General features: G+C 42.3%; 2 protein-coding genes across 3 annotated transcripts in view; both read right to left on the bottom strand.

Moving 5' to 3' along the window:
* The window catches only part of LOC308081717 (interferon-induced GTP-binding protein Mx-like), a 9,800-nt gene extending 425 nt beyond the window's left edge, over positions 1-9,375 (bottom strand). The window contains exons 1-15 of the mRNA XM_080423335.1: positions 9,324-9,375; positions 9,123-9,230; positions 6,674-6,863; positions 6,116-6,208; positions 5,770-5,838; positions 5,514-5,668; positions 4,274-4,412; positions 3,752-3,950; positions 2,759-2,837; positions 2,505-2,627; positions 2,145-2,280; positions 1,824-1,982; positions 1,658-1,734; positions 847-1,107; positions 1-624 (exon numbers count right to left, since the gene is read on the bottom strand). The exon at positions 1-624 is cut by the window's left edge and continues 425 nt beyond it. Of these exons, the coding sequence (XP_080279461.1) occupies positions 400-624; positions 847-1,107; positions 1,658-1,734; positions 1,824-1,982; positions 2,145-2,280; positions 2,505-2,627; positions 2,759-2,837; positions 3,752-3,950; positions 4,274-4,412; positions 5,514-5,668; positions 5,770-5,838; positions 6,116-6,208; positions 6,674-6,863; positions 9,123-9,200 (1,983 nt within the window). The 5' untranslated portion in view covers positions 9,201-9,230; positions 9,324-9,375 and the 3' untranslated portion in view covers positions 1-399. The remainder of the gene's footprint in view (positions 625-846; positions 1,108-1,657; positions 1,735-1,823; positions 1,983-2,144; positions 2,281-2,504; positions 2,628-2,758; positions 2,838-3,751; positions 3,951-4,273; positions 4,413-5,513; positions 5,669-5,769; positions 5,839-6,115; positions 6,209-6,673; positions 6,864-9,122; positions 9,231-9,323) is intronic.
* A 25,786-nt stretch (positions 9,376-35,161) lies between these two features.
* LOC308082553 (receptor-interacting serine/threonine-protein kinase 3-like) lies at positions 35,162-119,694 on the bottom strand. Of its 2 annotated transcripts, none has more exons than XM_080424371.1 (10): positions 119,562-119,694; positions 53,008-53,188; positions 52,529-52,847; positions 52,167-52,309; positions 50,764-50,813; positions 49,393-49,548; positions 46,566-46,648; positions 46,032-46,077; positions 44,778-44,837; positions 35,162-36,815 (listed from the first exon to the last, which is right to left on the bottom strand). In XM_080424371.1, exons 2-10 carry the CDS (start codon positions 53,154-53,156, stop codon positions 36,262-36,264), a joined length of 1,560 nt encoding a protein of 519 aa, XP_080280497.1. In that variant the 5' UTR covers positions 53,157-53,188; positions 119,562-119,694; the 3' UTR covers positions 35,162-36,261. The 2 variants fall into 2 exon arrangements, with proteins under 2 accessions (XP_080280497.1, XP_080280498.1); XM_080424372.1 differs by lacking the exon at positions 35,162-36,815 and adding an exon at positions 44,543-44,685.
* Positions 119,695-144,179: the final 24,485 nt, after the last annotated feature.

The raw sequence follows: 144,179 nt of genomic DNA, 5'->3' as shown, positions 1-144,179 counted from the left end.
TCCCTGGCAATCCACGGCCAAATAAATATCAAATCGTCCTTGACATGAAAATCTTTGATAACCACTGAAATATGACAGCTGCATTTGTGCTATATACATGAAGATAAAAGCAAAAGAAACCAATTCAGGTCATGATGAAGCCAAACATTTGAACCAAATAAACCCTATACTTCATTGCATGTCCAATAGCAAAAATAGCCAATCTACATGCTCAAGACACGCCAAAGTTGTGAGCTTGTAGATCTACTATTTCCGCTGACTTTCTATAGGAAATTTTCACCTAGATTTGACCCATTTCTTGCCTATTTTTGCCTTTTATACCTGTAATGACTTTCCCAAAATAGGGAATACAGGGGTGAATGTGGTTCACAGAAACTTATCTGCAAAGTTTTGCAGATATTAGAACTCCAGCAAGCGAGTGCGAGCCTGCATCAGGCGCTTCAGCCGATTCTGCAGTGTGGTTCTCCTGTCATTGACACTTGAGTCCTCGTGTAACAGGAACTCCGTCTTGTCCTTGTCCTGCAACATCTGCAGCATGTCCCTCTGCAGCTGAGAGGCAGCCTCCTCCAATATGTGGAAGCGGATCACCATAGGAATCTGGTCTGCCAGACGCTGGCTGGCAATCTAGAGCGGGAGAAAAAGAAGAAAAATCATAAATGTTAAAATGGCAATATTGTGATCCTCCCTCTATGGATTCACAAATTCAAAACATTTGAAATTGTTGTCAACATCAGGAACACTTGCAGTTAGTAGACATGAATGGGTGGAACAAATATACATGTAAATACAAATGTGACATGACATACATTTGTTTTCTCTGGGCTGAAGATGCAAGAGAGGACTTACTTCATAATAGGATTTCAGGTGAAACATCAGCTCTGACAGGGTGGCCTCCGACCCCAGGCCGGTTTTGCTAGTTAGCTGTTTGGAGAGTGCGGAAAACGAACTTCCAGAGCCATTCACAGCCTCGTCATCCCGCTTCCTCCTCTTTAAGGCACTGCTGTATGTTCTGTCCTGGGTGTAAATGATCATCTCCATCTTGAACTGGGTCCTCAGCATGGATTCTGCAACGGGCTCTTTCTGCTGCTTGATGCTTTCAATCTTTGTCTGGATAGCAAAGCAAATGGCAATACAATAATAGTAAAGTAATAATAATCACTAAAGTACATAAGTATTTGCGACCAGTGGTGTAAAGTAACTAAATACATTTACTCAAGTACTGTGCTTAAGTACAATTTTGAGGTATTTTTACTTTTACTAAATGTTCAATACTTTTATTTTTACTCCACTACATCTCAGAGGCAAATATTATACTTTTACTTGACTATAATTATTTGAAAACTTTAGCTACTAATTACTTTGCAGATATAAATTATTACATTATAAAACATACTGCCACTTTAGCCTTATTTTATACATAGGCTATTTGAAAATAGCAGATCTACAAGCTATTGTGAGCTTGTAGATCTGCTATTTTAAAAAATATATATATTTTTACTTTTGGTACTTTAAGTATATTTTGAAGCCAATACTTTTGTACTTTTACTCAATTAACACTTTTGAACACAGGCCTTTTACTTGTAACAGAGTATTTTTATATTGTGGTATTGCTACTTTTACTTAAGTAAAATATCTAGTGTATTTGTGACAATGATACCTTAGCAACTTTGATGAGGTTAGGAAATCCAACAAAGCTCAACTGAGCGAGCTCGGTCAACACTTTCTTCACAATATCTAGAAAGAAAATAGAAAACATAGTGAACAAACTGAAGATTATGATAAGCCATTGTGACTACATTATGACACCAAACGCATCACGTTACCTGCGATGTCCCTGAGCTTCTGGACAGCGGGTTCCTCCAGAAGTTTGATTTGCTCCTGCACCATGGTCTCAAAGGTCTTGTAGTTGATGAACCCAGGCAATTCTTTTCCACGGTACTTCTTTTCATAAGCGGCCACTTCTTTTTCAATCTTTCTGTTGACTGCAATATTAATAGATATGTGGAGAAATAATGTTGGTTATGACTGGGCCATTGATAGTTTCTTGGATAAGAGCATCACTAGATCTTATAATTGGAATATATTATTAATAATTTGGGGTGTTTTTTTGTCACTGCCTATTGTAGATGGATCAATGTACTTACAATTTCTTCCAGATTTTTCTATGTGGTCACTCCATTTCCCAAACTCTTCTCTGAGTATAGCAAAGACATTGTCTCCACATTTTACATCCTCCCCTTTGGTCAGGCTAATGACATTTCTAGTGAATGCCATCACTCTCTACAACATAGGAGGAGAAGGGGTAAGTCAATAGAATGAGAGTTAGTCATTTTATACATTGATATTATATCATGTAAAATCACACAGGTCACGTTGTTACCAGGTTCAGTGTTTCCCACAAGTTATGTGTTTGAATTTGTTACGTCGAACCACACAAATGTTTACCTGGTTCAGTGTCACCCCAAAGACGGTCATGAGAGTAACAATAAGCATACCGTACTCACATCAAAGAGGAAGTGCAGTCTCTCTGCTGGATCAGAGGGGGGCCCACTTCCACATCTGTCTAGCTCGTGTTGTGTTTCTGAGAGTTTCATTGCTATCTCTTTCTCCAGCGCAGGCAAGGATCTCTGAACATGGGAACGAGTAGAAAGAGACATTTGTTGGACCATTTCATACTACAGTACAACATGATTTAAGACATTTCCGTGATCAGGTAATTAATGTAATTTTGGGAAATTAAGGACAATGAGCAATGCACCTCGATATGGTTCACCAGCTCAAGGGTTAATTTCTCAGCCAGTTTTGGAATGGAGGCTTGACCATCATCATACAGTGTTCTGGTTGATGATAATGGGAAATAAGAAAAACACTTAACATGATACAATTTACAATTAAGGCATTTACGTCTCTTATAGATCTCTTATTCAGAGTGACTTATTAACTGCAAGTTCAGAGTGTAGCTTAAATCGTAGTCAATTCAAGTAAATAAAATGCTAAGAGAACAAATAAGTGCTGCAAAGTTACTAGGATAGCAGGTAGACATCAACCCTAGCATCTGTCTGAACAAATCTAAATAATGTTCATATCATTATGTTAAAAGTAAATGACACATCTTACATACCAAACAGTAAAATAGAAAAATACTGATAATCAATATTCCCATCAATAATGATGAATGAATTTGGATGATGAAACGAAATGTGTCATTATGAGAAGTTCAGGTCATGTGCCAAGAGGAGAAGAGGAAGGCCAAAGAGGAGGTTTATGGATGCGCTGAGAGAGGACATGCAGGTGGCTGGAGTGAAAACGGATGCCGATGGAAACAGATTATACTGTGGTGACCCGATGGGAATTAACCCATTAATATCAGGAAAACATCTGTGTCATTTTAGCCATATTTTACTCGTTAGCTATTCAAAAATTGTGAACATTTGCAAACATTTTTAACTCAAATCTTTGCTTCTGGGGGTCCCTGGAACAAATATTTTGAGATGGGGGTCCGCAGCCAAATACATATACTTTTGGGGGTCCTTGGTATGAAAAAGTTGGAGAACCACCGATATAGCAACATAAGTTTTTCAGAAAACTGTTAGAATTAGAAGACATTTGTAGAATTGGCCTCAGGTCTTAATGGGTTAGAAGAAAGAAGACGACACCGGCCCATCCCTTCTACAATGCAACGATCATAAACTTTTAAATTACAAGCACTCTCGACCATCTACTGTATGTGCAGCAAGTCTTGGGTCCAGACCTGAAGTGTGTATGTTCTTTAAAGAAGACCGTCTCTCTCCTGGTGACCTCCATCAGTGACACCTGGTCCACGATCTCCTGCTGGCCCCTGCACCTTACGATCATGTAACCCTTCTTAAGGGGGATGACTTTATTATGAACGATGTCCACCGCCATCTGCTCTGTGCCTCTGTCAATCAAGTCCGGCTTGGTGAGGATACCTGCATGTACGTGTACGTGTCATGGAGAGAAAACTAATGAGACTAATGTACTTGCTGTTAACCTAGTAACAGCAAAGATACAGACATCAAGTTTTTTTGTAATCATTTATAGTAGACAATTATTTTGTACCCCTTTTTCTCTCCAATTTAGTCGTTATTCCTCCCCACACACATTTCTGTGTTGTTGTGTTCGTGTAGACGCTCGACAAAGCCGGATGCACCACGGTGGATTCCAACCCACAACCTCTGTGGTGGTGGGCAGGGACTTTACCACTGCGCCAACCGAGTACATCAAGTTGACATTTTAAATAACGTCAACTTACCTAAAGTCCTCTCTCCGTCACCGTCTACCTCCTGTGCCATCTTCAATGCCTCAGTAGTTGCAATGTCAACATTACACGGAACCACCACCAAACAAATTGTTTGTTGCTTTGCGATGACTTTCTGTATCAATTTCTTGATCTAAACCAAACAAACACACACACACACACACACACACACACACACACACACACACACACACACACACACACACACACACACACACACACACACACACACAGTCTATATACAGTTTATTTCACAAAAATAAACATGCATTTTATGGGGGCTTTTTTTTTTTTGCTTCACTAGTGTTGGGGCTCTAAGAAAGGCGAGGTTGTTAATTCAGTCGGCTGATTCAATGTTGGCTGGAATGCCAATGAATGTTGTGTATCTTCACACTCCTCGGAGGATGAACCCTACTGATTTGAATGCCCCCATGGTGATAAAATGTCCGCTTGCACAAAGATATCTCACCATCTAATGAAATTAAACTTGCTGAACACTTTCATGCTCCCCGGAGGAGCGATAATATGTGTCCTTTCCTCTAGCACTGCCTTTAAATAAATACTCTGTTACAAGTAAGTCCAGAATTCCAAATTTACAAGAATTAATGGTATCAAAATGTACTTAAAGTACAAAAATTTAAAGTACTAAAATGTTTGAAAATAGCAGATCTACAAGCTCACAACGCGTCGCATCACGACGTGTTGTGAGATTGTAGATCAGCTATTTTCAAATAGCCTATGTATAAAATAGGGCTAAAGTGGTTAATGTATGTTTTATAATGTAATAATTTATATCTGCAAAGTAACTAATAAAATAAAGTTTTCAAATAATTGTAGTGAAGTAAAAGTATAATATTTGCCTCTGAGATATAGTGGATGTAGTGAAGTAAAAGTAATGAAAATTGGTAAAAAGAATAAAAAAAATACCTCAAAATTGTACTTAAGTCAATACTTGAGTAAATGTACTTAGTTACTTTACGCCACTGGAATATACAACATCTGCCATACCCCCAATCCTTCTTTCTCTATAACATTTTTATTCATAGGCCCATAAGTCAGAGCACAGGTCTCAAAGAAAGAATGGAAATATAAGGCAGTTCAAGCAATTTCGGTCTAGTTGGGTGTTAAGAGCAGCACAGACTCTAGAGGTCGCTAGAAACTTAGTCTTGTTCAGATCCAGCTGTTCCCTCATTCATGCATAATCAAAGAAGCAAGACAGAAGAAGTGGCTTTACCTGGTCCCCAATATTTACTGGCTGTCCCTTCACAGCCACTCTGGCAATGCCAGGCAGGTCTATGAGAGTGAGGTCTGGAACATCAGGAGAGGCGATCTCCAGACTGATGAGATCCTCACTGATCCCCACGCCAACTCCTGCCATTTCATCCTGAGCTGGAATTGGAACAAAAAAACGTGAGGTGGGCTTTGTCGTGTTTGGCAAATCTTGCATTCATGGAATAAAAACATTATGTCTACTCAATATTTGTCATTACCTTGCTTAATAATCTGCTCCACTTGTGAAGGATCATCAATGCACCATTCTCTACGGGACTTCAGGCTCACTAGTAGAAAAGTAAAAGAAAATGTCCGAGGAACATCAATGAGAGACATTCTAATTCAGCAAACTCATTGCTGCCCATATAGAGGGATTTATCTAACTCCGACAAGTTACTGGTCATTTTTGTTTTGTTGTAATAAGTCATGAAATATCAGACATCATAGCTGAGCAATGAGCATAATACAAAAAAGTTTTGCCACCCCTCTAAATTAAGATAATTCAGCATTCATTATTTTTTGTACAATATCCTCTTTGAGTTGATGGAATAAAATTGAACCTACCGCCTTGAACATTGTAGCTTATGTTCCCTCGCCACTGGTCTCCTTTCATTGTTTTCCTCATCTTTAACTCAAGAGGGCACCTTGTCACTATGCCTGTAAAGGAGTTAATGTGAGATATGGCTTTTACACTTGGTGGGCACGGAATATCTTGCTCCATGTTAGCCTATTGACACATCCGCTGTTTCACTAAGACAGTGGTTCTCGAACATTTTCATGTCAAGGAGCCCCAAATTGATATGTATTTGGCCGCGGATCCCCATCGAAAATATTTTTTTGCCAGGTATAAGAGAAGATTTGTGTTAACATTTTCTAAATTGATTCAACATTCTTCACAATTCTTAAAACATTGCAGATTTTCACAATTCTTCAAAAATAGCGTGCGATACATTGTGAGCTTGTAGATGGGCTATTTTTGAATGGCAGAATAAAGTGGTTCAACTGATTTTTATACTATATTTATCTCATTTCTGGGGACCCCCTCAAGGACCCCTGGGGGTGCCCGGACCCCACTTCTTTTTAACCAGTGCACAAAATAAAGACACATCTTGTAGGGCTTACCACTTCCTCTTGGCAAAGCCACTCCTGACAGGGCCTCCAACACAGAACTCTTCCCGGAGCTTTGGTCTCCAATCACGGCGATAGCTGGAAGCGACAGGTCCTTGTCCACACCCAGGGAGCGAAGGGAATCAATGAGGTCTATGCAGGGACGCACTGTGTCCTCAAAATGCTGCTGCAGCAAGGAGGGTTTCTGCAGGGACCAGGAAGTTACATCTTAACAATTTTAACACCACCTAGAATAAAACCATGACACAGTAGACAGTATACTTCATTGGGATTCTGAGAAATGACCGGGCATGGTTTTATCCACATTGAGTATTCACTTTTCTCAAGTACTTTACTGTTTAACTTGCATGTACCCATGAAGCTGTTAGTTTGATGGCTTGGCTATCTTTTTGTTTCATTTGTTCTGAAGTGTAATATTTGAAGCCTCAAACGTTTTTCAAAAGGTTTGAGCTTAAATCAAGCCTCAGATATACTCATTCCAACTAACTTCTCTCTGGCTTATAAAACACTTTCACCTGCAATACCACATTGTCCTGATTTGGCACGTGGTGCTATTGAGCCAGTTTGTATGCATGTTATCTCCTGGTTCTGTGTGGAAAAAGTAAAAAAAAATAACATTTATTTATTTATTTTTTATATTTTATGTTGGAACTGAAACACGGGAGGGATGGAATCGCTTGTGACGTCACGTGCGGGGGCAAATCAGTTTGGCCTGTTTTGAGACCAATTTACATAAAACCCCAGATATGCTGTGAAAGTGCTCAAACTGGGGTATGTTTTGGGATAGAAGAGAGGTAGGGGAGACCAAAAACACACAAAGAAGAAGGAAAAGTTTAAATTCATGGTGTAGTCCCTTTAATTTAAATAGTAATAAGGTGGGCAAAATAAGCTTTGGCTTCAGCCCATACCTTTTAGGCCAAAATTAATCTTGTTGACTTAATTGTACTGTATGTTCAACTGTTGTTTAAAAAAAATCATGACCGAAATAAATAAACTAACTATCTCACAGAGAATGTAAACCGTAACCTCGCTTGCCTGAATCCGACTTAAGCAGAAAATAAAAAGAAGGCTTCTTGTCAGAATTGCTCCTACTGACAGCTGGTCCATTGGCATAATGGAGTAATGCGGATAAACATAAATCGCCTATTTTAGCAGCTCCAAAGTTCGTTTTTTTTCACTAATCCTCATTATGCAGTGTACTGACACTCAAACATGCACAGAATGTCCCTTATGAGCTGCCGTTTATGCAGAACAACGTGAAGCTAGTCCTCGGTGTTGCCAGATTCTGTGAGAGAAACAAGCAACCAGCTCCATGTCGTTCTGCATGAACGGCAGCTCATAAGGGACATTCAGTGCATATTTGAGTGTCAGTACACCGCATAATGAGGATTAGTGGAAAAAAAACGAACTTTGGAGCTGCTAAAATAGCCGATTTTTGTTTATCCGCATTACTCCATTATGCCAGTGGAAGGGGTCTCCACAATGGACAACAGGGGCTTCTCTGGAAAAATTCGACGGCCCTTTGTATGTTGGTGAGTGATTAGCGACACATCAAAGCAAACATCTAAAATTACTTTATTAATTTATTTAAAAGTCCTTCATTAAAACAACATTTACTTGAGTAAAAGTATTGGTACCAAAAGTAAAAGTACTTATCATGCAGAATGGTCATGTCATGTTATTGGACATGACGGTACGCCTCTGACACACACACACACACACACACACACACACACACACACACACACGCACGCACGCACGCACGCACGCACGCACACACGCACGCACACGCACACACACACACACACACACACACAGAGTTTATCTATTCTCTAGTGTAGATGACTCTGTTGGTTATTTTACATATTGTAATCAGCTATCAAACATAACAAGGAAGCAGTGGTGGAAAGTAACTTAGTACATTTACTTAAGTACTGCACAATTTTGAGGTATTTGTACTTTACGTGAGTATTTCCAATTTCCAATAGGCCTACTTTTACTTCTATTCTCCACTGCATCTCAAAGGCAAATATTGTACTTTAACTCCACTACTATTATTTGAAAACTTTAGTTACTTCGTAGATTTGGATTATTACTACAAAACATCAATTAACCACTTCAGCCCATACATTTCAGCCATTTGAAAATAGCCAATCTACAAGGCAAGCTCACAAGTCACAATAGATCGACACATCGTGAGCTTCTGCTATCTTCAAAAGATTTTTATACGTTTGAAAACGTTAAATGGGACATTCTGCATAATTAGTACTTTTACTTTTGGTACTTTGATGCCAATACTTTTGTACTTTTACTCAAGTACATGTTCAATTACTTTAAGTAAAACATTTGAGTACTTTTTCCATCACTGCGAGGAAGATACAAGGAAGTTATTCAGGTGCCTACATGGTCGCACATCAGTGAACACAATGATCTGTCCACTTACATGATCATGATTGGTCTTCTTGGTCTTGGAGGAGCTTGAAGGAGAGGGAGCGCTCTTCTTCATCGTGGCTTTCTTCATCTTGGACTTGACCAGATTGTCTGTGGACTTCTGGACGACAAAGAAAAGTTATAATTTATTAGTACAACCTGAACATCATCAAAGTTATAGTACAACAGCCCTACACTAAAGACCAGACTATACCTTAATGTGAGTTGGAAGATGGAACACAGATAGGCTATAGCAGCTGGTTGAAAGATATCAGTCTGATGATCCCTTATGTGGTTCACGGTGTTATGTTTAGTTTCTTCCCCAGGGAGGTAGCCTGGTAAACCCTCCCTCCGGAAATCTCATTTCCATTTGATTCCAGGAATCAAATGGAAATGAGATTTCCGGAGGGAGGGTTTACCAGGCTAGTAGGCAGGGGGACGTTTTGATACTGGAGAAATCAGAACTTAGCATAAGTTTCACTTTCGATTTACTTACTAACTGTAGGCCTAACTGTGTTTGCAGGAATCCACACCATACTTTTTTTGCAATAAATAATTGTCTCCGCCAGGCCGAAAGGCATGGCGAGAGAGTATGTTTTACCCTCCGTCCGTCTGTCCGTCCGTCCGTGTGTGTGTGTGTGTGTGTGTGTGTGTGTGTGTGTGTGTGTGTGTGTGTGTGTGTGTGTGTGTGTGTCCTGTCCGTGTGTTACCAGCTAATCTCCGGCACCGTTGGCCCGGTCGCTGCGAAACTGTGCACACCCACTCCTTGGATGCCAATTCAGAACCTCTGCCCCACATTTTTCACATGGGCCTGTTATAGCGCCACCAGGAGGCCGATTTGTGCAAAACCCATTTTTTCCCATTACACCTACAGCTTTTAACCAAACGTCATGCAAATCGGTACACAGTATCTCTATAGTCATGTGATCAACCCGGATCTGTCCGATTTCCCATATTGCATCCTCATTGGCTAAGGTTGGCTTCCAAAGTTTGCAGGATTGGTCCGTTTTGAACAAACTGCCTCCAATCATGAACGCAGCTTGCCATTTCCATAAAATTGCACACGCATATTCCCACTAGGACGAGGAAGAAATGCCACTTGAAATTTTTCAAAACAGCCTCATGGTGGCGCTATAACTGGCCGATTTGCATTTTTAACTATAACTGCACCGATCTGCGTGAAACTTTGCACGCACACTCCCCAGAGGCCAAGGAAAAACATCTGGACTGCATTTTTCACATCTGCTTTTTACAGCGCCACCAGGAGGCCGACTTATGTAAAATACATTTTTGGAGATTATTCTTTCAGATTCTGTCCAAAAAACACGCAAATTGGTACACTGCATCTCCATAGTCATGTGATTCTGATGGATCTGTCCGATATTTCATATTCCATCCTATTTGGCTTACAGTGGCTTCCAAAGTTTGCAGGATTGGTCAGTTTTGAACAAAATGCCTCAAAACATGAACGCAGTGTGCAATTTCCGTGAAATTTTGCATGCAGATTCCCACTAGGCCGAGGAAGAAATGCCCCCCTTTTCACATCCACATTGGCCTGTTATAGCGCCACCAGCAGGTCTAATTTAGCAAAACACATTTTTGGAACAAAATGCCTCAAATCATGAATGCAGTGTCCCATTGAAAGGCCTAAGAAGAAAGGCCACCCTTTTCACATTGGCCTATTATAGCGCCACCAGGAGGCCACAATAACCTACCTGACCTGGCGGAGACCTGTGCTCCGAGGAGCACTTTTTCTAGTTTAAAATAAATCAATGTAGGCTCAGATAGAGAGTGTAAAATAAGACTTTCAATTTGATAATCATCCCACTAATATGACATTAAGCTATATTGTCTATCTGCTTGTTAAAAGGACATAAGAAAAAAAGGTTACTTTAAGGCTAGTGTTTTAAGTCAATGGTTCTCAACCTTTTCAGGCTGTGACCCCGCAAAATAATCATATAGATGGGTTTCCGCGCGACGTCATCACAGAGCAGAGTCCGCAATCTGCGCATGCGCGGGGGAGAACGAACCGGAAGCGCCATTCACTCTATTGTTATTTTCGGGATTTAGATAGGCATAATGCTGCTATTATAGGCATAATAGGCATAATGCTGCTATTATATACAAACAGATCCAACTTCCGACAAATCATTTTTATTGAGTAAAGAAGATATTACAAACTGCATCATTTAATCTACTTTCATTAAACCTGGTGAAGACCATTTATTTTATGGGTAATAGGGTATAGGATATTTTTAGGGTAATAGCGCCCTCTACAGGCTCATCCCGCCACTGCGCGCGCATCATCCTCTCATGTTTACAAACAGGAAACCCATCTATTTGAACGGGGGACCCCTCCCCCCCCCCTTGAATTGGGGTTGAGATTTAGTTTGACTCAGTTCCACAGATAAATATTGTGAAAATTGTGAAAAATATCTACAAGCTCACAACGCCTCGCAACGAGGGGTTGTGAGCTTGTAGATCGGCTATTTTCAAAAGGTTTGCCTCTTATATTAATTGACAATTTGGCCAACGTTTGACCAGTTTCTATAGTATTTTTTTTTTAAGTTATTAAAAAGGTCTTAAAAGTCCTTCATTAATTGTCACTTCACTGTCATCTGGGGACCCCCCGACCCACAGGTTGAGAACCACTGGGCTACAGCAGCCTCGTTGAAAGATCCGTCTGACCCCCCTTGTGGTTCAAGAGTGTTTAATTTCTTCCCCTGGCGATAGGCAGGGGGAAGTTTTGATACTGGAGAAATGAACTCATAAGTTTCACTTTCGATTTAACCGAAAGTTAAATCTTGACAGTCATACAGTAGTTAACTAAATAGTACTTTCTACAGGTCAAAGAGAGGTGCATTTAGGTAATAAGCAGGGAAGACATCAGGATGCAGGTAGTGAGAGGTGAGATGAGTCCACTTATACCAGCTTTAATATAGCCTTAAATATTTAGAAGGGTGATATGCTCTGCCTAAACACTGACCCCTAGGAGGGAAACTAGCACACTAGGTGGTCTGTGACTGTGCTATTGTTATTGTATTTACTAAAGGTTAAATTAATTAGTAGACAGTGTGCAGTAGATGCAGTGTATACTGTCAGTAGACAGTTAACAGTTTGTATGGTTAAATTCAGTGTGTACTGTCTCTCTAGGTCGTCCTCAGACGAGCCCTCCATCGTTGCTTCCAGTCATCCCGGCTCTCCATACATCTGGCCGGCTCATTGGTGCTATGGGCTCCTGCATCCTTCTTGAGCGTGTCCACATTAGTGTGGGGCGTCCTCTTGACCGGTGCCCATGTGTTGGTTCCCACAGCACCAGTTTGCTGGCTGGCAGCTCTCGGTGCCTTTGGCAGTGTCCTGCTAGTCTCATTCTCCTTACAGCAATCTTCTCGCTCACCCTTGGTATCCCCTCATACAGGATTCTGTTGGTACTGTTGGTACTGATTCTGTTGGTACTGTCAGTACACAGTAAACAGTTTGTATAGCTAGATGCAGTGTCAGTACACAGTAAACAGTTTGTATAGTTAAATGCAGTGTCAGTACACAGTACTATCCTGTAAAGGTGGCTCTGCTGTCCTGAACATTAACAGTTTTTACCTGGTCACCCATAGGTGCAACACTGATACTAGATAATATGTAGATAATCACAGGAATAAAAAAAACAAAAACAAACGTTGCTCGTGTTGTGAGCTTGTAGATCTGCTATTTTCTTTACTTCCAAAAATGTGTAAAAAAGAAATTCAAATAACATTTGTTAAATAGGTTAAACATTGTTAAGGCATAGAATTTGCCTCTATTGGTAAATTAGTGTGCATTATGTTATGTCGTTTTTTATATGTTGTATCTTTTGCACTGCTGCTATTTTTGGGCAAGGCCCAAAATAAATCTTTTACCTCAATAATAATAATAAAGTCTGTTTTTTGCAAGAAACAAGTGAACTGGCATGCTCAACTCAAAGGTTTTCAGAGTTAGTACTATTAACAATGCACAGCAGCAGATTCTCAGGGTTTCTGAGACATATGTGGTTGGGTGTGAGAGGTGTGATGTGTTTTTAGGACATGGCTAACACCTCTATCTCACTGTCTGTAAATGTGAACCTACTAGTTTATGTTGATATGCTTTTTGACGGGTTATTCAGGGCACCTGCCCTCTCAAAAGTCTGTGCAAGGCCCTGGCATCTATTGTAGCATCAGGATATCTTGGTGGTATTGCCTCTTATCAGGTTTAGTATTTATGTAATCACACCATGTCAGTGTCATATTGGCAATACAGAATGAGTTTGAAAATATTCTATAAACACTGTTACAAACATGCATAGGCACCGATCCTGTGGGTCCCCAGGACCTCGAGCACCCATAGAGAAAGCCAGTGGGCGGCAGTGGCTCAGGGGTAGAGTGCAGGGTAGAGCGGCCGGATGGAAGCCGCAAGGTTCCCAGTTCGATCCACAGCTCCCCCCGAGTTAGTGTCAAAGTGTCCTTGAGCAAGACGCTGAACCCCTAATTGCTCCCGATGAGCAGGTTGGTGCCTTGCATGGTTTCCTCCGCCATCGGTGTATGAATGTATGGGTGAATGTAATGCACAATCTATGTAAAGCGCTTTGGATAAAAGCACTATATAAATGCACCATTTACCAAAGCCGAGCACCCACAGGGTGTAATTCTTTGTAACGTGCACAGGACGCATGATCTACCCGGTCTGATACCACACGTCATTCTTAACGGATTTCTGACATTCAAACTCTCTCTGTAATCTGTAATGTCTGATTGTTAATTCCTTGTGCCAGTTATCATGAGCCAATCAAATTTTATGACTTGAAATGTAGGCTAAACATATTTACCTCTCTCTCTCTCTCTCTCTCTCTCTCTCTCTCTCTCTCTCTTGCTCTGTGTCGCTATCCGTCTGTCTCTTTGTCAAATAATTATTCTGTCTCAATTTGAGAGAGAGAGAGAGAAAGAGAGAGAGAGAGAGAGAGAGAGAGAGAGAGAGAGAGAGAGAGAGAGAGAGAGAGCACTTTTATTTCCTGTCTCAAAAGGTGGTTGACGTGCGTGTTTCTCTGCTGTCTGTGGTGGTTGGGTGCACAGATCTAGGGTAGCCTACGTCTTTGTATCAGAGAAGCGCATTGTGCAACAACCTGTTCCTGAAACGGGCACACACACCAGCAACTACTAGGAGGGGCACACATGTGAAAACACATTCTTTTTGTGTCTGTCTGTCAGTGTTAATTCAAGATAGGCCTAATTTCAAACTCTTCTTGTATATCAAGTCAAGTTTATTTGTGGTTTTCCAGACAGGCCCACTGTGTGTCTTGTGTCACACATGCACACAACGGATGTTCCATTTGCACTTCAATACATGACAGCATGATTTCTTTGACACACTAGTGGCGGCAGTGGCTTAGGAGGTAGAGCAGCCACTTCAATCCCTGACTCCCCCTGTGTTAGTGTTGAAAAGTCCTTGGGCAAGGCACTAAACCTCTAACTGCTCCCTATGAGCAGGTTGGTGCTTTGCATGGTTTCCTCTGCCACCCCCCATCGGTGTGTGAATGTGTGTGAATGGGTGAATAATACATTGGAAAGCGTTTGGATAAAGCAGTAAATAAAAGCACCATTCACCATTAAGACAGAGAACAATGAACTATAAGTCAGCAGTCGTTAACACAAACTGTCCATTCTGTATTCTAAATATGTACAAGTAGTGAAGAGAGGTAACAACACTTTCTGGTGGTTTTAACCTTGACTTCCTTTTAGTGTGTGTGTGTGTGGGTGTGGGTGTGGGTGTGGGTGTGGGTGTGTGTGTGTGTGTGTGTGTGTGTGTGTGTGTGTGTGTGTGTGTGTGTGTGTGTGTGTGTGTGTGTGTGTGTGTGTGTGTGTGTTGTTGATCTGCATGGTTATTAGTAGGCTATGTCTATATGTTAATGTAGATGTACTGGACAAGTGAGTATGTCTGAATTACCTCACTGTAACTTAGTAACAATGATACTTCATATATTCACTGACAGGATTGTATCTGTATACTGTATATTGTATTGTATACTGATTCAAGGTAACATGAGGTCACTTTTACTTCAAACCATTCAAAGATGTGAGTGAAGAAGTGTAGTGATCCAAATATAAAACTTATACACTTTCAATGAAACCATGTGATACTATATTCACATAATGTGTAAATATCAACATTGGTGAGACTCAGTATAGCCTTAGATTTACTGTCAGCTTATTACAGAAGAGAGAGTACAGTACATTAGTTGGTTTTGAAGTGTCTGTCATTGCAGTTACTTGATGGTCAGTTTTCACTTCAAGATACCATGAAGTTTCTAAAGACAATCAGGACTGGACATTCTGATCTTGATACCTGGTAAGGAAATGGTTTCATATTCACAATGTGTTCACCCCTCATAGATTTACTAAATTACTTCCAAACGGTTATTCTGATCTGATTCTGATATATCTAAACTCCTAAGCTCCTTGCAAACTGGCATACAACAAGCAGACATCTTGCAGGCTGCAGCATGTTGTTTGGTATAGGTACTATCTGATTTTACAGATGGGTCTCCACTTAAAACATTACAGATATTCAAATATTTAGGACATTGGTTAGAGTCTGAATTTAGTTTTAAGCCGCATACTGAAGTAAAGCAAATAATAGTCTCAGATGAATGTATAGATCGATCAATTGTTTTACTTTTCAAATAAGAAAACGCATTGTTCAGCAGCTTCTGCTTCCTATCATTGGTTATGGTGATATCAAATATCAGAACACCTCTGAGACATCTTCATTCATTAAATGATTTTTTTTAACTAATCGTAAAGGCAGATGTGGGGGAGCTGCTCTGTACATCTCTGAAAGATTTCAAGGGTCTGTTCTTCACTCTGTAACCATACCTAGACAGTTTGAATTTTTAGCCGTCCAGATAATGGTGGCTAATTCTCCTTTGACCATTATCTGCTGTTATAGGCCTCCTTCGGCAACTAGTGAAGCTATGGGAAACATAGTAGATTAATTTCTAAATGTGCTAGCTCCGAGATCGGAGATTGTCCTTCTTGGCGATCTGAATTGGGATTGGTTGACTGATAAATCTGCCAGTTTTAAACAGCAATGTGATTCCCTAAACTTAACACAGATCATCATAGCGCCACTAGACTAAACCCTGCCAGACCGGATGGTGACACTTTGATTGACATTATTCTAACTAATGCAGCGCACAAATATGTCTCAGTTGGTGTGTTTGCAAATGATTTGAGTGACCATTGTGCTATTGCATGTGTCAGAAACACTAAAGTATCATTCATAGTCGGACGTAAGGATACATAACGAGCGCCGGCGCTCCTTACGTTGTCGTTTTTGTCTCCCCCTCCGTCCCCTACGGCTCCAGGATTTCCGTCCGTGCAGTCGACATTCACCGTCAGGCCGACGTGTACGTTCAACTACGTTGCCTGTAGTACCAGTGGTGCCCGTTGGCAGTATAAGGAAAAAAAGTTTTCCTCTGGCCCTCTTTCTCCAAAAAAAGATCTACGTTGGTGGAAGTACTTGAGTAAATGTACTTAATACTTAGACCCGTCGATCCACGGTGACAAAATTAACCCAGCCATTCCCTAAAGTTAAACACACACACACACACAAATAATATAGCACAGTGCAGTAGGGGTCGAAACTCACGTTTTGTAGACAACCATTGTTTTTGTCTAGTTTGTGGACTATAGTGTCTTTTATTGCGTTGTTTTGGCTAGATGCTACAATGGTAGCTTCATGTTGTAACTGCGCTGTTGCCAGCTGCGCTGTTGCCAGGTTTTGTGAGAGAAATAAGCAACCAGGTCTAAGAAAACAAGCCCAAAAGAATTGACTAGGATATAGCAGATCTACAATATATGTTTGAGAATCACTGGTTTAAATAATAATTGGCCCAAATAAGCAACTACACTTTAGAAACAAGCCCAAATAAAACCGCAACCACCAATACAAAATTGCTTGTTTGTTTACAAGCAACTTTACAGAAAAATAAGCCCAAAGTCGCTTATAATAAATAGACATGGCAACATTATAGCTACGGTACATGATCTCGCAACTGCCATCTAGTGGATGAATAGGTGTATTACGCCTTAAGCTGCCCAAAACCAACTGTTATCAGGCGTTGCTTTAATCACTTCTCTGAACAAGCCTTCCTTCATGACTTGGCTGCAGTTGATTGGTTTCGCATGTCCTTAATCTCATCAATGGATGAGGCCTTTCGGTTCTTTCACGAACAGTTTCTCTATCTGATGAACAAACATGCACCTCTAAAAAAAATCAGAATTAAGAACCGAGCAAATCCCTGATTCTCTAGGGACCTGGCTGATCTGATACACGTAAGAAATAGGCAATGGTCACTTGCAAGAAAGTCAAAATCAAGTCATGATTGGCTTCTGTTTCGTGTCCTGAGAAATAAATGTACGGTCCTCACTAGGAAATTGAGATCGGAACATTATTTATCTCTCACTACTGATACCTCCAGTAATCACTGTACTTTCTGGAGAGTAGTCAAAACCCTTCAACAGAAAGGAGCAGCAGGCCCCCCGCCTAAGATTCGGGTTGGAGAGTCTTTCATTTCCGACAAAAAAGTTATGTCTAATGCTTTTGATTCGCATTTTAAAAGGGCGGGGAACATTTTTGACGACCTAAAGGCCAATGCTCCTCAGCAAGACGCCCAGGAAAACGCTGACTCATCTGTTGTTTCGGATTTCAATTTTGACTTCTCTCCCATCCTGGTATCGGATGTGGTGCATGCCTTGTCCACCCTAGACCCTAAAAAGTCTGCTGGCCCAGATGGCCTTGACCCTTTTTTCTTAAAATTATCATCGGCTGTCATTGCCCAACCTGTTACTGATATGTTCAACATCTCCCTATCCACTCAAAGTTTACCTGAAGCGTGGAAACAAGCAAATGTTTCCCCTCTTCTCAAGGCTGGCGACCCTTGTGACGTAAACAACTATAGGCCTATCTCTAACCTCTCCACCTTGGCAAAGATCTTAGAAGGTCAAGTATCAAAACAGGTAAAAGTTTTTCTTGATTCACACTATTTTAAACCCCATGCAGTCAGGTTTTAGAGTAAAACGTAGTACTGTAACGGCGTGCCTTAATGTTATTGATGACATCAGGGCAGCCTTGGGTAACAAATCTTTTTGTGCGGCCTTATTCATTGATTTGAGCAAGGCCTTCGATACCGTGGATCCTCACGTATTGCTCAAGGTCCTTTCTAATGCTGTTTTTTGTCACAATGTGCTAGGCTGGTTCAAAAACTATTTAGTTGGCCGCACACAGTGTGTTAAATTTGGCGATACCGTTTCTGATTCCATCACCCTTGAGAGTTCCCCAAGGCTCCATTCTTGGTCCATTGCTTTTTCTATAGTATGTCAATCATATGTGTTGTCAATCTAAGTATTGTAAGTATCACATGTATGCTGACGACACAATTCTGTATTCTTGTGCCCCTTCTTTTGATGTGGCAGTGTCAAACTTGGCCTCAGATTTTGTCTCTCTGCAGCATGAACTGGTAAATAGCAAACTGCTACTAAACGGCCAAAAAACCAAGGCCATGCTATTTGCTCCAAATAGTACTGTCATTATCCCCCCAAATATCACCACTTTGGATGGAGTAACCATCGAATGGGGTGGTGCTTTACAAGTATCTTGGGATTTGGTTGGATAATAAGCTAAATTGCAATCACCACATTGAAGCATTGGCTAAGAAGTTAAAATTCACATTGAGCTTCTTTTACAGAATGAAGTCCTCTTTTTCTTCTGTCTCACGGAAAAGGCTGGTCACTGGCCTTTTTATGTCGCAACTCGACTATGGCGACACTGTGTACCGATTTGCCTGTTCCTCAACATTGGGCAGACTTGATCCCCTTTTTATTGAGGTTCATTACCAGCTCCACCTACAGGACCATTGTATTCTGTACTCCTTAGTAGGGTGGTCCTCCTTAGCATCTCGCAGGTTGCTACATTGGTACACTTTTATCTATAAAGCCATTCTTGGTAATACCCCTTCTTACATTTGTTGAAAATTTGAACTAGTCCAAAATTCGCTTAACCTCAGATCAAACGCTTGAATGCGCTACGTCGTACCCAATACCAAATCTGAGGCATGGAAAAAAAAACTTGTGTTTTTTGGGCTCTGGTCGTGGAATGATCTACAGACCAGATTAAAACTGGCTTCTCTGATCCCCCTAGTGACTTTTAAGAGGATTGCCATGGGCACACTCTCCAGCCATTGCTCCTGCTTTGACGAGTAGCAAATGCTGTGATCTTAGTTTTATATTAGCTTAGTAGTTTCATGATGTATTGTTGTTATTAGCCTTTTAATAGTCTGTATTTGGTGCTTTTTAGACTCTCTCTGAGCCTCCCTTGGTAGTAGGTTTTTGGTATTACGGATGTCATAATGTTTGTCTTTGTCATGTCCTGTATTGTTGTTACTGGCAGAGCTGTGTAACATTTATTTGCCTCTTCTCTTGGCCAGTGCACACTCGTAAAAGAGACTATGGTCTCAATGTGATTTTACTGGTTAAATAAAGGTTAAATAAAAATGTAGTCTACATACAATAATATTTGTACATTTGTACTCGTACCGTACACATCACTGCTTTATGTATGATACGCTCAATTGGTTATCACCCTCAGGCTAGGAGACATTTTCATTGGTTGCTTTTAGTTTTTAAATGTATCTTAATTTTTTTCCTTTATATTTAAAACAGCTTTTAGTTCCGTTCAGATCAATATATCCAATCTTCTTCTTGCGTATGTCATCAGATCCTCAGCTCCGTTGCAGCAAGCCAGTCCAGCGTTTCGTCATCCAGGTTCATCAGGCCTAAGTCGCCATGTGGTGGGCGGTGTTTCGGGCAGCTGGTCATGATGTGTTCCACAGTCTGTAGGGGGTCTCCACATTCATAGTGGGCACTGTCCGAGAGGCCCCACCGTTGCATTGCTTCACCGAAGCGTCCCACGCCTGTCCTCAGGCGGTTGAGGGTTGTCCACTGCTTACGGGGCAGGTGCTGGCCAGGGACATCTGTGGGATCCTCGATGTAGTTGTGAAGCCTAGATGGTTCTGCTGCTTTCCACTGTTCCCTCCACCTTGCCTTGACCCAGGATGCCTTGCTGATGTCAGCTGGTGTTGTACTGAGCAATTCCTGGGCCTGTATCGCAAAGGGACGCCGGGACTTAAGGCGCTTGCGCTGCGGTCTCTCCGTGATGGTCTTGTGGAGGAGGTGGGATTCACTCATCTGTGCCTTCCGAGCAAGGGCCAGCATGGCTCCTTCCCGTCTGACCTCTGCTGGGGCGATACCAGCTAGGACAGGTAGTTGGTGAGTTGGAGTGGCTCGTAGGCATCCAGAGACAGTCCGTAAGGCGTCGTTGAGGGCAGTGTCCAGCTTCTTCACGTGGGAGCTGCGGCACCAGACTGGGGCGCAGTACTCGGCAGCCGTGAAGACCAGGGCCTCGGTGGAGATGCGCAGTGTCTTCTGTGTGGCTCCCCATGTGGTACCAGCTAAGCGGCGTAAAAGTGCAGTGCGGGCGGTGGTCTTTGCCTTGGCGCTGTCCAGATGTTGTTTGAAAGACAGTGTTCTGTCGAGCTTCACGCCGAGGTACGTAGGGGAGAGTTGGGACTGTAGCCGGGCGCTGTCAACCATGACGTTGATTTTGCGGGTTGCTTCCCTGTTGTTGAGGTGGAACATTGTAGACACGGTCTTGTCCACACTGAGTTTGAGGCGCCAGTCCTTCAGGTACGAGGACAGGATGCTCATGTCCTCCGAGAGGCCCTCCTCCACTGCCTGCCAGGATGGTTTGCTGGTTAGAATGGCCAGGTCATCTGCATAACCGTGCTTCCTTGATGTTGTTGGGGGTAGGTCATGGATGTAGATGTTAAACAGCGTGGGTGCCAGCAACGAACCCTGTGGGACACCGTTCTTTAGCTTTCTCACCCTGCTGCTCTGGCCGTTGCTGGTCAGTAGCCGGAAGCTGCGGTTGCTCAGCGTCTCCATTATAAAGCTCACCATGTGCTTATCTGGGATGGTTTCCAGAAGCTTCATGTGTAGCCCACGTAGCCAGACCGTGTCGTAGGCAGCTGTGAGGTCCAGAAAGACGGCACCAGCCTTCTCTCCTGTCTGGAAGCTGTCCTCTATGTCTTGGCACAAGAGGGTTACCTGGTCTGTTGTTGACCTGCCAGTTCGGAACCCTGCTTGTTCTTTGTACAGTATACATCCAATAAGACATACTCAACAACCTTTTTTTTATTGTACCTAGAATTCAGAAATAAATTGGGACGTTCTTTTAAGTTTAAAGCACCTTCAGACTGGAACAATTTACCTACTTCACTTAAATCAATTACTTTATTTCATGTCTTCAAAACTTATTTGCTTGATTCGCCCAATGTACTTGTTCTTGTTTTTTATTCTTGTTTTTATATAGGCTAATTGATTGTACTTGGATTTTGACAGCTTATTTTGATACAAGGAAACATTGTAGCGGTTCTCACATTGACTTTCTGTTTTAGTTGTGGGTGTGTGTTGTTGATCTGGTTATCAGTATGTCTAGATGACTCTAAATGTAGACGTACTGGACAGACAAGCTCTGGAGACAAGTGATTATATCATTACCTCACTGTAACTTGTAACAATGATACTTTTAGTCATTGACAGGATTGTATCTTACAGTGATACATGTTTGATACAAGGTAGTATGAGGTCACTTCCACTTCAAACTATTCAGAGATGCAAATGAAGAAGTGTATGGTTCAAATGTAAAACCTTCAATGAAACCATGTGATATTATATCACATATTCGGTGTAACTAAAACTAAATGTAATCTTAACATTTGCGAAACTCAGTATAGCCAGATTTAATGTCAGCTTTTTACTGTACAGTGCATTTGGTGGTTGTGAAGTGAGTCTTTCATTGCAGTTCCTTGATGCTGGGGTCAGTTTTCACCTCAAGATACCATGAGGTTTCTAAAGACAATCAGTGTGATCCTGGACATTCTGATCTTGGTATCTGGTAAGGAGAGTTTATAATGGCTTTCATATTCACAGTGTGTTCAACCCTCATAGATTTACAACATGACTTCCTGCAAAGAACAAGTCAAATACTGTGTAATACAGATAGTTAAATGTTGCAGGAATTATACAGATGATTGAAAAATATTGAGGTAAAAAAAAAATCTCAATTCAATTCAATTCTATTCTATTACGTTCTTGTATCTGACATGTTATCACAATCAACTGGATAAACAGAATGTGACAAAACGTTTGATTAGAATTATCACATTAAAAAAGAATAATCTGATGATTTAAATGTTTTGTTGACATCTGTTTATCTTTGTCTTTTACAGGTGTTTGTAGTGATGAGGGGAGAGTGACCTTCACCAATCCATCTCCATGTGCCATGAGAGGGTCATCAGTAGATATTGGTTGTTCATATGAATACCCAAAAGGTCTAACCGTCACTAATATATACTGGCGCTACTACTCAGGGAACAGTATATATTTGTTCTCTAAACATAGTTCAGAAATCGATTTAAAATCATTGGTATTAAACAAAATGATTGTACCCTGAGGATCAATAACATAGAAGACATCAAGACAGTGATCAGGGAGTCTATCGCTTCACCTTTTTGCCAGACCCAAGGGGGTCAGGCTTACATGAGGCTTTGTATCTGTTTCGTCCATACATGGGGATTACGTCCCCTTTCGTCACGAACTATTCATGACATCATGAACTTCAGTTATAAAGTGGTTTGTAGGTGTGTTACATACTAGGACTTCATTTTGGGTCTGGCAGAACCAGGTCTCCTGGTCTTGTTTATAGGTGATAAGATGATCGGCCGACAATTATCTTTGTCTGTAACAGGTAAACAAGAGTACTTTTTAACCTTTCATGTAATCAAGGCCATTTTCCTGACAATCTCATCAACTGACATCCATCTTGTTTTTGGGCGGTGAAACCGCCCCTATAACTGAGGTTTGGATATTTGTACAATTATCCTGCGCTGTGATTGGCCAAAAAGTACCCCGCCTAACCCTGCACCGTGATTGGCCAATCACAGTCTATTCAGGACTGTGATTGGCCAGTGTCACATGACACATGTGCATAGCCCTATATAAGAAACCATAACTTTAAAAAAAACATACTTTTTTTTTTTTTAGTTATGGCTTCGTCCATCATAAAGAGTGTTTCAATAAATGTATTTATTTTTTGTACATGATTGGTTGACTCCATTCAGTATTGTGATTAGCTAGCAAGACACCGCCCACTTCACACAGGGTGTGATTTTTTTTATTCTTCTGATCAGAACTGTCTGTACAGGTGACTCCTCCCACTGTGTCAGAGGGGACATGGGTGACACTCACCTGTCAAACATCTTGTAAACCAAGACCCAACATTGTCTGGTTTAAAGATGGACGAGTATCCAACCCAGTATTCCAGGCCAAAATAGAGGATGCTGGGAGTTACCAGTGTGCTGTTGAAGGACAAGAGACATGGAAGTCTGAACCTGTGATGTTGGATGTGCAGTGTGAGTTTATATAATAATATTACAAATAAATAATAATAATAATAATAATGCATTTTATTTAAAACGCACTTTACGTTCTATCGTTTTTTTATATCCATTATTCCTCCACAGACCCCCCAAAAATGCCCTTAGTGTCAGTGGCCCTCATTTATCAACGCGGTGCAGCCCAAATAATGGGCGTACGGCGAGATCACCGCACCTTTCGGCATTTATCAATATATCCTGACGTGGGCTTCATCCTACCGTAGGCTGAGATCTCACGTCTGGTCGAGACCAGTTGTTGACGTTGGCTGCACCCGTTTATTCCATTCTAGACCTGCGGAGCAGAATTGTCTGACTGTCTGACAGGCATCTGGACACATAATCCACTCCTAAATGTATATCTACACTAATAAATAATCCCTGTGAAAATATAACATTTTATAAAGTAATTTAAACAAACTGCTTTAACAGTGATCAGTTGCATTGGCTATTTTAAAATTGCAAGCTCAAAAACGGGTCGCATCGCGATGCGTTGTGAGCTTGTAGATCTGCTATTTTCAAAATATACAGCGCTTCTGCGAGCGCATTTTCGGGACTCCCGACGATCTTTTCATGGACAGTGAGGTGTACAAACTTACAGTAGCTTGTCCTATGTTATGGAGTTATGTCATAGAGAGTTTTGAAGACTACAACCTGGCTGGGTTAAGGATATAAACCCGAAGCGCCAATCTCTTATTAACGTGGTGGTAGGACTACGGGAATCACTGCCGCCCGTCCGAGTCTCACGGGGAATATCCTACATGACTGCTTGTGCACTGCTCGGTATGGGTTAAATAAATTAATATACAAACGTATTCCATTCATGGCTATGTGATTGGTATCATAATATGTCATTCATGTAGGCTACAAGCCTACGTGACAAAGATTGTACCGCTACGGTACGTATTACATGAAAAACACAGTTGGGCGTGTGTGTGTGTGTGTGTGTGTGTGTGTGTGTGTGAGTGAGAGAGAGAGAGAGAGAGATGCGTGTGCGTGTGCGTGTGTGTGTGTGTGTGTGTGTGTGTGACTTGACAGGCAGCGATGCGAGGCGAGCCGGCCAAACTCTTTCTTTTCGGTTCTTCATGTCGTAAAATCGGGGTGTTTCCAGAATATTTAAGGGCGTGTTATTTAAATGACGCTCGTTTTCAGACGTGAGATTTATCAAAGCTCCGACCTGATGTACGCCAGGATTGGCTGTGTAGGATTTATTGATAAATGTGACTTCGACGTTGGTGTACGGCCGAATATATGGAAAAATATAAGCCGGTTTATACGCTCCGTTGATAAATGAGGGCCAGTGAATCCACCAGGAGAAGTTGTTGAGGGCAGTAAAGTGACTCTGACCTGCAGCAGTGATGCCAACCCACCAGTAGACAACTACACCCGGTACAGAGACAGAGGAAGCAGCTTTATCTCCACTGGTCCTCAGCTGGTAAAGGACAATGGCCCTCATTTATCAACGGAGCGTAAAAAACGTCTTATATTTTTCCATATATTTGGCCATACACCAACGTCGAAGTCACATTTATCAACACATCCTACACAGCCGATCCGAGCGTACATTTGGTCCCAGCCTTGATAAATGTCACGGCTGAAACCGAGCGTCATTTAAATAACACGCCCTTAAATATATACGACCAAAGACATCAAAAGCCAATAAGAAAGAGTTTCCCCCGCTCGCCTCGCGGCCTCGCCACACACGCACACGCCCCTCTCTCTCTCACACACACACACACACACACACACACACACACACACACACACACGCCTGCCCAGCTGTGTTTTTCATGTAATCCGTACCGTATCGGTACAATCTTTGTCACGTAGGCTTGTAGCCTACATGAATGACATATTATGAAACCAATCACATCGCCATGAATGGAATACGTTTGTACATTAATTTATTTAACCCATACCGAGCAGTGCCAATCGAGTTACACTAAAATAAAGCCGTCATGTAGGCTATTCCCATTTCCCAGTGTGACTCGGACCGACGGATGGGCGAGTCCCGTCCCGCTCCGCTCCGCATTAATGAGAGATAGCCTGGAGAGAACATCAATGGATGAAGGCTGGTGTGTGTTGGACCATTGGTTAAGTGTCTGATCTCCCGGTGCCCATGAAAATATAACAGCAGCGCCACTGCACCGGTCTAAACTCCCGAAAGTGCCCTCGCAGAAGCGCTCGTATATTTTGAAAATAGCAGATCTACAAGCTCACAACGCGTCGCGATGCGACGCTGGCTTGTGAGCTTGTAGATCTGCTATTTTCAATGCAGCCATATCTACAATCTTATCTGAATGACTGTTAAAGCAGTTTGTTTAAATTACTTTATAAAATGTTATATTTTCACAGGGATTATTTATTAGTGTAGATACATTTAGGAGTGGATTATGTGTCCAGATGCCTTTCAGACAGTCAGACAATGCTGCTCCACAGGTCTAGGATGGAATAAACGGGTACAGCCAACGTCAATAACTGCTCTCTACCAGACGTGAGATTTCAGCCTACGGTAGGATGAATCCAACGTCAGGATATATTGATAAATGCCGAAAGTTGCTGTGATCTCGCCGTACGCCCATTATTTGGTCTGCACCGCGTTGATAAATGAGGGCCACTGTGTCTCCTGCAGACTCTGGACAGTACACCTGTCAGGTGACAAACAAACATGGATCCCAAATGTCATCACCTCCTTCCATTAATGTTCTCTGTAAGTTAAATGACAATAATGCTGCAAATCAATAAAACCCACCAGTACACAACTACACCTGGTACAAGAGGACTGGGCCTCCTGATTCCAGCTCCCTGGTCCAGGTAGGGTCAGGACAGGTGCTGATTCTGGCCTCTCTGCAGCCCTCCCACACTGGACTGTACTTCTGTCACACCAGGAACTCACTGGGAGAAAACAACTCTACTGAGGTGCTGCTGCACATGGACACAATAGACAGTGAGTAGACAGAGGAAGATGTTGGAAGGAATGATTGTAATAACATGTACTTTACAGTCTGTAACCTGACAACTAAATCTACTTAAGTGTTTAATGCAGTTTTAGATGTCGTTTTAGATTTAAAATATATAACCAGAAAATGTTTAATGATTGATTTTATTCTCTGATGATAATTAATGTTAAATATGGTGTCATTTTGCTGCAGGTCATCTTGTCATTCTTCGTGTTGGTATTGGAGTCAAGCTGTTGGCAGTGCTGCTACTTCCTTTGGTTATGTGGTGGGCCTGGTGAGTTTCCTGTCTTCAGAGCTCATTACAATGACAGTCGAAGTTCCAATAATCTATTGAACTATATCCTGTTACTTTCATTATTGCAACACATTTTCTCAAAACCCCAAAACAATTGTTTTAAAATAATATTTCTTGTTTTTAAAGGAAACAAGATTCTGGCGTGGACAAAGAAGTGAGGAGAGCTAAAGGATTTTTCATTGATTGCACATATTTATGATGATTAATTTTATACATTATGATGTATTCATGATTTTTATTATTATTTAACTGTGTTTTCATGTTTCAGGAGGACAGTCCAGATTATGTGAACATCAGTGGAAGTGTTGGTCGTAGACGAGGCTTCATCTCCTCTGCTGATCAGGACACCAGGGTTATAGAAGAGGAAAGCAACGTGTAAAGAAAGACAGAAGCATGAAGACATTCCTTTACATTTACAATAGACCAGGTGCTTATCAGACCTGCTGCCTGGACACTGAAATACAGCTTGTGAAGCCAAGATCAGCTAGCTTGTTAGTTGATTAGCAGAACAAATAGAAAATGTACACTGTCATACTGTATGATAAAACTGTGTTGAAAGAGTAAGGCTACCGGAGTCATCACACCCATACTGGCCAGAAAGGAGATAGAGATGGTAGTGTGAGAGAAAGAGGAAGTGCATACATCTCACACACCAGGGCCTGTAGTTCACGCACGCACGCACATACGCACGCACGCACATACGCACGCACGCACGCACGCACGCACGCACGCACGCACGCACGCACGCACGTACAGACATTGAGGAATCAGCAGAGGAGTAAAATTGAGAAATTAAATAATGCTGTAAATATGTTATAGTGGAGTTGGGAATAGAAGGGGGAGAAACCCAGAGCTACGGTGGATAGGTAGGGCCAACTATTTAAAAAAAAAAGGAAATACATGCTACGGATATCCTCCTATAATTTGACAAACCTCTGTAGTCGTGTAGTAGTCGTGTCTGTAGTCGTCGGTGAAGCTGCCCGGTTCTCCTCACTGGCTGAAGCAATTGCTCTGATTTTGCACACAGCCATTGACCTGATGATCTGAACTTAACTGCAAAGCCCGTTTTTCAATTTAATCAAATCTCAGCTTCTTATTAGCGTTTATGTGTCAAACAATGGGAGATAACGTTGCCAGGTTTCGCGGGTTTCGCGCGAGAAACAAGCAGCAAGATCTGTACTTTCGCCTGCGCCCTTCACCGGGGTTTGGGTGCTCATATCCCCCTACGGGTATGGTCTAGTTGTCTATAATTCCCTCAGCTGTCTTTTAGCTGCTCTGTTGTTTTTATTTTGTTCCTCTCTGCCTGATAAAAGTTACATTCTCTTGAAAGTGCTGTTATAACATTTCTACAGAGGCAGAGGTCAGCTATGTCAACTGTTAGGGAGTTAAAGTTGGAACAGCCGTCTACTCTCATTACTTCCAAAATGTGGTAATATATATTGGAAGGAAATTAGAGTGCGTTTAGAATTAAAAGTCTCAGAATTTATAGTGCTGTGTGACAGGATCTTTAGAAGAAGCAGATATCCTGTGAGTGCATGCTGTATACACTGCTTTAAACTCAGCTATTCTGATTATTTGAGCAATACACTAATAGTTAGATTTTTATACTGTGCGTATATTTGAATAATTTGTAGGTCTAAAAGTGTTGAGTTTTAGTATAAATGTGTCACTATGACCTTATAGAGCGTGCCAAAAATCCTGAAGGGGGCGTCAACAAGTGTCTTTTGGTATAACTGCGGACATCTTTGAGGGGTAAAAACCAGGTTGACTTAGCATTGCCCAATGCCACGCCCAATGCCTCGCCCCCCGTGGTGACGACACGTTGACACGCTCTATATTCCAAAATGGTGTTATTAGCACGAGATGAGCTCGCCTTAGAGGCCCTCTCTCTCTCTCTCTCTCTCTCTCTCTCTCTCTCTCTCTCTCTCTCTCTCTCTCTCTCTCTCTCTCTCCCTTTCTCATGCACAGCAAAGCCAGTTTCCCACTAATCTAGACAGTAGGGGTAGAGAGAGTTATCTACAGTACTCCCCAATTTTAGGGAGGGTACATTCCACAGGTGCCCTGAGAAGCCAAGGTCACCTCCCAGCCCCTGAGATAGTCAACAAAGAGGGAGAAAGCCATTGCTTCGATGGATGGATCAACAGCGACATCTATCGATAATGTTTTATTATAATCTAAATTTGTTAAATATAAGCTCTGATAGGGTCCGGCATTGCAGAACTTTCGCCCTGTGTGCTGGACTTACTCTGTGCTATAGGGAGAGAGTTGTGCATCTTCAGAGCTCTGAATTGAACTGTAACTGCTGTATTGTATCATCTTTGTTTATGATAATTCATTCTGATTGTTTAATAGGCTCATAAATAATTGTTAACTTAGATTAAAGGGTAATACAATAATTGGATTCACAATTGTAACTAACCTGTGTAGCGAATTTTATTCAAGGGTATTTAACGTTTTCCCACTTCACAGAACCACTGAACCATATGCATGCTAGTTTTATGGTGTGAAGGTTCAGCAGTAAATCTAACAATATTTGTATATGTTGTATAATTATATTTGTTTTATTTCTTTAATAGTTCAACACATTTTGATTAAGTTTTACTTATGTATTCAATGTATAGTCACATGCTAAGCTAAAGTGCCTGCAATAAAATCATATCTAAAATTTGTATTCTGACTTTGTCACTATTTATCCACATCATGGTGTTTCAGTTCTATGGTGAATAATTGTAACTCATGCAGAACAGTAAAATATTACAATAGGTTTTGCATGCTTGACATTGTGAAAGCTTGCCTCTAGCCATAAATCTACATTTCCTTGTAGTAAAAGTTTACTTACTGACGTCCTGATATGCACAACTACTAATATGTCATTAGAGTTGTACTATGGTTAACTAAATAGGACTTTCAATTGGTCAAAGGGAAAAAAGCTGGGAAGACATCAGGATGCAGGCAGTGTGGTCAGATGAGTCCACTTATACCAGCTTTAATATAGCCTTAAATATTTAGAAGTGTGATATGCTCTGCCTAAACACTGACCCCTAGGAGGTCTTCACTAAAAGTTAGATTAACTTGTACAGTATGCAGTAAATGCAGTCTATACTGTCAGTGTACACAGTATTACAAAAGTGTTTCTGCTGTCCTGCACATGAACAGTTTTGACCTGCTCACCTTGGTGTAACACTGATAAAATAAAAAGCTCATTATGAGAGTCCAATTTAGTGTTTTTCTCACATGAGACACGTCGCTCATGTTGTGAGCTTGTAGATCTGCTATTTTATCTGCTTCCAAAAATGTGTGAAAAAGAAATTCAAATAAACGTAATTAAAAAAACGAAAAATACTTTTTTAATGTATAGAATTTGCCTCTATATTGGGAAATGATTGTGCATTATTAAGGTTTCGAGGCTCGAAGCCTTATTACATCTTTACACTTTCACTATTCTTCCGCCACATTTTGCAGTTCTGGCCTAACCACGTGGTAACTTTTTACGAAACTCGGCAATATGGTAGAGGGCTATGCCAAACGGCGAAGACACGAAACTCACAACCATTGGCCAAAGGGTGGCGCTGTTGTATCTGTTCAACTTTGAACAGATACAACTCATGCCCTGTTTGACCTACAGCCATGAAACTTCGATACACACATGCGTCTCCCCATGCCTAACAACTTTCATACCTTGACTTTTGACCTCTGACCTAGAGCTCGTCGGGTTAGGCATGTAACCCGAAATACCCGGGTTCCGACCCGTACCCGGCTCGGTCACGGGTCCATTCACAAGAAGTGACTCCGGGTCCGGGTCGGAGCCGGTACAGTCCGTCTCGGGTCTCGGTTCTCCGACTGTGAAATGGACGGATCCACTAATACCCGAGTTGACCCGGCGAGCGGGTTTCTCGGGGCTCAGACTGTGAAATGCACGGTTCCACTAATACCCGAGTGGACCCGGCGAGCGGGGGGACTCTCGGGGCTCAGACTGTGAAATGGACGGTTCCATTAATACCCGGGTGGAGGGAGGGAGGTCGGTCGCTCAGAAGACAGACTGGCAGTGACGCAGTCAATGACTGGCTGCTATTTATATTATCATATCACTACATAATGTTATATCATTGACCTAAATGGCGATATATTAACAAGGATAGGATGATTAAAACATATGAAGAAGGATTACAAACATCTAGAACGTTTATTTTTGTATAGCTGTCCAATGAGCATTGACTGGGATTATACATCATAATCATGGAGGCTATACATTTAGGTTAGAAAGTATGACACAAGTCTTATTTAACGCTAGACAACTTGTACTAATAGCGTTGGCAAACGATTTTGCGTTCGGGTTTTTCGGAGGCTCGGGTTATGTACGGGTTCGGTTCTTGTATGTCACGGTTCTATACGGGTCGGTTTCCGACAGCTCTCGGTGCTGTTCGGGTCCGGATCTCAATTTCTAATAATGGCCCGGGTCCATTCGGTTACGGGTATTTTTTTCGCGGGTCCATTCGGGTATGGGTCCTTCATATTGGACCATAGGCCGGGTCCATTCGGTTCCGGGTAAAAAAATCACGGGTCCATTTGGGTTCGGGTATTTATTTTTGACCCGTGAAGACCTCTACTCTGACCTTTAGATCTCCCACCATTTTGAAATATATGAAAAATCTCCTCCTGGGATTTTTGAGCAATCTGCACAAAACATTTTACATAATAGCTTTGGACCTATGCCGACAAACTGGGGAGGGGGATTTTCCATAAGTGAAAAAATGAAGCTTTTAAGAGCCAATGAACATTGCAGTTTTATGACAACTATACATCTGCCCCTAACACATGCATGCAGAGTCACAATTGTTTGAAACTTTACAGTAATGTAGAGGGTCATTCCAAGTATCACTGAAACCAATCTTACTCCAATTGGTCAAAGGGGGGCGCTATAGCAATTTTTTGAAAATGCAAACTTTAAACAGGCAAAAGTCATGCTTCGTTTGGCCGACAGCCGTGAAACTTGCTTACACATGTGCCTTGACTCATGAGGAACACATCTATCACTTTGACCAGTAAGCTCCGCCCTTAGATTGTCCGCAATTTTGAGCAGTTTGAAAAACATTTAAACCCAGGATTTCTGAGCAACTTGCGTGAAACTGTGTCATCTGTGTGAACTCCTTTTTCACCAGTTCAGGTCTGTTGGTCCAATGGCTGATCGGTAAACCATATGCCTTGCAACCACAGGGTCGCCCGTCCGAGTCCCACCTCATGCAGATTTCATCTCAATTGCATTGCATTGCATTGCATTGTTAAATATAACATGAAATGCTTAGAGGGTAGTTATTTTCAATGTATGACGTACTTCATTCACCCTTTTGTTTTGTTTTGTTGGATTATCCTTTCTCACTGACCAAGGCTGTGGATTGAATAGCTCAATCAGTACAATGTTAGCCTCTTGTTCTGAAGGTCCACGGTTCAAACCCCACTCATTACAGTTTACATTTAAATTGCATTGTACAAAACATGACCCTGTTAATTCAGACATATGCAATTTTTAAAAAATAACATGAAATGCTTTTTTGAGAGTACTTGTTTTTTATGTATGACATACTTTCTTGTGAAAATAGCCGATCTACAATATCACAACTTTTCAGATAGCAACACGTTGTGAGCTTGTAGATCGACTATTTTCACTAGTTTCCATTCCGAGAAGACAAAACAAAACTTTATTGGTAAATGTTTTGTGAACCAGTGATCTAGAGTAGTTAGCGAAACAGAGGCTTGGTTCATAACGGATGGAAAAACCTATAGATATCAACAGACACCATCAGGGTGGCCATATCTCTAGCTCAATGAGAAGAGAGGCAGCCTGTAGACGTAGTGGACAACACATTCTGGTGGTTTAAACCTAGACTTCCTTTTTAGTTGTGTGTGCGTGTGTGTTGTCTATCTTATCAGTATGTCTAGATGTTAATGTAGATGTACTGGACAAGCTCTGGAGACAAGTGAGTATGTCTGAATTACCTCCCTGTAACTTTGTAAAAATGATACTTTATATTATTCATTGACTGGATGGATTGCATCTTATACGATAACCCGGGTAAGATGAGCCACTTTTCACTTAAGTTGCCCTGGAAGCATGACAAAATGAGATAGCAGTCAAATAGTCGATCTACAAGCTCACAGTACGTCACAATGAGACACTCTGTGAGCTTGTAGATCGGCTATGTGCTCATTGGAACACAGGTTAATCATATTTGAACTATGGACCCCCCAAAATAATCATATTTGAACTATGGACCCCCCAAAATAATCATATTTTAACTGTGGACCTCCCAAAATAATCATATTTGAACTGTGGACCCCCCAAAAATAATCATATTTGAACTGTGGACCCCCCAAAATAATCAAATTTGAACTGTGGACCCCCCAAAAATAATCATATTTGAACTGTGGACCCCCCAAAATAATCATATTTTTTAGATTGGTGTTTTTCTCACATGAGACACTTTAGATTGTCCGCAATTTTGAGCAGTTTGAAAAACATTTAAACCCAGGATTTCTGAGCAATTTGCGTGAAACTGTGTCATCTGTGTGAACTCCTTTTTCACCAGTTCAGCTCTGTTGGTCCAATGGCTGATCGGTAAACCATATGCCTTGCAACCACAGGGTCGCCCGTCCGAGTCCCACCTCATGCAGATTTCATCTCAATTGCATTGCATTGCATTGTTAAATATAACATGAAATGCTTATTTGAGGGTAGTTATTTTCAATGTATGACGTACTTCATTCACCCTTTTGTTTTGTTTTGTTGGATTATCCTTTCTCACTGACCAAGGCTGTGGATTGAATAGCTCAATCAGTACAATGTTAGCCTCTTGTTCTGAAGGTCCACGGTTCAAACCCACTCATTACAGTTTACATTTAAATTGCATTGTACAAAACATGACCCTGTTAATTCAGACATATGCAATTTTTAAAAAATAACATGAAATGCTTTTTTGAGAGTACTTGTTTTTTATGTATGACATACTTTCTTGTGAAAATAGCCGATCTACAATATCACAACTTTTCAGATAGCAACACGTTGTGAGCTTGTAGATCGACTATTTTCACTAGTTTCCATTCCGAGAAGACAAAAAAAAACTTTATTGGTAAATGTTTTGTGAACCAGTGATCTAGAGTAGTTAGCGGTTCATAACGGATGGAAAAACCTATAGATATCAACAGACACCATCAGGGTGGCCATATCTCTAGCTCAATGAGAAGAGAGGCAGCCTGTAGACGTAGTGGACAACACATTCTGGTGGTTTAAACCTAGACTTCCTTTTTAGTTGTGTGTGCGTGTGTGTTGTCTATCTTATCAGTATGTCTAGATGTTAATGTAGATGTACTGGACAAGCTCTGGAGACAAGTGAGTATGTCTGAATTACCTCCCTGTAACTTTGTAAAAATGATACTTTATAATTATTCATTGACTGGATGGATTGTATCTTATACGATAAGCCGGGTAAGATGAGCCACTTTTCACTTAAGTTGCCCTGGAAGCATGGCAAAATGAGATAGCAGTCAAATAGTCGATCTACAAGCTCACAGTACGTCACAATGAGACACTCTGTGAGCTTGTAGATCGGCTATGTGCTCATTGGAACACAGGTTAATCATATTTGAACTATGGACCCCCCAAAATAATCATATTTGAACTATGGACCCCCCAAAATAATCATATTTTAACTGTGGACCTCCCAAAATAATCATATTTGAACTGTGGACCCCCCAAAAATAATCATATTTGAACTGTGGACCCCCCAAAATAATCAAATTTGAACTGTGGACCCCCCAAAAATAATCATATTTGAACTGTGGACCCCCCAAAATAATCATATTTGAACTGTGGACCCCCCAAAATAATCATATTTGAACTGTGGACCCCCCAAAAAAAATCATATTTGAACTGTGGACCCCCCAAAATAATCATATTTGAACTATGGACCCCCCAAAATAATCATATTTGAACTGTGGACCCCCCAAAAATAATCATATTTGAACTGTGGACCCCCCCAAAATAATCATATTTGAACTGTGGACCCCCCCAAAATAATCATATTTGAACTATGGACCCCCCAAAATAATCATATTTGAATTGTGGACCCCCAAAAATAATCATATTTGAACTATGGACCCCCCAAAATAATCATATTTGAACTGTGGACCCCCCATTTGAACTATGGACCCCCCAAAATAATAATATTTGAACTGTGGACCCCCCAAAAATAATCATATTTGAACTGTGGACCCCCCAAAAATAATCATATTTGAACTATTGACCCCCCAAAATAATCATAATTGAACTATGGACCCCCAAAAATAATCATATTTGAACTGAGGACCACCCAAAAGGGATAGTTCACCTCCAAAATGACTTTTTTCCTATGGATTAGTCACCACATGGAGACTTGAATTCATGGATATTTTTTTGTTTTTGTCTCATTCCTAAGACAATAATTTGATGGTTAATTAATAATGTACTTTTTCCCTAACTAGAAATGTAGTTAGGGAAAGGGAAGTGGAGGATCCAAAAGTACAAATACTCAAAAATATAACTAAGTAAAATACTCAGGTGCTGTCCACTGTGTAGTACACATGATTATTTTTTACTTTATTTCATTTTCAACTTTTTAAATTAAATTTGTTTTTGAATATCATACAGACCTCTGCTCTATAAAGATCTATTATTTATATCCATTCATGAATATGAGCGTAAGAAGATGCAATGCATTGTGAGCTTGTAGATCTACTACATTCCCCCCAAATTTTTAAATGTTATTTATTTATTTTTGTTTGTTTTTTATTCACTTACAGTGGTGGAAAAAGTACTGACATGTTGTACTTAAGTAAAAGTATCAATACTGAAATGTAGAAATACTCTGTTACAAGTAAAAGTCCGGAATTCAAAATTAACTTGAGAAAAAGTACAAAAGTATTGGTATCAAAATATACTTAAAGTACCAATTGTAAAAGTACTAAAATGTTTGAAAATAGCAAGCTCACAACGCGTTGCATCGACTTGTAGATCTGCTATTTTCAAATAGATTATGTATAAAATAGTGCGAAAGTGGTTAATATATGTTTCATAATATCATAATTTATATCTGAAAAGTAACTAGTAACTAAAGTTTTCAAATAATTGTAGTGGAGTAAAATATTTGCCTCTGAGATGTAGGGGAGTAAAAGTAAAAGTACTGAAAATTGGAAATACTCAAGTAAAGTATATGTATCTAAAAATTGTACTGTATTGCATAAGTACAGTACTTAAGTAAATGTACTTAGTTACTTTCCACCACTGGAGGGTTTAAGAGTTTAAACATGTTTACCAGATCTCACACACCTCTGCTGTAGCATCACCTAGCCCTATCCCTGCATAGAGAGGTCCTCTGGTGAAGGAGGTTCTTTCTGTATGAAGAAGCATCATTCTGTCTCCATGAATCTCATAGAAACACAGAAGACCTTCTCTCTGATTTACAAACACCCCGACCCTGTCCCTCCCTGTGAAGGAAACAGGTCCTGACAGTTCAGTATCAATGTCGTTGTGAGAGAACCCGTGGCGGCGTTTAGCATCAGTATAATTGTACCATAACACCCAGGACATGTCAGTGCCTCCAAAGCATGATGGCAGCCCATTCTGCTTTCTGTTGATGTCTTTATAACTGACTGCTATATTAACCCTCTCTCCACTCCATTCAACTTCAAAGTAACAAGGATCAGACAGACTCTCTCTACTCAACACATAAGCGGAATAGGCAAATCTCTGTGGATGATCAGCATAACGTTGGGGTTGTTTTGTATGAGTCGCCTTCCTGTTGTTCTCTGACAGGATGACGTACTTATTCACTGTGTTTGGGTCCAATGACAGAGGAGAGGAATCTGTGAGAAAAACACATGATAAAATATCACAACTAATGAAACACTTTCTACCTGATGACTGTATTCTGGACATGTTATTATTATATTATACACCAACATGTTCACACAAAATAATAAATGATTTAAAACATTTTCAACTCCTCATGTGTGTTTTCCAGTGGTGGAAAAAGTACTCAAATGTTTTACTTAAGTAAAAGTATCAATAGTCTACTGCAGTGTAGAAGTACTCTCTGTTACAACTACTCTGTTGTACTCTGCGCTACCGACTGCACCACCGTGCGCATATTTAAACATTTTATAATAATAATTATAATAATAATGATAATTATTATTATTACCCTTATCATTATTATTCATTATAAGAATATAAAAAATGTGAAAGTTAGCAGATCTACAAGCTCACACCGTGTGGTGTCATGATGATATGTGAGCTTGTAGATCTGCTGTTTACACTATTCATCATAAAAAGTATATACAGAGCTTAAGAGGTTAAAACCTCATACATCTGTTTGAGTTTACAGTTTAAACTTCAACAGGGGGTCCGGGACCCCTAGGGGGTCCTCAGAGTTACTATAGGGGGTCCGGGACTCCTAGGGGTCCTCAGAGTTACTACAGGGAGTCCGGGACCCCTAGGGGGTCCTCAGAGTTACTACAGGGGGTCCTCAGTTAATACAGGGAGGGCCGCAAAATTTCTCTGTGTGTGATAGGAACTTTTTATTGTATTTACATGAACCACTTGAACCCCAGCATCTCTATTCTGGGGTTACATTTGCAGAAAATAGCAGATCTACAAGCTCACGTTGTGAGCTTGTAGATCTGCTATTTTCAGCAAAGAGGTTTGGTCTAGACTCTAGAGGGAAAAAAGAGCAGACCAAGTACAAAGCAAACAGTCAAGTTTACTAAGTATTGAGGGTTTAAGGGGTTAAATATCTGAAAATGCACTTTAACATGAATCCAACATATTAACCCATTAAGACCTGAGGCCCATTCTACTAATAACTATTACATCACTAGTTCTCACACTTTCAAGATTAAGTCAGAAGTTTTAGAAAATAGCAGATGTACAAGCTCACAGTGTCGCACAAAGTGACGCGTTGTGAGCTTGTATACGGTATTCTTTTTTTTAAACTTGGATTTGCCCAGGGTCCGCAGGGAGTTGTTCCGCGGTCCGGTTGTGGACCGCGGTCCGCCTGTTGAGTACCCCTGCTATAGAGCGTCGCAGTTCCCGCCCACTTCCTGTTTTTTTTTGGTGCCGGAAGAAAAAACTCAATGCATTTTTCCATTGACATTTCCAAAAATATTTATATCTATTAATTTAAGCCTCGAATCAAGCCATCATGACATGACATGAATCATGACCATAAACGTTTGATTCTGTGATTTTTTTTTTGTTGAAAACGGCAAAACAAAGGGTATTTATTAAATATAGTATATCATATAATTAAATATAAAATAAAAAAAAATCATGATTCATGTCATCTCGTGATGGCTTGATTCGAGGCTTAAATTAATAGATATAAATATTTTTGGAAATGTCAATGGAAAAATGCATTGAGTTTTTTCTTCCGGCACCAAAAAAAACAGGAAGTGGGCGGGAACTGCGACGCTCTATAGAGCTTATGTAACAGGGAGACCTGTCTCCATTCAGAGTTCTGTGGCCACGCCCCAATCACTCAGGTGTAAGTAGTCAGTGATTAGCCCCTCCCCCATAAAGCCTGGTGCCCATTCACTCTGTCTTGCTTGACTCTCTGTAGGCACTGGCTTGTCTGCGTGAGGAAGGCAATGGATTGTTGTTTTGTTATTAAACTATTGTTTAGACCATTGTATTTATTTATTGTGGGATCGCTAAAGCGATCACACTACTGTTATCTTCAACACCGTTTTTTGACGGCTAACTAGTCCTTCATACTTTTAGCTACAAACTCCGTTCCAACTCTTCAACGTTCGGCCTACTCAGGACATGTCGGCTACCATTTGAATTTTTGAAATAATTTGTACTTTTAGAGATATTTCACTTTTTACTTCTAAAAAACTCCCATTCATTTCAATGGAGAAATTCATACTTTTAGATAGAAACTCCGTTCCAACTCTATAACGTTCAGCCTACTTAGGACATATTGGCTACCATTAGAATTTTTTGAAATAATTTGTACTTTTAGAGATATTTCACTTTTTAAATAGTAAAAATACTTAAAAGTTGATAAAAAGAGTAAAAATACTTAAAAGTTGTAAAAATTAGTAAAAGCTACTTTAAAGTAAACTAGAAGGTACTGTTCCTGAAGAAACAGTGTGGGATCGCTAAGAATGTTGATGGTATTGAGTATTGATAGTGTTAGTAGAGTTAAAGGTTTGAAAGGTTTAAAGGTTTTAAAGGTTTTAAAGGTTCTAAAGTTTTGAAAGGTTCTAAAGGTTTGAAAGGTTTAAGAGGTTTGAAAGGTTTGAAAGGTTTGAAAGGTTTGAAAGGTTTAAGAGGTTCTAAAGGCCGTCAGGTCACATGGACCTTTATTTTATTACAATTAGACGCACCCTAAAACCTCACGCTTCACCTGTGCTCCTCCTCACCCTAAAACCGAAATAAATAAATTAAAAACAGGAGAAAAAAAGTAACAAAATCCGACCCAAAAATCCGACAAATCTTCCGGTGTGGGCTGTGCATGCGACGGGGGGCTGTGCATGCGACGGGGGGCTGTGCATGCGACGGGGGGCTGTGCATGCGAGGGGGGGCTGTGCATGCGAGGGGGGGCTGTGCATGCGAGGGGGGGGCTGTGCATGCGACGGGGGGCTGTGCATGCGAGGGGGGGCTGTCTATGCGAGGGGGGGCTGTCCATGCGAGGGGGTGCTGTGCATGCGACAGGGGGCTGTGCATGCGACGGGGGGCTGTGCATGCGACGGGGGGCTGTGCATGCGAGGGGGGGCTGTGCATGCGAGGGGGGGCTGTGCATGCGTGCGCAGGGGGGGGGGGGGGCTGATCACTGTGCTGTGCCTACCGGCCCGGCTTTGAGTTGTTCCGCCACTGGCCATGCGCCAGGTACCCCTCCCTGCCCTATAGACACAGACCTTGTTGAGGTCGTATATAGTGTTCGGTATTTTGATTTGAATGTATTTTGATGTATAATTATAATGCCTTATGGGGGCTAACTGTTGTTTTGTTTTATAGGCGCTCCTTAGCTCCATTGCTACCTTTGCCCCTTTGTTAGACCCTTATTTCCTTTGTATTTTATTTTATTTTCATTGATAACACAACTGCCACTTATCATTTATATTGCTAATTGTTATTTCTTGTTACCCAGATAGTTCAGAATCAGAATCAGAATCAGAATCAGTTTTATTGTCACATCACAGGTTTACAAGGTAAAAAAGTGGGTGAAATTCTTTTTTGTACATCGTTCCCATCGCAACGTTAGTTTCCATAGAAAGAAGAGGGGGGGGGGGGAGAAGAAAAGGGTGGGGGGCAAGTGGGAAGGAGATCAAAACAAGAGAGCAACAGAAGGCCAGACAAGTTATCTACATATTTACAAATTACCTGAGATAATAAAAAACTAAAAAAACTAAACTAAGGTGCCTGAGCATAGCAGCAATGTATTGTATACTGTGCATGTTATACTTATACTGTGCATGATAGACAATGGACGTTAAGGAAAAGGAGCACAATAAAAAAAAAAAAAAAAAAAGTCAGTGCGTTATACAAGGGATTAAGGTGCAAAAGGTCAGTGCGTGTCCACCTAGAGTGGACTGACCCTAGTATAATCCGCAGGTAGCTCCATGAGGGAGTGCAACAAAAAGTCATTTGTACCTGGTGTAGTCCACAGGTGTGTCCGAGGGGGGGCTAAAGTCCAAGTCATTGTCCCTGGTATAATCCACAGGTGTGTTCAGGAAGAGCCAGAAAAGTCTGCGCCGCCTGTTGTCAGGCTGCTGAACAAGGCCTATGCCTCATTCAGGCTTATGCCCCATTCAGCATTCTGACAGCAGCCGGATTGAAACTACACCAGAACCTGGTGGTGGAACTCTTGATACTGCGGTAGAGCCCCTTGCCCGGTCGCGGTCGTTGTAGGGGGTAGTTGGAGGCGACCGCAGTCGCACTGTAGGGGAGAACCTTCTATCCACTGTGTGTGTGTGTGTGTGTGTGTGTGTGTGTGTGTGTGTGTGTGTGTGTGTGTGTGTGTGTGTGTGTGTGTGTGTGTGTGTGTGTGTGTGTGGTTTGTAGTGTGCACATAACCCACTTATAGTGTTGTGTGTTTTTACAGTTTTGAAGTGTTTGAATCCTCACTCTACTAACCCCTCTCTCTCCTCCCCTACAGTCTAACTGTGGTTTCTCTTGTGTATTTTGTTATAGTTCTTTTCTACTCTTTTAACATTACATTGTGATTAACTTGTTTAATTACATTGTAATATCAGTATGATATCATCAAGTGGCATTTAAAATAAATGTACTTGGTTATCTTGAGAAGCACGTCTCTGCTCCATTAATTTACAAACTAACCTGTGTTGCACTTCAGCGTGGTTACTTTAGCACTTTAATTGATTCCTTGGGTGAAACTCCCAAGGTGGCGTAGTCGAAGTTACTGATCTGTTATATTTCTGCCATGGTTACATATAGCAATATAGAGCTTTAACCTTTTACAAAAGACTTTTAAGTTTTAACCAAAAAATATTACTTTCCCTCCTTTTTACTATAACATAATCTGCTTAACCCTCTAGAACCTGAACTATGAAGGAAAGGTCAGAAAATTCCAAAATTTTTAAAAGGGACACTTTATTGGGTCTTAAAGGAGAATTCCGGACATTTTAAGTGTTATCTTTGATGTCTCGTTACTCACCTACCGACGTAAAAAGTGGTGTTCTTTTTTCCCAGAGATTCCCCTGTCGTCATTTTTTAAACCCCCTCCGTTGTCATAATGGGAATCAAGTCGGTTTTAACATTACAAAAACATTTATTTTAGACCTGTAGTATCACATATGATACAAATCATAAAGGACTATAGACCTGTAGTATCAAATATGATACAAACACTTTTGACATCATAAAAAACAAACTCAAATGCTAAATTTTGAGAGCTCATAAGTGCATTCAAGTTATCCAACACTTATTTCAAAATATTAGTAAAGATATACTAGGAAAACGTACCCGAACTGCTTAAAAAATAATTGTTTGTTAGTAGTGCATCAACCTCTCCTGTTTAGTTGATGGCAGCCATTTTGGGTCAGACCACCTGAGGCTCTGTAACTACCTGCAGTGCAAATGGTATGGTCCAGGGGGAAGTGGGGATGTGTCAGATATGATACAACAGGTTCTTGGTCCAAGTATTCATTACACTGATTTATAAAAAAATCAGTGTAATGTGTGTATCATATATGATACGTTTGGTGACATAGGGTTAATAGATCGCTGTTGGGCGTAACACTGTCATGATGAAGTATAAAATAGAGCATTAGGACATTCATTAATGAAAATACCCTAACAAAGATTAAATATGGAGATGCAAGGTTTCTGCCCTACAGCAACAACATGTATATGAGTTTAAGTGTCTGTTCTGTTCTTCTGTCTCTTATCTTTCAAGAGGACATTGATGTGAGCGGGGATTTCCTAATTAAAGGACTCTGAATCTTCCTTAATGAGGATCCTGGAGACCTTGTGCAGGAGTTCATAGTAAGTGACTGACTGTAAAGTTTAAATACATAGTTTACATACATACATGCACTGTGTACATCCGGAGAACATGCTGCATCATTTGCTCTTTTTCTTTGTTGAGCACTGGAACGGCAGCCTTGTGTTAACTCTGCTGTACTCATAACTACTGTAGTTGTATTACATAGTTGTGACTTAAACTGTCACTGATAGTTATTCTATCCCTCTCCTTTTTAGTGACTCTCAATGATTGCTATTTATTAAACAACTAACGACTAAACTGTTGGCTGAGAAACATGGGCAACTAATGATTGCTTTAAATCCCATCATGGTCATATTTTACCCCTGACTTAGTTGCACACCAGTGTCTCACCGAAAATAGCTGATCTACAAGTTGTTGTGAGGTTGTAGTTTTTGGTGCAGGACACGATACACAGCCAAGTAAAATCAGACTTTATTAAACCGCTCTGTATAGCTCTGGAAAAAAAGTGTATAGAGTGTTTGTTCAGTAAAATAAAAAGTGTATAGAGTGTTTGTTCAGTAAAAAAAAGTGTAAAGAGTGTTTGTTCAGTAAAAAAAAGTGTAAAGAGTGTTTGTTCAGTAAAAAAAAGTGTATAGTGTTTGTTCAGTAAAAAAAAAGTGTATAGAGTGTTTGTTCAGTAAAAAAAAAGTGTATAGTGTTTGTTCAGTAAAAAAAAAGTGTATAGTGTTTGTTCAGTAAAAAAAAGTGTATAGAGTGTTCAGTAAAAAAAAGTGTATAGAGTGTTTGTTCAGTAAAAAAAAAAAGTGTATAGAGTGTTTGTTCAGTAACAGTGTTAAATAACAATAGTAACCGCTCTGTAAGTATTTAGAATTGAAGTATTAGAGTATTTAGAATTGTATTTAAGTATTTAGAATTGAAGTAATAGTAAGTAATTTGTAAGTATTTAGAATTGAAGTAATTTAGAATAGTAATTTGTAAGTATTTAGAATTGAAGTAACAGTAATACTAACCGCTCTGGAAAAAAAGCTAAAGTGACACAGCTTCAAAAAGCAAAGTGCATCTCAATAACCACAGATGGATGGAATTCACAAGCTAATTGAGCTATATTACAGTCACAGCTCATGATATGACATGCGCATGGGAAATGGAATGGGAATAAAGCCCCCCCCTCCCTTAAATATTGTATATCATACACTTGTTATAGTGATATTATTGTATTGTGAGTTATTGGTATCCCTACTGTATAAATGCACATTGAGAGGAGCCTGTGTTGAATGCTGGTCTCATGAATACTTTTTGTTTTAACTCAATAATCCCTGTTGTTAACACTAGGATGTGGATGAGACACCTACTGAGGATGCCATGGGATCTTCTCAATCTAAAACACTGGCAGTGATGAACTTGACTATGTCGACTGATTAAACCTGGACTCTACTCGCAAAGTTTACTCAAAGAGTCTACCCACCCACTCAAGAATCTACAGACCGTCTACAAAGAGTCTATTCACAGACTACTCAGACTCTACTCAAACAGTCTACTGTCTACTCTACAAAGACTGTATTCAGGCTCTACTTGAGTCTACAAAGAGTCTACTCACATACTACTCACTGCAGACTTTACATGTACTTACTATACACAGACTCTACACACAGACTAAAAAAAAACATTTCGGGTGGTGGTTTTTATTGATAAATCCTGCAAGGACTGTTTGTTGTTCTGCCATTGCTCTGCAGTTTATATAATATAATAAAATATAATAATAAATATAATATAATAAATATATATATATAATATAATAGATATTTAATATTTAAATAATTGATACTGTTTAAAAGTGTTTTACATTACATAATTGATTATGACTTTTGTTTGCATTTGAGATAAAAACATAAACAGTTTGAATTGTTTGAATAAAATGATTACAACATGTAGCTGAAATAATAGAATAATGTTAAATAACATGACTGAATCATGTTGCCAGAACGTGATTAAAACATTTATAAATAACTTTGTTTAATTGCATTAGGTTAAGTTAATATTGATGTGTTTAACCCAGACAACTGGATCGAGTGCTGCAAAAGCAAACGATTAATGTATAACCAAGGTCCACTATTCAATCACTTAGATCTAACAACTTATTTTTTTCATTGTATAAGCTCACAACGCGTCGCATCACGTGAGCTTGGAGATCAGCTCTTTTCACTGCTTTGCCGCAACACTCTTGTATGATGAATTAGGGCAGGGGACCCCCGTTGAAGACCCTGAAGTAGGACATGTTTTAATTTATGACTTAATATAATAAATGAAAGGAAAAAAATAACTATATGGCGACACTAAACCACCATGTACTCACGTTTTAAAAAGTCTTCTCTGTTTGTGCTCCCAGGTGACACTGCTGGACCTGAAGCTTGGACTGGAGACAAAGTAGAGACAAGAAATCATTACCATGACTGAAGAATGACCTTAACTGAGGTTACATTTTAATCTACAATATATCATGATATCATTGTGCTTATTGTAGTTGTGCTTCATCTCATTTAAAATATTCAATCATTTATGATTATTATGATTGGCTCATTTTGGTTTCCCTTTGGGAACATGGTGCCTTAGTTACACCTCTAAGGCTTAGAGGTGTAACGATACAGTAACTGCATTGATTTTAACGATTCAGCTATATCGATATGCAAACAGCAAAATATTGTATCGTTTGACTTTGTATCGTATCAAATCGGTTTGCATTGCAAATAATCGATTGTATCGATACTAAGTACTTGTGCGTTGTGTTTAGCAAAAAAAAGAGAAAGGGGTTTATTTACTTTTCCATTACATATAGCTACACTTGGTTTATTAATAAATGTGTGTAATCTCTGTGTTCATGTCAGGGTGTGGCTTAGCTTTGTCCATATGTGTTCAAATACAATGTCCATGTATTTGCCAGAGAATCACTGTTTACTTATTTATATCCATAATAATAGATTTGTCCCTTAAAAAACCTGCACTATCCACACCTTTCACACAGATCTTTAAAAAAAATAGTTACTGTATCGATTTTAAATCATTGTATCGTCATGAATGAACCAATATCGTCCATGTTTCGCATCGTCAACCATGTACTGTGATGCGTATCATATCGCTGTTAAAATGTATCGTTACACCCCTTACCCACAGTGTGTGAGTGATTTGAGTACCAGCTGGTGTGAGTGGTGGCTTAGTGTGATTAGCTAACTACCAGGTGGAACTAGCTGGTGATTGGCTCCTGTGGTCTATAAAGATGGCTGTGTCCAGTTCCACATATGATATCATGTGTATTGATTGAAATGCTCATTAATGTGCACTGTCTCGGAAATAAACAAATAAAACAAAATCTAATATAACCTGTGCTGGATCACAAAATGTACTGTTTGCAAGAGAAAAGTACAGTAGTTGAAATGTATCACAGACATGTATATGTTCCCTAATATCAATGAAAAACAAAGCTCTTCATCTCTACATCCACACATAAATACTAGTGTAACAACTGATATTGAGGTTGTACACCAAGGTAAACAAAAAGGAGCACCGGCCAACAACCTACTCACTAGCATTGAACTGTACCGAAAGAACTCACCGTTATCTGCAGCCATGTTTTCTGAAGTCGAGTCGCTATCAGTATCCTGTTGGACACATTCATGTTATGTTATTGTTTTTATTCAGATCGTACATAATATGCATCATGAGGAGTATAAACATTTTACCACACCCCCTCCCTCCAACCCCCTCACAATCACGTACACATACACACACACATACACTATGCACAAAGACCATTTTAAAAAAATAACAAAACGATGAAGCTTGCACAAACACGCCATCTATTTGAATCTTTACCCACTTTCTTTTTTACACTTGTAAACCTATGATGTGACAAAGTTGATTCTGATTCTGATACTCATTAAATACACTAATATGAGTCTGGACACGGATGTAAACACAACTTCATAAATATAAAGTAGATTTGCTAAGTTGGAAAGTCAAGTTAAGGCCTTATTAATTCAATTGTATGGTGGAAGAAAAGGGCTTCCATGCATAAGCCAATGCAAATGAGTTTGGTCAAATTAAGAATCATGAATACACAGCTAGGAAAATGTGTTAATGTACCTACCAGCTGTTTCAACATTTTACAGACAGCAGTATCGATTCCCTCCTCATGTTTTGAAAAAACACGACTTGTCACTTCAACGCATTCTGTAATGAAAACAACCATGAAATGATCAAATCAAAATCTGGGTATTTGGCCCTTTGATAAATAAGAATCACTATATGAAACTAAACTATATTCCTCATCTATTACATGAATTACATGTATCGATTTTGGCTAAATATGTCTCAAGTATAATCTGGAATTTGCTGTAAATCATTTGACAAATGTATGTTATGTATAGTTTGACCATTGAAATGTATTTCTCCAATAGGCCTATACTGTATGTCCAAAACAAAGCTTTTGTTCAAGTTCAACAAGGAAAACCTCCCCTCCCTCTTTAATTCTTTTTACCAGGGATTTAGATAATGACACTAAACAGGCTCTATAGTCCTATGAAATGACCCTAACTTACACCATATCAAACCCTAGATTTAAAGGAATACTTCACCTAAGAAATTACTTTATTTCTATTGTTTAGTTTGCAAAACATTCCTTAACAGTGAATGAAGAATCCAAAAATGAAGAGAAGACTTGATGAATAGAATTAATCTGAGACCTGATTTAACAACAGCAAAACTATATTAAAAGTACAAAACATCGCTCATATTATGGTTTAGATGCTCTTCTGCCGAAGTATGATGAAAAACGTTTCCAAAACATCACCACAGAAGAAGATAATAGACTTTTAAAACACTTCCGTTTCATGCACGAGCAAAGAACGCACATGGGTGTGTCCGTAGGGTTCAACCGGAGCTCATTCACATGCACACGAGCGCTCAGGCGTGTGCGTCTTTTGTGTGTCATCCCAAAACCTATACCACTCGTGCAAGGACGCGCTGTGATTGGCCAATACGCTTGTGCAAGGACACGCTGTGATTGGCCAGTAGCCACTTTGAGTGGCAGTTGGGGCAAACGCTCTCACCAAAACATGATTTACCATTCTGTCCCTATCGGTACATAACTCGAACAGCGCTGAGTCGGCCCAAGCAAACTTCGCAACGTTCGGCACGGCAACTCGCTCGCTGGTGCCTCGCGTGGCTCAAGTTCTCTTGAGACACACTTCCGTGTTGGCAACAGAAGGGGGGCGTGGTGATAGCACAAGTGGTATAGGCTTTAGTATGTCGCTTCTCTTGTGCGTGAGCTGGTTAAACCGGAAGTGTTTAAAAAGTGTATTTACTTCCTCTATGGTCATATTTTGGAAAGGCACTGAACGGATTACGGCAAAAAACATTTAGCCCTACATGAGCGGTGTTTTGGAGTTTATGGATGTATTTTTGATATAGTTTTGCTGTTGTTAAATCAGGTCTCGGATAAATTCCATTCATGAAGTTCCTTCTTCATTTTTAGATTCTGGATTCACAGATGAGGAATGTTTTACAAACTAAAACTCTCGATGTAACAAATTGCTGTTACATCACGACTCATTGTGGGCTTGTAGATCAGGTACTTTTGCTCTTCGTTGTACGTAGTATAGGGTTTAATTATTGATAATCATAAATAAATAGTTATTTAAAAAATGTTCTTTATTGAAGTATATTTTTGCCATGTTTTGTATATTTAACAAACTTGAAATATTAATATAAACAATATGAAATATAAGAGTATGTGTGACTACATGTGTGTGTGACGTGCCTCAACGATTGGAGACCGGTCGCTCTAACACCGATTGTGAGTAAGTGTTTTGAGAGACTGGTGAGAGACCACATCTGCTCCGTGCTGCCTGCCACGCTGGACCCATGGCAATTTGCTTATCGTCAGAATCGATCAACTGACGACGCAGTTGCCTTGGCTGTACACTCTGCGCTCACCCACTTGGATAAGGGGAAGAACAGATGTGTGCGGATGCTTTTCGTGGATTACAGTTCTGCCTTTAACACAATCATCCCAACCAGACTGGTCGCAAAGCTAAAAGACCTGGGCCTGCACTCGACCATGTGCAGCTGGATTCTGGACTTTCTGTCGGGCCGCCGTCAGGTGGTGAGGATGGGTAACATCACGTCGGACCCCCTGACCCTCAACACAGAAGCCCCACAGGGCTGTGTGCTGAGCCCTCTCCTCTATTCCCTGTACACATACGACTGTACAGCCACGTACAGCTCCAACGTCTTCATCAAGTATGCGGACGATACGACAGTGGTGGGCCTGAAGAAGTTCAGAGTGAGCCCTCGCATCCTCAGAGCGTTCTATAACAGCACCATTGAGAGCGTTCTGATGAGCGGCGCCACGGCCTGGTTTGGGAACTGCACCGCAGCGGAGCGCAAAAATCTGCAAAGAGTGGTGCGAAGCGCATCGTGGGAGGGGAGCTTCCCGCCCTCCAGGGAATACACGAAAAACATTGTGTGGCTAAGGCTGAGAACATCATCAAGGACATTTACCATGCCAGCCACAATCTGTTCAAACCGCTGCCGCATCCACGGCCGGGCAAACGGTATAGGAGCCTGGCGAGCAGTACCACCAGACTCTTGAACAGTTTTTACCCAGCAGCAATCAGGCTGCTGAACAAAAACTAAGTTTGGTGACACTGCACAGACATGAACTGTGAAATGTGCTTAAAGGGACACTTTTTAGAAGCACTTTCATGACTTTTTAGGTTTTTGCACATAGTCACATTATTATTGTATTGTTATGTAGATTAGTCATTTATGCACTTTATGCCTCTCCTCTCTCTTTATGAGATGACTATCTATCTTTTAAACTGCAACTGAGCCTGCACAATTAAGAATTTCACCCACTTTACCTGTAATGTGATGTGACAATAAAGGTTGATTCTGATTCTATGTAGATTTACCTCCAAACAAAGGCCTCTTTTTGGGCTCAGGGTCCCAGCATCTCTTCATGAGGTCGACCAGGTCTTCTAATCCAGCTGCCTTCTGAACATCTATTTTATGAAGATCGGGTCTGTCTCCCTTTTGAATCCTGAAGGCCACCAAGGAATGATCCGTCCCTACATAAAATACAGGAAACATATGAGTGTGTGTGTGTGTGTGTGTGTGTGTGTGTGTGTGTGTGTGTGTGTGTGTGTGTGTGTGTGTGTGTGTGTGTGTGTCGTTTCCACACACACACTATGAATTTCATAGGCCTGGGTAGGTCACCCTGGCCTGCCGGAGATCTGCCCTGTTGCACACACTCCGCACAGCAGTACAACAGGTGTCCATCAGAGCGGTGAGGTCACTCTACTTTTGTATGATATTGATAGCCAAAACTTTTAATTCGTTTGCAGGTATTCTATAACCTGACGCTTCCAGATCCAAGAAGCTTACGTCACACATTTGTTTCTCAGCTTGGAAACGTAGTTACTCACCGCCCCCATATGGCAGAGTCAGGTTAGGTATTCTATTGCTTGATTTATATTAAGACTAATCATTTTGGGATTTTGCTGAATTTTATCAGATGTATTCATCTATATTTTGCTGTTGAAAAAAACATTGGTGCACATCGGTCTGTAGGACTACGGAATCCTCTCTCTCTCTCTCTCTCTCTCTCTCTCTCTCTCTCTCTCTCTCTCTCTCTCTCTCTCTCTCTCTCTTGTTGTGTATTTTGCACAAGTGTGACAATATAGTTGAAAGGAATTAGAAAGGTCCAGACCAGTAATGTTCCTCAAGTCGATTGATTGGACAAAAACAGAGTACAGAGCACAGGAGTCAGCCTTGCTGCTACATGGTGTGGCCGGAACAGAACAGAGCAAGAAGAAGAAGAGAGGCCGGTTTCTTTGTCCTCACAGTATTTATATGCAGACTTCACATGTGTGTGTATGTACTTGCATACATTGCCTTCGTGTGTGTTGGATGTGCACGGAGCTAGGTGTGTGTGCTACACTCACTCTCTCTCTCTCTCTCCTGTTTGGCCCGGTGATGCTTTTGTGTCATATTACACTGTGTTGCGGGATTCCGACGGTTCATACGAGGCTCAGAATCGGCCACTGTGGCCGTGAAGGCATGTCATTTTTCGAGGGGCACACGGCCAATGAGAGGGGCAACAACCGTCGTGGCCGCCGTGAAATTCCTGCCCTGGTGGGAAGTGAAACTTCCTCTCCCCAAAAACGTTTTGAGAGATAGGGCTACAATCTCACCCACAACCACTCATATTCAGTACTATATACTACTGTACATACTATATGTATATGTGTGTGTTTCTGTATGCATTCAATAATAATAATTACCTGGATAGGGACTCTCTCCAGTAAGAATGGTCCAGAGAATTATACCGTAGCTAATAGAAATGGGGAAAAGATGGAACAAGGTTTTCACACAATAACATTATAAACTAGAAAAAGTGCTCCTCTGTCTCCGCCAGGTCAGGTAGGCTGTTGTGGCCTCGTGGTGGCGCTATAATAGGCCAATGTGAAAAGGGTGCCATTTCTTCCTAGGCCTTGCACAGCAATCGGACACTGACTGCATTCATGATTTGAGGCATTTTGTGAAAAACATTTGTTTTGCTAAATTAGACCTGCTGCTGGCGCTATAATGGCATAATATAATGGATGGCATTTGTTCCTCAACATAGTGTGAATGTGCGTGCAAAGTTTGACCGCAATCGGACGGTGCGTTCATGATTTGCGGAATTTTGTTCAAAACAAGCCACTAATGCAAACTTTAGATCAATCTTAGCCAATCAGGATGGAATATGAAAAAGCAAACACATCCGTCTTGATCACATGACTATAGAGATCATGTGTACCGATTTGCTTGAAATTTGGATAAAATGGGAAGAAGTAGTATAAAAAATATGTTTTACATAAGTCGGCCTCCTGGTGGCGCTATAAAAGGCAGAGTGTGCATACAAAGTTTTACACAGATTGGCGCAGTTATAGGTAAAAACACGAATCGGCCTGTTATAGCGCCACCGTGAGGCTCATTTGAAAAAAATCTAATGGCATTTCTTTGTCGGCCTAATGGGAATGTGCGTGCAAAATTTCACAGAAATTGCATGCTGTGTTCATGATTTGAGGCATTTTGTTCAAAACGGAGCACTCCTGCAAACTTTGGAAGACATTTTTAGCCAATCAGGATGGAATATGAAAAATCTGAAAGAGCCGTTTTGTTTAATGACTATAGAGATACAGTGTACCGATTTGCGTGATTTTTGGACAAAATCTGTAGGAGTACTGTCAAAAAATATGTTTTTCACAAATCGGCCTCCTGGCGGCGCTATAAAAGGCCCATGAGAAACATTTGGGGCAGAGGTTCGGAATTGGCATCCAGGGAGTGTATGTGCACAGTTTCGCTGCGATCAAGCCAACGGTGCCGGAGATTAGCTGGTCACAGACGGACGGACACACAGACACACGGACGGACGGACGGACGGACAGGGGGCAAAACATACTCTCTCGCCATGCCTTTTGGCCTGGCGGAGACAATAAATAGTAAATAAATAAAATAATTTTGAGGACAGAGAAGACAGAACAACCAGGTGCTCACAGGAGATATACAAATGGTTAAAAGTAGTTAAAAGTATCAATTATGCTTACGGATCAACCCGAGCAAAAAACTGTTGATAGACGTTTTTTTCTCTGTTTTTTCTTGATAAAAAATATTTGATGACTATATATCATCAGGAGTTCACCTGTAAACATCATAGGAGCGAACACGATGGTAGTCATCTCTAAAAGCCTCAGGGGGGGTGAAGGCTGGAGTGCATCCTTTCTCACCCTTGCCCGCAGTCTCCTTAACACTGCTGGACACCGTAGACAAACCAAAATCTGCTATCTATTGAAAGAAAGAGGATAAGAGTATTTCAAACATATATGCTTTTGTTTAAGCAGGACAGTGAAGAGAATCAGGGCGAAGGTGTGGCAACGAGCATCACGGCCTGAGACGGGAATCAAACCCTTATGGTTATGTTGTCATGGCATTAACTGAGAGAGTAAACAGGGCGCTCCTCATTTCATTTCAATACAAAGTGAAAAGCATGTATATACTGTATACCTTGGCATTTAAGTTGGCATCGAGGAGGATATTGTCTGGTTTCAGGTCCATGTGTACAAGGCCGTTCATACTGTGGAGGAAGTCCATGGCCTGGGCCACCTGGCGGGCCAGACGGAACGCCAGGGGCCAGGGAGGAGGCTTAGACAGGGTCTGCAGGAGAGTCTTCAGGGAGCCTCCCTCCATCAGCTCCATTACTATACCCTGCCTCTCTTTAGAGCCCATGTTCGGGGGACGGCCCCGGTACATCCCATAGACCCTGGGTACATACTGGTGGTCAGCAGCTTCCATGTAATCAGCCTCTTGACACAGGGCAGCAGTGCTGCAGTATGGCAGGGGCCAGGTTAGGAGGAAAGAGACAGCAGTTATAATCCATACATGAAACTGACTTTCCTAGGATTGAAGATTATGACATAATTCTCAGTTGCAGATAAAATTCATAACATAATGATGAATTAGCTTTTTGATCATTGTCATCATACCCATCGCCACTATTAGGCAGCTTAATGGCCACTTCAATGCCCAAGTCCTTGTGGTTGGCCTTATAGACCAGTCCAAAGCCCCCTGCGCAGAGCCACTCCCAGTTCTCCAGGCTGTCATCGCCAATTATCCCTCTGCCACGCTTTGCCATCTCTCACCATAAGACACCATGAAAGATTAAACCTAGAGGAAGATAATTATAGGAAAATGTATAAGACAATTTTGCATACTACAGTATCATTCTATCATTCAAATACAGTATATGTATAGTACTTGTTTGCTGACCCTTATAGCATACAAAGTTCCCTTGACACATTTAAAGTTATGAAATCCATGAATATTCATCCGCAACATAAGTTATATTGCGCAGGTTATGTTACATAACTTCCATATTGTCTACAGACTCATAAGTAAGTAGGGAACTTTCACATTTGCTTTTATTTATTTATTTTAATGAAGTTTGCATTATGGTAGTCCAGGGCACGTTTTTATTCTTTCCCGTCCGTCCGTCCGTCCGTCCGTCCGTCCGTCCGTCCGTCCGCCCGCCCGCCTGCCTGTGCGTGTGCGTGTGTGTGTGTCTCTTTGTCTGTCTGTGTCTGTCTCTCTCTCTCTGTCAGACCAGACAGCTAAATTAGCTGCATTTAGACTTGACAAAAACTACTGCTGTAAGTGTCTAACCTGAAGTACAGGAAATTCCAAAAGGTTGGACAACAACACATACAGTAGTTAACAGAGAACATCAATTAATTGCTTGCCAGTATAGCCTAATTGGATATGGTTAATGTATTTGCATGATATAGCCTAATTTCAAATAACATTTGAATAAAGGGCTATTAAGTACACAAGATTTAACTGAAGCAAAAAAAGTCGCTATTGTACTAAAACACTGACAGATGAGGCAAATTAGTGTGGTAGAAGAGGCAGAACGAGACACGGTAGCAAAGATCCTTAAAGAGGTGGTGGCATGGTTTTGCACTTTTTCTGTTTTTCATGTGTCTATGAGGTTGATAGAACTTCATTAAGCCCCCTGGTGGTGTTTTATGTCTTCTCTGACTATTTTGAGTTTCTACCTGGAGGCTGAAACCTTGAGGGTCAAATGTGCCAATAGAGAAACAGCGCTTTAGTGACATAGTAGAAACATACCCTCCCCCTCATTATCATAACACAACAGGTGTGGGCATGAGGAGGAGGAGGGACTAGGACAGGTGGGTGGTGCTAAGGTGGTGGAGGAGGTGCTAAGGTGAGAACCAGGTATACTTAATGAACTGGAGGCGTGTCCACATAAAAACATAATTTTAACAATTTCTGTACACTTTTTTGAAAACAATCTTCCTCCTAGTATAACCATAATACCTGATGATTATGTTTTAGGGGGGGGGGGGGGTCACTGAAAATCACGGCACCCTGTCTTTAAATACCTAGACACTTTATACAGGGAAACAGTTCCCGCCTCAAAGGTACGTTCACAGTTATTATAGCATATTGCTTCAGCAACTGCTTACAATGGGATATCATCGCCCTCTGGCGATCACACAGAGCAATAACAGGACTCCCGGAACTCCAATGTCCATTGGATAAGGGTCTTGTGACGCAGAACTCCGGCGACCGGAGGGGGTATAAATACCATTGCGTCACAAGGGCTCGTCCTCTTCTTCCACTCTGCTACGCGAAAGCACACAGAGCCAACGAAGGAAATCTACGGAGAAACTGACGAAACCCTACACAACCCGCAGCGTTCACCTCGTGTTCCACGGGCGTTTTCGTTTAAAAATAGTTTATTTTTCGAAAAACTCCCGGACTCATCGACTTTCAATAGTTTTACAACGAATTATCAACTTTATTACTTTTTTTCCTATCCTCTCTGTTTTCCTGCCACGAGGCAGCGTGGAACGCTAAGCTAAGAACAGCTAACAAGCTAGGCTAGGCTAACGCTAGCCTTTTGTTTGTTTCGCCTCGTGTCGACGGAGAAAAGGAAAGAATGGAGGCGCCTCGTCCCTGCGCGCTCCGAGGATGCGGATTCCTGGTCGCTGCAGACGACGACCACCGCCTGTGCATCTCCTGCCTCGGTACCAACCACGCCTGGCTCGCCGTTGATGGCGATGGTAGTTGCGAGCAGTGCGAGATGTTCTCCAAGGCCCAGCTGGTCCAACGCTGGGACAGAGCTAGAGAGCTCGTAGCTTCGACCAGCGGCGGTGCTAGCCCCGAAGCTCCTCCAGCCAAGGCACCGAGGAGGCCTGCGGCTAGCACTAGCAACGGGGCCATGGGCCCCCCGTTCCACTCGGCCCCACGCGCCAGTGGAGCCGTCAAGAAGGTACGGGATGAGGAGGCCTCGAGGGCCGCTTCCTCATCACCCGACCCGGAGGACGCTGCCGAGGCCATCGGGCCGTCCCAAGGCAGCGACCTCACCGTCTTCTCCCCCACCACCTCCATCGCCGCCTGGGGGGACACTGCCACTCCAGACGGCAGCGGCTCGGACGGCTCGGACGACGATGAGGAACTCATCGTGGTGGTGGACGAGGACGGGGACGAAGACGTGGACGTCACGTCCTACCAGCAGACTCAGGAGGTCGCGATGGCCAGCCCGGACCGTCCTGAGCCTGCACCAGAACCGGCTCCGGAGGCAGCGGCGGCTCCAGAGGTCCCTAGCCAGGCGTCGGGACCAAACGTACTCAAACGGGCCATCGCCAGGTGCAAGCTGGCGCAGCCGATGGAGCCGGCGAAGACATCCATCGGGGTCCCCATCGCGGGGTTTCAAGGCCTGACTCCCCTCCCCCCTCGACACGTCGAGTCAAAGCTCGTCCCGGAGGCCTCCGGTGTGAGAAACGCCATCTTCTTGTCCTGGGGCGAGCAGAAGGAGCCGGGGAACCTTGGGTTCGTAACCGACATCCTAAACGGGGCCGAGTTGGGGGTCACTGGCATCCCGCCAATGGACAGAGAACTCGCCGAGGCCATTGAGATGGCCAAAGGCGGGACGGTGCGACTCAGCCACAGGAGTGGGCCCGTCTTCACCGACCACGCCAAGAGATCCAGATCCGCAGCGCACGCCACGCTCTACAAGGCTTCGGCTACAGCAGCGAAGATCCTCAACGTGGCCTCGCTGTTCCAGGGATCCGCCGCGGAAAAGCTTGCGGAGCTAAGAGCGCGGCACCTGTTGGAGACGGCATCAGCGGCTCAGGTGCACGAGGCCTTCACCGAAGACGCCGCGGAGCTCGCGAGGCTGGTCCAGCTCGCGATACTCTGCTCCTGCACTGCCCTGATGTGGACGGGCCGAGCCATGGCCCTCACCGCCGACATGGAGAGACTGCAGTGGCACCTGGCCTCCGGTTGTAAGGCCATATTGACCTCGGGTCTCAAAAGCCTCCCGCTCAAGCCAAACAACCTCTTCGACTCTGCTGCCGACTTGATCACGAAGACCAAGGCGGCGGAGAAGCAGCTCTAAGAGACGGCCACAGGCCTCCTCTCAACCCCCGCAGCCCCCGTCACGGCTAGGCCTCAACAGCGGGGAGCTGCGGGCGGCAGATGCACCTCCGGACGCAAGCGTGGAGCATCCGGAGCGTCCTCAGCCAGAGCTAGCTCCTGGGAGCGACCCGATAGCTCTCTCGGCGCCCAGGACGTGAGGCGTAAAGACGACAAGAAAGCTCCCCCACCTCCCCCCTCGTCTCGGCCCCGACGTAAGGACAGTGGGCCTCGGCGCGGGGCGTGGAAGGGTAAATTACATTCATTTCCCGGTTTTACCGGGCGAGCACCAGCTGATTGCCCCGCGACGGCTCCTCCGTTATCATGCGGGCCAGCTTTCGGACAGCACTTCAACGGGAAAAGGACTGGCGCTTTCCTTGCCAGGTCGGACAGAGTTGAGGACGAGTCCACCAGTGCAAAGAGACTAAGAAAGACGCTAAAGACAGTGAATACGGTTCAAAGTCATGTGTGTCCTTTCCCAGAAATACATGTAAAAAATGTACAGCCTGTGTGTGGAATAAAATCTGTTGCCAGAAACACAAACGCTCGTTTTTTCCCGTGCCATGAAAAGTTCCCGGTGGGAAACAGGGCCCTCTGCAACATTTCATGAGCCCTCAGTGTTCGCCATGTCCCCCAAGCAGACGGGGCGACATTCCAAACACTGTAGGGACAGACCCTGTGCATGCTGTAAACATTGTAGACCAAATGCAGGTAGAGAAACCTTTGCTTTTGAATCAAATGTATCAAATATGTCATGTAAAAAGGGGGTTATGTGCAGACAAAACTTTATTTGCAACTGCGACACAGCAGTTGCGCCTTCCGTCCGGCAGAGGGCGGCCAAACGCCTCTGCAGGACGGAGGGGGCACAAAATGGCCGCCTCCCCACACCTCGCCAAAATGGCGGAGGTGAGGCGGAAGTTTACGTCTCACAGAACCCCGGTGTTACACCAGCAAAAGTCCCCAGGGGGAACAATACTTCTGCTCCGGGTACACACACTACACAAGAGGTCCGTTCCTATCGACCTCGCCAACATGGCGGACGAGAGACGACGGAACTCACTCCAGCGGGCCCCGTGTTACTCCGTCAACATTCCCCTGGTGAGAGAGGTGTTCCGATCCGGGTAAGTACTGCACCGGGGCAAGGTTCCAGAACTACGTTTGGAGAGCCGACAGCGTCGCGTGTTCCCATGGGAACGGGCGCGCGCTCTCCGGCGAGGCCAGCATTAGCCCAGCTAGCGCTACCGAGCAATGCTACAGGGCGGATGTTTACAGTGTGCGGGATTCCCCGTCTACGTCATGGGCTTTCCCCACTGTCGAACGGTCAGAACCTAACGGGGCAGGTGAAGTCAGCAGCCCCCACCACCCCCTCGAATCCTCTAGCTTGATGCTTTGCCGTATGGAAAGCATGCAAACCGAATCCTTGGGTGCTGCGCACCGTGTTGAGAGGATACAGGTTGCAATTTTCGAGCACGCCTCCACTATCAGACAAGATAGTGTTCTCCCACGCGTCGGGCCAAGCGGCCATAACGCTGAGGGAAGAGGTTGCGGCTCTTCTGAGCAAGGGTGCCATCAGAGAGTTGACTCCGGATCAGAACCGACTGGGTTATTATTCGACTGGGTTATAGTATTTTCTGGTGAAAAATAAGTTCTTTGTGACTCACAATTGTCACATCGAAAGTGTATATGGACATGATGAGATTTGTTGACTCAACGTCAGTTCTGTGAGTTAAATTTGGTGAGGGAAGACTGTCACTTCAGCAAAAGCACTACGACCTATTCTGAACCTAAAGGGTCTGAACAGATTTCTGAAGGTTTTCAAGTTTCGTATGCTCACAACAGCGACGCTGTTGCCAACGATACGACGAGGCGATTGGTGGACGAGTATAGATCTCGAGGATGCTTACTTCCACGTCCCAATCTACCCGCCGCACCGCAAGTTCCTGCGCTTCGGTTACGAAGGCAAGGTTTACGAGTACACGGTGCTCCCGTTTGGCATGTCACTGAGCCCCAGGGTTTTCGTGAAATGCACGCAGGCGGCGATAGCTCCGCTGAGGTGCCAGGGTCTGCGTCTGGCGACGTATATAGACGACTGGCTGCTGGCGGCGGACTCCAAGGACACGGTGGCGCGGCACACGAAAGTGGCCATTGCGCACTTGCAGTCCCTGGGTTTCACAATCAACGCTCAGAAGAGCGTTTTGATTCCTTCCCAAACAGCTACCTTCGTGGGGATATCTTTGGATTCCACCACGATGGTAGCGCGCCTGTCTCAAGACAGGATGGCGGGTTTCTTGGCATGCGTTCGCTCCCTGCGCCTGGGGCGTCGGGTCACGTACAGAACATGCATGCAAGCCGCGGGTCTCATGGCGTCGGCCATACACCTGATATGGCTAGGCAGACTCCACATGAGACCTTTCCTACGATGGATGCGGTCTCTGAGGATACCGCATGACATGGGTTCTCGGAAGGCAACAGTGACACCACTGTGTGTGAAATCACTCGAACCATGGACGCGCGCGTCCTTCCTGTCCGAAGGTGTCAGGATAGGCGCGGTGGTGTCCTGGAAGGTGATCTCCACGGATACCAGCCTCTCAGGATGGGGGGCTGTCTTCGAGGGTCGCCCAGCCCAAGGGTTGTGGGACTCCTCGCAGAGGAAAGCCCACATCAACTACCTGGAACTGCTGGGGGTTTTCCTAGCTCTCAAGCATTTCGAGAGCCACATCGCGGGGTGTCATGTCCTGATCAGGAGAGACAACACCACGACGATGTATTATGTCAACAAACAAGGAGGCTTGAGGTCTCTTGTTTTGGACAGACTAGCGCGCGAGCTGACGCTCTGGAGCGTACAACACTTGGCTTCGCTGCGCGCCAAACATGTGCTGGGCCTCCTGAACAGCGGTGCGGATCTGCTGCCCAGGGGAGAGCTCCGGTACGAGAACTGGTCCCTTCACCCGAGGGTTGTAGACCAGATCTGGGCCCTGTTCGGCCGGGCCCAAGTCGACCTGTTTGCATCGAAGGAGAACGCGAAGTACTCGCAGTTCTTCTCGATCAGCCGTCAGGTCCAGTCGTTGGGGGTAGACGCTTTAGCGCACGAGTGGCCGAGCGTACTACTCTATGCCTTTCCACCCCTAGATCTGATCCGTCCAACACTGGAGAGGATCAGAATCCGGGGCGGAGTGGTCCTGCTGGTGTCACCAGCGTGGGGCTCTTGGAGGACGGAGATCACCCCCCTCCTCTATGATGAGCCGTGGCCCGTCCCCTGATTCAGGTTCCTCCTGAGGCAAGGCGGGGACGAGGTGTGCCACGGGGACCCTCAGAAGTTAGACCTATGGGTTTACCCCGTGAAAGGTCGAGCTTGAGCTCGCAAGGGCTGCCCCCTGACGTGGTGGCCACCATTCAGGGGGCTAGAGCAGACTCCACCAGGCGTCAGTATGACGTTCGGTGGAATATGTTTGAGACATGGTGCCTGGAGCAGTCACCTCCGGTGGTTGCTTTCCAGGCTCCTGTGAGAAGCATTCTGATCTTCCTGCAGGACAGGTTGGATCATGATTTGGCTTTCTCCACCATCAAGGTGTACCTGGCTGCCATCTCAGCTTGCCACGATGGGTTCGATGGCGAGACGGTAGGCTCGCAGTCGCTGGTGCAACGGTTTATGGCCGGTGCTAAGCGAGCTAGGCCAGTGAACAGACCTTTGTTCCCCAAGTGGGACCTGACCGTGGTGCTGGATGCACTATGCCGGCCCCCCTTTGAACCTTTTGAGACTGTAGATCTGAAGATCGCAAGTTACAAAACGGTGCTTCTGGTGGCCCTTTGTACGGCGAAACGCGTTAGTGACATGCAGGCGCTCTCTGTGAGTGAGGACTGCATGTGGTTTTCAGACGACGGCAAGAAGGTTTTGCTGAAACCCAACTTGGCCTTCGTGTCCAAAACTGGCGCGGTTGCCAGGGCCCCAGTGGAGCTGGGGACCTTTCATCCTCCGCCGTTTACTTCGGCAAAGGATAAACGGTTACATTGTCTCTGTCCAGTAAGGGCCTTGAAACTCTACTGTCAGAGGATAGCCATGGGCCGTAGGTCGTCTCAGCTTTTCGTCACCTTTGGCCGAGGTCAGAGGAAGGCGGTGGCTAAACCGACCCTGTCCAGATGGATCGTGGAGGCGATTCGGTTGGCGTACGTGAGTAAGGGGGTCCCTATTCCAGAGGGACTGAGGGCCCACTCTACTCGGAGCATAGCTGCATCTTGGGCATCTTTTACAAAGGGGTGTCGATGCAGGAGATCTGCTCTGCGGCTAACTGGTCGTCTCCCTCGACCTTTGAGCGAACAGCCTTCTGCCTGGCTGTTGAAGGCAAAAGGGGGCGAGGGGCGGGGCTGGCGGGGCTGGCGGGGCTGTGAGGCCACACCCCTTCCGGGCCCCTTCCGGGCATGGAGCCGTCTTAGCCGGCGTGCCTCGCTCTTAACAAACAATGTATCGCGACGGAGAGACACGCATTTTGGTATTTATTTCGGAGAAACGGAGAAAACAAACGAACGGTAAGAAACTCCAACTCAACTCATTACCTCAAGGCGTTATTGTGTACAGCCGAGCGTTTGTATGAGTTGTTGTCTCTTTCTCTTCACAGCATGTCAGAGCGTGCAACAAGTTGTGGTGATGAGAACTGTGGTGATCTTTCTGCTTATCTTGTCTTACAGGTCATAACACTGCTGTAGTTATTCAACTTACTCAAATTAGAGAGTCACGTGATGTGTTCAAACAAGATGGCTGCGTAAGGAGATCGTCTCTGGCATCTAGGTCACTATCCGCAACATTTCATAGTAGGGAACTTGAATTCGATTGGACTTTCTTACTTGGTATTACGCCATGACTTGTGGATGTTGTTTTTCTTTTCTTTTCCCTATCTTTTATTCTTAAAAAATCTTTTTTGTATTTTTGGATGAATGAAAAGCTTAGTGTTAAAGGTAGGGTAAGTGATTTGCATTGGTTAAAATAAGTGTTAAATAGCTCTATATTCTGATAGTACTCATTGCTATAGAGTGTTTGTTCAGTATTAGGAGTCTCCTTGTCTCTCCACCTCTTAATTAAACAGAAAATGCATTTTCGTTTCAGTTTCAGTTTCATTTCCAATTTTATCCAACCAGGACAGAGAATTAAATCAGGATATAGATTAAACAAGTGAAATTGGAAGTGATGACACTAAGAAATGAGCAGACAAAATTGGAACTGGAACACTATACAAATTAAGCTTAAAAATTGGTACTTTCTCCTGATTGGCTGAGATTTTGACACCTACCGAAAAATGTATTTTCTGTTTATTAAAGAGCTGGAGAGACAGGGAGACATCTGTTACTGAAAAAACACTCTATAGCAATGATTACTATCAGAATATAGTATTTTAACCTTTTAACAAAATACTTTTTGTTTTAACCAAAAAATATCACTTACCCTACCTTTAAATGCCAAAGGTTTTTGTTTCTAATTAATGTTTTTTAAAAAAAATCCTGTATTTAATGTTTTCATTTTCTTTCATTTTTCTTTTCCTTTTAAAAAAACAAAACAACAAATCTTTATATTTATATTGTGGACGAATGCATATCTTAACATCATGTTGTGTAGTTAGAGGAGGGGGGGGGGGGATATGGGGTGACTGAGGGAGCTTGAGGGCATTGCAATTGTTTTATTTCAATTTTTAGTTTTCATATAAAATCCCATGTCACTGCATTTTTTCTATTTTTGGTATTGCTCAAGGATGGGCTTGAATAACTTAGAACCAGGTTTTCGATGTTTTTATTGGTACTGTTAATACCACTCTGTTTTTGTCAATACCACGGCCGCTGTGCCTGCTGCACTGTTTAATAGAAGTTCCTTGCTATATTGTATACTTATACAACGGGGATGGGGATATTCTGTCCCCACTCCGGCATACTGGTCTTGGGGTAGCGGATGGGGGGGTAGGTGTGGGTGGGCTAGGGTTCCTGCAGCCGTTAGTTAGAGGATCACGGACCAAGCTAAGGGTAGGGTAAGCGTCTGCTTTTTCAGACGTTTTTTTGTTCTTCGTGTCTTTTACGTTTTTTTGTTGTGAGGAGTATATGTTTCACAGTGATGCTTATATGTTTTTGTTTTGTGTGCACAGAGTAGGGAAGCTGCAGTTTGGCCTTGGTGTTATCCAACAGACATCATGTCAGGCACTAACGCAGGTTGAGGCTTATGAGCTGGAACGTCAGAGGTCTTAATGATGTGGTCAAGAGGAAGAAGGTCTTAGCCTTCATCAAAGCTAAGAAATGTGACATAGTGTTTATGCAGGAGACCCACTTGGTAGTACAGGAAACTAAGAAGCTTTGTAGAGACTGGGTGGGGTTTGTGGGAGCCGCATGTGGCAACAGTAAGAGCAGAGGAGTGGTGACTTTGATTAGTAAGCATCTGCAATTTAAATGCCTTAAAGAAAGCACAGATGAATATTGGAGAATTTTGGTTATGCTTTGTCAGATTCAGGGCAATAGTGTTATTCTGGCTAATGTGTACGCACCAAATGTTGATGACCCCTCGTTTTTTGGCGTCCTTGAGGGGATGCTGAGTGCGATGGGGGATCATCCGATTTTCTTGGGTTCTGACTTAAACGAGGTCATGGACAAAGTCACGGACCGTAGCTCTACACTGGTCAGGTCATCCAGGGCTCAGGGCGCATTAGTAGACATGACAAAGGACCTGGGCCTGGTAGATATTTGGCGCATACAGAACCCTACAACTAGAGACTACACCTTCTTTAGCTCTCCCCATGGCTCCTTTAGCAGAATCGACTATTTTCTGGTCTCACAGTCATTGGTGTCCTCTGTCTTGTCAGCTGAAATCGGCAATAGAATCATTTCAGACCATAGCCCAATTTATTTGAGTGTGACGTCATTTCGTAAGCCAGAGAGAACATCTAGGTGGAGACTCAACTCTAGCTTGCTTTTGGATGAGACCTTCAAGGAGTCACTGAGAGCTCAAATCAATTTGTATATCGACACTAATGGGCCAACAGCCCCATCGGCAGGAATAGCGTGGGAAGCTTTGAAAATGTTTTTTTGAGAGGTTATATAATTCAACATGCATCGTTTAAGAAAAAACAAAATGTAGCTAAACTACAGGAGTTAGAAAAGAAAATTGGCATTGCGGAAGAGAAACTCAAAAGTAGTGTGTCCTCAGAAATTTTGACAATCCTAACCAAGCTAAAATACGACTATAATTTAATTATGACCCAGAGGGCAGAATTCTCCCTATTTAGGGCGAGACAGAAATATTTTGAAGAGGGGGACAAGGCCGGGAGATTACTCGCTAGATACATAAAACAGAGGGAAGCAATGAGCGCAATCCCCATCATTAGGGGAGGTGATGGTCGTCTTGTAGCTGATCCAAGGGAGATTAATTCAGAGTTTCGGGAGTTTTATAACCACCTATATACTTCCGAGACGGAAGTTGGCAGAGAGGAGATTACTACTTTTCTTTCCACCCTTTGACTTACCGAGGCTATCTGAGGATCAGGTTAAAGGTCTTGACCTGCCCATTACTGTGGGAGAGATAATGGAAGTTATTAGGATGCTACCCACTAGCAAGGCCCCAGGCTTGGACGGCTTTACCTCAGAATTTTATAAGGCATACACAGAGGAACTAGCACCGCTATTATTAAGAACATATAACGAGGCTTTGGAAAAAGGACATCTCCCTCCCTCTTTAACCGAAGCGGTTATTACACTCATCCCAAAAGAAGGGCGGGACCCCTTAGACTGTAAGAACTATAGGCCAATTAGCTTAACCTCATGTGACAGTAAAATGTTTTCGAAGATACTAGCTAACCGTCTGGATAAGGTCATTACATAATTGATTCATCCGGATCAGGTGGGCTTTATACGATCCCGCTCCTCGTCAGATAATGTAAGGCGTTTGGTTGATAATATGTGGGCCACTCAGGATGACTCCGCCCCTTTGGCTGCCATTTCTTTAGACGTGGAAAAGGCATTCGACAGGGTGGAGTGGCAGTACTTGCTCTCTGCCCTGGAAAGTTTCGGCTTCAGTAAGAACTTTATTAAGTGGATCGGACTTATTTATACTCATCCCACTGCATCAGTAATGACCAATGGTCTCATATCCGCGCCGTTTCGGTTGGGAAGGGGGACAAGGCAGGGAGATCCGGCCTCGCCCTTATTCTTCGCCGTCGCCCTGGAGCCCCTGGCGGCTGCAATTCGCAAAGATCGGGCATTCCCAGGCATCACATTTGGTGATAAGTGCCATAAATTAATGTTGTATGCCGATGACATACTTTTGTTTGTCTCCGACCCGGAGCGCTCCCTCCCCGCTTTGTTTAATATTATTGACACTTTCTCTTCCATATCAGGGTACAAGGTGAACTGGTCAAAATCAGAGGCCCTACCACTCACGTCTTACTGTCCTAAAACACTATTTCAGACCGGCTCCTTTGAATGGCCCAAAAAGGGATTAAAGTATCTAGGCATAACCTTTCCTCCTAAATTGGCCGATTTAGTAAAGACGAACTTTGACCCACTTCTGGATAAACTACGAACCGATGTAGAGAGATGGTCTCCATTGTTTCTATCAATGTTTCTATCTCCATTGTTTCTATCAAACATCATTAAAATGAACTGCGTTCCAAGACTCAATTATTTACTCCAGGCCCTTGCGGTTAAAATCCCACTACAATATTTCAAACAATTTGATCAAATTTGTTGTAAATTCCTTTGGAACAACAAACGTCCCAGAATGAAACTGAAAAAACTTCAGAGGCCAGTGGATAAAGGTGGCTTGGGTGTACCTAATCTCCTACTTTACCACTATGCATTTACCATGAGACATATGGTACAGTGGTCTCTTCCGCCGGAAAGGGCCCTGCCATGGTTTAGTCTTGAGAGCGCACTATGTTCACCTGTCAGACCCATCGACTGTCTTTCAACCAAATTAGACTCAATTAGTCGTTCCCATCCAATTGTGTCTCATATTCATTGGGTCTGGAAGACGATATCCCGCATGTTTAAATTCAATCCGTTTCTCCATTCGGCGGCTGGAATATGGCATAATCCTAAACTCTGTATAGGGAAAGAGCCTTTTCATTGGGAAGCATGGTCTCAACGGGGAATTACAATATTAGGAGATGTATACCAGGAAAACACTCTAAAATCCTTCGAAGTCCTCAAGACAGAATTTGACCTGCCCAATGGCCACTTTTGGCAATATTTGCAACTACGGCATCTACTGGTTAAGACCTTTGGATCTCTCACTGTAGGCCCCCCAAAATTGAAAAGGTGGCGATGATCCTTAGAATCTTCGGACAGGGGCATGAGGCTTCCATATACTATGCCATGCTCCTGGAGGTCTCTGACTCTAACATGATGGTGTCTAAGACGCCTTGGGAAAGGGACCTTGGAGTTTCAATTTCAGACGAGGAATGGGCCAAAATCCTTAGGAACGGCAAGAAAATGTCTAGAGAACTGCGTACGAGATTGATTCAATTTAAAATTATAAATAGGATATATTGGACCCCGTCAATACTATTTAGGGTGGGCCTTACCGAGAGCCCGGAGTGTTGGAGGTGTCAGGATAGAGATGGTACCTTAATGCATATTCTGTGGAGTTGTCCAAAAATCCAGGTCTATTGGGCTGCTATACATGTGAAGCTAGAAAGGATGACAGGGCTGGTTATCCCCTTCTCCCCCAGGCTCTTTATTCTGGGCGACCCTTCCACTTTAAGAACTGTCTCTCCCGCCTTAGCTGAGTGGATTCAAACGGCCCTTATGCTAGGCAGGAGATTGGTGGTCAGGGCCTGGAAGGACCCATCTGCACCGGTTCCTTCTCTGTGGTTTACTTCCTTGGGTCAACTGGCCGCATATGAAAGATTGTCTTATAGATTGCTCAACAGGATGGATAAATATGATTTAAAATGGGGACATTATCATCTACATGCTACGGGTCTTGGATGACGTTCCGGCTCAGTGTGAGCTTCAATAACCATAAAGTGTCTTGGGTTAGATTTGTCTGGGGTAGGACTGGGGTAGACTGCGGGTGGTATGCTTTTGTGCATTGTATTTTTGATTTTTCTTTTCGTTGATGTCTTTATGTTTTCAAGGTTTGTTTATTTGTATTATGTGTATGGTATGTCTTGTCTCGTTCAATGGTCAGTAATGTCGCTATTTGAATATGAATGTTATTGTGATGTTTATTGTATGTCTTGTCTAAAATATGCTTGCATCAATGTTGAAAGAAAATTCTCTGTATGTTTGTCTAAAAAAAGGAAAAATAAAGTACAAATCATAAAAAAAAACTTACTCAAATTACTCTTTTGTTTGATTGCTTATGTTACTTATCATAACACAAGTTGGCTTCAATATCGCTTCCATTTGTATTTCATAGACCTGGCTTCCCCCTAGGTATGACTATCATGTCGTCTCCTTTGAGGAGCAAACGTCAGAAATGGACCACAGCACATTTTGCGCTACTTTGCGGCTCCCATTTAACACTGAAGAACGCATTAATCAGTGGGTTCTGGAGACAAAGGAGGCCGCCGTCACATGGAGGTTCTTAGGCCACGCACCCTCGACTGGCAAAAAAACAACAACATGTGTGTATATATCTGTTTGCAGTGATGTATTTGAGCACTTTTAAAACAAAAACGTGTGTATATATCTGTTTGCAGTGATGTATTTTGTACAAGTTTGATACTTTTGTGTGATTGTTGCATGTTTGCACTAACTTTTAACTTGCATGTGTGCTATTTGTATGTACAGTTTTTATATGCTAAAAAGCTAAATTAAGTTTGCACTTGCATGTATGCAACATTTTATATTTATTTGTTTTAAAAAATGCTGCTAATTGTCCCAAAAGTGTTATTAAGTATAGGGGAAATGCTGCTAATTGTCCCAAAAGTGTTATTAAGTCTAGGAGAAATGCTGCTAATTGTCCCAAAAGTGACTGCAAAAGATTGCTGCTTGTTTGAAAAATCTTTATAACTGTGTTTTCACATGCCAATAAAGCACCTTTGGAATTGAAGCACAATGACAAATATTCTCCGCCTTTCTAATTAAATATCAACACTTTGCTATGTGGACCATCAACCCAAAATAGACCTTTGTTGACCCCCGGAGGAGAATTCACGTCATGGCATCAGGCCTGTACTGGGGTTCACAAAAAAAGAAGCAGTTTTTTTTATCAACCCTATTTTATACTTTGTTATACAAAGGTGTTGTGCAGTAGCTTTGTAGTAGTTTTGACCTTGTAGATCAGCTGAAAATAGATAATCTTATAACAAACACAAGTTTGTTCTGCTTATTAAAGTGCAGGAGTAATTCTAGTGCTGAGATGCTCTCAGCAGCAGGAGCCAGGAGGAGCAATGTTAGAAGCAGGTTTTTTTATCAACCCTATTTTATACTTTGTTATACAAAGGTGTTGTGCAGTAGCTTTGTAGTAGTTTTGACCTTTTAGATCAGCTGAAAATAGATAATCTTATAACAAACACAAGTTTGTTCTGCTTATGAAAGTATTTCTTTCGGAGAAACGGAGAAAACAAACGAACGGTAAGAAACTCAACTCGTTACCTCAAGGCGTTATTGTGTACAGCCGAGCGTTTGTATGAGTTGTTGTCTCTTGTCAAATACAAAAGTAGTCGTAGTAGTTGTGAATATTTATTTTTGTTTCTCATAAGCGTGCATCCGTTGTATTTTTGTTTCTCATAAGCCTGCATCCGTTGTATTTTTGTTTCTCATAAGCGCGAAGTGCATCCGTTGTCCGTCAACAACACAGCCGTCTGTGCCTCGATTTCTGTGCTCTGTCTGCGCTCGCTTGGTGTGGGCGGGGCTAGCGCCGTCCAGGATGTGACGTAGTAACTAGGGGCGTCGCTTCTGCCTTCAACAGCTTTCTACAGCCTTGATGTTGCGGCGTCAGAGATGGCACGCACAGTCTTGGGTTTAGGAGCTGACTCCAGGTAGAGAACTATGGACATGCCTTGGGGCATGTCTTTTCTCCCTGTGTGAGTGCAGTTGCTAGTTCAGGGTAGGAAATGCGATGTGTGCCCAGGGGCAGGCGTCTCTTCCTACCTGGCTGGCTCTCTTTGCCCTCCCGGGACTGGCCAGGCATGGTCGAGGGAGGAGGAGGCCTTGGTTTCTCTGTCATTGGCTGGATAATCTAGGTTTTATCCAGGGCTGATGACAGGGACAGGACTTGTGTCTGTCAAGGTCTTGCCTTTTCAGTCCTGTGCGTCCCGACCCTTGGGGGTCGGGGGTGCCTGTTGGCCAGGGTCCTGCCGGGGGTGGGACTTGTGGCCCTGGGCATGCACCTGGGTAAGGGTAGTCACAAACTATGGGGCTCCCCCGGGGGGCGTGTATGTGTCCCATAGTAAGCAGTTGCTGAAGCAATACGCTATAATAACATAGGGTTACGTATGTAACCCCGGTTTTATTAGTAGCGTAAGCAACTGCTTACATTTTGAACCCCCTCTGTGTGCTTTTTGAGCGAAGCAGAGTGGAAGGTTTCAGAGGACGAGCCCTTGTGACGCAATGGTATTTATAGCCCCTCCGGTCGCCGGAGTTCTGCGTCACAAGACCCTTATCCAATGGACATTGGAGTTCCGGGAGTCCTGTTATTGCTCTGTGTGATCACCAGAGGGCGATGATATCCCATAGTAAGCAGTTGCTTACGCTACTAATAAAACCGGGGTTACATACGTAACCCTAGGTTTTATGGCTGTACCCAGCACTCAGGAGAGTGTGTAGCCTGATTATCAGCCTGAAGCTGCGTGGAGCTTCAGTCTGAAATTGGCTGCAATGATTCAAATTTCCCTAAACCAATCACAAGAGATCTACGGATCCGTCTACATCTGACGTCATCGCACAGCTTGTTTTAGCAGATATTCGCTGATTGGCTTGTCGTTAGACCACCCCCACCTCCGACTCTGATGTGACAGATTTTTCTTCGATCGTGAAAAGCCAGAGGCTCACATTATGACACCAGACCAAGAGGAGCTCACTCAGAGAGTGGGCGGGGTCTATGGTCTGGAACCAGGCTAGAGAGTGTGTGCAGTCCTTTATTTTGAGGCTTAGAGAGCTGCATTGCGGGTTGCTGCGATACGACCCAGGCACCGCCCCCTCCGATGCCGTCCTCCGGGACCAGTTGCTTATGGGGCTGTCTGAGGGTCCACTTGGCCAGGCCCTAAGGGTCTATGCCAGACGACATCCGGATGAAGATTTTGCAACATTACGTGAAGAGGACCTTTTGCACGAGAGCTGCTGAAATAACCTGTCATGCTGTTAACCCTATACCTGTTCCAAACCCACCACAGGACTCCGCCTGGAAAGAGATTCTAAAGCGAGAAATAATGGAGGATGTCAAGACGCAGATGCAGGAGTTAACGAAGGAGCTCATGCGCGAAATTCGACCGCTCTTCCAACCTGTTGCCATCGACGTACGACCTCGCACTCCTGAGCGACGCTATGCACCATCCCAGAGAAATGAGTGGGACGAGGGAGGTAGGCCAATATGTTGCCAGTGTAGGCAATCGGGTCACATAGCGAGTTTTTGTAGAGCCGACCGAGCACCATTAAACTAGGACGCCATTAAACTAGGTCCGAGGGGCAGGGGTTGAGCACTCGCTCACAGAATCAAGGGCTAACAAAGTTTTTATCGGGCTATGTCCGACCATTGGGATAACTATGGAGGGGGTCCAACTACAGGGTCTATTAGATACAGGGTCACAAGTCACATTGATGCAGCAAAGCCTATTTGATGAAAATTTCTCACAAGAAAAGCTGAGTAAAAGCCCTCTTGTCTTAAAATTGAGAGCAGCTAATGGTCTTGACCTACCCTACACTAGCTATGCAGTGTTAGACCTGGAATTGGAGGGAGTGGAAATACTGGGGAGGGGGGTTGTGATAGAAAAAGGTGAACATTGTACCCAAACACTGATTATTGGCATGAACGTTGTGAGGGCTTGTTGGCATGTGCTCTTTAAATGGCCTAGGAGGTCTGCTTTTCCCCTCCAACAGGGGAAGGCCCTCTGGCAAAATGCTTTCGCCACCTGCAGGAGGGTGGAGGCGGTGACGAACGATGATGGATCCTTGGCTATGTGTGGCCTGTCGGCCGACAGAGGATTCGAGTCCCCGCCAAGAGTGAAGTGGTCGTGTGGGGCCGTGCATGGAAAGGGCCGCATGGAGCTGATTATGAGGCCCTGATGGAGGCGTTGCCTGATGTGAGGGACCTTGGAGTGCCCTGGTCACAGTGCGGGGTGGTCGAGTCCCTGTGCGAATCTGTAACCCCCACTCGTACAGTCTGTTTGTGGGTTGCTACCAGAAGCTGGGGAAGCTGTATCCTGTGGAAGATGCCGATGTCCGAGGCAGTAGGGACCTGAGCCTGTCCATGGGAACCGACGGAGCGGTGGAAGTGTCCCTGGTGAGCGTGGAAGGCGACGAACCGGTGCAGACCTTACCCGAGGAGATGTAGGCACTGGCGGATCGAACTGACCTACCTGGACAGCAACAAGAGGAGCTGCAGGCGATGCTGTATAAATGGAAGAAGGTATTCGCAGTCCATGATGAGGACTTTGGCCGGACAGACGTGGTGTAGCACCAGATCCCTACCGGGGACGCTGCACCTATCATGTACAAGGAGATGAAGACCTTGCTGAGTGACATGCTGGAGAAGGGAGTCATCATGGAGAGCTGCAGTCCGTGGGCCGCACCAATTATCCTAGTGAAAAAGAAATATGGCGGTTGGCGGTTTTGTGTGGACTACCGCAAGCTGAACACAGTGACCCACAACGATGCCTTTCCACTGCCTCGTATTGAAGAGACACTTACCAGCCTGACCAAGGCCCAGTTGGGTGCGGTCCTTGCCCAGGTCCAAGAGGGCCAAGAACGGGTAATTGCCTATGCGAGCCGCAGTCTACACCCGACTGAGCAAAATTACACAAATTACAGTTCCTTTAATTGGAGCTTTTGGCTCTTAAATGGGCCGTGACTGAGACATTCAAAGATAATCTAACCGGTGCCCAGTTTACGATATTTACAGATAATATAGTCTAGATAGAAAGGGGGGTCCACGTGCATAGGGTGGATTTTTTGACGCCACCTGTTTTTTCTTAATCCTTGAAGGGTGTATTTTAAGATTCTGCCAGGTACCAGGCTGAAAAAAATTCCCATGGGGTTCATTTTTAACCCTTTGTTACACATATCCTACCCAAATCCGAAAATGGGAAAAAAAGGAAAACAGAATAACTATTGAAATAAAGAACTTACAGGGACAAATGAACACATGTTTCCATACAATTAGGACCCAGGGAATTCATTAAAATTGTTATTATTAAGATTCAAGCACATCTTGACTCCATTTCGGGGCAAAAACTGCACAAAAATAGCTGAAAATGTTCGGATCACATCTATATTTCCCTTTTTAGTAAATCCTTTAGGTGGATTTCTCCTAGCCAACTGATTTTTCTTGATCCTTGAAGGGTGTATTTTAAGATTCTGCCAGGTACCAGGCTGAAAAAATGTCCCATGGTGTTCCTTTTTAACCCTTTGTTACACATATCCTACCCAAACCCGAAAATGGAAAAAAGGAGAAAACAGCATAACTATTGAAATAAACAACCTACAGGGACAAATGAACACATTTTCCCAGACAATTGGGACCCAATGAGTTAATTAAAATGGTTATTATTAAGATTCTAGCACATCTTGAATCTATTTCAGGGCAAAAATGGCTAATAGTACACTGGACAAGATAAATTAGGTTATTATTGGAGATAATAATCTGAACAAGATTCTTTACAAGCTGTTATGCATTATATTGTTTGTGTAATCAAGGCCCAAACCTATTTAAAAATATATTCCTCATTAAAAACAAATGTAATTGCAGTTATTGAGGTATTGAGAAGATACAGAGAGGAATTAACACATTTTCCACAGTAAAATGTTTATTAGATGTCAGGACAAAAACTGCACAAAAAAGAGAGCAATACAATTATATTACATCATTCAAGTTCTGACCTTTAATTAAGCAGTATGTGCCCGACTGCATCATCATCATCATCATCACTAAAGAGGTCATCCTCCTCTTCATACTGATATTCTCCATCCTCCTCATCCATATTATTGTTGGAGGAATCTGCTTCTTTCCCAAGAGCTTCTTGCTCTTCTGGGCCAGAATCGGGAATGCTTCAACGGAACAGGTCCTGAAGGTCCGTAGGGCACTTGCCTGGAATGCCTTGCATGGGATGAGGAGTGTGGAAATCAGACATGGGAGAAGGCGGCTGATTGTAACTACAGTGGAGCCAGTACTGCTGTATGGGGCTGACTGCTGAGACATGAACCCTCACAGTGGAGTCAGTACTGCTGTATGGAGCTGAGACATGGACCTTCACAGTGGAGTCAGTACTGCTGTATGGGGCTGAGACATGGACCCTCACAGTGGAGTCAGTACTGCTGTATGGGGCTGAGACATGGACCCTCAAAGTGAAGTCAGTACTGCTGTATGGGGCTGAGACATGGACCCTCACAGGTGAGTCAGTACTGCTGTATGGAGCTGAGACATGGACCCTCACAGTGAAGTCAGTACTGCTGTATGGGGCAGAGACATGGACCCTCTCAGTGAAGTCAGTGCTGCTGTATGGAGCAGAGACATGGACCCTCACAGTGAAGTCAGTACTGATGTATGGGGCAGAGATTTGGACCCTCACAGTGAAGTCAGTACTGCTGTATCGGGCAGAGACATGGACCCTCTCAGTGAAGTCAGTGCTGCTGTATGGAGCAGAGATTTGGACCCTCACAGTGAAGTCAGTACTGCTGTATGGGGCTGAGACACAGGGGAGTCAGTACTGCTGTATGGGGATGAGACATTGACCCTCACAGTGGAGTCAGTACTGCTGTATGGGGCTGAGATATGGACCCTCACAGGGGAGTCAGTACTGCTGTATGGGGATGAGACATTGACCCTCACAGTAGAGTCAGTACTGCTATATGGGGCTGAGGCATGGACCCTCACAGGGGAGTCAGTATTGCTGTATGGAGCTGAGACATGGACCCTCACAGTGAAGTCAGTACTGCTGTATGGGGCAGAGACATGGACCCTCTCAGTGAAGTCAGTGCTGCTGTATGGAGTAGAGACATGGACCCTCACAGTGAAGTCAGTACTGATGTATGGGGCAGAGATTTGGATCCTCACAGGGGAGTCAGTACTGCTGTATGGGGATGAGACATTGACCCTCACAGTAGAGTCAGTACTGCTATATGGGGCTGAGGCATGGACCCTCACAGGGGAGTCAGTACTGCTGTATGGAGCTGAGACATGGACCCTCACAGTGAAGTCAGTACTGCTGTATGGGGCAGAGACATGGACCCTCTCAGTGAAGTCAGTGCTGCTGTATGGAGTAGAGACATGGACCCTCACAGTGAAGTCAGTACTGATGTATGGGGCAGAGATTTGGACCCTCACAGTGAAGTCAGTACTGCTGTATGGGGCTGAGGCATGGACCCTCACAGCACAAAAGGAAAGGGCCCTGGATGGAGTCTACACAAGAATGCCACGAATGGCACTAGGTATCACATGGACGGACCACATCAGAAATGTGGTCCTCTATGGGGACCTACCACGGATCACAGACAAAGTCAGAGAGAGAAGGATGAGGCTGGCAGGGCACTGCGTCAGGCACCCAGAACTAGAGGAATGCAAGCTGACACCATGGGAGCCAACCCAGGGCAAAGCCAGGAAAGGCAAGAAGCACCACCTACGTAGATGCACTGTGGCACGACAGCTTAGCTAACAACACTGTAGGGGCGGCAGTGGCTCAGGGGTAGAGTGGCCGGGTAGAGTGAACTGAAAACCGCAAGGTTCACAGTTCGATCCCAGGCTGGGGCGCTCCCCCAGATTAGTGTCGAAGTGTCCTTGAGCAAGAGGCTGAACCCGTAATTGCTCCCTTGCATGGTTTCCTCCGCCATCGGTGTATGAATGTGTGTGTGAATGGGTGAATGGCACAATCAATGTAAAGCGCTTTGGATAAAAAAGCTATATAAATGCACCATTTACTGTAGAGCGCAAGATCCTGATGTTAGATTGGAGAGTGTGGATGGCAGTGATCCAGGAGTCCCGAGTTGGTGTTGGCTAGACCACACTCTGTCCTGAAATAGAGTCTAGATGTGCTTGAATCTAATAACAACAATTGACTGGAAAAATATGTTCATTTGTCCCTGTAGGTTGTTTATTTCAATAGTTATGCTGTTCTCTCTTTTTTCCCATTTTCGGTATGAAGGGGTTAAAAAGGAACACCATGGGACATTATTTCAACCTGGTACCTGGCACAATTTTAAAATACACCCTTCAAGGATTAATAAAAAACAGTTGGCAAGGACAAATCCACCTAAGAATTTAGTACAAAGAGAAATAGATAGATAGATAGATGCGCTTGAATCTGAATAATAACAATTTTAATGAATTCCTTGGGTCCTAATTGTATGGAAACATGTGTTCATTTGTCCCTGTACGTTATTTATTTCAATAGTTATGCTGTTTTCTCTTTTTTTCCATTTTCGGGTTTGGGTAGGATATGTGTAACAAAGGGTTAAAAATGAACCCCATATGACATTTCTTCAGCCTGGTACCTGGCATAATCTTAAAATACACCCTTCAAGGATTAAGAAAAAACAGGTGTATCAAAAAATCCACCCTATGCGCGTGGACCCCCCTTTCCATCTAGACTAATAACCCTGTTGCGCATCTCCAAACAGCCCGGTTGGGCGCAGTGGAGCAACGTTGGGCAGCCCAATCCTTCACGTTTGAGATAAAGTATCGACCCGGTAAGAACAACGTCAATGCAGATGCGCTATCGAGGTTCCCAGTGCAAGCCTACGTGATGGCTGTGGAATTGACGCCGGCAGCTAGGGAGGACGGGTGGGCTGGGAATGAATGGCGGGAGGCACAGAGCAGGGACCAGGACATCCAGGTGGTGAAGAGGAGTGTGGAGAGGAAGAGGCCCCCTACCCTGATGGAGAGGAGGAGTTGGTCCCGGGAGGCCTCGACAGTTGCTACGGCAGTGGACGAAGCTACAGGTGGCAAAGTGACTGATCAATATACACGAGAAAAGTATTCACAATGTGTCTGTCCAGGATCCAGGAGGGAGGAGGTGTGGAGAGGGATACATGTAGCCGCTGCGTACGCTGGGTTGGATCAGACTTGACGCAGCTCTAGTGTCGTTTCTACTGGCCTGGAGTGGCATGGAGGGGGCGGTGCGTCAGTTCCAACAGGGTTGTGTCGCCTGCAGCCTGCAGAGAGACAGGTTAGAGCCTCGGACCCCCTTGCAGCCGTTTGAAGTATCGTATCCATTAGATTAGAGGTAGTGGCCATAGATTTCCTCACCTTAGGCAGACCAAATGACACTTGGCAAATTATTCTTGTAGCTACTGATTTATTCACCCGTTATAGTTCGGCCAATCCAAACCAGGATTACGTCACCAGCAGCCAGTTGGGGAGGAGCTGGCTGTGGCGTCCCTGGCATGAATGAGACCCGGTTCATTCAAAAGAGACACTGAGAGAGGAGGTTGTGTATTGAGCCAGGTAAAGGGACACAGGGAGAGCGCTCACACGCCGAGACCGACAGAGAGACAGACGCTTTGTTATTTTCAAAAGGTTGTTATACTAATAAAAAAATTGTGTACTGTTTCCTTTCCACCTCTGACAGACACACACACACACACACACACACACACACACACACACACACACACACACACACACACACACACACACACACACACACACACACACACATTACATTACATTACATTATATTACATTACAGTCATTTAGCAGACGCTTTTATCCAAATAAGTGCATTCAACATAGGTAGGGAACGAAACTACTAATCACCGGAATCATTAAGTGCATTCTCTTCTAAAACAAGCAACCAAGAGTATACCTAGCGCTAAAGTAAAAGTGCAATATATCAGCTACCTACTTTCATAAACAGATGAGAGAAAGTAGGACAATCAAATGAGCAAGAGCTAAAACAAATAAGTGTATCGAATAAACAAGATCCAATAAAACTATAAAACAAGAGTTCGTACAACTAGTTAACAACAAGTAGGCAAGGCGAAGAGGAAGGGTAGTGTTTCCTGAAGAGGTGGGTTTTCAGCCTGCGGCGAAAGATGGGCAGTGACTGTGCTGTCCTGACATCAGTGGGGAGTTCATTCCACCACTGTGGGGCCAGAACAGAAAAAAGTCGTGACCGTGTAGATCGGCCAGAAGGACCCTTGAGCGACGAGGCAATCAGTCGCCCGAGGTGGCCGACCGAAGTGGTCGGGCAGGGATGTAAGCATCGACCATAGCCCGGAGGTAAGAAGGAGCTGTTCCTTTCACTGCCCTATAGGCTAGCACCAGGGTTTTAAACTGGATGCGAGCCGCTACGGGGAGCCAGTGTAGAGAACGGAGAAGGATAGGTGTGTGGGAGAACTTGGGGCGGTTGAACACCAGACGAGCCGCAGCTTTCTGAACAAGCTCCAGAGGTCTGATGGCAGATGCCGGAGCACCAGCAAGGATGGAGTTGCAGTAGTCCAGGCGGGAGATGACAAGAGCCTGGAAGAGCACCTGGGCTGCCTTCTCCGTGAGGAAAGGGCGAATCCTCCTGATGTTGTAGAGGAGGAATCTGCAGGACCGTGTCACTGATTTGCCGAGAACGACAGTTGATCGTCCAGGGTCACACCCAGATTCTTCGTAGTCCGAGTTGACGTCACCACAGCATTATCAATGGTGATGGCCATGTCTCGGTGCGGACAGCCCTTCCCGGGAGGAACATCAGCTCGGTTTTGTCCAGGTTGAGCTTCAGGTGGTGCGTCGACATCCACTCCGAGATGTCAGCCAGACAAGCAGCAATGCGTGGCTCCACTTGTGTGTCGGAGGGGGGGAATGAGAGGATCAGCTGGGTGTCATCGGCATAGCAGTGGTAGGAAAAGCCATGGGAGTGGATGACATCACCAATAGATGTAGTGTAGAGAGAGAAAAGAAGAGGACCCAGAAACCCAAACACATGATGTCAACATGTCAGCTTCATTCTCTTAATGCTTTGGATGTGAAGAGACTAAACACAAGCTGTAGTTGAAGTTCTGTACATCAAGGAATACACATTAATGTACATTTATGTATACCCAACCCGATCTCCAGAGATATACGTAACATTGCACGGATCCAGTGCACTTCATTCCGTGGATAGTCGCCTCGGAACCCCCAAATTGCGTGCATATGTACGGCGCTCCCTTTGTGACAAAACCATTTCGGAGGCGCGCAGTCACAGGCGAACTGTCACCCCGTGAAGGACCACCGAGGGAGCTAAGGCGACCGAGTTGCCGTCCTGAACGGTGTGACGTTCGCCTGTGCCTACTCAGCGCCGTTTGAGTTATGTACCGATAGGCACAGAATCGTAAAATTTGTTGTGGGGACTGCTCTGCTTCCGGGTTTTTCCGGGTTGCGACTGGTTACGCCCACCGTGGGACTCGCCGTACATATGCACGCAATTTCGGGGTTTCTAGGCGACTATCCACGGAATGAAGTGCACTCGTTCCGTGCAATGTTACGGTAATCTCTGGAGATCAGGCTGGTATACCATACCATCCTTTCTTACAATCCGCAAAACTGCGCATGCGTCGCTGACAATTGTGCACACGTGACGCGACCACTTCGCTTCAACCCCCGCCGTTGCTTTCACTTTGCTCATGTCTCTCTCTCTATCACATCACACTCACGCTAATATGTCATGTACATCCCACACAAAACATTAAAACACGCCAGTGTCTCAACGCAGCCGCTAACAACACCACAAACCTCACATCACCAGTCTTTCCACCTCGGAAGAAACTACAACACGAGTCGGCATCTGGGTTGCCACGTTGGGGGGGGCGGACAAGCAGACAGGTCAGTGATGCCAGATGTGCGCCAGAAACAAGCAACTACCTTCATGAAAAAAAAAAAAACCAGCCGAAGGGGTAGTTCTACATTTGTAGTTCTACAAATGAATTAATTTATATACATCACATATAGACACATACTGTAGACCAGTGAAAACAAAGTCATGTAGAATATGCCGGCCATATTCCACCATATTCCACCATATTCTACCATATTCCACCATATTCCACCATATTCTACCATATTCTACCATATTCCACCATATTCTACCATATTCTACCATATTCCACCATATTCCACCACATTCCACCACATTCCACCACATTCCACCACATTCTACCACATTCCACCATATTCTACCATATTCCACCATATTCTACCATATTCTACCATATTCCACCATATTCCACCATATTCCACCATATTCTACCATATTCCACCATATTCTACCATATTCTACTATATTCTACCATATTCTACCATATTCTACTCAGAGGTCGCGTTAGTCCGATAATTGCCGGTTTTGACCGATTTTTTATGACAAAGACCGGAAAAAAGAAATCTCTTTGGACATCCTGACCGGTTGATAATGACACGGCAGTTCATTAATTATCACCGCAAATTAAGCACAAAGGTCAAAGGTCAGGGCAATGTGAGGGGCAGTGTTGGTGAGTGAGATATAGTGGTGTATGGCTGCTGCAGATTTGGCCTACCCGCCCTGGCAGGACAAAAGTGTTGTAGACAATTCAAATATCTCTGGATCGTGGTTAGCTCGCCATCATGCTCATCTTCTTTCATGGCAAGGCTAATATACTGACTAAGCATTATGCTACACTTTACATTAACGGTTCTATAACGAAAAAAACATCACATGGATGCACCTGGGACTTATCATCAGTGTTGTAGCCTGGGGTCATAGGATGTTTCGGGTCTCGCAACATACACCCTCGCCCAGGTGACCCAGCCAGGGTTGATCAAGCCCCGACTTACGTCCCAGGTAGCTACCCACGGTCAGTCCTAAATAGGGAAAGACAGGGCCACTCAATACGCTTGTCCGAAACTACTCTGCCAGGAATGGGGGAGAGGAGATACTCTGGCATATGGAGGGACTAGGCTCTGTGGATGGCCTCCTGGCCGAGCTCCTCCTCCATCTCACCAGGTCCAGGACCTGAGCGTTGCACCAGACTTCCCCGCTCCAAAAATGTCATTCTGGTGTGATGGTGTCTTGGCCCGTGGTGGTACTCAGTGATGTTGCTAAGTTTTGGGGGCAAAGGGGTGTATGCTGCATTTGCCCTGCCATAAAAGGTTTGCCACCAGAAATAATATCTATGACCTAGTAGGATCACAACCTATATGGACAACCCGGTCAACTTGCTGCTGGAAATCCAATATGGCCGCCTCAATATTGGCCCCTATCAGAAAATAGCTTTGGCAATAACTTTTGAACCAGATGGGCTAGAAATAAAAACTTGGTGTCTATTTCATGGTTTCAGAGCATGAGAAACTCAATGGAATACTTATCTTTATGATTGGGTGTGTCTGGACCTTTAATTTGCATATTTCCAAGATGGACGCCACGCGAAAATGAGTTTTACTATGACTTTTACAGTGACAGCTGACTGTTACGGCAAAAAGTCTGCTTTTTAAGCAATATGAACACATTTGGTCAATTTGAGCTTTCATTTATATGTTGTCAATATGGCTGCAGTCATAAATAATATATGGTATAACATTTTCCCTCAGATTCTATCTAGAGTTGTGGGGATGATTGCAGAGAAAAATCTGAGAAAACGCCCACAATGTATCTTAAAGATGACATTTTAATAAACTAACTACAGACCCAGACTTGCCAACTACTTCAGCTTTAGGGCTAAACTAATTTACATAGTGGTATGTATGCAAGTACCAGAACAAAAGATAGACTACTTACTTAGTGACAAAAGCGGAGTTGAGGTTGTCTACAAAAGGTTCATTTTGACCTCTCTATGGTGCTGTCTTGCCTGCTTCTAAAGCCAATGATACTATGGTACGATGCTATTCACTGTCCCTGTTGTCATGTGTTGCACTGATCCCTGGCAACGGCATCCTAAGTAGCATGGAATTGCCTTTCTGCATGGCAACCTTGATACAGCTGCATGATATTGCCTTGTTCATTGACTGGCCATGCTGGCTCCGTAGATGCAAGGGGGACTGCATTGCTATCACTGAGAGACCATCCATACTCTGTGAAAGAAGGAATATCCGGCTTGGCGATGTGTGCACGTTTATCTATTATGGTTGCTGGAGCAGCTCTTCTCAGGTGCAGGTCAAAGGCATTCTCTGTCGGGGGAAGCAGCTTTAAGAGGGTTGACCTATCTTCTTCAATAGACCCCTCCTTGATCACCACACTCCTTGTCTCTTCTTTAAACCCCCCCACCCAGGTAAAGATGTGTTTGACCAAGGGCCGACTTAAGTTTCTCATTTTCACACCATTCGTCGCAGAGGAAACTCAATAGGTTTGCCTTGTTAGCTAGTTATGTCTTGAATTATTTTTTGTTTCAGTGTACCACACTGGCTGCTGTTATAATATCTGCATTACTTTTCAAGAAGAATGTAACAAACACAGTATAAGTAAAATTATGATGTCATGATATACTGTATTTGGTTAGGTCAAAGCTATGTTAAATCCACCTTTGCCCACTTGTAGTATTTCTTACCATAAGGTGTGCTAATACTACAGATTCATATACATTTTAAATATATATATTTATGATTTTTAATATATGTATATATATTTGTATTTATCGGTTATCGGTATCGGTCTTGAGAAGCAGGAAGTTATCTATAGTTTCAAAAAAACAATATCTTGCACCTCTAAAATCCACGGGACACCACCATTTTGCATGGCCACGTCCTACTTCATCCTACTTTATATACAATAAAATTATTTGACAAAACCGTCCCAGGGGGCAACGAACGGGTCCGCGCACCGGGCACCACGAAGGGTTTGAATTTTTGAGGGACTAATAAAATGTCCCTGGGACTCATTCAAATGACCACTAGACATAACTGAATTCATATTCTTTGGTAGGTTTTGGTCAAGCATATCTGTGTTCTTGCTCAGCTGTCTTAAGACTAGGTCCACTGTACCGGTCACAGCAGAAGTGAATAATCTTTGTGCCGTTGGTATTGTTCAGCGATTGTTCCAAATGCTTTCACCTTTCAGGAAAGACCAATGGCGTATGGCTGAACGATACCAACGTCTGCTGTTGAATGACGTGCCTGCCAGCATCAATAACTACTTCTGTTTTTCTGTCTTTAGGCAGGTCAGGGATGCATGTAACTTTGGTCTCTTATTTCAGGGCCTTCACAAGGCTTGCCTTGGTACCTGTTCTCAATGCACTCGAGGTTGAGTTCTCCGCCACTGGCTATGATTTGGGTCATGCACAGGAGGGCAGTAATTTCATTGCTCTTGCCAGGTGCTGAGGGTTTCCCCTTAGATTTGGGGGATTTTGTGTTTTGAGTGTGGAAAGTGTTAAGCTTCATTATGCTTGTCTTCTTCTGATCACTGGACAGTGACTCACACAGTGCCTTCAGACCCAGTTCTTTCCCACTGATCAAGTAGTCCTTGACTGTGGAGCACACTGTCCTGATATATATGTTGATCATGGATGATGTGGTCACTGTAAATGGGTCTCCACTGCTACCATGACCATGACTACCATCTCTGCATCCCGGGTTACACGACTCCGACCAGACTCATGGTGTGGGTTGGAGGAGTGGGGGTGAAGCATAGACTTGAGCTCTGCAGAGACCGCTGCAGTGAGTGGTTTTGTGTAGACCCATTTTGTCCGGGCAGCAGGGCTGAGTGTAATGCCATCCAAACCGCTTGCTTCCTTGGCATCTGCATTATAGGTCTGCTCCAGTAGCATATCAAGAGAAACACTGTTGTGGCTGTCATCTGCTCGTCTGCCAACAAATACACCTGCCATCAATGCTTCATCTGAAGCTGTTTCTGGTAGTTTCTTCATATCAGCCAAATACAGAGGCAAAGATTGCTGCCCGTACTTGTAGTGGCCAGCTGAAGTGAGGTAGGGGTAGCATTCTTGCTGATTCACAGAGATGTCCTGTCCTGTCCAGTCACCTTCCCGCTCGTAGTAGATAAACCTTTGGAGAATATCTAACATCTCCAGGAAGGTTGCCAAGAGGACTTTAGTTGGTTGCCCATTCAATGATTCCTGAAAAAACGGCAGCTGCTTTCCTAGGACAGCCATCTCTGGACGCCTCACCTTGATAGTTTCTAACTTCTGAGTGCCAGTTGTCTCTTTCTCAAACAGGATCTTCAAGACCGACTCAACTTGTGGCCTCCAGGGCTGTGTGTCCCTGTCTGCTGCCTATGCCTCAAAGGCTTCACAGAGCAGGCGCCACATGGCTTCACTGAGGACATTAAGGGCATGTAAGGTTTGGTAGTATTCAGCCTTTTCACCAAACATCTTCTTGGCAGTTCCTTCCTGACAGAGACCTGCTGCTACAAGAAGATCCTCTGCCCCTGCATCCCTGATAATCTTGCAAATAGCCTTCATGTAGTTGTGAGCGTGGTGGAAGCTCAAGCCTCCCAGCAACAGGACTACATTGCCAAACTCATCTTCGTGCTTGTTTCTGATGGCAACTGCGAGTTCATATGTAGCCTGATCTCAAGTGAAAATGGTGTACTTATCACCCAGTGCATGTGATGTAGTGACCAGTTTCATCTCATCTTTGACGACAGAAGGATCAGTTGGCGATGCTGGGATGAGTGGAAGGTAGCCAATAATGCTAGCCTGTCTACGTGGGTGGAGGTTTGCATTCCATGCTACTTAGGTTGCCGTCGCCAGGGACTGGAGACGCGATGCAGCAGGATCAGTGCAACAGATGACAACAGGGACAGTGAATAGCATCGTACCATAGTATCATCGGCTTTAGAAGCAGGCAAGACAGCACCATACAGGTCAAAATGAACCTTTTGTAGGCAACCTCAACTCCGCTTCACTCTGTTTGTCACTAATTTGTCTATCTTTTGTTCCGTTACTTAAATGCATACCACTATGTTAATTTATAGCCCTGAAGCTGAAGTTGTTGGCAAGTCTGGGTGTGTGCATGTCTCTGTTTATATTGTAGTTAGTTTATTAAAATGTCATCTTTAAGATACATTGTGGGCGTTTTCTCAGATTTTTCTCTGCAATCATCCCCACAACTCTAGATAGAATCTGAGGGAAAATGTTATACCATACATTATGTATGACTGCAGCCATATTGACAACATATAAATGAAAGCTCAAACTGACCAAATGTGTTCATATTGCTTAAAAACCAGACTCTTTTCCATAACAGTCAGCTGTCACCGTAAAAGTCATAGTAAAACTCATTTTCGGGTGGCGTCCATCTTGGAAATATGCAAATTAAAGGTCCAGACACATTCAATCATAAAGATAAGTATTCCATTGAGTTTCTCATGCTCTGAAACCATGAAATAGACACCAAGTTTTTATTTCTAGCCCATCTGGTTCAAAAGTTATTGACAAAGCTATTTTCTGATGGGGGCCAATATTGAGGCGGCCATATTGGATTTCCAGCAGCAATTTGACCGGGTTGTCCATATAGGTTGTGATCCTACTGGGTCATAGATATTATTTCTGGTGGCAAACCTTTTATGGCAGGGCAAATGCAGCACTCCAAAAAAAGGGGGGTTTTGCCCCCTGGGTACTAGTGAGTCCCGGGACTGGTGGTCATTAGTCCCTCAAAAATTCAAACCCTTCGTGGTGCCCGGTGCGCGGACCCGTTCGTTGCCCCCTGGGACGGTTTTGTCAAATAATTTTATTGTATATAAAGTAGGATAAAGTAGGACGTGGCCATGCAAAATGGTGGTGTCCCGTGGATTTTAGAGGTGCAAGATATTGTTTTTTTTAAACCGATACCGATATCGATAACTTCCTGCTTCTCAAGACCGATACCGATAACCGATAAATACAAATATATATACATATATTAAAAATCATAAATATATATATTTGCCAGACCCAAGGGGTCGGGCTTACATGAGGCTTTGTATCTGTTTCGTCCATACATGGGCAGCCAAAAAAAAGTTTGTGACGTCCCCTTTCGTCACAAACTATTCATGACATCATGAGCTTCAGTTATAAAGTGGTTTGTAGGTGTGTTACATACTAGGACTTCCATTTTGGGTCTGGCAGAACCAGGTCTCCTGGTCTTGTTAAAATGTATATGAATCTGTAGTATTAGCACACCTTATGGTAAGAAATACTACAAGTGGGCAAAGGTGGATTTAACATAGCTTTGACCTAACCAAATACAGTATATCATGACATCATCATTTTACTTATACTGTGTTTGTTACATTCTTCTTGAAAAGTAATGCAGATATTATAACATTAGCCAGTGTGGTACACTGAAACAAAAAATAATTCAAGAACCAACGATTTGGATTTTACAGTCTGTCGAAAATAGCAGATCTACAAGCTCACAATGCCTTGCGTCTGCGACGCATTGTGAGCTTGTCGATCTGCCATTTTCGGTGCATGACACCTCGTACAACGAGGCTGCAACACGTGCAGTGGCGGTGTTGGGTTACTATAGTAACGTGACGCCGTGCTGTCAATGAACAGAGATGATGAGACAAGACTGTCTTCCTGCTCCCGTGCTCCTCTCACTGACCAAACTAGTTTTCAACAAAGAATTGTAAAACAGATCACCTCCATAATGTTCCTAATGGATATTATTTTTCAGGACTAAGATAACAGGCTCGCTAGGAGTTGAAGTGAAGTTGAAGCAGAGTAGCAGTGTGGCAAAACACACCCATCCAACTTTTTTTTTTTTTTTTACAGACACTGCGTTTTTTAAGATAAAATAATGGCGCTGCGACATAATCACCCTCCCGGGCCGTCCTCGCCCCCTTCCTCCCCTCCTTCCTAACTAACTCACTAATGCTCGTGGGTAGTGAACTCACATTTCAAATTGCATTGATTGACTGACTGGTGGTGATATAAACATACCTGACACAAGTTTTAATATCTAGATTTGACAGCAACACAAACTAAGTGCATGACCTGGTGAGACCGCGGGACATGCATCCCAGCGTTGTCAAGCTTGCAATGCGTATCAGGGATTTGCTGAAACTCGAGTTGTGTTTCATTTTTGTTTTTACAGCTCGTGTTGGTAACTGGAAGCCTCGCCCCAAAACATAGTCGCCCCCATTTTTCCCGTTGAGGCGGCCGTTCCGAGGTCGCCGGATTAGTCCCGGGGCGACTGTGTTTTGGGGCGACTGGCCGGGGATTGCATATACTTCTCCATACAACGGTGTCTAACCGAGAGAGTTGCACTTCTCCACACAACAGTGTCTAACCGAGAGAGTTCATGCAGATCACAGCTGACAAAACAAATATTATATATTATCGGAGCTATAATTAATTTTATCGGTTTGATCGGGATGACGTCATAATTCCTGATATCGGGCCGATACTGTGGATTTGTAAAATATTCGCGGTAAAAAAATATTTTACCGCAAATAATTTTAATATTTTTCTCTGTTGTTGGTGACAACTCTAGTGCGTCCCATGGACGCCACGAGGGTGTCATGATTCATGAATGCGTCCTTTCTCGATATTGTGCGTCAGCGAGGCAGGACGCAGGCCTATGAGCATCTCTGGGTACTGCAGCCTCCCTATGTCTATACTTACAGTAATGTATAGACATAGAACATAATGTAGGCCTATCTATACCTTGTTATAGTAAATGCTCCACAACACAACACAGGTTCCACTGCTCCAGTGAACGTGGTTTGTATGAGCAGATAGATGCTCTTATATCATTATTATTGGTGGTGGTGGCAATACTATTAGTTTGAGCCTGGAATTATGAGGGTCTCACAGAAATAACATGCACTTCCCAGTGAGCCATAGTCGGTTTTTATACGTCCGTTTTTTTAAAAGACCTAAATTAGCTGGTCTAGATTCGGTCTATAATCTAGACCAAATCTAGCCGATTGAATTTAAACAACTACTCCATAAATATCGATTAAAAAAACAACTCTAAGTTACATAACTGATCTCCAAATATTGGAGAAAAATAATTTGAATAGCCATTGATCAATATACAGTATAGTTAGATTTAGCCTTGATCTAGACGTTCATATGAAAACTATATATCAACGTTGAAATGTAGACCATAATTAAATAATTAAATTACTTTTCTTTTTTATTCATGTTGTTAGAAAACCTTTATTTTAGGGTGCTAACATTATGCTTAGAAATTATTAAATCTCACTAATATCACTATTGATCAATATACATTATAGTTTAGATTTAGCCTTGATCTAGACGTTTAAATCAAAACTATTTATCAACGTTTCGATTTAGACCTTTTTTAAACCATTAAAGGAGCATTTTGGACTAAGTTTTTCTTACCTATTTTAGCTACTAGGTATTTCTTTTGATTGTTAAAGGTAGGGTGATTTACTTTGGTTAAAATAAATGTTAAATAGCTCTATATTGTGATAGTACTCATTACTATAGAGTGTTTGTTCAGTAACAGTGTTAAATAGCTCTATATTCTGATAGTAATCATTGCTAGAGAGTGTTTGTTCATTTGAAGGAGTCTCCCTTGGCTCTCCAGCTCTTTATTAAAAACATAACATGCATTTTCAGTGCTCTCTCCTGATTGGCAAAACAATTGTCACCTACCTGAAAATGCACTACATTACGTTTAATAAACAGCTGGAGAGACCCCTGTGCCCGAACAAAGGCTCTGTTGCTATTACTTTAACCTTTTTAACAATAACCCAAAAATATCACTTTCACTACTATTTTGTGTGAATTATCTAAAAAATATCAGGCATTGCATCTAAAGACAAATTCTGCATACATTTCGATTTTTGATTAACTAAAAAAACATGAGAATGCTTAAAGTTAGGTCATGTGATATTTTTAGGCAAAATAAAGGATTTTGGCTTAAGGGAATCAATAACTTGTAGATTTGACCAGGACTAGATAAACATTGACTCTGTTATTGAGTACTTTGTTCACCACTGTGTCTATAATAGACCAGCATTAAAGAAAACAATATAATTAAAGCATATATGTCTTGGCAGAAATAAATAAAATAACTTTTACTGCTGACCAACATACTGCTGGCAAACATACTATTGAAAATACTTTTTATACAGCTCCAAAATTTAACTTGATGTCACCCTACCTGCCTCAGCTCTGCTCAGCCCTAGCCAAGGATATGAGTATGTGACTCTTGAGTACCTGATGCTTTAACTGATAATCCACATGGTGCAATGGAGCTATACAGGTCAACCTAATATGAATAGGGCTCTAAACTTCCTTAAAGGAGAATTTTGGACTAAAGTTTTCTTACCTTTTCTGTGACATTATGATATCTTAGGATGAATGGTACAGTAGAACATTTTCATAACTCTACCCCTGAGCCGCCACAGCTTAAAAGGTGCGCGGATAGGCCTTAGGTTAGATCACATATTTTAATAGCTTTTTTTTTTCTTTTTTTTTGTGAGATCTGACGTTCATAGTGACAGAACACTATGCAACCAAAAAAATAAAATAAAATAAAAACTCTAGTCTCGCTAGACGAGATTGAAATCTCGAGATTTCAATCTTTTTTTGGGACAGTGTTCTGTCACTATGAACGTCAGATCTCAAAAAAAAAAAAAAAAAAAAAAGCTATTAAAATATGTGATCTAACCTAAGGCCTATCCGCGCACCTTTTAAGCTGTGGCGGCTCAGGGGTGGAGTTATGAAAATTTTCTACTGTACCATTCATCCTAAGATATCATAACGTCATAGAAAAGGTAAGAAAACTTTAGTCCAAAATTCTCCTTTAACTTTAATGAAAGTAAGACAGAGGTCATGGTGTTCAGACCCAGCACTGCCTGCAACACCTCCTCTCTGGATCTGGGTCCCCTGCAACCATTTTGAAAACCGGTGGTCACAAACCTTGGTGTCAAATTGGACAGTGATTTTAAGTTTTACAAACAGATTAACTATGTTAAATCCAGCTTTTATCAGCTGAGGCTCTTAGCCAAAGTCAAGTCTGCTCTTCTGTAACCCTTTCTGATTTTGAATGTGTTATCCATGCTTTTATCTCAACCCGACTCGACTACTGTAATGCACTCTGTTGGCGCCTGTTTGTCACGACTACAGTTAGTCCAAAACAGGGGCACGGAAGTATGATCACATCTCCCCAATTCTTACCTACACTGGCTCCCTGTTGTTTACAGTATTCCGTTTAAGACTTTAATGTTTGTGTAAGTCATTAAATGGGCTGCCAACATTGTACATAACGGAGCATCTACCTCCCAATAACGCTAAAAGGGTCTTTGAGGTCGACTGACCAGTCCTTAAGGTGCCAGCAACAAAGCTTAAAACCCAGGGAGATACATCATTTTCCCACTTAGCGCCCACAGTGTGGAACGAGCTTCCACTCCTTGTTAGAGCGTCTCAAACCATGCCTATGTTTAAATCACGTTTGAAAACTCACTAGTACTACTTGGCGTTTGACAATTCAGATTGAAAAGTTGCTGTTTACTCTACATTGTCTCTAATGTTGTCCTCTTTATTGTGTTTTTTTGCTCTTGTCGCGCGTGTCATGGGGCCGTTTAGCCTGTGGCACTGCTTATGTGTTGTGGAAGTGTAGATCTGCTATTTAATAAAATCCACAAATGTTTTCCTTAGGCAAATTATTTTAATATTGTCTTCCTGGGTTTTCCTTCCAGCAACATTTAATATGGCGTCTCAACCCGATCTCCAGAGATTACCGTAACATTGCACGGAACGAGTGCACTTCATTCCGTGGATAGCCGCCTCGGAACTCCCGAATTGCGTGCATATGGTACGGCGCTGCCTTTGTGACAAAACCATTTCGGAGGCGCGCAGTCACAGGCGAATTGTCACCCCGTGAAGGACCACCGAGGGAGCTAAGGCGACCGAGTTGCCGTCCTGAACGGTGGGACATTCGCCTGTGCCTACTCAGCGCCGTTTGACTTATGTACCGATAGGCACAGAATCGTAAATTTTATTGTGCGGACTGCTCTGCTTCCGGGTTTTTCCGTGTTGCGACTGGTTACGCCCACCGTGGGACTCGCCGTACATATGCACGCAATTTGGGAGTTCCGAGGCGACTATCCACGGAATGAAGTGCACTCGTTCCGTGCAATGTTACGGTATTCTCTGGAGATCAGGCTGGGCGTCTAACTATTTAAAAGATTGGAGGAGAAAACGCGCTAGGACGGCTGACTTTTTAGATGATTTTGACAGTGATGAGGACATGACCGAGTCACAGGATAATGTTGACTCAGGATTTGGGGGACACGCAGGAGGGTGGTCCAAGTCACTCTAGCCAGCTTCAAGATGAGACATTAGCAGGGACATCTTTTGATCAAAGTATGGATGAAGAGCCTGATAGACACAAGGATTATGGTTATAGACAGTACCCATACAAGTGATGAAGAAACTGAGCTTGTTGATCTGGAATCACAAACGGAAGAGGAACAGTCGAGTCTGAGACAGGATGTGGCATCTTGGGCCACGGACACAAAGCAGACACATAGCAGTGTAAATAAGATGCTAGCAATCCTCCGCAAACACGGCCACCATTTGCCCAAAGATGTTCCGCACACTTTTGCAGACTCCACGTTTTGTAGACAGCAAAAACAAGTGTGATGGTGACTACATTTATTATGGTCTTGAGTCTGGCCCTAGTTTCACAGGATCTGTCATGTTGGACATAAATATTGATGCTGTTCCCCTGTACAAATCCTCTCTGAAACAGTTTTGGCCAATTTTGGCAAAATTTCACAATTCGGACCCTTTCATTGTGGCTCTATTTTGTGGGAATAAAAAAACAGAACCAGTAGAGGAGTATCTACAGGATTTTGTACAGGAGTTGGTAGACCTTCAAGAAAAGGGCATTGATCATGAAGGGATCCTGTTAGAGGTCAGAATCAATGCTTTCATCTGTGACTCCCATGCAAGAGCTTTTGTTAAGTGTATCAAAGGCCACAATGCGTATGAGGCATGCGAACGCTGCGAAGCTTCGCCCGTCCGTGTGGACAGGAGGATGGTCTACACAAACCATGCACCATGTGAAACAAGAACGGATGAAAAATTTAAGAAGGTTGAATACACAGTCCACCAAAAAAAAGCAACGCCCCTCATTACGACTGGAGTCGGCTGTGTCAGCCAGTTTTTCCTGGACTACATGCATGTGGTTTGCCTTGGAGTAGTGAAGAGACTTTTTTGATTCAAGGTCCTGCTGAGTGCAGACTGCGCAAAAGATCAAGAGACGAACTATCCAGCAAATTAATGGCTCTCAGAGGAGAAATGCCTTCAGAATTTGCCAGGCAACCAAGGTCTCTAGTGGATCTTGATAGGTGGAAAGCCACAGAATTCCGGCAGTTCCTACTGTACACAGGTCCAGTTGTGTTGAAAGGCATACTGTCAGATGACCAGTATCACCACTTCTTGTGTCTGACAGTAGGCATGTCTATCATGCTTCAGGCTGATCAGGAGCAGAGAGAAGCATAATCTCGAGTACTCAAGGGAACTACTGAAGTACTTTGTAGAGAACTCTGCAGTCTTATGGCAACACCTTCTGTGTGTACAACATCCACAGCCTGCTGCACCTGCATGATGACGTAGTTGCTTTCAAATGCTCCTTGAATGACATTTTAGCATTCCCCTTTGAGAACCATTTGCAGTCCATTAAGAGAATGGTTCGAACTGGCCAAAATCCCATTGCACAGGTCACTAAAAGAATTGCGGAAGAGGAGCATGCTAAGCCAACCAAAAAATCGTCGCTCAAGAGGTACTATGTCTCAGCCAAAACTAGAGACAGTTGCTTCTTCCTTGAAAACTAGATTGTGTTTGTGAGGGAGAAGAGAGGTGATGGCAAGCTGGTGGCTGATGTCATTACACTGGATGATGCCAATGATCTGTTTGACAAACCATGCAAGTCCAAGATAATCAACATTACATACGTGGACAGACAAATGGATCAAGCTCATAGACGACTGCTTGATAAAAAAGACTTGTTAAGGAAGGCTGTTTGCCTTCCACATAACACACAAGCTGCACTATGTAACTTCTTAGAGGATAAAATTCTCATTTGACCAGTCTGTATGGGTATAATTAAGGAATAGTATGCAACTTTGCCCTGTATAACGTAAGAAATGAATAACTACATGCTTTCAATGTTAATTTCACTCTATACCAGCAGTTTTCAGGCACTGCAGTAGTTTGGTATTTGCCTGCATAGACATATTGCTTTCTCACTGTATGTTGGTCTTGTCACTGTTTGTGGTGGTCTCACTTTTACCCAAACAGTGAAAACACCACAATATAGTGAGGACAATGTGTTTCTATAGGTAAACATCACCGCATTTCTCCATTGGCTGATGACTGCTGGTCTTGATGGAAAAGATTATTTAAAAAAAAATATATATATATTAATGGTTTCATTATGTAAACACAGAGCGAATCTACGTACTATGCCTATAATTCAATATAAACACGTCAACCAGTTGTGGTCAAACCAGAACAGAGGCTACCATACGCTTGGTCTAAAAGGATATTATGATATATTATATTGCACCCTTGAACCAGCACCCAGCCTAATAGTTAAAGGTTCTTCATGTCTTCTTTTTCTTATTTCAATTGGGGATAACAAATTACAGTTACATAGTGTAGCTTTAACCATTTAGTAAAGCTTGCTTGCAAGGAGCGGACATCAGTGGGTGGGGTTCAGTGCCTGATGAACGTCACTATCACCCATTAAGCAACACAGAGGAAAATGCCAGCAGTTCCGCGGCAGCGGATCAGAGACTCAAAGCTGTGAAATGGCACAGTCACCCATCCCTGCGTTGTAATGGACCCAGAAAAAAACGTACAGAAATCAACAAGTCTACACTGATGGCTAAGGGCCTAGTAGCTTAACTATGTCAACTACCCCAGAAGCACAGCTGACCAACATTGGCACATAATGGAGGATCTGTGGCTACATCAAAGAGCTTAGCAGACACAAACCCGCCCTGGCGATGCAACAGCTCAACATTGACAGCCCCTATCACTGTCCATTAAAGCCATAAGATCAAAACAGAGGTATGACATCGCCGATTCGCCGTCGTCCGAAAATGTAACCCTGTCCAAGTACTAACTACATGGGTGAAGTGATTATCATAGAACATTGCAAACTAACAAATGGGAAGAAGCACAATGGAAATGGCTTCTTTGTATCATTTCACGCCGATGAAAAAGAGTCCAACAAGGTGTATTTGATGATGCATACTAACAAGAGCGATTCCTAAAAATCGTTATTACAGCGATGTCACAGCAGTACGTAACATGTATCGCTGTGCAGTTGAACAAAAAAGGTACAGCCCCACCGATGGACTTAATAAGGGGTATAATAACGTTTTTATTTTTTAAAAGAAGAAAATAAGTCTTGCTTATGTCAGGAAATCCTGTATTTGGTGATTCATGAATGATGAACAGAGCTAATTGGGAGGCACGGTGGCGCAGTCGGTAGCGCTGTCGCCTCACAGCTAGAAGGTCCTGGGTTCGATTCCCGCCAGGGGACGCTGTGGGCGCTGGGGTCGTGTCTTCTCCTCCGCGTCATCAGCGCCCATACCTTAGGTGGGGTTGGCGAAAGGGCCTACTCTGTGTGGAGTTTGCATGTTCTCCCTGTGTCTCCAAGGGTAGTTAATACCCTCACAAAAACATGTAGTAATCCAGGTCACTATACCGCCTCCCCCATGACAGCCGGGGCGCCTGATGGAGGGGAAGGGAACTGGTTGGAATAACGTGTTCCTTCCACGCGCTACGTCCAACAAGGGAAACTCCCCCCTGTCAGGTGACAAGAAGGTCAGTTGGCTCTCATGCCTGAAGGAAGCATGAGCTCGGCCCTGGCCTCCCTACTGTGGGGGACTGGTGTAATGCTAGTGTAGGGCTGGTGTAGCGCCCAGGATCACTTAGGAAATTGGCACCGGGTGAAAAAAATGGGTTACAAAAATCGCGGGATAAAAACATTAGTAAAAAAAAAAACAGAGCTAATTACTCTTTCAATTTGCAGAACAATGACGTCCCAGCGGCAGTCACAGCGGGTCCCCAAGAAAAAGCAGTTCACTGATTATGTACAAGGTAATCAATGTTTAACATTACGCATGCTTGTAGTTAGTGCATGTTGCATGTTGTATGTTGCTTGCTGCTCCTGCTTGCTACTCTCTGCTTTCAGCTACTGCCGCCGGCTAGCCCTCCTTGTGGGGGTGAAAAGAGGAGCCGAGTGCGTAAGCCTCCTCTTGCCGGTACAGCCTCTCCACCGCCAAGACTCCTGTAGTGCCTCCTCGTGGCCACATACGGTAACTGGGACTTCGCGGTCTCAGGCTAAACTGGAGGGGATCTCGGCGCAGCAGTGGGCCCCAGAGGCGAGGTGTGCAGGCCCACCGGTGAGTGGACACGCCCTGGCACCCGCCAACCACTGCCCCACCTATGGGTTAAATAGTACCCCCCCCCCCACTGCCTTGTGGTACCTTTGGGAGAAGGAAAGGCTATAGGAGTAAACCCAGACAGATAATCCGGAGTGGAGCCCCTAAGGCGGCTGGGTGTCACTGCTGACCTCCTGCCGGCAGCTCCTGCAGCCAACTGATGCCAGATGTATTGCCTTGCTCTCCTCTGGATCACACCAGCACGGCCGAGAGGGGGATTCTGATGATTGGGCAACCCAGGATCTCCATACTCCCTGCCCAGGCTTGCGCCATGGAGAGGTCACTCCAGCCTCCCCCTGGAGGGAGGAAACAACACGGAAGTTGGCAGTCTACGGGTTTAAAGTCCTACCCGTCTGGTGAATGGAATGGGGCGCCACGTGTGCCAACCTCCCAGTGCCAGCGTCATCCTGGCGGGGCATAGGGTAAAGCTCAACTAGCGGACGTCAACACTGCACTAGTGAAACACAGGATGAAAACGAAGATAACGAAAACGAAGATACCAGCTCTTCGAGTATCAAGCTGGAATGTCAGAACCATGCGCACAGGGCTCTCGGACAGCCTTGACCACATCGATGACTCACGAAAGACAGCCATCATCAACCGCGAGCTCCACAGACTTAATGTTGACATCGCTGCCCTCCAAGAGACACGTCTCGCTGACTGTGGCTCTCTGAAGGAAAAACACTACACCTTCTTCTGGCAGGGCAAGAGCACAGAGGAGACCCGAGAGTATGGCGTGGGATTTGCTGTGAAGAACACTCTGCTTCCCATGATAAACCCACCGACAGGAGGCTCTGAGCGGATCCTTGCAATCCGCCTATCATCCAGTAGCGGGCCAGCCAACCTGTTGAGTGCTTATGCCCCGACTCTCTGCTCACCATCAGAGTCAAAAGATAAGTTCTACGTGGAGCTCGATGCGGTTGTCAACACCTTCCCGAAGACAAGACATTTTCGTTTATGTACCCCACTCCAAAGTGACCAAGACAGTCTGGCCAGGATTCATGGTCAGCACCTACCCTGGCATTGAAGTCTCCCAGAAGGAGCATAATGGACAAGTGGAACTGCCTACGTGACACCATCTATGACCAAGCCATTGTAGCATATGGAAAGAGAACGAGAAGGAACGCAGACTGGTTTGAGGCTAGTGCAGCAAAGATGGAGCTAAGCGTACCGCTTTCCTCAAGCACAAGGAGAACCCCTCCCAGAGGAACCTTGACGTCTTGAGAGAGGCTAGGAGCAAAGCCCAGCGAATGGCACGATGCTGCGCAAACAACTACTGGCTTGAGCTCTCCTCAAATATACAGATTGCCTCGGATGCAGGAGATATCAGGGGAATGTATGAGGGGATCAAGCAAGCAACCGGCCCGTTCATCAAGAAAACTGCACCACTCAAATCCAAGTCTAGTGAAGTCATCACTGACCGCAACAAGCAGATGGAAAGATGGGCTGATCACTACATGGACCTTTACGCAACAGAGAACACTGTGACAGAGGATGTTCTGAATGAAGTTGCAAACCTGCCTGTCATGGAGGAGCTTGACAAGGAACCCACACAGGAGGAGCTCAGCAAAGCCATTGACAGCCTCGCTTGCGGCAAGGCCCCAGGTGCACACCTGATGTCATCAAACTTGGGAAACCTTCCTTACTGCCACACCTTCATGACCTCCTCTGCCTCTGTTGGAAGGATGGAGCTGTCCCTCAAGACTTGCGTGACTCCAAGATCGTCACCTTGTATAAGAACAAGGGAGACTGCAGTGACTGCAATAATTACCGCGGAATCTCCCTGCTCAACATCGTTGGGAAGGTCTTCGCCCGTGTCGCCCTCGCTAGACTCCACCTCCTTGCAGAGCGTGTCTACCCCGAGTCACAATGTGGCTTTAGGGCAGCAAGATCTACGGTGGACATGATCTTCACCCTTCGGCAGCTGCAGGAGAAGTGCCGGGAGCAGAGGAGACCCCTGTATCTGGCCTTTGTTGATCTCACAAAGGCCTTCGACCTTGTCAGCAGAGATGGTCTCTTCAAGCTGCTTGTGAAGATCGGCTGCCCCCCAAAACTACTTGCCGTCATAAAGTCTTTCCATGACAACACACAGGGCTCAGTCTGCTGGGAAGGAGAAACTTCAAAGGCCTTTCCAATCCGCAGTGGTGTGAAGCAGGGATGCGTTCTTGCGCCAACCCTCTTCGGAATTTTCTTCTCGCTCGTACTGTCTGTTGCATTCGGCTCATGTTCCGAAGGTGTGTACCTACACACCAGAGTGGATGGCAAACTTTTCAACCTTGCCCGTTTGTGTTCCAAGACTAAGGTAACCAGTCACCTCCTGAGGGAAATGCTTTTTGCTGACGATGCAGCACTAGCGTCCCACAATGAGGCTGGGCTTCAGGGGCTGATGGACAGGCTTTCATCTGCCTGTAAGGAGTTTGGTCTCACCATCAGCATTAAGAAGACCAATGTCATGGGCCAAGATGCTGAAATTCCTCCCTCCATCTCCATCGAGAATAAGACTCTGGAATGTGTTAACACCTTCACATACCTCGGATCCACAATCTCCAGCGACTTGTCACTCGACACAGAACTGAACACCCGTCTTGCAAGAGCCGCCACAGTGATGGCCAAGCTGTCAAAAAGAGTATGGTCAAACAACCGTCTAACTGTGCGCACAAAACTTCAGGTCTACCAAGCCTGTGTCGTCAGCACCCTGATGTATGGCAGCGAGGCCTGGACCACCTACACCAGACATGAAAAACAGCTAAACAGCTTCAACCTGCGTTGCCTACGCCGCATCCTGGAAATCTCTTGGCAGGATAAAGTTCCCAACACAGAAGTTCTGGAACGTGCTCACTCCACCAGCATGTTCACCATGCTGAGTCAGCGCCGCCTTAGGTGGCTTGGCCATGTCCACAGGATGGACCCCAGCCGGCTCCCCAGAGCTGTCCTGTACGGTGAGCTGTCAACAGGCTCCAGACCTCTTGGTCGCCCACGCTTGCGCTTCAAGGACGTCTGTAAACGTGATATGAAGCAGGCAGGCATTGATCAAAACAATTGGGAGGAAGCTGCAAAAGACCGTGGTGCTTGGAGGCGGACTGTCGCTTCAGGAACTCGCCGTGCTGAGGAGAGGCACATCTCCTTGCTGCAGGCGAAGAGGCAGAAGAGGAAACTGCTTGAAGCAGCCCCCACTCCAGTACCAGACCCTTCCCCATTCGTCTGCGACAATTGCAACAGAGACTGTCACACCAGAGTGGGGCTGTACAGCCACAGTCGCGCTGCAAGAGAAAATTACCCCTCAGGCGCAACCCATCGTCATCACTGACGGACGGATGCCTATGATGATAATGTGTTGCACCCCTCAAAAAAAAACAATCTCATATGTTGCCAATACGGCCCTAGCCTATTGTTTTAGGGAATAATGTTATGTCTATGTTTAATTAGAGTCGAAACCTTAGCAAAGGTTTTTAAGCTTTTTGGCTAATGTGAGCAATTTCCTTTTCCTTTCCTTTTTTAGAGCCAGTGCCACGTAAAATGGCAAAGGCCAATAACGGTGCCACCACATCCACCACCACAGGTATTTGTCAATGTATTACGAGTTGAACTTGTTGAACCCTTCTGGATGTTTTTGACTAATGTGAGACATTTCCTTTTTTTTTATTTTAAGGGCCAGTGCTACAGAATATGGCAAAGCCAAATAATGGTGCCGCCACATCCACCACCGCAGTTAATTGTCAATGTATTGCGAGTTGAACAAACAGAACAATGTGTTTTTAATAGTTATGTCCCACCCCCCACCACTTGTCCGAGAATATTATTCACCTTTCCTTAAGTTTGGCCTCTTGCATATGAATACAGTTAATGAATAGATCAGAGTTTGCATTCATTTTTAGACTTGTGTCACGTGATCGTTGCTGTTACAGGTCCAAAGAAATGGCAAGGGAGAGGGAAAAAACGCGCTCTTATTCCATGTGAGTTTGTCCATATTTAGAATTTTTGTTTTGTTTTTTAAACCATTTGAACCTAAATTGCGGCAATTCTGGGGGAACGTTCTCCTAAAATGAACAAATCTACAAGCTCAAAACACTTGTTGTGAGCTTGTACATCTGATATTGTTGACAAAAAGAAAGGCCGACCGGTTAAACTACAGTGAACTTAAGTAGTCCTCTCTATAACTAGAAGATTTAATTATTTTTAAATATGAATCAATGCATATGTATCTACCAGTAACTAAATCTATATATTCTTTTAGGCCCAGAACATATCTACTCTGAGGATCTCTTTGCAACACCAGGTATGCCAACAAGATAAGAGGCCTTAATTATTAAAAAATAATGTGTTTTACCTCAAACACCTATTTCCCCACAAAACTCTGAGACCTGTGTTGAGTCACCATCATTTAAGACACCATCATGTAAACTCGTATGACTTTCAATAATGTGTTATTGTCAAAATGATCACTTTTTCTTTTCCATAATTTTTATTTGCAGATCAGCCATCAGCTGACAACTCAGAGACACAGATCTCAGGTGAGTTAGATTTTTTTTCCTTTTTATGTAGTGGGTATCCTCATTTTAGTTAATTTAAACAATATACTGTACATGTGGCCTAATTATCCTCCTCAGATGAATCTACGCCTACAGGCAAAACAGACACCTGACCCCTTTGCACACAAAACTCAACACCAGGTATACCAACATGATGCATTTATTTTGATTTAGGTACAAAAATATGATGCCCAACAATGGCAAATATATATTGTTAACCCACTTAGATCTGAGGCCCATTGTAAATCGTGACCAAGGTTTTCTGGGAAAAAAATCAAATATTTATCATACAGTACATAGAAACAAGAACCCTAAAAGGTGTAGTTACAAATAGGGGTTCCCGCCCAAAATGGGTTAATAAATTGCAACATGTATAATTACTAATGTCCAAACATACCCTTATAGATTTGTCTGTCTTATGTTTTCTGCCTAAGGTTGTGACGAAACTCCCACCAGACTTAGGAGAAGTGCACAAGGTACCTACATAGAATGATTAATATAATAAATGTATGTGATTTATTTTAAGCTTTTCGCTTTTTGTTCATCTGCCTGCATTATCGTTAGGACTACTATGCTACTACTACTAGGTCCTCAAGAATAAATAAGTATAGCATTTTCAAAACGTTGAGCTGCAAAGTGCTGATTAAAATATAATTTTATTTAAACATTCAATATGAAATCTTTCAAATGTAAGCATAGATCACTGATGGTAAGTAATAAAAGTAGTGTCACTGCCCGAGACTAAGGCAGGAATCCACAAGGTAAACTATTATAAGAATAGCAGTGGTCACAATGGTGATGGTATATTTGTCAAATTTAATTTCTTAATACCACCTCCCAACAGTGAATCGTGGCAAGGCGCCGCTCCGTACAAGAAGCAGGACTCCTGAAGGTACATATGAATTCAGTCTAGCGTTGATTACAGTGCTGAGTGTTTTAGTACGATGCGCAATTAACTCCCCACCCCCCCAACAGAGTATCGTAGACAGAGTCCCGTACAGACTAGAGCCAGGACTCCACAAGGTACAATGTTGTTGATTATAGCAGTGATCATAATGGCTACTGTAAGTAAGAATTTTAATTGTATCCCCCTCACACCCAAACAGTGAATCCAGGAAGAACTCCGGTTAGACATGCAGTGAGAACCACAAAAGGTACTTTTTGATTAGAGGATAGCAGAGATGACAAGGGTGATTGTGAAAGTCAAATGTGTAATTTACTGGTCTTTCACCACAACAGCATATCTTCATACATCCAGTTCCTAGAAAGACCATGATTCCACAAGTTACATTTTAATATTATTAACATAAATCAAAATATGTTCAAGCTGTCAAATGTTTTTTTTTCTATTATCAAACAGATGACAACCTCACTCCACTTACACGGGTTGCAAAAAATGTCCTGAGGACCCAGACATCTCAAGGTATGTATCGATGGCAAAGTGGAGATGTCATTGAAAACATTTAATTTAGATGTGTAATATTGTCTTCTGCCCCCAAACAGCGAGTCGTGGCATCAGAAAATCCATAGCCAGGACTCCTCAAGGTACATTTAGATTGACTAGAGCTGTGATCACATTTGTGTTGGTGTTATTAAAGCTTGTAATTTACTTTGTTTCCCCCTTTACAGTGGATCGTAGGCGTACTGCACGGACCCCAAGCAGTGCCAGGACTCCTCAAGGTACAATTATATTTCAGCAGTGATATAAATAGTCATAGTTGTAATTTCCTTTTTATACCATCCCCACAAGGAGTACTAGTTGTACTCCAAGTCAACAAAGGACAACACAAGGTTAATTTGTAGTCTAGGTCTGCGGACAGATTGACTAGAGCTGTGATCACATTTGTGATGGTGTTATTAAGGCTTGTAATTTACTTTGTTTCCCCATCTACAGTGGATCGCAGGCGTATTGCACGGACCCCAAGCAGTGCCAGGACTCCTCAAGGTACAATTATATTTCAGCAGTGATATAAAAAGTCATAGGTGTAATTTCCTTTTATACCACCCCCACAAGGAGTACTAGTCGTACTCCAAGTCAACAAAGGACAATAAAAGGTTAATTTGTAGTGTAGGTCTGCGGACTCTAGGTACATTTCGGATGACTATATAGCAGTCATCCTCAGTGTTGATGTTGGAAGAATGACACGTAATTGCCTTTTTTTTTATCAACAGGAAACCTTATAAAGAGTTCCAGAATTCCGAAAGGTACATTTTTATCAACTTGGGCAGTGGTCTTATTGTGGCAAAGTTTTTTTTGGGGAGAGAGATGAGGATGTTGAACTTGCAAAACAAGTAATAATGTTATGTTATCGACAAAAGCCAAAGAAAGCCTCACATAACTGAAATCACAGGCAACCTTACATGGTGATGGTGATGAGTTTTTGGATAATTTGGTATGTAAATAGTTATATTTGTAACCACTGTGCCTACACAATAATTGGGAAATGGAGCTAAACAGGTATGCAATCTCTTTCAACAGGCAAGAAGAAGGAGTTCACTTATCCAATGTCAGAGAAAAGTAAGAATGGAAGTATTTTAAGGGATTAAAGTAATTGAAGAGAAAAGGTATTATCTGGCATTATTAAACTTATTTGTTCAATTACCTTTTCTTTTTTTTCAATAAGAATTTCAGCAGGTCGTTGTGGAAACATTGGTGGCAATTATCGAGGAATTGAAACAGGCGCGTATCGCCATTGGGGCCAACGAGGCCATGGCCCGGTCTGTAGACCCAGCTTGCCCCTGTGTAGGGGCAAGATCCGCCAGGGGAAAAAAACTAAAAATCAACATTAGCAGCGCCTCACCCTATTCTGTTGTAGCCGACCACAGAAAGTCGCCTTTGTTTTCAAATGGGGCTCATTTGCATTCGGCCGAATTGTAGGAAACCAGTTTAGCCATCAAACCGGGTTCTGGCCCGGTCAACGTTAGAATCCACCAAACGCCACTGAATTGAAAGTGGAGTTGCAGCCATATTCAACTCAAGCTTAAAGGACGACTTCACCGCTTTTCAACCTGTCTTCATATAATTGGTCCTCACTAATACTCAGGATAAAATGGTACAATTTTTTTCTACTTGGTCTGTGTCTCATAGGAGGGCTGTGGACAGACCAGAAACCGTCTACCAGTGACATCATCGTTAGGCATGATTTTTTTTTCCAACAAGATTTCACATTTTTGATTTTTATTTTTATTAACACAAGAACAATGGCTTCTTTTATTGCATTGCAACTTTCCAGGAATAGAAAGCCTGCAGTTTCTATTAGCTTGGATTCCCCATTGATGATGTCACTGGTAGACGGGACTCTGAACTGTCCACAGCCCTCCTCTGAGACACAGACCGAGTAGAACAAAATTGTACCATTTTATCATGAGTATTAGTGAGGACCAATTATATGAAGATAGGTTGAAAAGCGGTGAAGTCGTCCTTTAATAGTCAGCTCCAGACCCAGGCTGACTTACAAAACGTTTGAAAGTCTGGTTCTCACTCTTTCACACCCAAGCTGGAAATCATTACAGCCTTTATTATTTGTTATAGTGTACCGCCCTCCTGGGGCCTACACCGAATTTCTATCTGAATTTTCAGAGTTTCTATCACGCCTAGTCCTAGACTTGGATAGAATCATTTTGGCTGCCGACATGAATGTCCATGTGGATGTAGTAAGGGACCAGTCGAAATTTACAGAAGGGGGTCCCTGGAGGAAAATAGGGGAGGGTCATGCCTTTCTAATTTTAGTACAAGGGAGGGTCAGCAAATTTTACTTTGAATCCAAGGGAGGGTCATGCAATTTTGAATTGATAAAATAGTCTGTTTTTTATATACCTTTTTAGTACAGCAGAAAAGTGGTTTGAAAAGGATTCAAATCAAGTACACCTTGGTCTGTTTAGAATCAATGACGGTCGTTAACAACTTAACAAGCCATCAACGCACATTCAGCGTGAACGACCCAGTCAAATCTATCAGCGTCTTAACGATGGTGGTTGAACAATTAAGCAAAACTTCAACAGGCGTTAGGCATATTGGAGAGATGCATTATCCCATTTTCCAACACAGAGATATCCTCTTTTAAGTGTGTTTTTGTTGCTCATAGAATTACATACACCAGGTAGGTTACAATGACCAATTTATAACTGGATATTCATAATCATATGGACAGTTGTGTATAGATGCCAGCCTAGCTCCACAAATAAAACCAGAATAATCTGGCCATAATTGATAGCCTAATTTGTTTTATGTTAGGCAACAGTATAGTCACTGTAGTTAATAATTAAAAGGGCAGAGTGACAAAAAGTTGTAAACTACTGGTTACCAAATACTCAACTTTCTTCAATCTGACCAGGATTCAATGGGTTTACCACATGTAAATTGAGAACACTATCCATTCTGCCACCACTACTACAGACACTACACTGTGCACAAGACTGGCTACTGTAATGTTCTAATCAATGTGGAACAGGGTCGTGCAGAGAGTGCTGAAGGGGCAGGTGCTCAAAATGTCCACGAAAGGGCACATATGCGCACGCCGATTTTTGGGGTGGTGTTTTTGTGGGTGTCCCTCGTGCCATTTCACACCAGAAATGTAGTATGTTGGATGTCTTATGCTAATGGAGCAATATGTTCCCCAATAACATGGCCCATGTCATTACTGCCAGTACCCTCTCCTCTGCCTCATTGAGGGTAATGGCAGTAATGACATGGGCCATGTTATTTTGACCAAAATTGTAAAAGTTTATATATTTGAAAGTAATGTAAAGTATACATGATGTGAACATGCATGGTACATCATTATCAGATTATCCTTCAACTTCTTGTTTTTTGCCCCAAAATGACTGGATCTGTTTTGTAGCAATTTGTAGCAATTGTAGAAATGTTAGACCTTAATTGCCGAATGTTTAAGCATATTCTAATCATGTACACTTTACTTAAAAACATTTTCAAAATATTTTATTTGTTTAACATGTTAAGCCAATTTTACATCGAGGTGCCTAGATGTCCCTAGTGCCCAGCTATCCCGTTATCCCTGCATCATACCACAAACAGCCTAACACGTTAACTTTAAGATGAGGGCAGAGTAACTACAATTTCATTTGACAGCTTCAGTCCATGTGGGACTTTCATCAGTGCAAATTTCAGTAAAATAAGCATTACGTTCTCATTACCATGTACACATTTAAATAAGCTATATTATTATAACGTGAAGTGTAAAACTTAAAGCAACAATTTATTGATGGGGGAGTGAACTTAACATGCTTGCTGCCTGTATCAAATCAAGTTGTTTGCAGCTGCAAGGATAATGAGGTGGGAGCAGGGGTCATCACCTTGTGATGGACATTTTCATTAATATTTCATTTTTGCCACGGACATGCAAAATAATAATTGTACCAAAAACACAGTGGCCTAGCCCTAAATGTATATTAATGGACTCCTAATGTGTCATAGTCTATTCCAATGTGCTGCACATTTTAAAACAATAGTACAGTATGTCTGCTTTAACTACTGAGCGACCAACAAATTAAATCCTAATTATTTTGGATTATAATAGTCGAGTGTCATCAGTACAGACAGTGCTTCAACCTCAAAAGGGTCACTTAGCTGCAAAGGTGAGTGGGGGTGCGTATTATACATCATATGGCTAATATAGAAATTGCTGGCTTTTCAAAAGACAGTGTTACTTGAGGACAGAAAGAGATGAAGTTCTACCAGCTAAACCATTTGGTTTGGCAAGGTACGGTAGTGCATTCCATTAAGGTGATCAGGTATTCTCTGTTGATGAGAAAGTCCAAGGCATGCACAAGTAAGACACACCCTACAAGCTACACTTGATTTGTTTTGATTTATTAGACATAATAATTACATGGTAAATGCTTCTCACGGAAACGTCAAGGATAAAATGCCAATGGAACACTGCAACAAGGAAACTTGAGACAAAAACAATATGCACATGATGAGTGATTAATGAAGGGCATGCCAGGATTCTAATTGAATGCAGTGTCACAATAGTTTAATGCGGAGGCACCTGACTTTGATCAAGGGTGAGCTAACTTTTAGGTTGGAGGAGGTCCTAGACTGTGGATGGAGGGTTACCATGGATTATGATTGTGGAGTGTTATTATAGTTATTATAGTTGTTATAATTGTTATTATTGGACACTTTGAAACACTGTCTCTCAAGTCTCAACTAACGACAACCAGCTTTACTTGTCCAGTTCTGCCCTCCTTTGCCTTGGTAGCAAATAGCTCCTTCAGGGGTCATAAACATGTCCGTACATGGACAAACATGTCCGTGGCAAGACTTGTCTATGTCCGTGGCACTCTTTTTTTTCCTTTTTGTTTTTAAAGAAAATATATTTAGCCGACATATTTTTCATTATAATGTAAAAACATATTCTAAAATACACAATTGAATCTTAAAATAATGTGTTTGAATAATTTTGGTGACTCATAAAGTGTCAGGATGACATTCTCATTAATATGATGCAGGATATTTGTGGTATTGTATGTTTTACCTGTACATGATTGATCATATGAGGACAACAAGACAACAAGATTACCTGAAAATGACAAAACATCCGTTCAATCTTTTGTGGGATACTAGTATTTTTATTTTTTAAGACAATGGATTAATGGAGTGTATGAGGTGTGTCAGACAATGAAACAATTAAAGTCAACGGTAATGTGAATGACCAGTGAAAATGGTGCAGGAAAAGAGAAAAAAGAGAAGGCATGTCATCTGTTGAGAAGGAGCACCGAGGCAAAGGAGGGCAGAACTGGAGTAAAGTAAAGTTGATTTATGTCAGCTGAGAGAAAGCGTTTCAAAGTGTCCAATAATGCTAATAATAACCATAGTAACACTCAATCATAATCCATGGAAACCCTTGATCCACAGCCTCACCATCAGACCTCCCACTCACCTCTGATCAAAGTTAGGCACCTTTGCATCAAACTATTGTGACACTGCATTCCTTTCAATCCTGCCATGCCCTTCATGAATCAGTCATTGTGTACTGTACATAATTATCTGTTTAACTGGTAAAACTTTATCTCTTCCTGTCCTCAAGTATGGCCCTTTTGCTCCTGCGATGTAAGATGAAAGCACTGTCTGTAGGCTACTGATAAGACCCAATTATTGAAATCCCAAACATGGAATATACTTGGACCATGGCACATTTAATGCCTGTCTCAAGAATGCCACCTGCCAGTATACAGTGGATAACTTCTCAGTCTCCATGTTTTCGAAAGTATAGCTACCACTTTAACCCTGACACTGCAAAAAAAAGTGCCTCGGACAAGACATGTCTTGCCACGGACATGTTTGTCCGTGTATGGACATGTTGATGACCCCTGGGAGGGCACTTGACATCACTGCATCAGGTGAAAAGTGAGACTAAAACTGACTGATGGCAGCCAGCTCATTTACATTTTAATTATAAATAATAATCATGATTGTTCAAATTATAATTATTTGTCAAATGTTTGTCTTGATAAGGGCAGGCCATAAAAAAAATATATATATATTTTCCAAATAGGTCTTTTGGGAAAAGGGCAATTTGAGGCAAAAGGACAGGTGAGCCCCCCCCCCCCTCTGCACGTGCCTGATGTGGAAAGCAAAACATCGGACATATCAGTTTTAAATGTCATGTTGTATTTGATGGGGAGGGTTAGGGGTGTCAAGATTTCACGATACAATACTGTTGGGCATATATCGATATGCTACATTATTAATGTTCTTTTCTCATGTATCATCAACATTGGCCATCATCTTTAGTTTAAAATAACTTTAAAAAACAATTACAAGGTGCTTTGTACACACAAATAAATACATTTGTGCAAGCTTAAGGGAGAAGTGAAGTTCTCACTACCTATAAACCCATTGTTTCAGAGGACAGATAGACACTAATATAACAAATATAATATAATAATACAGACAGACAGACAAAGTGATAGAGAAAGACAGACAGACAGACAGACATTTCATATAATTCAAAATGGTGGGACATCTAAAGGTCAGAGGTCAAAAGTCAGAGTGTGAAAGTCGTTCATCATGAGTACACGCATGTGTGTATCGAAGTTTCATGGCTGTAGGTCAAACAGGGCATGAGTTGTACCTCTTCAAAGTTGGCACTTTCAATTGAGTGCTATAGCGCCACCTTTTGACGAAAGATTGTGAGATTAATTTCTTGATAGTTTTTCATGACCATCTATCATATGGCCGAGTTTCGTAAAAAGCGACAGCAAGCCAGAACTGCGAAAAGTGGCAGAAGTGACAGAATAATGCCAATGACAAAACGGAGCCTTGGCACTGAATTGCCTGGCCCCGTAAATATTGCTGCTTGCAGCTATATTTACGGGGCCAGTGAATGAAGGAGAGAGACAGACAGACAGACAGACAGACAGACAGACAGACAGACAGACAGACAGACATATAATAATAAAAAAAAATCATGACCATCTACCATATGGCCGAGTTTCGTAAAAAGCATATGCACGGTTAAGCCAGAATTGCCAAAAACGGCAGAAGAAGGAGAAGAAACAGAATAATGCCAATATCAAAACGGAGCCATGCTTGAAGCCTGGCCCCATAAATCGTGAATAATGCCAATAACAAAACGGAGCCTTGCTCTGCAGAGCCTGGCCCCGTAATAAAGCAGGTGTGTGGATGCCACAGCGTGAGGACAGTGTTAGTTGAGGACAAAAGGAGATCAGGTTTGACCAGATGTGTGTTTGTCACGGTAGCTTTAATAGCTGTGGTTTCCATTCATGTGAACAGGTATTCTGTGTTGATGAGAGAGTCAGAGTCTTAAAGCATGCATGGGTGAGATGTAAGGTGTGCTAAAAGTAACAATGGGAACAGATACTGAACCAGATAACACATTAATGAAGGTATGAGACCTTTTAAAGGAATGCAGTGTCAGTGGTTTGATGCCAGGGCTCCTAACTGCCATCAGATTATTATTATTGTCTCCTCCAAGCTGAAGGCGTGACCGAGACTATGTTTTGCACCGTGTGTGTGTGTGTGTGTGTGTGTGTGTGTGTGTGTGTGTGTGTGTGTGTGTGTCCTCACAAGAAATATGTTTGTTTTATGGTTAAGAAAGATTTTTAGAGACACGTTTACAATTATGAAAATATTCAGGTTAGGGTTAGACATTTAGAGGTTTGGTTTAGTGATTAGAGTTATGACTCATTTACACTTTATTGCAAGTTGGTGTTGTGCACCGAAAAATAGCTGATTTACAAGCCCTTGTAGATCAGCTATTTTTAGGCTCTTGGCTTATATGACAAAAATTGAATAAAATAAAATAAATAAATGAGGCAGGTGTTTGGATAATAATACATAATAATAAAGCAGGTGTGTGGATAATAATAAATAATAATAATAATAAAGCAGGTGTGTGGATAATAATAAATCCTCATAGTAAAGCAGGTGTGTGGATAATAATAAATAATAATAATAAAGCAGGTGTGTGGATAATAATAAATAATAATAATGCAGGTGTGTGGATAATAATAAATCCTAATAGTAAAGCAGGTGTGTGGATAATAATAAATCCTAATAGTAAAGCAGGTGTGTGGATAATAATACATAATAATAATAAAGCAGGTGTGTGGATAATAATAAATAAATAATAATAAAGCAGGTGTTTGGATAATAATAAATAATAATAATAAAGCAGGTGTGTGGATCATAATAAATAATAATAATAAAGCAGGTGTGTGGATAATAATAAATAATAATAATAAAGCAGGTGTGTGGATAATAATAAATAATAATAATAAAGCAGGTGTGTGGGTAATAATAAATAATAATAATAATAAAGCAGGTGTGTGGATAATAATAAATAATAATAATAAAGCAGGTGTGTGGATAATAATAAATCATAATAAAGCAGGTGTGTGGATACCACAGCGTTGTAGCTTTAATAGCTGTGGTTTCCATTCATGTGAACAGGTATTCTGTGTTGATGAGAGAGTCTTAAAGCATGCGTGGGTGAGATGTAAGGTGTGCTAAAAGGAACAATGGGAACAGATACTGAACCTGATTTAAAACTTTAAAGCATTTTAAACCCTCACTAACCCTAACCTCAGTAAAACTATGCCTACCCCTAATCTCAAGAAACACTATGCGTAAACCTAAGAATGCCAAATCATGATCACCGGACACATCGTCGGGGACAGGGATCGAACCAGTGACTTCCAGACTCATAGGCTGCCTTTCTTCTCATTGAACTAGACATATGGTAGCCCAGGAGGTGTCTGTTGATATATATGTCTTTCCGTCCCTGATGAACCAAGCCTTTGTTTTGCTCTACTCTAGATCACTGGTTCACTAACCATCTACCGATAGAGAAATTGTACGTCTCCTCGGAACAGAAACTAGTGAAAGTAGTCGATCTACAAGCTCACAAAACATTGCTATCTGAAAAGTTGTGAGATTGTAGATCGTCTATTTTCACAATGAAGTATGTCATACATTGAAATAACACACTCTCAAATAAGCATTTCATGTTATCTTTATCAATTGCACATGTATTCATTGATACAGTCATGATGTTTGCAATGCTCTTTAAAAGAAGTCTGCATGAAGTGAGGCTTGAACCGGCAACATTATAGTTGTGAAGCAGATGCTGTAGAGAGAAGCCATTGGACCAACAGACCAGAGCCAGTGAAAAAGGAGCTAACACAGTTGATACAGTTTCACGCGAATTGCTCACAAATCCTGGGTTTAAGTGTTTTTCAAACTGCTCAAAATTGCGAACAATCTAAGGGCGGAGCTTACTGGTCAAAACGATAGATGTGTTCCTCATGAGTCAAGGCACAAGTGTAAGCAAGTTTCACGACTTTGGGCCAAACGAGGCATGACTTTTGCTTGTTTAAAGTTAGCATTTTCAAAAAATTGCTATAGCGCCCCCCTTTGACCAATTAGAGTAAGATTGGTTTCAGTGATATTTCAAATGACCCTCTACATTACTGCAAAGTTTCAAACAAACAGTCTGCATGTATGTGTTAGGGGCAGATTAATAATTGTCATAAAAGTGCAATAGTTAAAACTCCTCAGAAATTGTTAAAATCTCCTCCTGGGATTTTTGAACAATCTGCACGAAACGTTTAACACTTGAACTTTGGACCTATGCCGACAACACCTTGGCGGCGGATTTTCCATAAGTGAAAGAATGAAGCTTTTAAGACCCAATGAATGTTTTTCATATAATTCAAAATGGTGGGAGATCTAAAGGTCAGAGGTCAAAACTCAGACCACGAAAATTGTCGGGCATGAAGAGCCGCATATGTGTATCAAAGTTTCATGGCTGTAGGTCAAACAGGGCACGAGTTGTACCTGTTCAAAGTTGGTACTTTCAATTGAGTGCTATAGCGCCACCCTTTGACGAAAGATTATGAGGTTTATTTTTTGATAGTTTTTCATGACCATCTACCATATGGCCGAGTTTTGTAAAAAGCGTATGCACGGTTAAGCCAGAACTGTGAAAAGTGGCAGAAGAAGGAGAAGAAAAATAATGCCAATATCAAAACGGAGCCATGCTGGCAGCCTGGCCCCGTAATAACAATGCATAACTATAAGTTCCACAAACCTCATATTTTTGTCGTCTGGACTTTACCAACCAAGTGCAGCCTAGTTATTTCCAACAGCTCAAAAAAAATCTATAATACCAGATACAGTATAATACCATGTAAACAATCTTAGATTAGATGTAGGCCTATTTGCAGAGGAATAATTGCTTTGATGCATGTCACATTAACGAGCGTCAACGAGCATCAGCTGACACACAACACCTCCCCTTGCAGTGCTTTAAACTGAAAGTGACTGGAGTCTGTTTCATTTCTCTCCAAAATATCTTGAATACGATGGAAGACATGATTAATAATTACTGTGATTATGATAAGATTTACATTTCATATCATACACCATACAGTAAGAAGAAAAAAAGTGTTTTTCGTTTATCAAAAAAATATTACGATACAGTATGACATCATGACAATACCTATCGTCACATTTTAATACCACAATAGGCTATATCGTGGGACAATATGTCGTGACACTCACTCCTAGGCGGGGAGGGTTAATCTTTTTTTTTTAATCACTTGGGGAGGGTCATTGATTATTATGTTTTGTCTAAGGGAGGGTCATGGCATTTTAGATCAAGGTACATACATTTTCTCCAGGGGTACCCTTCTTTAAAAATCGACCTGTCCCTAACCGATAGCCTCAGTAAAGCGTTTATTACATTAATTGAGTCAATCGGTTTCTCTCAGTGTGTAGATAAACCTACTCACAAGTTCAACCATACCCTCGACCTTGTTTTGGTCTATGGTATTGAAATTGAACATCTCATAGTCTTCCCATATAATGAGAACCTTTCCGACCACTATTTAATAACTTTAGATTTTACATTAATTGATTACTCACCATTGGACAAAAATGTCTTTGGTAGAAATCTATCCGATAGTGCTGTGGGCAAATTTAAGGAAGCAATACCATCAGCCATCAACTCAGTATATTCCAATACAATTGAATATCTCTTTACTTATAGCCCCTCTCAGGTCGATCACCTTGTTGATAGTGTTGAAAGAGGGTAATAAAGCAACAGAGGCTAGCCCCATGGTATAACTCTGAAACAAAAAATCTCAAGCGAACGTCACGTAAGCTTGAAAGGATATGGCGTTCAACCAAACAGAAAGAATCCTGTATAGCCTGGCAGAACAGCCTTAAAATATATAGGAAGGCTCTCTGCAATGCCAGAGCCACCTATTATTCATCCTTAATAGAGGAAAACAAAAACAACCATAGGTTCCTTTTTGACACTCTAGCCAAATTGACAAAAAGTCATGACTCTACTGATCCACGTATTCCTATATCCCTTAGCAGCAATGATTTCATGAATTTTTTCAATGGTAAAATCAATACTATCAGAGATAGTATTGATAACCTACTACTCTCAGCCCCTACTGGACCACCCTCCGATGTAGTATCCTCAGAAGTGGCTGTACGACATAGTGTATATTTGGACAGTTTCTCTCCGGTCGAGCTCTCCGAATGTACTTTAATGATCACATCTTCCAAACCAACGACCTGTCTCTTGGATCCAGTCCCAACTAGATTACTTAAAGAGGTCCTGACCCCGGTTGGTGCATCCCTACTCGATATGATCCATATGGTCTCTGGTGACGGGCTACGTACCACAGTCCTTTAAAGTAGCTGTCATCAAACCTCTCCTCAAGAAGCCTACTCTCGACTCAGGCATTTTGGCTAACTATAGACCTATATCGAACCTTCCATTTCTCTCAGAAAATCCTTGCGAAAGCAGTCGCCAAGCAGTTATGTGACTTTTTACATAACAACAAGCTATTTGAAGCTTTTCGGTCAGGATTCAGAGCACACCGTAGCACTGAGACAGCATTGGTGAGGGTCACAAATGACCTCCTGATTGCATCAGATAACAACCTTCTCTCTGTACTGGTTTTGTTGGACCTCAGTGCTGCATTTGATACTATTGATCACCATATTTTGTTGCAGAGACTACAGCATTTGGTTGGCATTAAGGGTGCTGCATTGAACTGGTTTGAGTCTTATCTGTCTGACAGATTTCAATTTGTAAGCGTTAACGATACACCTTCATTACGTGAAAAGGTTAAATACGGAGTCCCACAAGGCTCTGTACTTGGACCAATACTATTTACTCTATATATGCTTCCTTTAGGTGAGATAATTAGGAAACACTCTATACATTTCCACTGTTATGCAGATGATACACAATTATATCTATCGATGAAGCCAGATGAAACAACATGAATCAACTGGCTAAACTTCAAGCATGTCTTATAGACATCAAGAGTTGGATGACCCGTAATTACCTACTCCTCAACTCGGACAAAACTGAAGTTATTGTACTTGGCCCTAAGCAAGAATTTTACCCTAGATGGTATTACCTTGACCTCCAGGGCCACTGTAAAGAATCTGGGAGTCACATTTGACCAAGATATGTCCTTTCAGTCCCACATAAAACAAATTTCAATAAATGCCTTTTTTCACCTGCGTAATATTGCAAAAGTTAGGCACATTCTGTTCACGCATTTGTTACTTCTAGGCTGGACTATTGCAACGCTTTATTATCAGGCTGCCCAAGCAAGTCCCAAAATAGCCTGCAGCTAGTCCAGAATGCCACTGCACGCATACTGACAGGAACCAGAAGAAGAGATCATATCGGTTAAATACAGAATAGAGTTTAAAGTTCTCCTCCTCACATACAAGGCTCTCAATGGACAGGCACCAGTATATCTCAAAGAACTTATCGAGCCCTATAAACCAACCTGAACACCATTGCGTCCACAGTATGAAAAAATGCTTACGGCTCCAGGAAACCCCAAAAAAGCTAGAACAGGAGGCATAGTATTTAAGTTTCAGGCACCTCAGCTGTGGAACCTTCTCCCAGTCTCAGTCCGTGAAGCAGACACACTGTATATTTAAGACTAGATCAAAAACCTTTCTCTATGATAAAGCCTATAGCCGAAGTGTATAGACTCAGTCATCCTATAGTCATCCTCTCCCACCTCCCCCCTCTCTCCCTCTCTCTTCTCGTCCTCCCTTTTGGTTGTGTGGGTTTGTGTCCCATTGGTACAATCGTAATTAACCCTGTACGGATTCACGCTCTAGTAAGGCCTGCCACTTATTCTACATCCGGGGACCCGTTCCCTGGAGTTTCTTTTATCTCCCACGTCGCAGGTCCATGGACTGTCACTACGGACTCCCTGCTGCGACTCAAGACTGTGACTGCGGACCGGGCCTCTCCATGGAGCACGACCGTGGATTTCTACTACATCACACTATACCATTACACTATACTGTATATTATCTTAACATTCTTATATTATACCATTATATACTGCATACATATTATTGCTGTACTATATTATATTATCATATACTATCTTACACTATTATATTTTCTACTATTGTCATTGTTACTACTTGTACTGTATCTCTTTGTGTCTCTCCTCTGTCTCTCCCGCTCTCTCTCTTCTTTCCCCCGACACGGTCGAGGCAGATGGCCCCCACCCTAGAGCCTAGGGTCTGCCTGACGTTTCTTCCAGTTAAGAGGGAGTTTTTCGTTGCCACTGTCGCAAAATTGCTTGCTCAGGGTGGGATTGTCGGGTCTCTTCTCTACATGTAAAGTGTCTTGTTGTGATTTGACACTTTAATAAAATTGAATTGAATTGAATTGAAAGGCCTCAAAGACCAAGATGATGAAGAAGACCCTCCAGTCCATATAGCGAACCTTGAGCAATTCAAAAAGGTAGCTAAGTACCTGGAGATTCCTCGCCTGCGACGTTCGATGGTAAGTTACAAAAAGAATATGCTTAAACACATTTTAAAAAATATATATATATACATCTCTGTTAATATTATTTTATATCATACAGATTTTTAATCTGTGTCATGTCGGGGGGAAAGACATAAAGACCTGCACAAAGAAGATCCTAGACAGGTATGAGTACACATTGGCTGCAGTTACATGGACTATCTACTATTCATTCAAAATGAACTCATGGACCAGGGGCTGCCCGGCTCCACTACCCTGGGCAGAGCTTCCCCGCGTTCCTTTATCACCATTTTAATGCGAAAGTAGCAGATCTAGTTTAGTTTAGTTTAGTTTAGTTTCACATTTCTCATGTAGGCTAGCTTAATTTTATTTTCTGGCTGAATAGATTCTTTTGATTATAAGTTCCCTTTGCATATCAAAGACAGGTAAAGATTGTTCCTCCATCACAGGCTCAGATCCTCGGAGCGTCCGTTCTCCTGGACAAGTCTGGGCTTAACCGTTACAGTATATAAGCTTATTAAACAACGCTATAAAATATGAATTATTCATTTTTATCCTGCAGGAGCGAGTGCTTCTCAGCACCAACCGTGGCCAACGCATACAGAGACATAGACTTATGCAGTCTTTGAAATAAAGTTTTAAAACATACAATATTTTATATATAAAAAATAATAAAAAATCGGGATTTGATATATACTTTTTGGCCAATTCTGACAGCACTACTAAGCGTGGTCATGTGCAAAAGAATGCATGTATTCCAAACAGAGAGGAGCGTTATAAAGTGTTTATATGGTAAATTCCGATTGGTGTATATGTCACAGGTAGATTGGCATTCCAGGTAGATTGGAAGTGGAGCGCTTGTTTTTAGGCTCGGGACGGGGCTGCGATGCGAGGACAACGACAACATGAATATACATACATACTGCCTTCAGTGGCGCACTTCGATAATCATTGGACTCCCCATCCACTATCACTGGGAGTCTGGGTTTGACTCCCGCTCGGGACATTACTTTTTCAAACAACCGCGGACTCTTTTTTTTCGCCGATAAAGTATAGTTTTGGACCATGACGGAGGCGCTCCGACTAAGGAGACCTTGAGGCCAAGGAGTCGCGCCCGAGCGCCTCCAGGCGCGAGTGCCCGCGACGACCGGCCGATGGTCTCCTAGTCGACTAAGCGCCGTCCGAGTTATGTACCGATAGGCACAGAATAGTAAATGATGTTGTGGGGACTGCGTTTGCCCCGCTATGGTTTGCCCCAACTGCCACTCACTGCACTAACATAGCCCGCCAGCCCCGCCTCCTCAGTCTCGCCCCCTTGTTCGCGGGTGTGTGCGCGCGCGCGTGCATGTGCGCGTATGCGTGTGTGCGTGCTCGTTTGTGTGCGTGTGCATGCGTGCGTGTGTGGTGTGGGACTCATGTGTGGCTTGCATTGCCCTCTGGCGTTGGTTCTACAGAATTGCCTGGGGGGCGGACGGGCGGTGAAAACAAGCGCTTATTTTCCATTCTACCTGGAATGCCAATCTACCTGTAACATATATACCACCCTTCCCAACCAGAATGAAAATTCAGACCGTAATGGAATATTCGATTCCAATTGAGGTGTTTACATGAGCATTTTTATTATGAATGAGCAGTCATTCCGAATATAAGTGGAAAAATATGTCAATGTAACCGCAGCCCCCAAAATGTAATAATATAATCATTAAGATAATAGAATAGGAATGGGGGTTATTGCTTTTCATATCAACATAATTGGCCTCATTACAGGTTGTCAGAGTATGCGGTTTACAATCTGCATGTTTTCTGTTTGTTTCAGACTGTTCACCAATGGCCTTATGAAACTGTTCAACCTTCGTGGTGGTGGACAGCACATGAAGAGGCCTTTCATCAAGACAGAATATTTGCAGTTTGTAAAAAAAAAAAAAAATGCAGTTTGTCCAAGGCACCCGTCCTTAAAGGTGAATGTTGGACTAAGGTTTCCTTACCTTTTCTATGACGTTATGATATCTTAGGATGAATCGTACAGTAGAAAAATGTAACTCCATCCTAAGATATCATAACGTCATAGAAAAGGTAAGAAAACCTTAGTCCTTAGTCCAAAATTCTCCTTAAGTTTGAGATGTTTTTCTAAGAAATGTCAATTAAAATTGATTGTACAAAACTTTCGTATGGTTTTAATTTGTTTAAATGTGAAATAAAAATGTCTTGCTATTGAAATTAAACTTACAGTTGTAGAATGCTGAAGGGAACTAAGAACACAGTAGTAAAATGTAATTAAATGATCAGAACATCGTGACTACATTACCATTTGCAATAAGGTAAGCATTTCAATGCAACATGGTCTGCTTTTAGTTTTGCAAGTTTTTCCCTTTAAACTTTCAGAAATTGGGTTTCTTGTGAAAAGTTTTATACGTTTTAAAGGTAGAACATGCTTAGTCGTCATTTAGACGTTATTCAAACGTCTATATTGAATTATATATATATTTTTTAATCTAGACGTTTAAATGACATCCTTTAGACGTCTAGATTTAATTAAATCTAGTGATCATTGTGAGCCTATATATAGATTAATCTAGACGTCTAAAATGATGTCTGCATTTCAACCTTTTAATTAAAAACAAGGTCTAAAATGGAGTTCAATTTCAACGTTTGCCTGACGTCTAAAACAATACTTGACGTTTAATAACCGTTATTTAAACGTCTTGATATAAACGTATATCCGTTCACTAGACGTTGAAACAACGTCTAGGCTATGTTTAGACGTTGAAAAAACGTTCAAATCTAGACCACTCATAAACCGGATTTAGCCTAGACGGCTAGGTGACATTTAGACGTCATTTAGACGTCTAATAGCCCGAAAAATGCTCAGTGGGTTATTAAACAAAATAAGACCAGAACCAGACAATTAATTAAAACGTTTGATTAGTCTGCTTGAGGTGTAATGCAGCTTTAAACATAGCAGCCAGTGATACAAATAAACAGTAGACCTCTTCCCATGTTCCATATCACTGGTTGCACGCACGCACGCACGCACGCACGCACGCACGCACGCACGCACGCACGCACTCACGCACGCACGCACGCACACACACACACAGCCTCTCTCCCTGTCTCTGTCTCTCTCACACACACACACACACACACACACACACACACACACACACACACACACACACACACACACACACACACACACACACACACACACACACACACACACACACACGCGCACCAACGTGAATGAAGCAAGTGAAAACAAACTAGAAAAAGTGCTCCTCGGAGTACAAGTCTCCGCCAGGTCAGGTAGGTTACTATGGCCTCCTTGTGGAGCTATAATATGCCAATGTGAAAAGGGTGGCATTTCTTTTTAGGCCTTTCACGGCAATCGGACACTGCATTCATGATTTGAAGCATTTTGTTCCAAAAATGTGTTTTGCTAAATTAGACCTGCTGGTGGCGCTATAACAGGCGCTATAACAGGCCAATGTGAAAAGGGTGGCATTTGTTCCTCGGCCTAGTGGGAATGTGCGTGTGAAATTGCACGGCAATCACACACTGCGTTCATGATTTGAGGCATTTTGTTCAAAACGGACCTATCCTGCAAACTTTGTAAGTCAATGTTAGCCAATTAAGATGGAATATGAAATATCGGACACATCCGTCTTGATGATATGACTATAGAGATACTGTGTACCGATTTGCGTGATTTTTGGACAGAATCTGAAGGAGTAAGAGCAAAAAATGTGTTTTCCAAAAGTCGGCCTCCTGGTGGCGCTCTAAAAGGCAGATGTAAAAAATGCAGGTCAAAGGTTGTTCCTTGGCCTCTAGGGAGTATGCGTGCAAAGTTTCACGCAGATCTGTGCAGTTATAAGTAAAAATGTGATCAGCCTGTTATAGCGCCACCATGAGGCTGATTTGAAAGTTTTGAAGTGGCATTTGTTCCTTGGCATAGTGGGAATGTGCGTGCACAATTTCACGGAAATCTTATGCTGCGTTCATGATTTGAGGCATTTTGTTCAAAACGGACCAATCCTGTAAACTTTGGAAGCCAACCTTAGGCAATGAGGATGGAATATGGGAAATGGGACAGATCCGTGTTGATCACATGACTATAGAGATACTGTTTACCGATTTGCGTGACCTTTGGATAAAATCTGTAGGAGTAATTTAAAAAAAAAGGTTTTGCACAAATTGGCCTCCTGGTGGCGCTCTAACAGGCCCATGTGAAAAATGTGGGGCAGAGGTTCTGAATTGGTATCCAGGGAATGTGTGTGCACAGTTTCGCAGCGACCGGGCCAACGGTGCCGGAGATTAGCTGCTCACAGACAGATGGACGGACACACGGACACACAAACGGACGGACAGGGGGTAAAACATACTCTCTCGCCACGGCTTCGGCCTGGCGGAGACAACAAACGTGTCACACAAGCACACACGCTCACACACGACACAAATTAAACACACACGCAAGCAAGCAGCACTGACACAGATGAAATAAACACGCAAGCACACACACACACACACACACACACACACACACACACACACACACACACACACACACACACACACACACACACACACACACACACACACACACACACGGCACAACACAAATCAAAACACACACGCAGGCCAGGGCCGTGCTTTGCTGTACGCAAGGTTCGGTGGCCGCCTGGGGCCCCACACAGTCAGGGGGCCTCGTGAGAGGTTTTCTGTTTTTAAATAAATATAAATAAACAGCTTTCCAGTCATTCGAGGCCCTTTAAAAAATCCCACATGGGGTCTCAAACAGTCAGGGGGCCTCATGAGATCTCCTCAAATGTTGAAAATGCCACAACAAGACCGCTTCACTTGAGGCTCTTGAATAAAACATGGCTGGAGGGTTGACATGATGCAAATTGTTCTGGAACGCTGCCAGCCTTTGTCCCTGCCGTAGCTCCACGTCATTCACAGTGGTGTAAAGTAACTAAGTACATTTACTCAAGTACTGTACTTAAGTACAATTTTGAGGTACTTTTACTTTACAGGAGAATTTCCAATTGTCTATACTTTTACTTCTACTCCACTACATCTCAGAGGCAAATATTGTTATTTTACTCCACTAAAATTATTATTTTCAAACATTCTACTACTTTTACTTTTGGTACTTTAAGTACATTTTGATACCAATACTTTTGTACTTTTACTCAAGTAAATTTAGAATTCTGGACTTTTGCTTGTAACAGAGTACTTCTACATTGCAGTATTGATACTTTTACTTAAGTAAAACTTTTGAGTACTTTTTCCACCACCGCACAATGGTGTAAAGTAACTAAGTATACATTTACTCTGTACTGTAGCCTACTTTTACTCGAGTATTTCATTGTATTTATTTTCTTGATAACTTTGTACTAACTTCTACTTCACTACATCTCAGACGCAAATAGTTTTACTTTTTATAGTATTGTTAAAAAGTTAATACAATGTATTTAACAATATAACACCATCATGTGTTGGAGGAAAAAAAAGAAAGAAAAAGGAGCGTCTTTTTGGCAAAGAGTAAAATTCCAAACCAAGGTGCTCTTTGTTACAATTGGGTGATAAAGTTACACAGCAAGAATAAAAAGCCTTTATTGTATTATATATATATATATATATATATATATATATATATATAGTGTACCTACGCAGCAGACAGCCTTCATCATGGTGACTAAACGTATAGTTGGTGCAAGGCGTTCTTGCCTCTGCATTGGCCAATACAACAAAAATAATTGGTCTTTCCCCTCTTTTTATGTGTTTGGTTTGTGGCTTCAGCCCTTACCGATCACACGACCTGATGAGTCCACCGTCCTCGTCTGTAGAAGTGTTAATGTTGAACGTGACAAGCATGGCGTGTGCACATGTCTGTCTGGCTGGCTGGCTGGCTCACCACCAACATGTCTGCTGTGTGGAGATATTTACACATACCAGAATAAGACAGACAGACAGACAGGCAGACAGACAGACAGACAGACAGACAGACAGCATGTCTGCTGTGTGGGGATATTTCCACATATCAGAGGAAGACGCTGTAACACTTGCTATGCATGCCATGTCTATGATGCATTATCAGTGGTGGACAGTAACGGAGTAAATGTACTTGAGTACTGTACTTAAGTACAGATTCTGAGGATCTGTACTTTACTTGAGTATTAGATTTTTTTTGATACTTATTACTCTTACTTGAGTACATTTCCGAGACAAATATTTTACTTTTACTCAAGTACATTTCTAAGAAGACTGTAAAGTACTGAGTACTTTTAGGTTGGCTGTTTATTTTTTCCACACTTCTGCTCTCACACTAGCCGTGTTTCTGGCTTCCCCCTCCGCTCGCCTCTTTGTTACATCTTGTATGGGTGTGTAGGAGTAAAAGTATTTAGTTCTGGTTCCTCAGTCATTTCTATGTTTTTATAGGTGTTTCTTTGCAGGCTTTGTATAACGTAGTGGCTCTACAAGCACATCAGTGCATGCAGTGCAGGTGGTTTCAGAGAATTACTTCTCTGAAACAAGAGTTATGAGATCTACTTAAAAAGGCACTATGTCACTTTTTTTAATGAATGAAATGTAATTTTGTCGAATCTGTATGGTAAAGTATGTTAATATAATATAACTTATCCGTTTGGGGTGGTTATATTTTGTCTCCCTGCTCTTCTATTGAGACATTTAGATTGTGTCAATGGTCATGTCTCACCTAGACACAGGATCTGACATGAATTTTGACCAGATGTGTTAGTATAGGAAATCAAAGGTTGTTTGTGTGGAGACCAAGCAAGTCGACTTGTCAGTCGCCATCTTGTTTTGACAGGGTGAAGTTCACCGCTGTGCATGTCGACACCATCTTGTTTTGACAAGGTGAAGTTAACGGTTGTGCGTGTGGGTAGATATGAAACATCCTCTGCTCTCATGAGCATGAGAGCAGAGGATGTGGTCACAAAGAACCACATGCCTCTCTGCAACCACCATCTCTGAGAGCGGGTACATCATGCATCCTGTGCACGTTACAAAGCATCACACAACAGTCATTCAACTGACACATTTCCTGTGGGTGCTCGGCTTTCTCATTGGGTGCTCGGGCTCCCCGGCACCCACAGGATTGGCGCTAATGTCTGCAGGTCTCTGCACAAACATACACTGAACAGAGAGAATGTTCTGTTTTCTATGTCAACTGTATGCATGCAGAATGAGCATGTAAGGTATTGTGTCATATCACCAGATGTTACTTATAATCTGATGAAAAAATATGTGTAATCACGGTAATCAAAACGCCCTTCATGACAGTTACTCTATGCATTTATTATTATTAATATTTTTTAATAGAACAGATGGCCGCAGTTTAAAGTGAGCTCCATGTCCTAATTGTTGAAGTATATTATATACTATATATTGCATCTTGACAAAAAGGTCACAGTTGATGGCCCTGGATCGGAGAATTTGTACCAAATAGATTGTCTTTATCACCAAAGTACATTAAGAACTGGAATATAATTAATGTGATCTGAGTGCAGCTTTGTCAGCGATGTGTCACTCATGTGTGACTCATGCAAGTTGGCAAGAGTAATCCCTCTATATAAAAAAGGAAGCAAACTAGATCCTGGCAACTACTGTATAGGCCTGTTTCCATCCTTTGTTCCATCTCAAAGGTTATAGAGCGATCAATCCAAGAACAAATCAACAGCTACCTCAGCGAGCGTAAACTGTTGTTTGAATTCCAATCGGGCTTCAGAACCAGGGACGGATTATGGCTTGGGCACAGTGTGCACGTGCACAGGGCCCTGAGCCAATGGGGGGCCTTGGATTTAATAGGCTTTTAAAAAATATATATAATATATATATACCCTAACCCTAAAACCGAAATAAAGTAACCAAAAAACGCCCCAAAACGGCCAATATAACCGCAATAACCGCAAAAAAATGCACACTGCGCGCGCGCGGGGTCCGTTGCGATTTTGTGCACAGGGCCCATTTTCACTTTAATCCGTCTATGTTCAGAACATCCCACTCCACTGACACATGCCTACTGTATTTGACCGATTACATCAAACATGAGGTAGACTCGGGCAAATACTGCGGCATGGTCATGCTGGACCTCCAAAAGGCGTTTGACACTGTAAACCACGAAATTCTACTTGATAAGCTGAAGGTGATTGGTTTTGATTGCACATCACTAAATTGGATGAGATCCTACTTGGAGGGTAGAGAACAAGTGGTTGACATCAACGGAACCATGTCCTCATCCCTCCCGGTGAGCTGCGGGGTTCCTCAAGGCAGCATTCTAGGGCCGTTACTGTTCCTTCTATACATTAACGACATGAATGCTGCCTGTAACTGCAAACTGTTCCTGTTCGCTGTCAGGTATTTGTCAAGAATACATCCCAAATAGGTAATCTCTTCTTTGCTAGTGATGATTGTGTCATCGATTTTGACCTTGAAGTCATTTACCTTCATTTTACTGAGGGAATGTTTGGTCCCAAATAGAATGGATTCAGTTTTCCCAAGGTGTAGTGACAGTTTGTTATTGGTAAGCCATGTACGGATTTTTGAGAGTTCAGAGCTGAGAGCTTCCTCAACTTGCAACTTGTCCTCACCCGAGATCAGGAGTGCGGATGTCTTTTATCAATTGAAATTATGATTGAGCATCTATGTCTAAAGGGCCATACAAATATGAACTTCTAAAAAAGAAAGTGCGCTCGTGGCTCAACTTGCCCCAGGTTAGGGGTAAGTTGATCCAATTCAAGGGGTAAGTTGACCCACATGATATTTACATTTTTCAAGTTTAAACTTGAACAAATAATGTATTCACTTAAAATTCACAAAGATAATGTAATAACTCATTATTTAAACAATATAGCCAATTAAATAAAGTTTGCTATTCAGAACCTTTTAATATTTGCGATTGTTAATGCAATATTGGAAACATCTCTTAAATGAGCATATTCATCCAAATTAAAGGTCATTCAGCATAATTTGAGTAGCAAAGACATAATAAAACATATGAATAGTGATTAGTAAAGGCAAAAGAAAACATGCTTTATACCTTATCCACAGCACTGGAGAAACATAAACTCAATTCAATTCACTTAAAAAAAAAAGTGAAGAGCAGTTTTGGGTCATTTTATCGTCGGGGAGCACCCCGGACCATTTTTGAGTTGCTTGATTCAGTATTCAGATATTTTATATTCATTGTATCAGACGCGCCCCCTATACAAACCCATTGTATACTTCAAACTCCATTTTAATCATGTTTGATTCATCGGAAACACCCGTCCTAGGTTCTGGTGACTGATATTGTCCTTCTAATACTTTCTTTCAATTACTTTTTTCATTTATTTTTAATATTTTTTTTGTAAAATGCAAAAAATAAAATACAATTAAAAATGTAATTAAATAAATGAAAAAAATCGAAAAAACACGGTCTCCTCACATATTAGGAGGGCAGTATGAGTCAGAGTCACCAGAACCAAGGTTGGGTGTTTTCGATGAATCTATCATGGTTAAAATGGAGCTTGAAGTTACAATGGGTTTGTATAGGAAGGGGGCGTGTCTGATAAAATGAATATCAAATATCTAAATACTGAATCAAGCAATTAAAAACTGGGGGCTCACAAAAGCCTGAGTAGACAACAAAATGACCAAAATAATGAAATATCCCTTTAAATCATGCTATTAACATTAAATACATGTACTGATTATTATTATTTTCTTTTCTCTTTTTTCAGCGGTTTTGTACTCGTATTTGTTTTGGTTCTTTGCAGTATTATTATTATTATTATGTTATGTATTTATTTTATATACTAATTTATTTTTCTTGTCTATGCTTGTTCAATCTGAGGCCATGTAGGGTGGGGGTAGTATGGGCTCAATTTAGTGCCAATATTATGTTGTACTTGTAAAAAGATTTTGTATTTGTAAACAAATTTTGTATTTGTAAAAAAAATATTTGTATTCGTAAAAATAATTTGTACTCGTAAAAAAAATATTTGTATTCGTAAATAAAATATTTGTATTCGTAAAAAAAAGATTTGTATTCGTAAAAAAAAGTTTTGTATTTGTAAGCAAAATATTTTTATTCGTAAGATAAAAATGTGTCCATATAAAAAATATTTTAAACTTTTTTGCTATATACATTTTTTTGTGTGTTTGTAACATGTGTTAAACATGTTGTAATTGTAGAATTATATTTACAATGAACATTGTGACCAGAAAAAAACAACAGTTTGCTCGCTCGAAGATCTGTTCTACGGATTGCAAAACTTTATTTTTGGCACTCTGCACTTCCGGGTATGAGCCAATCACGTGAGGCCTTTTCCACTACCCAATCATAAAGCTCCATAGGTCTCCATGGCAACATGGCAAACGGGGTTGCCATGTTGCAACCCCAAGAGTTTTAGCTGCAACATAATTCAATTGCTCAGGAAATAAACAACGGATTACAATAATATAACATTCCCTATAATCAGTAACATGTAGGTGATACCTATGTCTATCAAATATGGTTTTATTGAAAGGCAATCAAAGGCTAGATCGAGTTTAGAAAGCAAACAGGTAATGTCAGGGGGCCTCAGTGCGGCTGCAGAGTTTGATTGAGTGTGAGACTAGGACACTCATTATCCCAAATGCCATATGTCAAAATGACCGGCTTCACCGGGAATCGTGCGCGTGTATTTTGCTAAGAGATTGGTTACATAGTTTAATTGATATTAATTTATTAGTGCATTAAATTTCCCCATCCACTTTAATGGGAAAATGAAAAAACTCGATTTCAAGTATTTTTTTCTCAGAAACTGTAAGGGCTAGAGTTACAAGACTTGGAGGGGAGGTTCATAATTTAGTCAGAAATTATCCAAAAACAAAAGTACACCAGTCGGCCTCATGGTGGCGCTATAAAAGCCCCCTTTACGTTTTGGCCTTTAACTTTTGAACCGTAGGTCGTAAAATAAAAATCTTTTTTCCCTAGATTCCTTGGGTCATGACGCAACTCCCCATATAGGCCACGCCCATTTGCGTCAGGATAGATTTTCCGGCATTTTGAATTTTCTTCAAAACACACTTTTAGCTCCTCCTCCCACATATTTTGTCCGTAATGTCCGGGCGCCTCAGTATTTTATAATTCAAAAACTTTTATTATTTAATTGATATTTATTGTTAATTAAATCTATTAAAAGATTGTTTAGGAGATATTTGACAGTTCCTGGGAGGATTCTACCTGGCTTTTGTTGTGTATTAATATAATAATAATGATAATTTCTCTACTGTTCTAATAGCCTACATGACTCATATATGCTATTTAATGGTAATAGAAGAAATATGCCTACATATATGAGACACACAGGGCTAAATGCGTATTTGATGTGGCCTGTGTCAAATACATAAATGTGAATGAATACATATTTCTTCTATTACCATTAAATAGCATATATGAGTCATGTAGGCTATTAGAAGTGTTGAAAAATATGTAGGCCATATGTATATGCCAGCGCTGTAGTCTAGTTTTTGGCAGGATGTGATTCCCTCCAACACACATGTATACAGTATAATAATAATAACAATAAAATAATAAAGCATCACTCTTGCACTCTTAAATGGTAATAATAAATGTTCTGCATTGCAAATTACAAGCTGATGAACATGTGCTCTCTATTATTCTAGTCTCACTCTGCAGCCGCACTGAGGCGCCCGGACATTACGGACAAAATATGTGGGAGGAGGAGCTAAAAGTGTGTTTTGAAGAAAATTCAAAATGGCGGAAAATCTATCCTGACGCAAATGGGCGTGGCCTATATGGGGAGTTGCGTCATGACCCAAGGAATCTAGGGAAAAAAGATTTTTATTTTACGACCTACGGTTCAAAAGTTAAAGGCCAAAACGTAAAGGGGGCTTTTATAGCGCCACCATGAGGCCGACTGGTGTACTTTTGTTTTTGGATAATTTCTGACTAAATTATGAACCTCCCCTCCAAGTCTTGTAACTCTAGCCCTTACAGTTTCTGAGAAAAAAATACTTGAAATCGAGTTTTTTCATTTTCCCATTAAATTGGATGGGGAAATTTAATGCACTAATAAATTAATATCAATTAAACTATGTAACCAATCTCTTAGCAAAATACACGCGCACGATTCCCGGTGAAGCCGGTCATTTTGACATATGGCATGTGGGATAATGAGTGTCCTAGTCTCACACTCAATCAAACTCTGCAGCCGCACTGAGGCCCCCTGACATTACCTGTTTGCTTTCTAAACTCGATCTAGCCTTTGATTGCCTTTCAATAAAACCATATTTGATAGACATAGGTATCACATACATGTTACTGATTATAGGGAATGTTATATTATTGTAATCCGTTGTTTATTTCCTGAGCAATTGAATTATGTTGCTAGTTAGGGAATTTTAGCAAAATATTTGGACCATCTGTGAAAAAATGTACTACCAATAGCTTTCTTCACCAATGTGTTCTTATATGTGTCTAGAATCACCTCTGAATTTATTTAAACCCAAATCCTCGTGGAAAATCCTGGAGAGCCAATCAAAGTTAAGGAGCCCAGAGGGCTTGGGTGAAAAATATGAAAAGAAATAAAAGTCTTGTGAGGTGTCTAACTAGGGGTTTTCAGGGGTGCTGAATCCATTCCAACCATTATTTTTGAGTAAAAATGTCTCCCTGGCCATCTAATATTGGTATATTGGTTAGTGTTAGTGTATAATCAGTGTATAATCAATGGTAGGGGATTGGGGTGTTGTTGAATTGATTCTATTCTGAAAAATAAAATAAGAAAATATTGCTAAACACTTGATAAGAGTGTACACCTACTGTGCACATGCTCAGTGGGATACACTGTCTGCATGTGGGTCAATATTTGTCTGGGTCAAGTAGTTCAAGTGCTAGCTGGCACACTTGATCTACCATAATACTTGCATCCTTTGCAATGAAGGTATCAATGCTGGCACATTGAAAAGAAACCCTGGTAAGTCTTTTGTATGTAAGATTCAAATGAATTTTGATAATTGTTTTTCTTGCTCCTCATTGTAGGCTTCCACTCAAAGTAGAATAATTTAATCATGCACATACTGTATGTGGCTACCTTTTATCCAGACAGATCTCGGCAGTTGTATCGTGCACCTGATAATGTCTACCAGGACCAACTGAAAGGAGTTTGATGCAGAGAGCAAAGCGACGAGGTGATGACTGGGGACGTGAAGTTGCTGGTCGCCTGGTGGCAGAAGAGGCAGTATATCATATTCGATGCAGAAGAGACTTTGAGAACCCTGTTACAAAGTCTGAGGTAACATTATATGGATACACAATACAGCTGTACAATACAACTCACATTTCTTATCCTGAGGGAAGAAATATAATTCTTAATAGTGAAACTTTTGATTTCAAAATAATTTATTCTGCATTCTGATATGGGTCCAGGAATGAGGGGGACTAACAGCTGTATTGCATATCCATATAATGTTACCTTAGACTTTGTAACAGGGTTCTCAAAGTCTCTTCTTCATCGAATATGATATACTGCCTCTTCTGCCACCAAATCTATAATACCAGACAGGCGACCAGCAACTTCACGTCCCCAGTCATCACCTCGTCGCTTTGCTTTCTGCATCAAACTCCTTTTCAGTTGGTCCTGGTAGACATTATCAGGTGCACGATACAACTGCCGAGCTCTGTCTGGATAAAAGGTAGCCACATACAGTATGTGCATGATTAAATTATTCTACTTTGAGTGGAAGCCTACAATGAGGAGCAAGAAAAACAATTATCAAAATTCATTTGAATCTTACATACAAAAGACTTACCAGGGTTTCTTTTCAATGTGCCAGCATTGATACCTTCATTGCAAAGGATGCAAGTATTATGGTAGATCAAGTGTGCCAGCTAGCACTTGAACTACTTGACCCAGACAATGCCCTGCGTCTTTTCTTCCTGTCTGGCCGTTGGTCTTGCTCATCTTGCTCTAAAGAATAGATTATGTTTAAAGTTTTTATTAAATTATGATGTCACTCACAACATAGAATAGGATTGAAATCTGCAAGTGGCAACTTTCATCACATTGAAAAAAACGTACGATTTCCAGTGGATATACCTCTTGCACGACTGTATAGCTCGGTTTTGCATTCCAAATGGTATCTTAGTTTGGGGTCATCTCAGTTTTTCCAGTCCTCATGTAGTCTTCTGATTAATGCTGCATCATCCACACTCTCAGAATAAGACAACATCTGTGCATAGCCTTTTTGGGTGACTTTTGAGAGCTTTTGAGTCTCAGGACCACCACAGATGAAGCACCTTAAGCCACAAGCTACAGAATCCTCTTCCATGTTGTCTACTAAAAGACAAGTGTCATGATTGTTTAACTAATGATTGTTCAATGTAAGCAATAGGCTAGAGAAAATTGACATCTAAATTCACAGTAATCAAAAGTTTTGCCAGCAGAGGAAAATAAATGCCAAAAAGTAGATAAACTACCGTACCTTAAAATCGTCCAGCAGGGCCGGATACAGAAATTATTAACTGGGGGGGCATTAATAAATGCTGGGGGGGCGGCTTCCTCGGCGCCGCGCAAAGCGTGGCGGCGAAAAAAAATTTGGGGGGGCCCAAAACCATTTGGGGGGTTTTTGGGGGCCCCAAACCCCCCAAATGCGTAGGAAAATATGCATAGGAAAATATGCATTTTGGCACAGTTAGACCTATAAAAAAATGTGTTGCCTTTTGTCTGACCTCTACCCTGAAACATGCCTGGCTTGGTTGAACCTGCCAGGGGTATGACCCCTGCCAGTATAGACCCCAGGGTCTATAAAATAAAGAAAATAAAAAAAATAACAAAATTTTTTTTTTTACCCCAATTTTGATTGGGTGGGCAGGATGCACGTTTGGGTGGGCACTGCCCACCCCTGCCCCCCCCTAGAACCGGCCCTGTCGTCCAGACATATTTGCCAGGATGCAACACTCCCGCTCCTTCCCCACATGCAGACAGTGTATCCCACTGAGCATGTGCACAGTAGGTGTACACTCTTATCAAGTGTTTAGCAATATTTTCTTATTTTATTTTTCAGAATAGAATCAATTCAACAACACCCCAATCCCCTACCATTGATTATACACTGATTATACACTAACAATAACCAATATACCAATATTAGATGGCCAGGGAGACATTTTTACTCAAAAATAATGGTTGGAATGGATTCAGCACCCCTGAAAACCCCTAGTTAGACACCTCACAAGACTTTTATTTCTTTTCATATTTTTCACCCAAGCCCTCTGGGCTCCTTAACTTTGATTGGCTCTCCAGGATTTTCCACGAGGATTTGGGTTTAAATAAATTCAGAGGTGATTCTAGACACCTATAAGAACACATTGGTGAAGAAAGCTATTGGTAGTACATTTTTTCACAGATGGTCCAAATATTTTGCTAAAATTCCCTAACTATGCAGCTAAAACTCTTGGGGTTGCAACATGGCAACCCCGTTTGCCATGTTGCCATGGAGACCTATGGAGCTTTATGATTGGGTAGTGGAAAAGGCCTCACGTGATTGGCTCATACCCGGAAGTGCAGAGTGCCAAAAATAAAGTTTCGCAATCCGTAGAACAGATCTTCGAGCGAGCAAACTGTAGAATTATATTTACAATGAACATTGTGACCAGAAAAAAACAACAATTACAACATGTTTAACACATGTTACAAACACACAAAAAAAATTATATAGCAAAAAAGTTTAAAATATTTTTTTATGGACACATTTTTATCTTACGAATAAAAATATTTTGCTTACAAATACAAAACTTTTTTTTACGAATACAAATCTTTTTTTTACGAATACAAATCTTTTATTTACGAATACAAATATATTTTTTTCAAATACAAAATTTGTTTACAAATACAAAATATTTTTACAAGTACAACATAATATTGGCACTAAATTGAGCCCATAGGGTAGGGAGTAGGGACATTTTTAACTGGAGGGACAAATAAGAACCCCTTGTTGGGCAGTTGAAATGTGCATTGGAATTGCCAAATGGCAGAAGTACTGTGCAGCTTACATGCTTGTTCAATCCTCCAGCTATGTGAACATAAAATAAAATAAAAACTTGATCATAAAAAAAAAGAATAGTGATTCATATTAGGATAATTGGCTCAATTTACCCCAGGGCATTTGGTTAATCTTCCCCCAAAGCCACCATTTTAGACAATATTGGCTACAATAATACTTCAGACAGTTTCTTTGCTAAATTATTCACATGGTTTTATCCATTGGCAACTCATCAATATGTATATTATACTTTCATTCTACTTTGACTGGCAACAAAACTTTTTTTTTGTGAAAAAGAATGTTTTCTTTCCCCATGTGCTTCCCAATTTCACCGCCAGGTGTAAATAATGGATGTTTACTAGATGTATGGTCACATGACAACACAGTTTTCTAGTTTTCTAGATAAAGGGGGTGGTTCAACTTACCCACTGGCTCATCTTACTCCGTTCTCCCCTATACTGATACATGTTTGACAAGGTAGCATGAGCCCACTTTCACTTCAAATCATTCAGAGAAGTGAGTGAAGAAGTGAAGTGATCCGTATCACATACAGTATAAATATGAAAATGTAACTTTTGCAGAAACAGAGAGTACAGTGGGCGGCGGGCCTACATTAGTTTGTTGTGAAGTGTGTCTTTCATTGCAGTTACTTGATGCTGGGGTCAGTTTTCACCTCAAGATACCATGAGGTTTCTAAAGACAATCAGTGTGATCCTGGACATTCTGATCTTCGTACCTGGTAAGGAGAGTTTGAAATGGTTTCATATTCACAGTGTGTGTGTGTGTGTGTGTGTGTACAACCCTAGCAGATTTACAAAATGACTTACAAACTGCAAAGTACAAATCAAATACTGTATTCAACACATAGTTAAAAAGGGGAAATTTGGACCACGGTTTTCTTATACTTTTCTATGATGTTATGATAGGATGAATGGTACAGTAGAAACATTTCATAACTCCATCCGGGGTCCGCCACAGCTTAAAACTTGCGCCAATAGGCCTTGCGTTAGATCGCGTATTTTAATAGCTTTTTTTTTGTTTTCTTTTGGTGAGATCTGACGTTCATAGTGACAGAACACTATGGAAAAAAAATAAAAAAATAACAGAAGTCTCGCTAGACAAGATTGAAATCTCCTCTAGCGAGACTTCCGTTTTTTTTTTGGTTGCATAGTGTTCTGTCACTATGAACGTCAGATCTCACAAAAAAAGAATAAGAAAGCTATTAAAATACGCGATCTAACGCAAGGCCTATTGGAGCACGTTTTAAGCTGTGGCGGACCCGGGATGTAGTTATGAAATGTTTCTACTGTACCATTCATCCTAAGATATCATAACATCATAGAAAAGGTAAGAAAACCGTGGTCCAAAATTCCCCTTTAAATGTTGTGGGTAATGTACAGATAAATGTAAAACAATATTGAACTAGAAAAAGTGCTCCTCGGAGCACAGGTCTCCGCCAGGTCAGGTAGGTTATTGTGGCCTCCTGGTGGCGCTATAATAGGCCAAAGTGAAAAGGGTGCCATTTCTTCTTAGGCCTTGCACGGCAATCGGACACTGCATTCATGATTTGAAGCATTTTGTTCAAAAATGTGTTTTGCTAAATTAGACCTGCTGGTGGCGCTATAACAGGCCAATGTTAAAAGGGTGGCATTTGCTCCTCAACATAGTGTGAATGTGCGTCCAAAGTTTGACCGCAATCGGATGCTGCGTTCATGATTTGCGGCATTTTGTTCAAAACAAGGCACTACTGCAAACTTTAGATGTCAATCTTAGCCAATCAGGATGGAATATGAAAAATCAAACACATCCATCTTGATCACATGACTGTAGAGATCATGTGTACCGATTTGCGTGACATTTCGATAAAATCGGAAGGAGTAATATAAAAAAATTTGTTTTACATAAGTCGTCCTCCTGGTGGCGCTATAAAAGGCAGATGTGAAGGGGCACGGTGGCGCAGTCGGTAGCGCTGTCGCCTCACAGCTAGAAGGTCCTGGGTTCGATTCCCGCCGGGGACGCTGTGGGCACTGGGGGCGTGTCTTCTCCTCCGCGTCATCAGCGCCCATACCCTAGGTGGGGTTGGCGAAAGGGCCTACTCTGTGTGGAGTTTGCATGCTCTCCCCGTGTCTCCTAGGGTAGTTAATACCCTCACAAAAACATGTAGTAATCCTGGTCACTATACCGCCTCCCCCATGACAGCCGGGGCGCCTGATGGAGGGGAAGGGAACTGGTTGGAATAACGTGTTCCTTCACCGGCACCGGGTGAAAAAAATGGGTTACAAAAATCGCGGGATAAAAATTTAGAAAAAGAAAAAAAAAGGCAGATGTGAAAAATGCAGGGCAGAGGTTTTTCCTTGACCTCTAGGGAGTGCGCTTACAAAGTTTTACACAGATCGGTGCAGTTATAGGTCAAAACACAAATCGGTCTGTTATAGTGCCACCATGAGGCTGATTTGAACATTTTCAGTGGCATTTCTTCCTCGGCCTAGTGGGAATGTGCGTGTGAAATCTCACGGAAATCGCAAGCTGCGTTCATGATTTGAGGCATTTTGTTGAAAACGGAGCAATCCTGCAAACTTTGGAAGCCAACCTTAGCCAATCAGGATGAAATATGGAAAATTGGACAGATCCGTGTTGATCACATGACTATAGAGATACTGTGTACTGATTTGCGTGATGTTTGGATAAAATCTGTAGGAGTACTGTCAAGAAATGTGTTTTGCAAAAAGCGGCCTCCTGGTGGCGCTATAAAAGGCTAATTTGAAAAATTTGGGGCAGAGGTTCTGCTCTGGCATCCAGGGAGTGTGTGTGCACAGTTTTGCTGCGATCAAGCCAAAGGTGCCGGAGATTAGCTGTACACAAAATGACAGAATGACGGACACACGGACACACGGACGGACGGACGGACGGACACACACACACACACACACACACACGGACGGACGGACAGGGGGCAAAACATACTCTCTCGCCATGCCTTTCGGCCTGGCGGAGACAAAAATGTATATTGAGGTAAATATAAAAAAGAACTACGAAATATGTTGTATTCCATTATGTGATATTATATTTTCATATTAAGGAAAATATCATGTCATGTTATCGCAATCTAGTGGATCAACGTATTGAGACCAGAAGGTCAGAATTATTATGATAAAAAAGAACAATCAGAAGATTGACATTTTTGTTGACAGTTGTTTATTTTTCTGTGTGTCTTTTACAGGTGTTTGTAGTGGTGTGACCATCACCAATCCATATCCATGTGTCATGAGAGGCTCATCAGTAGATATTGGTTGTTCATATGAATACCCAGTGGGTCTCACTGTCACTGATACATACTGGTACAAGAACAATGACGTTGTTGTTCTCCATGGCTCTCAACCTCATCAAGGTCGTATTCAATACATTGGTAATAAACTCCATGATTGTACCATGAGGATCAATAACATAGAAGACAGTGATAAGGGAGGTTATTACTTCAGGTTTATCACAACAGGTAATCAGATGTCCAGTAAAGCAGTATCTTTGTCTGTAACAGGTAAACAAGAATACTTTTTTAACCTTTCATAATCAAAGTCAAATCTTTCCTGATAATTTCATCAACTGATTGTTTTTATTCTTCTGATCAGGACTGTCTGTACGGGTGACTCCTCCCATTGTGTCAGAGGGGACATGGGTGACACTCTACTGTCAAACATCTTGTAAACCAAGTCCCAACATTGTCTGGTTTAAAAATGGACAACGAGTATCCAAACGAAAATTCCAGGCCAAAATAGATGATGCTGGGAGTTACCAGTGTGCTGTTGAAGGACAAGAGACATGGAAGTCTGAACCTGTGATGTTGGATGTGCAGTGTGAGTTTATATGATTTAATGTGATGTTTTTCTCGTTTGTTTGAGTCTTTTTCTCTCTGTTTTTAATGCATTCAATTAACAGTACATTCTAAGAAGAATCATATTAAATTAAAGCTGTAAGCAGTGATAACTCTCTCTATTATCTCCCTCTCTCTCTCACTTCTTTCCTCTTTCTCTCTTACTGTCCCTCCTTCCCTCTTTCTCCGTGTCTCTCCCTATCTCTCTCTCCACCATAGACAGTGCTGCCGCCGCCATCACCACCACGCCCACCTCGATGCCCACTGAGGCCGACGGAGAGAGCGGCACCGGCTGGGAGAGAGTGAGGGAGATGGAGATGGAGAGAGAGATAGAGAGAGAGCTGGAGAGGGAACGAGAGAGGGAGCTGGAGAGAGAGAAGGAGCGCGAGTGGGAGAGAGAGCGCGTCCGAGAGCTGGAGCGGGAACGAGAGAGGGAGCGGGAGCTGGAGAGGGAACGAGAGAGGGAGCGGGAGCTGGAGAGGGAACGAGAGAGGGAGCGGGAACGAGAGAGGGAGCGCGAGCAAGAGCAAGAGAGGGAGAGGGAACGGGAGAGAGAGAGGGAGCTGGAGCGAATCAGGGCCGCAGCCACGGCCGCAGCCACGGCCGCAGCCACGGCCGCCGACAGGGCGGTGCCCCCCACCCCTCGTACCTTTATCCACATCAGGATGCACAGTATCCACCATGCTGTTTCTGCAGAGCAACATGATTTCAAACGTAGGATTATTTTGTGAAAGTATAACTTCCATGCAATTGTTGCTATGACTCATGTTGCCAGTAGGTGCCGTTATGACTTTAAGTAATATTGACAACTAAATATGTTCAGGCCATGACTCATATCAAATGTGATTTTTTATTTGACCTTACATTCCTGTTACAGTAACAAAATATCCGAGAAAGAAAAAACGTGGACTATAGATGTGACTGAATGTAAAATTGTTCATTGACCCTAAATGCCCATGGAAAAAGGCAATAAATATAATTAACTTTGTCTTTTTGATGTTTATATCAAGATGCACCAGTGAATGTGTCGGTGGATGTCAGTCCACCAGGCAGTCCAGCAGAGGGCAGCAGTGTGAACTTGACCTGCAGCAGTGATGCTAACCCACCAGTACACAACTACACCTGGTACAAGAGGACTGGGCCTCCTGGTTCCAGCTCCCTGGTCCAGGTAGGGTCAGGACAGGTGCTGGTTCTGGCCTCTCTGCAGTCCTCCCACACTGGACTGTACTTCTGTCACACCAGGAACTCACTGGGAGAAAACAACTCTACTGAGGTGCTGCTGCACATGGACACAATAGACAGTGAGTAGACAGAGGAAGTTGTTGGAAGGAATGATTGTAATAACATGTACTTTACAGTCTGTAACCTGACAACTAAAGTGTTTAATGCAGCTTTAGATGTAGTTTTAGATGTAAATATATATAACCAGGTAACCACACTTTAAATAATGTTTAATGATTGATTTTATTCTCTGATGATAATTAATGTTAAATATGGTGTCATTTTGCTGCAGTTCATCTTGTCATTCTTCATGTTGGTATTGGAGTCAAGCTGTTGGCAGTGCTGCTACTTCCTTTGGTTATGTGGTGGGCCTGGTGAGTTTCCTGTCATCATAACTCATTAGAATGACAGTCGAAGTTCCAATAATCTATTGAATTATATCCTGTTCTTGTCAGCATTGCAACACATTTTCTCAAAACCTAAAAACAATTGTTTTAAAATAATATTTCTTGTCTTTAAAGGAAGCAAGATTCTGGCGTGGACAAAGAAGTGAGGAGAGCTAAATGATTTTTCATTGATTGCACATATTTATGATGATGAATTTTATACATTATGATGTATTCATGATTTTTTAATTCATATTTAACTGTGTTTTCATGTTTCAGGAGGACAGTCCAGATTATGTGAACATCAGTGGAAGTGTTGGTCGTAGACGAGGCTTCATCTCCTCTGCTGATCAGGACACCAGGGTTGTAGAAGAGGAAAGCAACGTGTAAAGAAAGACAGAAGCATGAAGACATTCCTTTACATTTACAATAGACCAGGTGCTTATCAGTGTCTGCTGCCTGGACACTGAAATACAGCTTGTGAAGCCAAGATCAGCTAGCTTGTTAGTTGATTAGCAGAACAAATAGAAAATGTACACTGTCATAAAACTGTGTTGAAAGAGTGAGATTCCCAGAGTCATCACGCCCATACTGGCCAGAGAGGAGAGATGAAGATGAACAGATTGAGTCAGAAAGGAGAGATGGTAGTGTGAGAGAAAGAGGAAGTGCACTGCATACATCTCACACACACCAGGGCCTGTAGTTCACACACGCACATACGCACGTGCACACGCACGCACATTGAGGAATCAGCAGAGTAGTTGTGGGTGAAATAGAGAAATGAAATAATTTGGTAAATAGAGAAATGAAATAATGTGGTAAAGATGTTATGGTGGAGTTGGGAATAGAAGGGGGAGAAACCCAGAGGTTGGATAGGTACTATAAAAAAAACATTATGAAATACAGGCTACGGATGCCTTAAGCAACATCCTTCTAAGATATTGTCTACAATTCCATCAGCTGTCTTTTAGCTGCTCTGTTGTTTTTATTTTGTTCCTCTCTGCCTGATAAAAGTTGCATTCTCTTGAAAGTGCTGTTATAACCTTTCTACAGAGGCAGAGGTCAGCTAGGTCAACTGTTAGGGAGTTAAAGTTGGAACAGCCGTCTACTCTGATTCCCTCCGAAATGTGGTAATATATTTGTATATTTGTGTAATTATATTTGTTTTATTTCTTAGTTCAACAAATGTTGATTAAGTTTTACTAAGTTTTACTTAATACCAAGGCCCTCATTGGAAACAAGTCCGCAAGGATTTTTATGAACGGACCTGTTAGACAAAGTATTTTAAATGTAACTGTGCTGTTTTACATTTTTTTGCCTAATAAAATATTCAATCAATCAATGCAATTGATAGTCACATGCTAAGCTAAAGTGCCTGCAATAAAATCATATCTAAAATTCCAATTCTGACAGTCTCACTATTTAACCACATCATGGCATTTCAGTTCTATGGTGAATAATTGTAACTCCTGCTGAACATTAAAATATTACAGTAGGTTTTGCATGCTTGACATTGTGAAAGGTTGGCTCTAGCCATAAATCTACATTTCCTTGTAGTAAAAGTTTACTTACTTACGTCCTGATATGCACAACTACTAATATGCCATTAGAATTGTACTACAGTTAAAGGGCAAGACCACTTTGGTAGAGGTTTGGGTTGTGTATTTACCTTGCCATGATGTAACTCCAAAGGTGGACAAGAAATAAAAAATAATTGCTCCATTGATTAGAAATTGATAATAAAAATGTTGCTCCTCATTGACTTACATTGTACGGTAAAACAGCTCTCAAAGTCACTCTTTAAGCACGTAAACGAACACGAACAAAGCTGATTCAGACAATATAGAACATCACCAAACCCAGTACTGTTTTTTTTTTTTCTAAAAATGTTAACTTCCTGCTGATTTTACTATTTGAAGATCCGGATCCGCGAATCCAGTCCAGGTTTTCTTCTTAATAAAATAGCAAAATCAACAGGAAGTTAAAATTTTTATTAAAACAAAAAACAGTACTATGTTTGGTGATGTTCTATATTGTCTGAATCAACTTTGTTTGTGTTCATTTATGTGCTAAAAGAGTGACTTTGAGAGCTGTTTTACCGTACAATGTAAGTCAATGAGGAGCATATTTTGAATTATCAATTTCTAATCAATGGAGCGATTATTTTTTATTTCTTGTCCACCTTTGTTATGTATAATATATATATATATTAATATTATTATTATTATATTAATATATATATATAATAATATAATGTGCCATTATGTAACTACATAATGGCAAGGTAAATACACAACCCAAACCTCTACCAAAGTGGTCTTGCCCTTTAACTAAATAGAATCTTTCTACAGGTCAAAGGGAGATTTATTTAGGTAAAAACATCAGGATGCAGGTAGTGAGAGGTGAGATGAGTCCACTTATACCAGCTTTAATATAGCCTTAAATATTTAGAAGTGTGATATGCTCTGCCTAAACACTGACCCCTTGGAGAGAAACAACACACTAGGTGGTCTGGGCTATTGTTATTGTATATTGTATTTACTAAAAGTTAGATTAACTAGTAAACAGTGTGCAGTAAATGCAGTGTATACTGTCAGTAGACAGTTAACAGTTTGTATGGTTAAATTCAGTGTATACTGTCAGTACACAGTAAACAGTTTGTATAGCTAGATGCAGTGTCAGTACACAGTAAACAGTTTGTATAGTTAAATGCAGTGTCAGTACACAGTACTGTCATGTAAAGGCTCTGCTGTCCTGAACATTAACAGTTTTGACCTGGTCACCCATAGGTGTAACACTGATACTAGATAATGTAGATAATCACAGGAATAAAATAGAATAAAAAGCTCTTTATGAGAGTCCAATTTAATGTTTTTCTCACATGAGACACGTTGCTCGTGTTGTGAGCTTGTTGTTTCTCTACTTCCAAAAATGTGTAAAAAAGAAATTCAAATAACATTTGTTAAATAGGTTAAACTTGTTGTTAAGGCATAAAATTTGCCTCTGTATTGGTAAAAGAGTGTGCATTATGTTATGTAGTTTTTTATATGTTGTAACTTTAGTAACTCTGCTATCTTTGGGCAAGGCCCAAAATAAATCTTTTACCTCAATAATAATAATAAAGTCAGGTTTTAGCAAGAAACAAGTGAACTGGCATGCTCAACTCAAAGGTTTTCAGAGTTAGTACTATTGACAATGCACAGCAGCAGATTCTCAGGGTTTCTGAGACATATGTGGTTGGGTGTAGGTGTGAAGTGTTTTTAGGACATGGCTAACAGCTCTATCTCATGCACACGATGTCTGTAAATGTGAACCTACTAGTTTATGTTGCTTTTTGACGGGTTATTCAGGGCACCTGCCCTCTCAAAAGTCTGTGCAAGACCCTGGCATCTATTGTAGCATCAGGATATCTTGGTGGTATTGCCTCTTTACCAGGTTTAGTATTTATATGTAATCACACCATGTCAGTGTCATGTTGGCAATACAGAATGAGTTTGAAAATATTTTATAAACACTGATACAAACATGCATAGGCACCGATCCTGTGGGTCCCCAGGACCTCCAGCACCCACAGAGAAAGCCGAGCACCCACAGGGTGTAATTCTTTGTAATGTGCACAGGACGCATGATGTACCCGGTCTGATACCACACGTCATTCTGAACGGATTTCTGACATTCTCAAACTGTCTCTGTAATCTGTAATGTCTGATTGTTCATTCCTTGTGCCAATTATCATGAGCCAATCAAATGTTATGACTTGAAATGTAGGCTAAACTTATTTACTCCTGTACTTACTTTATCTCTCTCTCTCTCTCTCTCTCTCTCTCTCTCTCGCTCTGTGTCGCTATCCGCCTCTCTCTTTGTCAAAGCCTTGTTCTCTTTCGATTTGAGAGAGAGAGAGAGAGAGACACAGACAGACCGAGAGAGAGAGAGAGAGATCAATTTTATTTCCTGTCTCAAAAGGTGGTTGACGTTTCTCTGCTGTCTGTGGTGGGTGGGTGCACAGATCTAGGGTAGCCTACGTCTCTGTATCAGAGGAGCGCATTGTGCAACAACCTGTTACTGAAACGGGCACACACACCAGCAACTACTAGGAGGGGCACACACAGGAAAAAAAACGTATTTTTGTGTCTGTCTGTCAGTGTTAATTCAAGGCCTAATTTCAAACTCTTCTTGTGTATCAAGTCAAGTTTATTAGTTGTTTTCCAGACAGGCCCACTATGTGTCTTATGTCACACATGCACACGTGCGTGCACGCACACAACGCATGTTCCATTTGCACTTCAATACATGACAGCAAGATTTCTTTGACACACTAGATGCGGCAGTGGCTTAGTTAGTGTTAAGGTGTCCTTGAGCAAGGCACTAAACCTCTAAAGTATCATTTATAGGTGGACGTAAGGAGACGTAACGAGCGCCGACGCTCCTTACGTTGTTTGTTTTGTCTCCCCCTCCGTTACCTGTGGCTCCAGTATTTCCTTCCGTGCAATCAACATTCACCGTCAGGCCGACGTGTACGTTGCCTGTAGTACCATTGGCGCCCGTTGGCAGTATAAGGAAAAAAAAGTTTTCCTCTGGCCCTCTTTCTCCAAAAAAAGACCCACGTTGGTGGAAGTACTTGAGTAAATGTACTTAATTACTTAGACCAATACCCGACCCGTCGATCCACGGTCAGTGACAAAATGAACCCAGCCATTCCCTAAACACACACACACAAATAATATAGCACAGTGCAGTAGGGGTCGAAACTCACGTTTTGTAGACAACCATTGTTTTTGTCTAGTTTGTGGACTAGTTTGTGTCTTTTATTGCGTTGTTTTGGCTAGATGCTACAATGCTAGCTTCATGTTAGCGCTGTTGCCAGGTTTTGTGAGAGAAATAAGCAACCAGGTCTATGAAAACAAGCCCAAAAGAATCGACTAGGCCACATCACATGAAAATAGCAGATCTACAATATATATTTGAGAATCACTGGTTTAAATAATAATTGGCCCAAATAAGCAACTACACTTTAGAAACAAGCCCAAATAAAACCGTTTGTTTACAAGCAATTTTACAGAAACATAAGCCCAAAGTCGCTTATAAGCGGACATGGCAACACTTTTCCCCAACACTTAATAGCTCCCAACTGCCATCTAGTGGATTAATAGCCTCAACGTCATAATTCCAACGGATTTAACGTGAGCGACCTTGCATGTGTCCATAAAGAACGCAAGATATCCCTCACCCCCTGACGCACGTTAAAGACCCATCTAGGGACTTTAAATGGCCCTTAACTGTTCCCAATGAGCTTTGCATGGTTTCCTCTGCCACCCCCCGTCGGTGTGAATGGGTGCAGGGGCGCCGATATTTATAAGCTCTAATGGGTGCGCAACCTGGCACACATGCACGCACGCGCGGGTTTTGACCAGATAATTTACTTTTTTGGGGGGGTTTTGTAACTTTATTTCGGTTAATTCGGTTTATTCAGTACACAAAATTTACTCTGAACTGAGTACGTTTAAACTCCCCCGCCCCCCCCCCCCCCCGACCCGCGACCGAAAGAAAATGCATTATTTTTCATTGGGTACTTTATTAACAGTTTGCCAATAGTACAGTGGTACTGGTATGATTTTACAATGAATATCAACTCAGACTCACTCAAGATAACAATGCTGACAATGACAATGCAGACAGCAGAACGCTCATGTTTTTTTTGTTTTTTTTTGTCTATTTTAATTGTGAAGGAACCATCACGCTGACTCGCTCCCTCTCTCTGGTCTCTCTCGTTGACTGTGCCTTTACTCCCTGGAGTCGTGCGCATATTTGTGCATCATGGACTAAAAATTAAGAAATAAATTAGAAAGAAAGAAAACAAATTATTTTAAAGTAAATTACAGCCTATTAGCCTATTATGTAGTGAAGTGTACAAAGCATATACAAGTAGGACTACATGCAGTAAAACAAACAATTATTAGTTTTTCACTTACCATTTATTTCTTTAAGAGGAAGGTGCTACTCCTTGCAGATGAGCGGGTGATGAAGGTATTGGCTATGACATCCAGGTCCAGTTCCTCCTCTGCCACATGCTTGTGGCAGTGTAAAAGAGCAAGGTGATTGAGTCTTCCTTGACCCATTGTGGATCGCAGATAGGTTTTCAGTCTCCGCAAGCCTGAAAATGACCTCTCTGAGCTGCATGATGTTACAGGGATAGTCAGCACTTGTTTCACCAGTCTTGTGAGCTCTGAGCAAATAGCTCTGTTGCCCTTTCCCTTATCACCTTTCAAGAACTCAACTACATCATTAAAAGTAGACAGGCGAAGTCCATCTGTCATGATCAATGTCATCATGCCATGTCAATGCAAATGTCACGATGCAGTGTCAGCCTGACTTCATCTAAATCCTTTCCATAGAACTGCACTATGCGTTTGCAATCGCCCTTTCCAACCACAAAATCCTCGACATCTTGCATGTGTTTGAACACAGAAGCACTAAATCTGCAGTTCAGGGATGATGATGCTGTGTCCATGACCTCAAAGTATTCTTGTCTGTACATTTCTTCTGGTGTTTGGAAGATGTGTGGAGGAGCACCTCCATCGTCCAATCTGCGGGGAACCTTTCTTGGTCTTGGCACAGCTGGGGGGTCCAAGTTCAGGTCATTTGCTGCTGCAGTAGTGCTTCCCCAAAAGTGTTGGAATCCTTCACGAAGAGACGTTATGTCTCCTCTGAGTCTGTCCACCATCTCTCTAGCTTTCTGAAGGTGCAACTTGTGGTCTTGGAGTGCAGCATTGACCGCTTCCATGCGTGAAAAAAAATTCAGCATGAGTTGCAAAGAGAAAAAGGTGCTAAACCTCTGTAGGTGCAAAAGCAAACCACTGGCTTTAGATCCTGCATCACCTCTGTCTTGTGCAGAAAGGTCCTCGAGAAAGTCCATTAGTGCACTGTAGTTGGAAGCAATGGATTGTAATGAAGCCGTTTTCACAGTCCAGCGTGTGGGGCAAAGGGGTCTCAAAGAAGGTGCGTTGCTGCCTTGGTACTCCTTAAACCAGGCGAGTCACTTTGGCGAAGTTCTGATCAGTGTTATTATGTCACGAACAACTCCCATGAAGTTACGACACGCTGTGATGTTTTGGGCGACAGTCTGCACAACTAAATTCAGAACATGTGCGGTGCAATGAACATACAGCGCTCGGGGCTCCAGCTGTTGCATGCGGGCTTGTAGACCTGTTCTGATGCAAGAGAGATTTGCAGCGCCGTCATAACATTGCCCTCTGCACCTACTTACTGGCAGTGAGAATCTTATCAAGACGTCATTTAACAGGTTAAACAGTGTCTCTACTGTTGTTGTCGATGTCTCGTAAAATCCAACAAAAAGTTCCTCTGTCTCAAGCATATCAGAAAACAGACAGACACTTGCTCCTTGACTGTAATGTCAGCTGTCTCGTCGATCATCACAGAGAAACACTCAACAGACTGTTTTCCTTAAAAAGTCGTCTCAGCAAATTATGAGCCATAATTTCTATCATTTCGTTAAGGATGTCATGAGATTGTTTTTTATGCCATTTACTCTCCTTACGAGCCAGCCAAGCTTTCAGCTCTGGGATCTCTCTGGCACGCAAATTTAGTAATTTGATCAAATTGGACTCAGCGTCTGTTTTTCCTCTAATGGCCATTCCCGGCTTGAAAGGTACTCAAGAGAGGGTAAAATTGCCAGCAAAGCTCGTCTTGAATCAGTCATATTCATATTAGTTTACCAGCAGACATGGAAGCGACAACATTTACACGGGCATTAACATTAGCAGCGACCTGAATGGCAGCCCGATGCACATCGCCTTTTTCGTGGACTCCAAATCATTCAAGTGCTTTATTCCAGCTGGAAAAACCATTGTGTGCAAACGCGTTCAAGCTATCTTGATCACGTCCTAAGCGTGATGGAAGTGGGGCATCCATTTCTACAGCTTACTTTGTCTTTGGTTGAGTCATACGTGATCCATGGGTATTTCTCTTTCCAAGAAAGTTGATATTTACGACCCTTACTCTGCACATCTTTACGGGCACTGCTGCTGCTCGTCCTAGGGGTAGTAGGGGCGCTCGGGCCGCTGGTTGTATGGTTGGCTGTGCTGTCCGCCTCGGCATGGCCAGGGACCACCAGGTCACGGGCACGAACCGCCGGCGGTTCTCCGAGCTAGACAGCTAGTAGCTACTGTAATGGTTATGGTACTGTAAATCTGGGCACCCACCACCACTGATTTAGAAAAAAAATCTATTTTTTTTTGACCAGCACCCAGTGGGTGCTCCTTATTTCACCTGGGTGCTTTAGCCCCGAGGCACCCACAGTATCGGCGCCCTTGAATGGGTGAATAATACATTGTAATGAAGAGAGGTAACAACACATTCTGGTGGTTTTAACCTTGACTTCCTTTTTAGTTGTGTATGTGCCTTTTTAGTTGTGTATGTGCGTGTCGTGTGTGTTGTTGATCTGGTTATAAGTATAGATGTTAATGTAGACGTACTGGACAGACAAGCTCTGGAGACAAGTGAGTATGTCTGATGTACCTCACTGTAACTTAACAATGATACTTTATATATTAATTGACAGGATTATATAGTGATACATGTTTGATAAGGTAGCATGAGGTCACTTTCACTTCAAATCAGAGATGTGAGGGAAGAAGTGGTCCACACCTCACAGTGTGCTATAGTCATTGTATATATTTTATTTAGGTTTATTTCCTGTTATTAGAATTGTTACTTAATTTCTTGTAATTTGTTTTGCTATTTGTGTAAATGTACTCTTGTATATGTATGTACTGTATATCCAGCATGTAACTAATACAAATCTTGAATCACAAATAAATCCACAAAACTTACAAACTTTCAATGAACCATGTGAAATCATATCACATATAGTGTAAATATGATG

This window comes from Gymnoscopelus braueri (genome assembly GCF_963280865.1).
Source record: "Gymnoscopelus braueri genome assembly, chromosome: 3".
Classification (NCBI taxonomy): domain Eukaryota; kingdom Metazoa; phylum Chordata; class Actinopteri; order Myctophiformes; family Myctophidae; genus Gymnoscopelus; species Gymnoscopelus braueri.
The sequence above is the reverse complement of the archived record's forward strand: the minus strand, read 5'-3'. Positions and strand labels throughout refer to the sequence as shown.

What these genes read in the sequence shown, in the direction of transcription:
- LOC308082553 (XM_080424371.1), bottom strand. Translation starts at nt 53,156, where the DNA reads ATGGCAAAGCGTGGCAGAGGGATAATTGGCGATGACAGCCTGGAGAAC. An exon ending in TGGAGAGAGTCCCTATCCAG is followed by an intron (nt 49,549 to 50,763) that starts GTAATTATTATT and finishes TATTTTATGTAG; the next exon opens with GGACGGATCATTCCTTGGTG. An exon ending in AAACATGGCTGCAGATAACG is followed by an intron (nt 44,838 to 46,031) that starts GTGAGTTCTTTC and finishes CTTTGTCTCCAG; the next exon opens with TCCAAGCTTCAGGTCCAGCA.